Genomic DNA, 144,179 nt, shown 5'->3' with positions numbered 1-144,179 from the left:
ACTAAACTTCAATTCAATTGAATTATACTAATTATACTAATTATACTGATTATACTAATTATACTGATTATACTAATCCTGACCCCTGATGGGTTGTATGAGGTTCTTTAGGAGGAGTATGCAGTTGGGCTTTCTGTGGCTCCAAGCAATTGTCTTTATGCGGCAACGGCCACACCCCGGCAAACCGTCTCGACTGACGGGCCAAACCAGGTGATGGTTAGCCAGAGCTAGTATCTGGTGAAACTATGGTCTCTGTCCACCACCAGCATGTGAAGACTAATTGCGACTGCATGGCGCTCAAGTAGAGTTGGACTTCCAGGGCCATCAGGCGTCCTCTAGCAAATGCTGTGGAACGTTTTGGAGCACTGTGGGACATGTAGAGCACACTGATCATCCACTGCACCCAAAACCAGCTCTAGTTGTCTGGACTCTGTTTTGCCAGGGGCAAGGGGTGAAACAGTGAGGCTGATGCAGCGCAAATCTCCCTCACTTTAATAAATTTTCATCGTGCAAACCACATTCTCATCTCATCTCCACAAAACTAATCCTGACATTATCTCTTGCAAAAGTCACAAAGTAGTTACACACACAAATTCCTGATGCAATAACAAGGACAAGTTGTTTTATTTTCTATTGAAATTGGATGGCTGCCTGGTCGTGTGGTATGCTCTCTGGACTGTTTCTCAATTATCTGGCTTTAAAACCCTACCTAATTCCATCCCCTTATGTCTTGTGGTAGGTTTGGAGTAGGATGTTATCACCCTCAACACTTATATGCCTGGTAGGTTTTTGGGATAATATGGTTATGGAGCAAACTAAAGCATTAGTTTGCCAAACAAGTCTATCATGTGATACTAACTACTTAAAAATATTACTGTTATGTGCCTTCTAACCAAAATTAGTAATAATTAGTGTTACAATGGAATTGGGTGGTTAATACATCTTGGTATTTTCAGAAGTGAAATCTGTGGACCCAATGTGAAGTGTCTGCTAGAGTTATTTGTTAAAGTCAAGAAATAGCAGTTCCTCTTTATAAACTCAAATAATTTTATCCTTTTAGTAGAAATCATTTTAAAAAACATTATATATATATATCAAGCAATGATACACTTTATGATTCAATAAAAAATTGCCAAATTTAGGCTTGACAAAAAGCTCAATTCATGGATTGAATGGACCCTGATATAAGCTGTCTTCTGTATTTATAGGATTTTGGACCAAAATTTTTAGTACCACAAACTAAATGTTTTCATTTCTAATTATCTCCCCTATATTATTTACACTTCTGTGTAGAAACCCCAACTAATAATAATAATTTTATTTATTAAGCTCTGTTAACAAACGAAATGTAGGCTCAAGGCACTGTAATAACATTACAAACACATACACAACCGCTATAATGACAATCTAAAAAAGGTTTTAAACATATAGGTCTTAATGTTCTTCTTAAAAGTGGTGTAGCATGTCTGTCTGAGATCAATGGGGAGTGAGTTCCAAACCTTTAGTCCGTGCACTGAAAAAGCCCGCATACCGTAGCTTTTGAGGGAGAAACGTGGCACCACTAAAAGCGTTGAGTCCATTGAGCGCAGGGCTCTCTGGGGGACATATGGAGTAATCAGTTCGCTAAGGTACAAGGGCATCTCATTGTTATATATACACTGATGACAAAGTGTGGCAACCTTGTAATCGATTACTACTAGAAACCAATGTGTGAAAAAAATTGTTTACAATTCTCTGGCAACTTTGACATGTACATAACAATTAGTCATTGTGCTATCCAGGATAATCCACATAATACCCTCTTCAAAGAAATGATCAAGCCTAACTTGAACAAAGGAACTCTTACTCTGAAAAGGAACTGTTGAAGATTTTAAAAAGACAAATTCAACTAATTCAAAGACAATGAGACGATTGTTTTTAAATGTTTAATGTATTTACAAATGAAAGTTTGCAGCACTTAAACAGTTGCGCTGAGTAACATTGCCAAACAACATAGCAAGGTAGATTAGCTTCATACAATATAAAGTACACTTGACTTAATGTATTATAAATAATATTAACACACATACTTTTATACAAAGTAATGACATTTTGAAACAGAGTGACTGCCCATGAAATGATATAAAAGAAAAACTACTACCTAAATAGTATGGACAATTAGTAAAATGGTGCGTTTTTTTTGTTTGTTTTTTTTAAATTGTTATAACTATGTACTTTATATTTCAGCTGTTTTGTTCACTCAGAAATGATTGAATCTTTTACAAATGATATCTGAGGTTCACATTTATTCTCAACATTTATGGGTATTTTTTTTTAAATTAAATTGATTTATTTATATTTCTGACTTCAGTATCAGCCTTTGAGCTTTCAACTGTAAATAAAACAATAACTTGCATTTTACTGAACGAGCTTCCAAACTGTACAAGTGACCAAACCATTCCTGAAACTTAGATACCAGCACATCATACTCAGCTTTTACAACTTTACAACTTACTTTCAAATCTATTCTACATACATTTCAAATCTATTCTGCATACATTTCAAATCTATTCTGCATACATTACACTTAACTTTTACAACTTACTTTCAAATCTATTCTACATACATCACACTTAACTTTTACAACTTACTTTCAAATCTATTCTACATACATCACACTTAACTTTTACAACTTACTTTCAAATCTATTCTACATACATCACACTTAACTTTTACAACTTACTTTCAAATCTATTCTACATACATCACACTTAACTTTTACAACTTACTTTCAAATCTATTCTACATACATTTCAAATCTATTCTGCATACATTACACTTAACTTTTACAGCTTACTTTCAAATCTATTCTACATACATTTCAAATCTATTCTGCATACATTTCAAATCTATTCTGCATACATTACACTTAACTTTTACAACTTACTTTCAAATCTATTCTGCATACATCACACTTAACTTTTACAGCTTACTTTCAAATCTATTCTACATACATTTCAAATCTATTCTGCATACATTACACTTAACTTTTACAGCTTACTTTCAAATCTATTCTACAAAAAAAAAAATGATTTTTCATTTTAATACTAGGTATGTATATCCAAAGACTATATTTTTCAACTCCAAATTAAAACTCTAACCAGTCTTTTAAATAAATACATGTCTTTGGAGATATAAGGCCATCTAGTGTACATCTGGTGATGACCTAGAGAGGGGAATGAAGGAAACAAAAAGGAACTCATTAAGCACAAGTGGATAACTAAATTAAAATAGGGGAACAAAAATACATATCAATCAATGTATCCAAAAATATATCTGACAGTCCACTATATGTAGTCCACTTAAAATCTATGTGTAGTCCACTTTAAAACTAACCTGTCACAAATCCCAAATTTTTATGTTGACACACACCAATAATAAATAATACCAAGAATAAGACATAAAAACTCAAATGGTATTTAACCTTCCTTAGACCAATCTTAGATATAGGTCCTCTGTTTGGGGACTCCTCAACTCAAGAAACAATAAAGAAACTAGATGCAAAATACAGCAGTGAGATTAATAACACATTTATATTCACATTTTAATTTATTTGTAACATCCCTAAACTTTGAGGCACTTCAGGTGAGAAAACTAAAAAGTAAACTAGCAATAATACATGAAACTAGAATGGAACCTACAGGGAATGGCTGGGAGACCAAAGTAAGAATGGAGGAGATGAGTAAACCAAATACAAAGATGGACATGGACCAAACAGAGGAAAAGCCCAGACCAAAGCCTGATGGCAAAGTAATGTTGCAGTCCAATGCTTCGCTGGTAGTCAAAAGGATTAATTCAAGTAGGTCAACGCATAACTCTGAAGTATAACTTACAAATATACCCAGTACAAAAGTCAACAACTAAAATAGTGATACTTATTCTAGTCACTCAAAAATGTATTTTAGCTTAATACTAAGATTAAAGCTAAATGTTAAGCATGTTTTAGGATGACTACTCACAGGGCAGACTCCACAAGGTGTCCGTACAAAGCCAGATGTGTCTGTCAGTGGTCTCACTGCTCTGTATATTTTAACAGACGAGTCGCCCGTTGTTTGACTAGCCGTACCAGTAGTCCTGGCAGAAAGCTCAGCTTTGCCATCAAATATGAGAGTATCTAGGATTGCCTCCATATCTTTCACTGTTAAATTCACCTGGCAAATTAATTTATAGGATGTATAAAGTACTGCTACTTGCTACAAGTTTTAAAAATGTTGGTGTTACATAGGTATAATGTTACATAATTATTTTGTTTACCCTTTATCACACTAGTCATGTCTTGCTAACAACAGTTTCTGGGAGTCAATGATCCTTTATACTGTTTTTTTTTCTTATAATTTTGTTTTCAATCATAAACATAATGATCGTTCTTCTACTGATTTGTCGGTGTTTGTAACAATAAAAAGAAATTAATATATTCAAGAGTCTTGGATAAAGGATGTGATTTGTAGTGCCATCGTAGCCTAACTATATAAGCCAACGCATGGCACTCTAGTAACAATGCAGTGGGCACTAAGCCACATAACTGTGACTGGCAACACCATCGCATACTCCTTGTCCCGCCACGGAGGACTAACACACACACACACCAGGCAGCCTGTGAGCTCCTATCATGCTCTGGCCCAATCCAATCAATTGAAATGGAGAAATGGTTTGAATGCTGGGACAGGTCCCAAAAAGCCTATGAAGTCTGGAAATGCATAAGGCGCCATGACCAAGCCTCCCAGTGATGGAGGTTGAGCAAGCCTGAACACACTATTATAGCACTTTGCAGGATGAGCCATCACAGACTTTGACTCACAGCACCCCCGATGGGAGAAAAAATACAGTGACTCATATTCCTTTCAACACTTGCAGAACTCCAGCTTGACAGGTCTGGGAAACTATAAGTTCTTGACCTGTATGGTGCATTAAACACAACTGCAAGGTTTGCTGTCAAGCCCTCTCAAATGGAGTTTAGTGATGAGAATTAGATCTATTTAGAAAGTCAGTAAGAAGGGATGCAATCCTGTATTAGTAATAGGAAACATTGTCCAAATTTGCAATACTAAGTAATATTTACCTTGCTAATACCTAAATTAGTAATATATTTCAACACATCATCAGCTGTGGCATAAGATGCCTGTAGTCTTGTCCAGGGCTCTTCAGGGTAAACCTTGTTAGCATCTAGAGCCTGGAGTAATTAACACAAAATGCATGCATAAAGTGGTGCTATGATAGAGATCACCCTTTTTTAAATTTTCCTTTTAAAAAGAAGAATGCAGAGATATGTATTCTCTGCCATCCAAAATAAATGAGTCAAAATATAGACGTTCACATGATATCTAAAAGATTTAAAGCTAAATACAGCCTAACTTTTATCTTTTTGAATGCATCCATCTAAAAAAAACCAACCTGTTACTTGTTGAAAGAATGATTTAATTGGTCAAACATTATTTCACTTAGTCTAATGACTAGTAGGTTCCTTAATTTTAATTAAAATTTTTGTATTTGCAGGATTAGAAAGAAGAAAAAGAGATGAAGTCTCTACTTATTATTGAGTTTATGTTTGCTAATTATATTATAAGCTCATTAGAATGTAAATAAACATGAACAAGTTGTCTTATTAATATTTTAGCAACGCTCAAGGGATTACTTATAACTCTATGACTGTGACCCTCACAAAGCAAGCTCAACAGAGGAGTAATTAGAAACACTATAACTTGGATCACTGCAGACTGATAATACACACTAGTTAACATAGGAATATAAACTAAATGGACCACAAAAACTCCAACTATCCAGGAATCAACAAGCTCAATTACAATTTTTAAAAAGTGACAGCACACACCCGTCATCATCTACTCCCAGCTAACAAGTATCTAACGAAAATCTCTCTCATGCAAGGAAAACTAAAAACATTCAAAAACATCACATTCCTACACAATGGATATAACTCTTTCATACCTAAATGGCAACACAGAAATAACACATTCACTCTCACCATACCAGCACATGACACAGACTTTGACCACGACAAATAATGACATCACAATATCCTTGAGAAAGAAGCTTAGAAACAAGCAGTAAACATCGTATGTAGTTAAGGAGATTAAACCATTTCCATTATGACCAGGACTAGTAGGGACATCACTAAATACTCGAGACAGAAGATTGCTTAGAAACAAGCAGTTAGCTTAGGACTTTCACAGAGTAAACATCGTATGTAGCAAAGGAGATTAAACCATTTCCATTATGACCAGGACTAGTAGGGACATCACTAAATACTCAGAAGACTCGAGACAGAAGATTGCTTAGAAACAAGCAGTTAGCGAAGGACTCTCACAGAGTAAACATCATATGTAGCAAAGGAGATTAAACCATTTCCATTATGACCAGGACTAGTAGGGACATCACTAAATACTCAGAAGACTCGAGACAGAAGATTGCTTAGAAACAAGCAGTTAGCGAAGGACTCTCACAGAGTAAACATCATATGTAGCAAAGGAGATTAAACCATTTCCATTATGACCAGGACTAGTAGGGACATCACTAAATACTCAGAAGACTCGAGACAGAAGATTGCTTAGAAACAAGCAGTTAGCGAAGGACTCTCACAGAGTAAACATCATATGTAGCAAAGGAGATTAAACCATTTCCATTATGACCAGGACTAGTAGGGACATCACTAAATACTCAGAAGACTCGAGACAGAAGATTGCTTAGAAACAAGCAGTTAGCGAAGGACTCTCACAGAGTAAACATCATATGTAGCAAAGGAGATTAAACCATTTCCATTATGACCAGGACTAGTAGGGACATCACTAAATACTCAGAAGACTCGAGACAGAAGATTGCTTAGAAACAAGCAGTTAGCGAAGGACTCTCACAGAGTAAACATCATATGTAGCAAAGGAGATTAAACCATTTCCATTATGACCAGGACTAGTAGAGACATCACTAAATACTCAGAAGACTTGAGACAGAAGATTGCTTAGAAACAAGCAGTTAGCGAAGGACTCTCACAGAGTTAACATCGTATGTGGCGAAGGAGATAAAACCATTTCCATTATGACCAGGACTAGTAGGGACATCACTAAATACTCAGAAGACTCGAGACAGAAGATTGCTTAGAAACAAGCATTTAGCGAAGGACTCTCACAGAGTTAACATCGTATGTGGCGAAGGAGACAAGACGGTCCCTGTTTTGAAATTAAGTTTAATAAAGTTATTCAAACAGTCAATGTAATCCCTATACTTCATAATTGGTTAGACTCACGGTTGGTCGTTGTGCTGGCCACATGACACCCTTGTTAACCGTAGGCCACAGAAAAAAATGACCTTTACATCATCTGCCCTATAGACCACAAGGTCTGAAATGGGAACTTTACTTTTTTTTCTTTACTTTACATGGTATTGCATATATATATAATATATATATATATATATATACCCAAACAAGCATGTTGTAATCATTCATTATATGAAACATCCTAAACAATAACAAGACACAATATAAGGTGGACATGTATTGTTACCCTTTGCTGTAAAAACTTGTGTGCCTGGGCATTTAGAATTTCTACAAATTCTGATTCAAACTCTGAAGCGCTGTACCAAGGACCTCCAGTTACTGACTGATCAGGCTCAAGATTATAAAGCATATAGACTTTCTTCTTAGAAGCCTGGAAATAGAAACAAAATTGTATATATACAAAAAAAAAAAGCTACTGTTTTTAACTCTTTTTCTCCTAACTGATGATACCAATGTCGATTTGACCCCATTAAATTAAATTAATGTTTCGTTTTATAAACTTTAATTTGTGTTATATAAAAAGAGCGTGCATTCTCCTATAATTCTATACCTAATATAATATTTCCTGATAACAAACACAAAAGTTATTGAAGTTTAATCATAACAGATTAGTGAAACACAAATGAGCGAAATGAATGATTTCATCAGAACGTGGAAAATAATTACGGAGAGAAAGAGTTAATTCTGCACAGAGAATAGCAGTGCATAGAACTTCACATCACAGAATTTTGTTTTTAAATGAGCCCTAAGCATACAGTATTTTTGTTTACAGTTTTACATACTAAAAAGTAGATCATTATTATTTCCCTATCAAACCACAGCAGATCATCACTTACATTCACTGACTTGACAGCCTTGATCAGCTTTTTACTTTCTAGATTCTTTAATATTTTATTCAGCACTTGAATATTTTTTAAATTGCTTTTGATCCTAATATCCCTGGTCCAGATCCCTGAGTTATAAAAGAAAGGTAAAGAGAAAGGTTTTTAAAAAACATCCACATTTATGTCTATTTTACTTTTTGTGGCATTTTATACTTTACCATTTCTAGGAGGTTTTTTTGTTGTTTTTCTTTTCAGTCTATAAGATTTAATAACTGTTAGAAATTTCTATGCATAATTAATTCCTGTTACAATGGAACTAATTGCTAAATACATCTTGGCATTTTGAGGCCTTAAATCTGATGACCTGGTGTCAAATATACAACCCAGTATCCAATGTATGACTCAGTGTTCAATGTATGACCCGGTGTCCAAAGTACAAACCTTTTTCCATTGTAGGACTCAGTGGGCAATGTAGGACCTGGTTTCCAATGTATTTCAATACAAGACCCGGTGTCCAAAGTACAAACCTTTTTCCATTGTAGGACTCAGTGGGCAATGTATGACGTGGATCATTCTTTACAAGGAGAAAGAACAGACCTCCTCTGAACAATTCATTTCATTCTCAAGTAGAAATCATGAACCAATTGTGCACAAAATATATTTCAAGCAATAAAACTACTCAATAATAATCTGGAATTATATTATAAATCACAGTTATAGACTTAACTTTAATGAACTCCCTTTTTCAAAGCATTTAAATGTAAAAATGCACTCCATGTAGAAACTGAAAGAATCCAATGCATAATTTATTTTTTTCTGGTTTATGCTTCTCTTGTGCCCTAGCTGCTAACACCATGTGACAATTACCTTTATTTTGAGAGTCTTTTATTATCTGGAACACGACTTTCTCTTCTGTATCAGCTCCTTTCACTTGACTGAAAGAAATAGAGACAGAGATGTGACAGTCAACATAAATATAATCTCATCCTAATTATCAGGTCAGTATTTCTTATGTTTTAGTTCATACTTAGCTGAATCTGGGTCTTTCAGTCTATAGAGAATTTTAGTTCCACTTTTGAGTAACTCCAGCCTATTCTGTAAGGGAAAAAAATGTACTAGTTTAAGCATCAGCTACACTAAGAGTGACTATGAGAGAAATGATCGTAGGACAGTAATATTAAGGCATTGTCTTTGATTCAGAAGATTAAAGATGAGTGCTGTATTTTATTTAACCATACAAACCTAGTCGCAATCTGCATACTTTGCAGAGTAACACTATAGACCATGCAATCATTAAAAAAACATCAAACAAAAACATTAAAATTGGATTCTTCTAACAGGAATGAAATTAATGTTTTCTTTCAATAAAACTTGAGCCCCATGATAAAGAAATTCTTTATTTTGGGAAAGTAAAGGTGGTTGGTCATTGTGCTGGCCACATGACACACTTGTTAACAGTCAGCCCAAGAAACAGATGACCTATACATCATCTGCCCTATAAATTGCAAGGTCTGAAAAGGGTGATTTACTTTTTTTTTTCAGATGTCAAATAATCAGTATATATGCCAATATTTCTTTTTATAAATGCTAAACCCCTCAAACACACCAATATTTATAAAGCAATTTTCAAACGGAATTCAGATAAGAGTGAATAATGGATATACATTTTGTTTTAAAAATGTCAACATTTAGAAGTAGTCATCTAAAAGTAGGCTGTCATTAATTTAGAATACACATGACTTACAGTTGATAAAAGCCTGTTAACAGCAATAACTCTCTGCTGAATATCAGACTGAGGAATGGCTTGCTTGATGACATCGTCAGAAATTCCTTTGGGATTCTGGCCACACAATTCAATAATTCTAAAACAAACAAGAACATTATTCTCAAATTGTTTTCTGTTTACTTTTCAATGAAATGCCTCTCCAACCACACACTTTTTGGTCCTTTTATATTCAGAAGAACAGCCGCCATTACAATAACATCAAATTATTTGTTGGCATCTTCCGATAGAAAGCACTCATTCCGAACCACAAATTTTTAGATTGTCCCACTTCTTTTTTTCAGTCCTCAAATGAAAGGCCACAGTTTAAAACAATGCATACACTTCTTTTAATCACCCATAGCATCCTAGCATATAAAAATGCCCCTGCAGTAGACCCAGCTTTACAGTATTAAATATCCCCCCACCCAAAAAAAAATTTCACTATGCCCTTATAAACACTACAATTTTTAGGATTTTTTAATTTAGAATAGAGGCCTACTTGTAAATCTTGATCTATCCAAAAAAAAAGAAATTAAGGGGTGTTTTAGTACCATGGGATATTTCACTGAATTTCAGCTTCCTTTCTATCCAAAAAAAAAAGAAATTAAGAGGTGTTTTAGTACCATGGGATATTTCACTGAATTTCAGCTTCTGGAGGAATCAAGCACTATTTTTGTATGCTGAAAATATGCATCAGAAAATAAAAATTATTTTTTTTTTACTAGATAGATCTTATCTTATCTTATATAATACAGACGTTACTTCAAAAAAGAAGATGATTACGTCCTACACGTCATGCATTTAGTCATGCATATTAACCAATGACTTAAACTCTGCCAAGTCACTGGTTTTCCTGGCTAGCTCAGGCAACCCATTCCATGCTCTAATAGCACTAGGGAAGAAGGAGTATTTGTACTAATTTGTCCTAGCATATGGGACGAGGAATGTGCCTTTATCTTTGTGTCTTTCAGAGTATTTTATTAAATTCTGTTTTTGTATTTGAAGATTATGGTTCAGTGTTTTATGTATAATTGCTACTTTACTTTTGAGTCTTCTGTCCTGAAGGCTTTCTAAATTTAGTGATTTTACTAAAGGTGTTACTCTAGTCAAATGTGAGTATTCATTTGTTATGAATCTCACTGCTCTATTTTGTGTCTGTTCCAGTTTCTTAATGTTTTCTTGAGTTGAGGGGTCCCAAACGGAGGATGCATATTCTATTATTGGCCTAACCAAGGTTTTAAATAACATTTTAGTTTTATGTTCTTATTTGATTTATAGAAATTTCTTTTAATAAATCCTAATGCTTTGTTTGATTTTTTTATAGTTTCATCAATATGTGGATTCCATGACAGTTTTTCATTTATTATAACACCTAGGTATTTTGCGTTTGTAGTGTGTGTTACTGGTTTGCCATGAATAAGATAAGTGGAATTAATTTGTTTTAGTTTTTTTGTTACTCTTAACAACTGACATTTTTCTGGGTGGAAAGACATGCTCCAATTTGATTCCCATTTCTGTAATTCATCTAATTCTCTTTGTAAAATATCTGTGTCTTATGTTGTATTTATTGTTCTATATATTATGCAATCGTCTGCAAATAATATGACTTTTGTTCCTGAAGTAATGCTATTTGGTAAATCATTTATGTAAATTAAAAATAGTAGTGGACCCAAGACTGTTCCTTGAGGTACACCTGAGTTTACTGTTATCGGTGTTGATGTAGAGCCATTTATTATTACAGTTTGTTCTCTCCCTATCAGAAAATCTTTAATCCACTGATGCAGTGGACCATTAATGCCGAAATATTTTAATTTTTTAAGCAAACTATGGTGGTGAACTTTGACAAAAGCCTTAGAAAAATCTAGTAAGATAGCATCTATTTGTTCACTATTATCTAAACCTTTTGAAAAATCATCAATTAGTCCTATTAGTTGTGTTTCACATGATCTATATTTTCTAAAGCCATGTTGGTATGGTGTGAGGACATTATGTTTGTCTAAGTGGTTTATGATGTTGCTACATATTATGTGTTCTAGGATTTTACATGTGATGCTTGTAAGTGATACTGGTCTGTAGTTTCCTGGGTCAGATTTTTCTCCTTTTTTAAATAGGGGGTGACATTAGCTTCTTTCCAGTCCTTTGGTACTCTGCCCTGGTTTAGCGAAGCCTGAAAGAGTATTTTGAACACCGGGGCTAGCTCATTGCTTAGTTCTTTGAGTAATCTAGCTGGAATACCATCAGGTCCAGACGCTTTATCTGGTTTGGTGTTGGCTAATAGTTTTTGGATTCCATTTTCTTGTACTACTATATCTTCTATGTTGTCTACTTGGTTCAAATTCAGTAATATGTCTTTGTCTCCTGGGGCTGAGAATGCTGATGCAAAGTATTTGTTTAGGATGTTTGCTTTAGTTTCATTATCATTATGTATTATGTTATGTTCATCTTTTAATGGCGCTATGCCTGTTGTTTCCATTTTCTTAGACTTAATGTATGACCATAGGTTTTTGTTGTTATCTTTAGATATTACATTGTTTATGTATTCACTCTGCAGCTGTCTGCTTACTTTTTGGGTTAAGTGTTTAATTTTTATATACTTTTTGTAAACTCTTTCTGCATTAGTTTCTTTAAATTTTCTATATAGGTTTTCCTTCTGTTTACAAAGCTTCTTTAGTCTATTATTAAAACAGCATTTATTTATTTTGTTTGATGTGTATTTAGTTGGTATATGTTTTTCTATAATGCTTTTAAGATGGTTTTTAATGAAATTCCAGAGGTCATCGACTGGTTGGTTAATGTCTTTTTCTAATAAGAATGTTTGTTGAAAGTTTAATGCAGCTTGGTGTAGTTGTGTTAGGTTACATTTATTCCAGAGTAAGATTTTTCTTTTGGGTTTTGTATTGGCTACTGCTTTTATCTGACTGTGTATTTTTATGATCTCATGGTCTGATAGACCAGGGATAATATCATAATCAACTACTAATCCAGGTCTGTTGGTTAAGAAGAGATCTAATGTGTTGTTTAATCTAGTTGGCTTTTTAATGATTTGATCTAAACTTAGGTTGTGTAAAGTTTCTATGAAAAGCTCATTTATGTCCTTAAGGTTTTGGTGTTTGTCTATGGTTAGTGTTTTCCAATTTATATCAGGTAGGTTGAAATCACCCATAATCCAAAAAACTGCATTTTATTTGTCTCTTTAAGTGTAGTAATCTGATTACATAGTTCCTGCATGTATTCTAAACTAGAATTTGGTGGTCTGTAAATGCTGCCTATTATTAGAGATGTTGAAGTGGTATTAATTTTACAAAATGTTGATTCTATATTTTTTGAGTTAGGTTTTTGTTTTGTTTTTTTATTTGAGGCACATCGGCACAATTTAGGCCATGTCGTGCCTGCAGTCCCTTAAGGATCCCTCTCTCTCTAAACAACAAGGGCCAGATTCTATAAAGTCATATCATTAAAATCAAGGTCTATTCACAGTTAAAATAGTAAAGGTAATAAAAATTTAAATATTTGGTAAAAATCTAATGTAAATAGTGCATGTTCACAAATTCATAAATCAGATCTTCGTAGATAGCCCCACTTCCAGGATAAAGCCCAGTACTTCCCCAGGGTCGACATTATCAAATAGTGTATTTAAATTAGTGGCTCTAAAATATTTCGCCCTGACATCCTGGTATCTGGGGCAATCAACGAGGATATGTTCCACGGTGAGGCGAGAGTCACAGTACTCACAAAGTGGGGGCTCCTCTCTCTTCAGTACAAAAGAGTGCATGATGTAGGTGTGGCCAATCCTAAGTCTGGACATGGTCGTGCTACCGCGCCTTGTCAGAACCTTAGATGTGGGCCGCCACCTGACATCCGCCACAATCTGCCTGAGTTTACTGTGAGTCTCAGCCTCCCATCGGTTCTGCCACTCTCGATAGGTGGCAGAGGCAATACTTTGTCTCAGGTCCGAGTAGGGAATTTGGGTTCCTGACACCACATGATTTAGGGCTCTCTTTGCTTCTCTGTCTGCGGCTTCGTTTCCCTCAATGCCAACATGGGAGGGGACCCAGATGAAGGTGACATCCCTACGGTCGGCTGTTATTTGGTCCAATAGCTTCAGGCTCTTATGTACCAACGGGATGTCAGTCTTCATCCGCCCCAAAGCTTGCAATGCAGATTTGGAGTCGGAGCAGATTATAAATTTCCTCCTTTCTGATGCTTTTATGGCCATAAGTGCAAGCAATATTGCGTGCAATTCAGCCGTAAAGATGGAGCAGCCATCGGGGAGTCTACGGGAGATTGTTTTGTTCCGAAAGGAGCAGGCACACGCGACCTTTCCCTCCATTTTGGATCCGTCTGTGTAGATGGTGCCACAATCTCCATAGCTCTCCTGCAGTTCCCTAAAGTGGACTTGTAGTATGCTTGGGTCTGTATTTTCTTTTTTGAAATTAAGGAGGGATAAATTTAATTTGGGTTTATTCATTAGCCAAGGAGGGTTCTGAGGGGTTTCTATTTTAGAGATTTGGTCAATGGGTGGGGTTAAATTTTGGATGGGTTCTCTCATTTAAGGCCCAACGGTTGTATGACATTAGGCCTTCGATTGTTTGAGTTAGGTAAGGTAATTTCTTTTGCTATAAGAGTGTTTTTTATTGCTAAAAGAACTCCTCCATGATTATCAGCCCTATCTTTTCTAAAAATTTCATAATTACTATTGAAAATTTCTGCATTATAAATTTCAGGATGTAGCCAAGTTTCTGTTCCTGCAATTATGTCTGGTTTCTCACATTCTAATAAAATTTCTAAGTCTGCTGTTTTGTTCCTAATGCTTTGAAAATTTATTACTAAAGTTTTAAGGTATTTTGGTATTACTTCTTTAGTAGGTTTGTTTAGTGAGGCTGTTGTATTAATTTTAGTAGATTTAGGTTTAACAGGAGTGGATCTGGCTAGTGGTTGGTGAGTTTGGTTTGGGATGGTGTTTAGGATGTTGTATGGGTTAGAAGTGTCTGCATCAAAGGAATCAAATAGTCCTGATGTAAACTGAGCTAACCCACATGGTACACAGTGCCATGATGCGTCTTTGTTGCCTAAGGCATAATACACAGGTGTATTCATATGGAGACATGATGCATGGTACCATTCATCACAGGTGTCACATTGAATGGCTTTCTGTCTCATGGTGCATATTTTTTTGCAGATGTTGCATCTATCTTTAGATCTAGGCCCTGGATCTCTAGAGATTAATATAAATTAGATCTAGAATAAGAATTTCCAAGAATAGATTACCTAGATTCTAGTCTAGATCTTTGAAGAATCTAGAGTTAGAGTAATCTAGAGTGAGCTAGATCTACAGATGTCAGAGTCAGAATCTACTGTTATTTTTCAAAATAATGGAATGCAAAACATAGAACTAGATAGATTTGGTTTGACTGGTTAGAGTCTGAATCAGTATCTTATCTAATAAATGAAATTATTTAAGATTTAAAGTTAATTAACTATAAAGTACTTGATCTAAAAATAAAGTTTAATAAATTTATAAGGGGCCTATATACTATAGTAAATAGTATTAGTACTATTACTAGTATTATCCTATTTCTCAAATTTAAAACCCTAAAGTCGGTAAAACTTCCCATCGAAGGACCCTTTTGAAGAATGTTACACAAGTGGTAAATATGGCACTGTTTAAAAAGACTATTAGTTTAGTATTTGTCAATAATTTGTAGCGCATTGATCGAGACCGAGCTTTGTCACAGTTTGTGGCAAAATAATTACAAAAATGTGTTTAATATTTAATAATTTTTTTAAATTTACTTTTAAAATTGTGACTTTATTTTACTGAGCCCGAGTCCCGACTGATTGATCACCATAATGATAATACTAAATTGATAATCATGTCATGATGTGATGTCACTGACTGACACCGCAGTGCTGATCATTAACTCTCATTGAGTTGAGTGTTCTGAATCACAGACTCACTCACACTCACTGTACTAACCAGTGGTGTACTGAACTGAGCTTAAATAACATACGTTATTCTAGATCTAGAGTCTATATTGTAGATCTAGATGTCTATGTGCACATTTTATAACAAACACAAGATTTAGAATTAAAAATCAATCTTTAAAAACAGAATAAATTCAATACTTTGCTTCAATATCAACGTCTTCAGACGGTTCTTGCTTGACTATGGGGGCTGCCATTTTGTTTTCATTTAATGTTTGGTAACTCTCAAAACTAATTAATAAAGGTACGTAATTAACAAAATTAAGATAAGAGCAGACGTAGAATTTTGATATGAAGTATTTATTTCAAATACTGGTGTGTATACAGAGCTAAAAATTAACAAGACAATTTTCAAAATAATGAATTTATTTGCCATAAAAACTGAATCAAGATATTTGTCTTTAACTTTAATAGTCAAAACATAACTAAAAGTAATAACTACTTGTGTATGACTATGAATTAATATTTTTTAGATGTACATATTTTATTAATTGATCCAAATTCAATGTGCAGTGTCCAGCCTGATAGCAAGTAAGAAAAAAAAAGCTGAATGTAGTTCAAAGAATGTTAATCTTAAATGAAATAAAGAAAGAAATAGCCTCACATACACACACACAAATAAATAAAAGTAAGCTACAAGTTAAATGATACATATAAATATCAATTCAAAATCATATTCTTCAAGCAAAGAAAAAAATAAAAATTAAGTTTAATACATTTGTATTTTAAAAATATTTTTAAAACACTGTATCAAAATGTATCATCTAATGGTCAAATAGAAAATGGAATGGAATATATATTTTAAAATAATTACAAAAATGTGTAAAAAAAAATTCTTAAAAATTTACTTTTAAAATTGTGACTTTATTTTACTGTCCCGAGTTTTGTTACATTATGATTTTTTTTTTAAAGTAAAAAAAATGCAATTTGAGTCTGATGTATATCTTACATAAAAAAAGTTTAGACATTTTATTTAAAAAAAAAATAATTTTAAACATCAATTCTGATTTGATTTTCCTGATAATAAAAATAGTTTACACATTTTTTTAATGAAAATAAATATTGGTGAAAATGTGAATGTCAACACAGGCAGTATCTGTAATCTTATGCCATAAAAAAATAATAAAAGAGGAAGAAGTGAAACATAATTATCACAACAGGAAAATAGAAAGTAGTGTTAAGGAAAGAAAAAAGTGCTCATGTGTACCAAATACATTATGAAAATATACTAAAGAGAACATTCTAGTAATTGAAATGACTTTGGTATCTCACTTTCTGGTTAAGCCCAGTTTTTTTTTTTTTTTTTTACATCACAAAAGTAAGGGGAGGTAATTAGATGTCAAACTGATATTGGGGATTTTTCACACTTTAGTAATTATCTTTTCTTGTAAATGAACAACTATAATTCATCAAATTTCGTTAACCACAGTAATCTTCTCTTTTGTCTGTCTGCATTTTGATTTTTAGATACCAGTTTACATTTCTTTAGCAAAAAAATACATTAAAAAAAAAAAGAAGAGAAAGCAATAAAAAGAGATGTGTAGGTAATATAATATGACCTAAAGAACAATGTTAACAAATAAATGACATACAGCCTAAGAGAGACTTTCAAATAGACAAAATAAACAAGGTCAAAGTGGCTAAAAGTTGATAACAGTACCAGGAAAAAGAAGAAAAGGCAGAATAAAAATAAAAGAATGGAAGGGCATGTCATTGAAAGGCAGATCGTGTAAAGGTGAAGGTCACCAAATTAAATGATCGCTGTTGACAACTAATAATAAAAATTAATTTGCACTACAACCAGATGACTTTAGAATATTGTTTGTTTTTTTCAAAGGTAAAAAGTGCCAAAACATTTGTAGGAAATACAAATCTTATCAATATTTCCATTTTATGTAAACTGGATAATAAAAAAAAAATTAATTTATTACAATCCCTCAAAAAGGAGACATTTGTTTTTCTTGACCTTCAGAACCATTTTTTTTTTACTTCAATAAATCTTTTAAAAAATTAACCACAAAGTTTCAGGTAAATAAAAGATTGATCATACGCCTTATGTTGATCTTCACTTCCTACGTACATTTGTTTTTTGGGTGCCACGAATCAATGAACAGTAACACATATAAGTGTTTTCATCTCATAATATTTCTCACAGCAGTCTCAAATGAACTAGTTAATAATATGAATTGTGAAATATAAAATCTTCAGGCTAGGGGTTCAGTAGTTAGGATAACAAATACAAGAAAGTAGGAACCTATTGAACACACATTGCACAAAGTTTCAAATCAGGGGAAAAAACTTTATCACGATAGCAATACCAATTAGCAATTAAAATATTTTCCTAAATCGCAACCATTATATTATTTTTAAGGCCTAGCCAATAAAGAGGCTTTAATATATATATAAAAAAAATTAAGGCCCAAATTACAGGAGGGGGGGTAAATTAGATAGTGTTGTGAAAAGAGCAATTCATTGTCCTATTCAGAAATCAAGAATATGTAATACCAGAATACCAGAATACAATTTGGCAGCCATTTTCCTGGAAAGTGTCACACAAGGAAGTGTTGTTCTTTTCCCTATTAGAAACAAACACTCAAAACACATTTGTTTTTCTCTTTCAGTGTTGTCTATATGGCGTAGTGTAAATCAGGCTATGAAGAGATGACTGATAAGTTAAGATATTGTTTACATGCACACAATAAAAAAAGGACAACAAAAAACATATGAAGTAATAATAGTCTTCTGATCCCCAATTCAGTCTGCATTGTTAACAAATTGAAAAGTAAATTGTTTTTAAAAAAAAAGTTTAAGGACCACACCATAGACTTGTTCAAACATTCTGAGATCAGTTCAGTATTGGACCAATGTATATGCTAAATCATGCTCAGTCGTAATGTGGTATGAACACATTTTGATATAACATTTTCAAAAGATTACATAACATGAATTAACAAGTCTAAATTTTCTATTACTAAGTACCAAAAATTATATGTAATGTATATATTTAATTATAGTTCATGCATTCTATAAAACTGTGTGTTACAATAAATGTTTTATCAAATGCAAACTTGGAAAACCAAGATAAAACAACAACAATGAAGCTAACAAAAAATACATAAAATATGTTATAGTCTGTGTCTCCTGTGACAAATACAAAAAAATATGGCACATATTCATGTACTTTTTGTTCATATCACCTCTGAATAGATAGAACTATTTCAGTCCAATCAATGAAGCCAAATTTGTTTAAAATATGTTGGATGAATGTCATTACAATACAAGAAATAACATGAAAGAAATGGTGTAGATTTAAAATACAACAACATTATGATATGTTGAAATAGGACTGTGACTCATTGTTGTTAATGCACTTTTTATACATTTTAACAACAAATTTAATTTAACTTTACCCACAAAAAACAATACATTTACAAAATAAAAGGGTATTAACTGTTGCCTTTTATAACCATACTTATTCACCTAGATGTAATTGGTGTTTCATAGCCCTATCCTTATGGACTTACATTTGATCTAATAAATACACCCTCCTTTAAGTTAGCAGATTTAATGTTGACTACAGGTGCACAGAACTAATGGTGCATACCAGCAAGTGTTAAAGAATTCAACTATTTATAACACACACACAAAAAGTACAATTGAAACCGGTATAAATATGACCCGTATATACACAGAATGTGCAAACTGTGTACAACTAGTGTATAAATAAAAAAGTGTACAATTTTTATTTTTAAAAAATTAACAATTAATGAAGTGTATATAACATTTCAATCTAATCAAATTATGTTTCAGTGTTTTTAATTTATGAAATCTATTCCCACACATACACAACAGTGCCAAAAAGAAAAGTTTTAAAATTTGTTTAAAGAGTTGTAAGAAAAATGATATGGCATGAACGATCTTGAACAACATAAAGGAGATTGAGATACAGCATTTTAGACTTACAAATATTCAAGAGACCCAGTTAGATTAATTATTTTGAATTATATAACTTACAAATATATAGGCCTATATTAATAAGATTTCATTAAGTAATTATCAACTTTTGAAGAAAAGTAAAAAAAAATAATAATAATAATTAGATAACAGAGATAGCAGCCCTAAAACAATCTGAACAAATATTAATTATATATGTATATCAATTAGTTCATCATTATAGAAAAAAATAATTCATTTGCTTGTTAAAAAAGAAAAATGTATGCTGTACAACAAAAAAAGAAACTTCTTTTATATTCACTGAATGGTCTGTCATTAGACAGTTGTCTGAGAAACTGAAGAATGATAACAATGAAAGCAATCCCAATAAATATGATGCAAGTCAGCAGCAATAATGAGCCAGTTGTAACTTCTATAACTTGTAGTTAAAGCTCATTCACGCACCAATAATTTCAATATAGAGAAATGTGTAACCAACAATCAAGTAATTTCAATAAATAGGAGTTGAAACACACAGTCAACCAGCTTGACTATTGCAAGCAAGTACTTTTGTTTCCTCTTACCCAGCTGATGTAAGACTGTCTTAAAAGTATAATAAAAACAAGTTTCCCCTTTCCCAGCTGATGTATGATTGTCCAGTAGGGTGTGTTTAAAAATGAACAAGTTGTCATATTTATGTTACATAAATTGTATGTGATATTGGTCAAGATATGTCATTTCTACACTCACTGAATGATCTTAAACAATGGAGCTGTGATGTTTCTTATAGATTTGACATCAAGTTTCTATTTTCTTTTATTGCATATGTCCAAACACTGTAAAAATCTATTGTTAATTTTATTTACAACGATAGCCTAGCCTTCAATAAACATTACAAGTTTTTTCAAATACATCAAAATTGTTGTGATGGGACAGAAGAAAATAAAGGCGAATGTAAAGCCTATAATTCACATTTTTAGAACTGATTTAAGAGTTAAATGATAATGGAAAAAAAAAAAGTTTGGAAAGATTTAGTTAAATACAACAAAAAAAACATGAGATCAAAAAATTTGAACTACTCAAGTAGTTCTAGTAACTGTGAATAAATTATTTTCTATTTAAACAGCCCTATCTTTCAGATCTATATTTATTTAACTTTTCTTTTCTCTGTCAAACCATTTACAGTGCTAGACTCTGAAGATGCCTTGACTTCCTGTTCTTTAAGGGGCCCAAAGAATATCCTACGTGTATAATGCATGACTAGCTGCTCATGAACAAGTGCTCCAATGTACCATAGGGGAGCATACTCCAAAGTAACCAGACCCATAAAGTCTCCATGAAAGGGAGTGTAGTCCCAGGGACAAGCCCCAAACTGCTTCAAGATGTAACCAGTGCTGAACTCCCAGCAATAGGTCCAGAAGGTGTACACCAGTCCCCTTGCGACTAAAGGAACTTCTCTGCTACTCAAGTAGACAAATATATGCTCACATACAAGTCCAGAGAGTCCATAAATGGGAAATGACCTAAAAATAAATAACATTTGTTAATTAAAAAAAACTGGGCAGAAAAATATGATTATCAACAGTTTAATCAATGCAATTTTAATAAATTTTTAATTAAAGTGTTAATGAATAATTTCTTTATTACAAATAAAGTTTCAACATAGACATTTAAGATTTCAATAATAACAATGTTGCATAAATACATTAATATTAAAACTATACAAAAAGTAAAAAAACAACAAGGAACAGAATTTTCAAAAAGAAAAACTATCAAAACTATTATTAATATCGATTCTTAAAGATGTTTTAAGCTAGCAAACAAAAGTAAAAAGAAAAATGTATACCACATGCTTGTGTTTCCTGGAAATTTCCAGTTTAAGTTGACGACAAATTCCCACAGAGCAGTAAACATGACTTCCGTTGCGTAGCCATGGATGGCATAGATGTAAAATCTTCCAAGTGTTGAGATTCTCTCATAGATCTTTGGATCCATCTAAAAGTCAACAGAACAAAGACAAATCTCAATACAAGAACAAATAAACATCTTCAGTGCATAGCATTGAAATTAAACTTTAATAAATCTGTTTGGAAAATATTACAGAGCTGCTTTGAACATGTCATATCAATTCCAAAAGTGTACATTAAATACATTTGAATTATGTCACTATCATAAGGACAACACAGGTAGTTGTATAGGTGATTTCAATACAATACAAATTAGTTTGCATGAGTTTTAATCCTTTTCTCCCACCCTTTTTATGTATATTTATATTTCCACTAGTTAAAAATAAAATTTTATTTTAAAAAACTTTGATTTAGAGTACTTGTATCAATTAGTTAAGATCAGTCATGCAATTAAATTTGTAACAGATCTAGAGTAACAATAAAAAAAGCATTTATAAATTTAAAAAAAAAACGGGGGAACGGCCCGAATTTAAACTCATGGCTCAATCCTTCTCAGGCTTCTCAAGTTTTGGAGAAGAGCATTGGTTACATTTTTTAAAAGTACTCTAAGTCATGAAGACAATTACTTGGCATTTCGGCTGCCTCCCTTCTCTCCTCCCCATGACGACTTTAAAACTAAGAATAGTTTGACCTGTTTAAATGCTCGTTTTCTTATCTTCAGATTTTACTTCAAAAAAGAAGATGATACGTCCTACGGCTTTTCCTAGGTAAATCTAGTCATGCATGTTAATCAAATAGTTAAATTTTGCTAAGCCATAAATTTTCCTTGCTGACTCAGGCAACCCATTCTATGCTCTCGTTTTTTTTTTAATCGGGCTTTAATAGGGGGTGACATCTTCTTTCCAGTTTCTCAGCACTCTAAACTGATTTAGTGATGCCTGAATGCTGGTGCTATCTTATTGCTTAGTTCTTTGTAGAGTAATCTAAATTCTAAATCTATTATTATCTAGCTGGTATACCCATGATCAGGTGATAATCAGGTCCAGATCATAGATTTTAATCATAAAACATACACAATATACTAGAGATCTATTAAATCTATATCATAAAAAATAAATAATTAATCTAGATCTAGATAGTAGATAGAGTCTGAGGATCTAATCTAATATATGGCATTATTATAATATATCATTATATTAATATATCAAGAGTCTATAAACTATAATTATAATCTAATAATGTCTACATCTATATTCTATATTATAAAAAATATATCTAATCTAGATCTATAACTATAATAATCTATAATAGATTTTTATAGATATTAGTATTACTAGTTACTAGTGTAGTATTAAGTAGTATAAATACTATAAATTAGTATAAATCTATACATCGACTTTCTCACCTTACTAAGTTACTAGACCTTAGCCTGCCTTAGACACTAAGACAGGCTTTATTAGGCTTAATTAGGCGTTACCCCGTCGTTGGTTAGACTTATGTAGTTAACACTATTAACAGTAGTCAGTAGTTAGAGTTAGATCTATGTCTATGACTATGATAATTAATGATAAGTGAGTCTTATCCGAATCTGGAGTAATTTCTAAACTTGAACAAAATCTAGTCTAGATATAAACTAGGCTTTGCAAGCAAGACAATTTAGATTTATCACTATCATATAGATCTAGCCTAAAGTCTAGATCTAGATCTATATAAATCTAGTCTTGATCTAGATCTACCTGCCTAAATTTAAAAATTACCTTTTTGTTTCAGTGCGATGAAAAGTCGAAGTTGCGAAATCATGAATTCGCTACATAAACTTTGACCCTGTCTCAACAATTTAATTAGCAATTTAGCTGTAAATGTTATTATTATTTTTATCATCCCCAAGATCTTGTCTGCTGGCCTGTACGTCGCGTCAATCACGGATGTTCATTTGAATTTCATGTCCTTAATATTTGATATAGACATTCAATACCCCACTTAAATTCTATTCAAATGAGCTCTATAGACTTTACTTACAGATCTCGACTCAAGAGATGTAAAGATTTTTTTACAGTCACAGTGTTATTTATTTTGTTGTCACACTGAAATTAAAAATAGTCTCAATTATTATGTTTCGGCGTTTTAGTTTCAGATAAGAAACGTAATAATGTAATTCAAACCAAAGACTCAGACTCAAAACCTAGTATAAATATAATTCTAAGTTACCACAAGGAGACAAGATCGATTGTCAAGATGCATCGGAATTTTGATTAGTGATTTGAAGTAGACCTATATATACTGCAGCTAATTGCGGTCACTCAGCTCAACATTAGTACCTGCATGGCCTTAGATAAGATCAAGACTGAGGAAAATGTTCTCAGTTTAAGTGTTTGCAAATAAAACTTTGTCAGCAGCAATATTTTAAGTTTAATATCCTGTGTCAAGTATATAAATTTAAAAAAAAAACACTAAATAACATCATATAGGCCACTAGTAAGATCATTGACAACAGACATTTTTATGAGAACAACAAGCTAAGCGAATAGGCCTACCAGAGAATATAGAAATCACTGATTATTAAACTAGACACAATAACACCATTGTTCCCGAGGCAATTATTACTTTAATCATGTCTAAGTGCGGCTGTTGAATTAAAAGTAGGATGCGTGTTGTTTCCGTTGTTCTGTTTTTATTTGAGATAATAAAGATAGGCCTAATATTGTTATTTTGTGAAATGGGTTAAAAGAATGAATGAATGAAAGTGCAGGCTTCGTTTTAATTTTATTTTTAAAAGACGGATCTATATTGATAGGTTTGCATTGGGATGTAACTCCGGACAGTTAGGATAACCTATCCTCGTAGGCACACACACACATATGTGTGAGAGAGTGACGATGTGTAATTGTGCATATGAACATTAAATGATGCATCCCTACAACCCTTCCCCCATAAAAAAAAATCCAAACTGCGTCAATATATTTAAAGCTTTTCTTTCGTGGTCGAAGAATAACACAATCTCATTTCATACGAACAAAAAAAAAAAGGCGTATATGCTTATATTGCAATCTTTACTTTGAAAAGCCGACAGCACATCATTCCTTTTAAAGCTGTTATCACATCCTTCCTTTTAAAGTTCTTAAGATTGATATCTACTAGGAACTTAAACAACTCGACCACTTCTGGTTGTCTAGACTGGCACAAGTTCTCTAGACGTTGGTCTATAACTGTCTGTTTCGCTTGTTCTAGCAGTTTGCTGTTCTTTGTCTTCATCGGTATCATAGTACCCAGAGATGTCTTCTTCGAAACTCTTGTTTAATAAGTGTTGATTTCGTCTGTAGGTTTTTCCATCGTTTGTCTTTATGATGTAAGACCTGGGTGATGAATGTTTTTAACAACTGCTTTCTGCCATGTTTGTCCTATACGAACTCTCGAGAGACAAAGTCATTCAACGGTACAGCTATCAATATAGAGAGTTTGCTTCTGAATGGGGTTTCAAGATAACATCAAATCCCGGGTGCTCTCAATCAAATGGTCAAAGTGAGGTTTCTGTTGGTATCGTAAATGAGATATTCAACAGAACACTAGACTCAGGCAAGTCATTCCATGCTCTAATATAGCACTAGGAAGAAGGAGCATTTGTATATAGTATGTAGTTCTTTTCCGATGGAGATGTCCTCTTTGCCTTGTAGCTTGAGACACCGACACTCAAGGCTACACGTGAAAAAGGTCAAGCATTTCCCGGTCATGAATGTCTATTTCACATTGCTTGGGAGTATCTTTATATCTCTTGTATGATTCTCATCCCACCCTAAAAAAAAATGGCTTAGTGAGCCGATTTTCAGGCAAATCTTATATAATACAGACGTTACTTCAAAAAATAAGATAATTACGTCCTACGCGTCATGCATTTAGTCATGCATATTAACCAATTACCTAAATTCTGCTAAGTCACTGGTTTTCCTGGCTAGCTCAGGCAACCCATTCCATGCTCTAATAGCACTATGGAAGAAGGAGCATTTGTATAAATTTGTTTTAGAATATGAAATGAGGAATGTGCCTTTATCTTTGTGTCTTTCTGAGTATTTTATTAGATTTTGTTTTAGTATTTGAAGATTATGGTTCAGTGTTTTATGTATAATTGCTACTTTTCTTTTGAGTCTTCTATCTTGAAGACTTTCTAAAGTTAGTGATTTTACTAAAGGTGTTACACTAGTCAAATGTGAATATTCGTTTGTTATGAATCGCACTGCTCTATTTTGTGTCTGTTCCAGTTTCTTAATGTTTTCTTGAGTTGAGGGGTCCCAAACAGAGGATGCATATTCTATTATTGGCCTATAACCAAGGTTAAATAACATACATAACATGTTCAACCCATTGTAGTTGGGACCTTAATACCGTGGCATGGATATGCCTATTATACAGTTAAACTGTGATGTGTGTATTATAGGATTTCATCTTGTCTAGGCAGAAAATGTGGAAAGAATTTGGTTTTTATTTTTGATGTAGCGGACTCAGAAGCCTATAAAATTGAAAGAAGAACTACAGCACTGTCAACTTTGTTTTTGTAGAGAGAGAGAGTCCTCACTGTGAGCATAGGCCTACTTGTTTTTGAAGCTTGTCAAAGGCGTCACTGGCATATGCAACACAAAAGTCTGTCTCGTCATTTAGGTTGGCTTATTTGCTGATATATTAGATAAACCTGTTTGTATTTGCTTCTTGCTATTTATGTGAACGTGACTTGTTTCTTTTAGGAGAAGGTTGCTGCAGTTTTTCTTCTTTTTTTTTCACATTAATATGTATATATAGTCATGCCAATTTTTTTTCAGGCCTTAGCGTAGAAGATTCGCTTCATTAGTGGTATTTAAGGTGCAGTTATCTGCACTCACATTTGACTTTAGTCTTCTTGAATCTCCCCGTGTCATATAGCTATAGACCTGCATCAGTAAAATATCTTATTGAAATTATTGAAATAATTCTATAACAGGCAACTAATCTAAATATCATCCAAGAACGTTTTGAAAGTATCTATTTTACCAATTCCTTTCATTTAAAACTGTGTTTCTAGTGGTGCCTTTATAATTATATATGTATTCATTGTTTCAGGCTTCAAATTTGTAATTCATTTCTCAATCAATAACAAATATTTCAATTATTTTTAATATTTTTATTAGTTTTATTGAAAAAACAAACAAAAGGTGAAAGTAACCACATCAAATAATATAAACTATGTACAGCTTCAAGACAATACATATATTTTTTTTTGGTCACTTTTCAATACTTGTATTGTCTTTACCAACATATTCAATTGACAATCACCTAATGACTAATTACATACAACAAAAATGAAGTCCTATAGTTTAGATATATGTTGCCCTCAGGTCATATATAACAATGCAATGTTAACATGTTTCAGATGTTCCTTCAGAATTAACGATTGTTACATCTTAGCCCAAATCTCCTCCAGGAAGGCTAGGTATAGTGGGAGGCAGGGTTCGAACCTAGGGACCTTTGAGATGACAGTCCAGAGCGCATATCACACATATTTAGTTGTCCCACAAGGAAGTAAGACACAAAGACTTATATGTTTGTTGTTTTGCATAAAAAGCGGTAACCCAAATCAGCCTACATGTACATAGCTTGAAAAAAGTACATTTCCAATCAACGTTAAATATACATAAATAAAAAAACAAAAAAAAAACAACACAGCTCCCTTTAAGTCAAAGATGTGAACCAGTGAAGAAATTTATATAGCCAGAATATGACCACTAGTATTAAACCCCAAAGTGAATTTCATTGCTACTTGACAAAATTTTATGAAGTCGGAATATGATCATGTCCTGAAATCTTGGATGACAACTCTATCCATCAGCAGTGGTAAAACCCAAATTTAACTTCATGACTACAATGACAGAATTTCATTTAATGGTAGCCTAAATATGATCATGTCCCAAAATCTTGAAAAAAATACACTTCATAAGGATTATAACCCAAAGTAAATTTTATTGCTACTAGACTACAATATCTCTTAATAAACAACATTGTTTAAGCCTTTTGTAAAACCTTTTACTATAGTCGAACAGGTGACACCACAATTCTAGGTATAACTTGCTAACACATTAAAGAAATGATACACTTCCTCTGAGTCAATTACACCAACCACTGTTTTACATTCATTACATTTGACTGGATGGAAGACATCAGACGACAATGAGTTTCCAGAAGTTTGACTGTTTGAGGACTGGGATCCCTTTTTCTTCTTCCTCTTTTTCGTTGCCTGTTCAGGACACTCTAAAGACTCGGATGGGTCTGGTGTACAGTTCATGACAAACATTGCCCTGTATTGATTTCTGTAGACTTCATGCCTGTTAGTGACAAAACATATTGTGAGTTTTAACTTGTATGTCTGTTCAATAAGATTCTAGTCATACTCTAAAATATATGAATTGGTTCAAACGATTAATTTGTCAAAATATTCCCATGGTCTCTGTCTTGATGTAAGTTTTAATAAAATCATGTAGGTTCTAATAGTCTTTCTTTTTCCTGTTTAATTATTTGTTAAAAGAATAACTAACCACCAATGAAAAAAAAAAAGTAAAGTTCCCCTATAGGAACATAAAACTAAAATGCTATTTAACTTTGGTTATGACAATATTAGAATATGCATCCTCTGTTTGGGATCCCTCAACTCAGGAATACATAAAGAAAGGAGACAGACTGTACTTACTGCATCAGTCAAGAGAAAGAAAAAGAAAGCTGCCCTGTCAACTAGTCCCAAGTCAGATGCATATACATCCATGAACTGTGGCAAACTCTACTGCTCCAGAATTGGCTTGATCAATCACACCAGATTCTGCCCCGTCCCAAGATGAAACCAAAGCCATTGATTCACCTGGGTGCATCCATATTCTTCTAAGACATAAGGAGCCATATATATACGCCAGAACAAATTCATACAAGTGCTTCTTCTTCCTTAGTGCCATTAGAGAATGGAATGGGTTGCCTGAATGTGCCAGGAAAACCAATGACTAAGCACAATGACCAACCACTTTTATTTTTTTCCAACTAATGTCAGGTACCCATTAAAGCTGGGGGCTGGGGTCCAAAAGATACCGAAATTAAAAGCCTCAGCTTTCTTAATCTTATATATTACAGACATTACTTTCACCAGGATTGCCTGGCATGGAAGCTTTACTTAAAAGACAGCTAAACACTATGTTTCAATAGTATAATATTTATAACAACATAATTATATCTTAAAATTTGAACTAAATGACATTACAATAATAAGAAAATGTAAATTGATTAGCTAATTAGAAAAGGGGTTGATTTCTGTCAAGTTCATTTTGTCTAATTATCTACATAGCTCTATAGGATGAGTTATAATATTCATATTTAGATAAACATGCTAAATCAGCCAGTCTTCTAATAGTTGAGATTTAAAAATAAAAAAATGCATAAGAGTCTTAAGATATTGAATAACTGTTATTTAGAATTCAGACAAGAACTAAAGTACAGGGGAGATAACTATGAAAATATTTTTTTTATGGGATCAGAAAGGTAAGATCTCCAATATGTCTATGAAGAGATTGAATAGAAAGCATAATGAAAAACTTCTCTAACAAATGTCAGGTATCGGTAAAAATTAGCATGAAATCCAGAGTAAGATCCCTGATAGAATAGACAAGGATTTATAGGACTTTTGGTTCAGCATTCAAGCTATTCATTATAACTGTGAAGAATGTCTACAAGACCTTTGGTTAAGAACTCCAATAATCTATCACACCATGTTTGAGGCCATGAATCAAATTATAATTTAATATTGATTAATGATAATCCTTACACTGAAAAAAAAGTGAATGATTTGATTTATAGTGATACAGTTAAAGGAAAATGTTTGATCACTGAGTATCTAATTCTAATCTAGATTCTAGAGATTAGATAATAAATATAGTAATAGTAGTGACCCATGAACAAACGGATGTGATTAATCATTAAATGATCATCTAGTTGATGGGAGCCTTCAGAAAGAAGGGTCAGTGAAGAGCCAATCTTTCAACCAGGCCACAGGGATTTAGATCTAGATCTCAAACCTTTATGGATGCTACAAAGAGTAATATATGTAGACTCAAAGTTCTTTATTATAATATTAAGTATAGTAGATCTAATTTACTGCTATGTATATAATATTAACCGATTTGGGCACCTAATAAAAATGACAGTCAATCAACAAGATGTTAAAGGAAGAACAGGACTAAGGTGGATCAAGTTGACGAAACGACATTACAAGAGTTAATGATATTACTAGAGTGAAGTCTTAAGCTTCACCTAGCCTCCCAACTCACAGCTAGCAGCAGACAGTCTGCTACAAAACCACAATGTTACCTCGTCTGTGGAAGGATGAAATTTAAATTAAATAAACCCAACAAAACCCAGAACCCAGCTTAGTGTAAGTCGTACCTCTGGCAGTCTAAACACAGAGTAGTCATACAAGCTGGACAGTCCAACAGTGCATCACTATTCGGGGCTTTCATCCCTTTGCTATTGGAATCTCTGGAGAGCCCGTGATTCCTCTGCTTATCAACCCATTTCTGATCTTCATCATCCATATCAGGGTCGTATAAAAGGTCATCATTCGAGACAACAGTATGTTTATTAATTTCTGAAAAGTAAAACAAGGAAAGAAATGAAACAAAATAATTAAATCTTAAACATTGCATCTAATTACATTTAGGGCACATCCATTGTCTCTTGAGACAGAAGGAGCCATAAACACATACATATCAGTACAATGAAATAATAAGGAAGAAGCACGCATACACCCTACAATGATATTATTATACTTCTGAAGTACAAAAATAACTTCTATATCTTATAATTACAGATAGAATATAACTACAGATGTTATAATTAAAGTGAAATATAACAAACTAGAATGATGATAAGTTACTTCTTTCATTTAGGGTTATGGTGACCAAAAATGACAGTATCATTAATGTTTTGTGTATTGGTGATATCAGTGTAGTTACCATAATCAAAATCGTAAGGGAATAGCTGTACCACCTTTAGTTACATTCTACATTTGAAAATGTAATAAAAGCAAGGGCAACATAATTGAGTAAAAATGAAGATGTGTCTGTCAAGAAATGTGCCTATGTAACGAAGATGTGTCTGTCAAGAAATGTGCCTATGTAATTTGAGTAATAATGAAGATGTGTCTGTCAAGAAATGTACCTAAGTAATGAAGATGTGTCTGTCAAGAAATGTGCTTAAGTAATGAAGATGTGTCTATCAAGAAATGTGCCTATGTAATGAAGATGTGTCTGTCAAGAATTTATGCCTATGTAATGAAGATATATCTCAGTCAAGAAATGTGCCTCTGTAATGAAGATATATTTCTGTCAAGAAATGTGTTGCTGCAATGAAGATGTATTTGTCAAGAAATGTGCCTTTGTGACAAATAAATATTTGGGACAGCATAGAAACAAAATAATTTTATTTAAAAAAATGCCTTCAGCTTATTTTCAACAATATAGTTGAGAAGGAGAGGAAGAAGCTACTTTAAAATACAAGTATATTCTTAGACACAAGTTATCCTAAAATACATTTTAATGTCCTCAAAATGTTTTGTATCTTTGATCACAATATTGAACTACAAATAATAATCTTAATGTCTGTCTTTACCAGCATCATCTTCTTCATCAGAGTCAAAATATGCACCATCGTAAAACTGTGACGCAGTTTTTTTTGAGACCTGTAATGTGGACACTCCAGTGTCAGCAGCAGAAGTAGATGTGATGGCTCTCATTATGCCTCTGTCTAAAGACATAAATGAATGAAGATTTTAACAACAAAATATAAAACTATTCAAACACAATTTTTTTTATTCAAGTCAAATACAAAACTATTCAAACACCTATTGTTAAAGTCATTTTTATATTGACTTATTTTTCCTTTCTTCTCTTAGGATTTCATTTTCCTAATAATTCTATGATTTTAAAAAATCTATATCTTTGCATTACCTAAAACATTAACAGTTTAAAACATACCAAGCTTGTACGAGTCACTAAATCTTTAGAACATTCAAAAGACTTTTTAACATGTTACAGCATTGCAGAGAAAGAAGATTGTTGAGACATAGACAACATGAGGATCAAATCATTAACTAAGCATATTTCATGCATTTACTGCTCTGAAATAATGAAAAGTCAGACTTAATAATACTCAATACATTTAAAAAGAAATTCCAGCTATTTCAATTTTTTTCTAAAATCCAGACCAAGTTTTTCAGCTAAATTTTCATACGAAGGACTTAACAATAATGGCAAGTCATAACATTAATGACACATCACAACTTTAATGACACATCATAACATTAATAACATGTCATAACATTAATGACACATCACAACTTTAATGACACATCATAACATTTAATGACACATCATAACATTAATGGCACATCATAACATTTAATGACACATCCTAACATTTAATGACATCACAACTTTAATGGCACATCATAACATTAATGACACATCATAACATTTAATGACACATCATGTTCAATCATGTCCTCTCACCTCTGTTGCTTTCTAAGACTTGAACTTGCTTATTGAGCTCAGAATTCATTTCTTTCTCAAACTCATCTTCACTTGATGACTTGGAGGTCAGATTTGATTTTTTGCTCTGTTGCTGGCCCTGATGTTTCTTTCTGTAGGACTGCTTCAGCTTCTTGCGTTGCTCTGGTGTACCATGGAGAATAATATCTATTTCATCATCCGAGCTTGAAAAAAAAAAAAAAAAAGCGTACAGTCCCAACAAGAGAACAGAATTAAATGAAAGAAAACCTTTTTTTTTGGTTTACCAACAAAGTTATATTTAACAATTTGGGGTCACAACAACTATAGATTTAAACTTTACCATATCTGTGAAATTATATTTCTTGATACAGTTCTAAAGGCAACCTGTTCCATGCTTATTGAGAATTTTAGGGAAGGAAAGAATACCTATAGTTTTCCTAGCCATAAAATTAGTAATGTGCCTTACTGACCATTTTTTGAACAGGAGATGTTCACTTTTTCTTTTTGGTCTTTATATGTCTTTTTTTATTGGCTAACATTGAAGGATCTAAAACTTTGAGAAATCTGAACAGAAATCATCTGTAAACCACGCTGAATCCCTAGTTAAGATATTTATTAACTGAAAATGCAATAATTATCAAACCACTTTTAACAATGTTGTGATTCTTCTTCATTCTCATTTTTAATGTTTTATGTTCTAGGGTTCAGACAAGTAGTTCTATATCTTAGATGAACTGCGCAGTATGGTTTTTGTTCTGGGGGATGGGAAGAGTTTGGAGCCAGTGTCTTGTTCATGCCTCTCAAAAGAGAATGCAGCCTTGCAGAACATGGTCGGCATTTTCTGGTGATGCTCAACATGGGCAAATTTCCCTAATCCCTATTATTTACTGACTGAACATGTGCTGTTTCACTCTGTGTTCAGTTAATGAAATAAGAGCTTAATTAATGTTGTTTACTTTACTGTATATATAATACACAGTGGCGTCACAAGGGGGGTGCGGTCTGCACCAGGGGACACCCGTTAAGGGGGTGAATAACTGACAATAAAAAAAATAAACGACAGTGGCTAAATATTATAACTTGTTATTCACAATTAATAAATAGATCTAAATATCTTTTTTTTTTCATTTCGACTAAACATATTATATTTTTTAATGAAATTCTATCAAAATGTTTTAAAATACTATATCATATTTAATATTTTAATATATCAAGGAAAACGTGAAACCTTACTTTCAGATGTATACCAGCTGCATGTATGTATATGAACTCTACTTTTATTTTAAAAAATGTTTCAATCGAATCTATTGAATTTGTTGCTAACACCGTAATATCAGGATGCCATCCAACAATAGCCACTGTTTAACAAATGACGACATTCTTCTGGTATAAAACATTATTGAAATCTCACATGTAATTAACATAAATTTTGTCGAATTGGGAAGTAAATAAGTGGTCATTGAGATTTCTGAGGATGATGATGTTATTTCATTTGTCTATAAAAGAAGCTCTAGCCAAAGTGATGGAAATGTTACAATGTGTCAGTCGAATGATATTCTTAAATATTTTAGGGGATAGAAATTTGTAACTTAATTTAATGTGTGGTTGAAATTAAGTCCGATATTGAAATATTAAAAGACGTTTGAAGAATTCATCTGGATTGGGAAATTGGAAAACAAGAGCATAAATACATTTGACAAGGAAATCGTAGCTCTATGATTGATGAAAAGAAGAAAAACAATGGAAGGATATAGTGCACGGACTGTTTCTATAAAAGCAGAATTTTTGACATCTTGTGACCATATTAACAACGAGTCTTTATTGAATAATGAATTTCCATAAGATTATGAAAATGTTATGTTATAAAACCCATAGCTGAAAGTACATCTGTAATGTTGAAAAGTTTATAAATGTTTTAGCAAATGACGTAAAAGATATTTAAGTCAGAATGACTGCAAGCACCTTTGTATTTTGTTTGACAACACACTTGGCATAGCAGACCTAACATAGCACACATTGATCAGATTCCAAAGTAATACGATTTTAAGGGAGACAAAAAAAAACTCATAAGATCAACTTGATATCTTAAATGTCTAGAAAAGGTTGAGCTTGATATTATTTGTGGAGCTCAAAGCTATGAAAATGAAGCTTCAATGTCTGGAACCTTAGAGTAGTACAGGAAACTTTTTAAGAACCAACAGAGAAGCTTTTTAATAGATGTGTATAGCATTCACTCAATCTAGGTGCTCAACATTCTTTTTCAGAAATTAGCTTTCTGCAAAGCATTTTTTGATACAATCGAAATACTTTTTTTTGTTCTGAAATTATTGCCACTAGAGGCGCAGCTTAAGATATTTTATTTTACCTATCTTTACTTTTTTTTTTTTGGAGGGGGGGGGGGAAATGTACAAGCAGGCCAAAGATACACAAGAATAGGCCTATATTTAAAATAAAGACAATGTGGTGACTAATTAAACCTTTTCTTTAACAAATCTATAACATGTTAGCGCAAAGTGTTATAAAAAAGGCTCTTCTAAAAAAAAGCACTGTAATTCAGAAGAAAAAATATTAAAATCAAGAAGAAAATGTCAGGCGAGTAATCACAAGATGCCGGACTCACTATTGAAGAAGTTAAAAAAGAGGTTCATTCTTATGTGCATTGATCATGCATTGATCGTTTTTTAACGCTGATCTTCAACTCCTACTGGAAGCAATCATTGATGTAGCAGATACTTTTGGAACAATCTCATCAAAAAACTCTTTAGTTCAACAACCAACGAAGTATTGTAGATGTTAGTTTCAAAATATTGGCGTATATGATGATATTTCAAAAGACGACATTTAAAAACATTTAAACAGAAACACCATGACTAAGAAGAGATCTAAAGGAAACAAAAGGTCCTCTTGAAAAATATAAAAGTTGACAGTGCATGATTCAAATGCCAATAAGACCTTAAAAAATATTTCTAAATCATTTAACAAAGCCTTTAACCGTTTCTTACCATCTGCTTATCTATGGCTTCATGTAAAAAAAGGATTTTTAAAATATAAATTAAGAAATTTTTTTGAGACGAAAGAACAAACAACACTTTCACAAAGGGGGATTTTATTGCAAATCTGATAATGTGGGATATTAACTTTGATAAAGTTAGTGATAAGTTTTCAAACAGTGTAATTTACTTATACTTGCATTGTTTCGAAATTGAACTATAGATTTATGTCAATGTCTTCGATTCTAAACATTAAAGATGAAAACAGAGTTTCACATAACTACGCAAAATTTAGATAAATTGTAATAAACAACTGAATTTTAAAATTTAATAGACACTCATTTTATAATTGTCGAACAATCAAATAACATAGGTAATTATAAACTATATGTAATACAGCACAAACGGAAAAAAAGGGATTTTTTAAAAGGGGGGGGGTACACCCTGAGCTGACATCACCGGGTGACACCCATCTTAGTGACGCCACTGCTAATACGTCTGCTTCTACACAAGGATTATTGAGTGTACCAACTCAGATGTTGGCTAGCACTAGATCTATTATTGATTCAAATTATTCTTATCTGTACTGAATGGGCATTCTTTTTGTAGAATTCATATAGACATAGTGTCAGGAGTCCATTCTCTCTCTCTTCAGTCTTCACCACAAATCTTATTATGTGCCTTCAAGTGTTTTTAGTACTTTGTACAGCATGCCATAGATGTAGAACTATAGATTAAATCTAGATCTAGATCTTTTTTTTTTTTCCTGAGGCTTCTGGTTAATCCAATGTCATTAATTATAGGTCATTTGGTAGATCTACTATTACTAATGTAGAATGTAGATCTATGCCATTATTAAACGCATTATCTTAGGACTTAGTAGTGACTTGGTGGACTGGCGTTAAAGTTAAGACATCTCGGAATCATCATTATCAATATAAATCTATTTAGTATTATTACTATTATCATGGTCTCAAAACGGTACAGGTTCGAACCCAGTCCGCTGCCATCCCCCTTTGTTCTGATGCATGATTTGGCATTTGGGTAGTGTAAATGTAGGACTGTAGGATCTAAGATCATAGATTCAAGATTGGATGTAATCATTATGATTATCTCAGACTTAACTTTAAACATTAAATTATCTAAACCTAAATATAAATACTGAAAATTAAAAAGACTATCTAGACCCTTATGTGTACTGTAACTGTATGTGATGATGTCTATCATCTAATGATCTATGATTGATAAAATTGATTTAATTTAGAATTGATTGAGGCTATCCGTACCTAGTTCCATTTGCGTCTGACAAGCTATCATCATCTTCATCTTCAAATAAATCGTAACCTTTTTCTCTTGAATACATTGTGAATGTCACTTGTAAACTAGAAAATCTAGATCTAGATTCTAGACTGGTATTGATCTAGATCTATAAATGCGAAGTATACGTTGTTCCTTGTACTTTCGCTTTTTTATATAAACTCTAAAGACCGATAGACACCATTTCATTTTCAGAGTGACTTGGATTAGTCAGAACGCAATATCTTGCGTACTTAGAACATGCCAGGTACACAAATCCCATTCAGTTATTTTTAATCCCAATAATCCGCGCCTCGAAAAAATCTAGAATTTTTATGCTACATTTTATTCAAATTGTTTTCACATTTTTAGAGCCTAAATCTTATATTAAGTTTGAATGATGCCTGCAGTGTCTCTTGCCATCCAGTAGTAGTAATGCGGGCCCATTCAGAATATATAGTTTTATTTATTATGGCATTCGTGAAGTTTACAAATCATGAAGATGTCAATGTCTAATGATACTTATGAAAGTAAGACATTATAACTAGATCTAGATATTATCTAAGTAATCTCGACGAGTGTGTGTGTATTTATATGAAGAGGACTATAAATATAATAATAATTATAATGTATTTCTGGTGTCATTATAAATAATTTCTTCAATGTTTGCCTGCTGTGAATAATACTTAAAAGCTTTATGTTTGGAATTATTTTTGTTGTACAAATATTACTTTAAAAAAACCTCTTTAATATCATTCACAAAGCATTATCATTTACGTTTTCGACAATTCTGTGGCATTTCACATCTCGAGAGACAATTACACCATGGAAAACTACTAGGAAATCCTCTCGTTTAAAAATAGCAGGGTCTAAACCAATCATAGTAGACTCTAATTTCGCTGCTTCAGAGTCGGGAGCTGCCAGTCACGCAGAAAATTTCTTGGCTGTAGTGTCAGTAGTGTGTGTTTCAAAATATTGCCTTCAACATTCTCTGTTAACCATGGGATAGCAAAAGTTATTTCTAACTGGACAATGGATAACGCCCGACCACAACGAAAAATCCTCCGTTCTCCCTCTGTTAAACGGAAAAGTAAAGTTTTGCCGATTAACCAAAGAGTAAGTTTAACATTTTCTTTTGTCGATGTGGTAGACTTCGGATTCAGTAGAGAGTAAGAGTGACGAGTCTTGAAGTTAAATTCAACTTCTGTGAATGTGATCACACTTACTGAGACTCTGAGTCGTGACTGACTGATTACCAAGCCTCAAGGAAAGGCAAGACCAGCTCATACATACTAACATAGTCTAGTCATCTCATACTATACGTAACTATACTAGTATACTGACTCATAGTGTCGATAGTCAGCGATAGTGCATAGTGACTGTCATAGTGACAATGATACACCAACATTTGAACATACTTAACATAGTCAGTATCATAGTCATAGTCATTCTCAAACTCAAGTCATGATACAGATTAGATAATTCATGACGAATCATGAAAACAAAAAAGAGAGTAGATCTGACTAGATCTAGTCAATCTAGACTAGAATCTAGATTCTAGATCTAGTGACCTAGTCATCAGTAAGTAGTCTGAGTAGTCTAGAGAACTCTTCTAGATTCTAGACTTAGACTTGAGTTAGACTGACTCTAGACCAGTGACAGGCAGTGACGACCAGTCTAGACAGTAGATTGTCTAGACCCTAGACTCTAGACCTAGGCCTAGTCTAGGCTAGAGCTATTCCAGACTCAGTCTTGAGTCTAGGACAGTCTAGGAGTACAAATCTAGATCTAGATATAAATAGTTAAAATTAAATAGTAATACTTACTAATACATTGTAAATGATAGTATATATATATATATATATATATATATATATATATATATATATATATATTCTATATATATGTGTATCTATAATTCTATAGTCTATAGACTATAGTCTATACTATTACTAGATCTAGTATTACTATTGTAGTCTTAATATAATAATAATTATAATATAATTATTAATAATAGTATTTAAAATAAATTAATATATATTATTATTATATATCCAGAATCCAGATCTACATCTAGAGTAATCTAGACTTCTATATAGATTTAAATTTAGTTAATCTATTAAAATCTATATCTAGACCTAGTTCTAGAGTGGCTAGTCAGTCTAAAACTCTGATTGGTTACACATTTGACTAGTGACTCTAGTCTAGATCTAGATTTAGATCTAGATCCTGATTCTTAGACTTGACTTAGGACTAGCTAGACTAGATGTAATCTAGATCTATGACAATCTATCATAGATAAGTCATAACATAATCTTATGTCTAGAGTATGTTTACTTATTTAATATTTATTAATGATAATCCTTAATTAATGAGTTGACTTCTACTTATAGTGATACAGTTAAAGCAAAATGTTTCTAATCTATATAGTATGATTCTAGACTCTAGAGGTTAGATAAGATAAAGTAGTAATAGTGACCCATGAACAAACGGATGTGATTAATCATTAAATGATCATCTAGTTGATGGGAGCCTTCAGACAGAAGGGTCAGTGAAGAGCCAATCTTTCAACCAGGCCACTGGGATTTAGATCTCAAACCTTTTTGGATGCTTCAAATTCACTTTAAAGAGTATTATTTATATAATCTAGACTCTAGTTCTTTAATATAATAATAGAAGTTTCCAATGTACTACTAGATCTATATATTTTGGTCACATTATTTCTAGTAAATAAATTGTTTTGTTTGACCAGATTTCATTAAATAAGTATTTAACAGTTTCTATTAAGAATTTTCAATCACCAGCTCGGCCTAAGATTGGGAGATTGGGCAAATACAAGTTTGTTAGTAATTCTGAAGCATGTAAACAATATGAGAGACATAATAGAACAAAAAGTTGTTGCATATAAATCCCCTCAATGTACTTTCAATGTAAACAAATTAAACGTGACAGAAATATTAGCAATATATTGCAATCCTGTGAGCCATTTGTTGTGTGAAACAATTGTCGGTGAACCATTTGTTGTGGAATACCCTTAACAGTTAGCTATGTCTTACTACTCTGTTGGAAGTTTCTTCATTTCTATGGTCTCCTTCAGTCACTAAGCAAACCTGGATCGTCTCTTAGAAATGAGATGAAAGCTTTACATTTTAGCTATGGTTGGAATTATTTTGCCCAAACATGCAGCTGGTGTGTACACATGTATGGCAGGTGCTGCGACAGTTTGGGATAAGGGGCTTTACAAGTTCTGACAGGGTGTAGCAAACTGTCTAACGATCACCAGCTCTTGATCTTTACTCAGGGTTGATTCCTGAAGCCTTTCCCTGTTTGAATTTAAACCACAGGGCAGTGCAGCAAAGGTTTTCCTTTTCCTAGGTGAGTGACCAGCCAAGGTTGACGAGCCCTTTCTGTCAAAAGCCGACTTGTTTATTAATTCAGTTCAGTTCTGCATTAGCTTTATTACCATTGACAAATCTAGCCATTAAATAACATTTGGTTAGTGTACTCAAAGAGCTTTATATTGTTTTTGTTTTCATTTGTTAGGTTCAACTACAAAGAGTTTTAGGAGTAACTGTGTCATCAAACGCTGGTCTTTCATGTGATTCAAATAATGGAACTATTGCTTATCCTGCAGGGTAGGTTCTTTTTTTTAATATTCAAATCATTGTTTACTTAGTTTTAAGCAGTAATATTTAGTCTTTGCTCAATTTTAAGTTACAGAAAATAAAAAATTTGTAAGGCTTTTAAATATTATTAAAACCTCGACCTATAAATGTACATGTGTGTATATGTAATATTTAAATTATGGTCTATAACAGTGATGTCTAAAATACGACCCGTGGGCCATATCCGGCCGGCCGAAACGTCTGCACAAATTGTAGAAAATCCCCCACCCTTTTTTTTTTAAATTGAAAAAATGTATGTTTACCTATGTTAGGGCTCTAATTTTTTTTTCTGGTGGATTGGTACCAAAACATTTATAATTTGTAGGTTTTTGCAATGGGATAGCCGAAGAAACTAAAAGGGGACATATTTGTTTTGTAAAGTGTGGTTGTTTTGAAGCAAAACAACTTAAATGCGGATTATAAAACATTCTTAGTTTGACTGCGAATTAAAGATTATTCAACTACGCTTAAAGGATCGATAGGGATATTTACCAACAAGAGACAAGAATTTGAGTGTTGGTAAAGCTATTTACAATGTTGCTCACATTTTAAGTAGAGAAATGAAGCCAGTTTCAGATGCTTAAAAAATGATGCACTTCCAATATCTGATTAATTAATGTAAGTACTAGATGCAAAAGTTTCTAATAAACTTGTTTTAGGTCAATTTCATTTCATTTTGTACATTTTTGGTCATTTGGCCTGCGACACGAGTGTCGGAAATTAAAATGGCCCGCAGGTCAAATTAGGTTGGGCATCACTGGTCTATAATAATTAAATGATACCAATGGCTAGTTTTAATATTTCATGAAACAGTTGTGCTTTATACATATTTTAAATTACTGAATAATTTAAAAATAATTTCATACAAATGTTTTTTTCAATGCTGAAAGCTACTTAACTTTACTGTTACTGTTGTAACTATTTAACTGCAGATAAAGGTGTAAAACGTCTTTTTTTTTTCTAACCTTATGACCGAGTCAATTATTGTTTGTAAAACAAGACATCTTCACAACTATTTAGGATTGGTACTGTTTAAATGCTAAAGCTGTGTTACATGCTTATAAATACATTGTATACATTTTTTGTTTCATGTAAAGTTTTGTGAAGGTGGAATTTTTATTATGCCACAAGTCTGTGTTGTACTTGCTTTTAAAGTCCTTGTCAAAGTGTGGACCATTTGGTAGGGCTGTGTGTTCCCAAAAGCTTATGTAGCCCACCCGCCCCCCTTTTTTATAGTAACTTTTCAATTATTCAGCTAGGTTTTTAATATTTTATATTTTAGGCAATATTGCTAAATAATCATTGGGAATGAATACCATCACATTTAAATTTTGTAAGACTTCTGTTGTATAGTGGTTGGACGCCCCGCCCCCCCTTTCCCTGGATAGATATTTGCTTTATATTTATGTTCAGCCACATTGTGCACCTGTTATTTTGTGCACTATTTGGCACACGTTTGTTTTGAAGAATCTGAAGAATCGTGAAATCAGGAGCAATAAACTAAATATTATAAATATAAGTAACTATATATACTGTCACTTTGGTGGATTTACATTTTATATTGCACACTAATGCTGGGTTAGTGTTTTTTTTCAAAGTATACTTTTAACACTGACTACTTTTGAGTTGGCATTTCTTTTAAAATCTTGACAGAAATTGTACACAACTACTTCAGTTTTTGTTTTCTTTGAACTCAGGCTAAGTGCACTAGTAACTATTATAGTTTGACTGTTGGAGAACTAAAGCCACTTTGCATGCAGGGGGAGAGGGGGCAAGCACCGGAACATCTCTGAGAACTGGACCTAAAAACCACAACCTAAAAAAAAATGAATCTGGAAAGTCTATCATGTCCTATCCATCATCTCAAGGGTTCAATAATCTGCTAGCCTTCACCTGTTCCCCCAGGTGACTGCTGGCACAACCTTCGTACATCTCAGCACCAGGCTCTACCTGTGACCGAGAAGAGTTGGTTTTATCTCCCTTTCCACTTGAAATCTGAAACAACCTGGGGCCTTCTCGCGAGTAATCTAAGCATTGTTGTCTCCCCGTAGATGTTGTAGCCTATTGCCCCCCCCCCCCCCCCCCCCCCCCGCATGTGATGTAGCCTACTATCAGCCTACGTTCTAGACTACGCTTCTATATTCACAGTAGTTTTTATATATATACTTATTAACATTTGAAATTGTTCTCTGCTTGGACCGTAATACAATAACATTTGTGAAAAGTAGTGCAAATTAAGCAAACTAATGCTACTTTGTACTCTATAAACTGCAGTAATTTATTATATCTATTTTTTTAATGAAGAGAAATACATAGCCCCATGATGACATACTGATCAGTTCAACATATAGTAAACCATATAGACGTTGGCTTAATGGAATTTTGTTTTTGTCACGTATGGACGAATCATCATCATCAAGCTCCATTTGAGTGAGGGCTCGAGAGGCTGAAATCCTCTCTTGCAAAAGCCCTGGACAGAAACCCTGCTGTCTTTGCGTAGTGCATACACGTCACCATACAGGTCGAGAGTTTTGTAGTTTCCCAAACCTGTCGAGACGTATGGGTGAATAGGGTTTCGAGTTTTCACCTTCACCCGTTCCTTAGTCTATTGGACCGTTGGGGCACCACGCATGATTCGGTAACCGTCTTTCTCCATTAATCTCTTGCATAGAAAGGGCCGGTTCATTTCTTGGTGCTGTCCTCTCATCGCTTTCTCCGCCTCTTGTTTTCTCTACTCCTGTAGCCCGCAGAAAAGTCCACATGTGATCTCATGTAGCCGTACCGCATGTTTCGGCAATGTCAGTGGTCAGGTCATCATGTTCGCCTTAGACATCAATTGAACTGGTACATCCATTGGATCAATTCACCAATTAAAATTAATTACGAAGAACGCCCACACGTTTACCCAAAAATTTTCAAAGGCTCTCTGGCGCCTTTTATTGTTTGACTACTTTGCAGGGACTTCTGCTGTCGCTATAAATTAAAAAAACAACACATTAAGATTCAAACGTACAATTCGTGGATGTTCACCTCGTCTCTCAGTCTAATTCTACCCTCATTCCTACTGCACGTACAATTGACATCTTGGAAAAACAAAAAAAATATCCCAAAGTGACAGCTGTTGCTGATGATTTAGCAGACGTAGTTCTTATGTTTCACTTTGAGCTCCCAGGGTCAAGGTCAATGGTACTCACATTTGCCTCCAGGCATGTTCCGAACACACACACACAGTAGTTAATTTGTCTTCTCAATGCCATCCCTTCATTTGATATAAGTTTAACATTTGAACACAAAAAAAAAAAAGACGTGCCTCGCTCAACCCTCCTCCCCCCCTCTTTCTTTTGCGCCCCCCCCCCTCTCTCTCTGAGTATAGCCTTCCAGTCTATGAAGTCATCGTTCGCAATTGTCTACAAATTCGCATCCAATTTAGGCAAAGTCACTCTTGGGGGTTGAACTTCTTTTTTTTTTTTTTTTGGTGTGTGGTTAGGAAAAGGTGGCGTGTGTGTGTGTGGTGGGGGGGGGGTGTTAAAGTTTGCAAGTGAAGATTTACTTACCTGACTGACTCCACTGATGTTCTGTCTGCTCTGTTGGCTCCACCCCCCCCCTCTCCATCCACCTAGATCTTCACGTTAAAAAACAACCTTTCGTTTGGTGGACTCGTTTCTTGCTTCACTGCATAAGCTGGTGTATGTTGGGGGTAGGGGTGAGCGCTCTTGTATGGTTCTTAGGTTACGGTTTGTCATCATTGTTATATTTATAGAATGAAGAAATCTGGGAATAGAATCTAGGTTGATAACGTGGTTTAAACTTCTATCCCACCCCAAAAAAAAAAATGTGCCGCTACCGTCTCCCCCGCCCCCATTATCATGTACTGTGGTCTGCGGGTCAATGAATTCGATGCAGTCTGTGTGCGTCTATAATGTACATAAATAAATGTAGACATAAATGTATCCTCTTATTTCCAGCAACCAAAAAATGTGATTGTGAAACTATTTATAAAATACATAGATCCAGATCCCTCTCCCCCCGAATTGATCTACCGAATACATTGTTTCGGTTGAAAATAAGAGTAAACATGATTGTCTAAATTTGCTTCGGTTCTTTCATTACAATTCTATCACCTGTATTGTGGACATCGGTCAAATGGACAAATAAAAACACGGAGCGAACAAAGATGAGGACTCGAGTGATAACGTCCACGACTGTTTTTGCTTCCACTTAATGTTTGAAAAAAAACAAACATTTTTTTATTGTAAAACAAAATATAGTACTATAAAGTATTTATTATACGGCAAAGTAGGCTATCACCTAGATTTAAAATATTATAGGTCTATCTATATATCGAATTTTAGAGATCCATCTCCTAAATCTGACATAGATTTAAACGATAACCCTATATATCGAATTTGAGAGCCTTGTGATATAATTCTCCCAAGACTAGATCTAGTATTTGGACATGGTTACGTCTGCTGCTCTTGTTTTGTTCCGATTTTATGGTTGCCAGTGCACACAATTCGTCACGTATTGACCCAGCGTGACGGCTCTCACTGACCTACATATTGTCTCGACGCCTGCCGTCCTTTGAACTCCTGGTTCCAACACTCGCTTCTCATTACAGTGTCACGGGAGTTCGCCTCTCATACCTGGGCTCAAACGAGAGGTTAATCCGATAATTAGTTCGCTGATAATCGAATGGCACTACCCCCCCCCCCCCGAGATGTTTAGAGGCTAGCAGGCTTAGGGATTCCCTCCACAAGGTACAAGAGTGAAACGATAAAGCACGAATACAAGTCTTGAAGGGAGACCCCATGTGGCGGTAAACCAAGATCTCAATTTCCTTAAATTAATAAACAATTTGTAATTAAACTAAATATAGATCCGCCATCAAGCTAGTTACTCAAATTGGTAATGGCGTGGCTTCGAAAATTAAGTGGGTCGACTCTATAACCCTCTCTTTATTCTTATCTGACAATATGCAGCTGTAAAGTATATTGTATTTTAAAATTGCTTTTGTGTAGCTCAACTTTGATTCTTATAGCATGCTCAGAGCACTATGGTTCAATCTCTTTTTGTGAACCAGTTTTGGTGGGGGGGGGAGTATTTGGGGAAGGTTTCCGAGCTGCCTTTTGGCGCTTAGCAAACATCTCAGCTCGAACAAAGATATGAGCGCAAACCCCTTTGATGTAAGTAAAAGTTCCCCTTTCAGACCGTACGATGATGTTAAGGTCATCTGTTTCTTTGGCCCGTGGTTAACGAGCAAGGTTTTCGTGTGGCCAGCACAACTTTCGCCAACTAAAGTCCATTAGTGCCGAGTGGACTCGGAGGCACCCTGAAAATCCTGAAATTCAAATTCCCAGTCTTCTCTTGATTTTGGAACCCAGGACCCCAGTTTCGGAAGCCAATCGCTTGACCACTCCGCCACTACACCACCCCTTTGATGGGTAGCCAAGCGGTTTTTTGCCTCTATTCTGAGCCACTTATCCCACAACAATGGGTACTGTGTGTTTTATTTTATAAATATTTATTTATTAAGGAGGAGTGCAGTCCAAGCTGAGACCTACTCGTTTTGTCACTTCCAGCGCAGACATATTAACCTTTGTTTGATTGTGGTTGGTTCTCTTATCGCTGCCTGCTCCTGGTCTCCGCAGTAGATTCTACTTTGGGTTAAAAATTTCTATTCCGCGGCTTTAATAAGAGATCTCCAGCTGACTTGCTCGGAAGCCGCTTGCTGCCAGGTTCTCTTATCGCTGCCTGCTCCTGGTCTCCGCAGTAGATTCTACTTTGGGTTAAAAATTTCTATTCCGCGGCTTTAATAAGAGATCTCCAGCTGACTTGCTCGGAAGCCGCTTGCTGCCAGGTTCTCTCCGGAGAGCTGGTGCCTGAGCTGGTCTTTTGGTGGGCGTTTCTGTTACCCCGTCCATCTTTTAGCTCACCTTTGGCACATGATGGTCCCCCTCCCCCTATGGGATGGGTGCCCTGCCATCGTATCTGTCGAACAATAATGAGATGGTAATGTTTCGTCTACTTTATGTTAGCCATATTTACATATACTCCACGTGACCTATTCTCACATATTCATTATAGCTGTACTTAATTAAACAGATGTTTTTACGGATTAGTCTTTTAGGGTATGTTATAGGGACAGTACTATCGACAAGTCGTGAAACGGGACTACTAGATCTATGTCTTGACAGACCTCAGAAATCAGCGACGTTCAGAAATAAAAAAATAAATAAATAAAGGAAAACCCAAATAGCGTTGAGTTCCCCTGCTTGCCAATCACCTGGACCTGCCATAGTCTGGCAACTAATGGGGCATGAAATTCCTCGTTTACCATTGGCTCAAAAGATCCATTCACTTTACTCGGAGCTTATAATTAGCGACAATTTCTTAAGAGCATAAAAAGATCAACCACCCAAGGTGGAAGTCAAGAATTATTTTGTCTCAGGTCATCCTCTTTTTTTTATGCGTTTTATTTTTTGACCCTGAGAAAAGACTTGCAAAAAAATGTAAATTAATAAAATCAAATCTTGTTTCAAAACCAGTGCTTATGTACCTTGCAACTTGCAATGCACACAAATAACAAATTTATATAAAAAAAAAAATCAGTAACATTTTTGTATACGACTGTCACTATATTTTATAACTGAATTCAACCGTCATGATATTTTATTACAGATATTCCAAACTGTGTAGGCGTCTGTTGGTGTTCTTTCCCCTGTATTTCTTTTAATTCCTATCACACCCACAGTGCCGTTTTTTCGTAAGTGGTGGTACTGAGTAGAATTCGTATAGAAGCCCTTACGCTTTTAAGGCTTCACTAAAAATACACTTAATAATAATGGCTACATCTAGAAGCATGTCGTATTTATGAAGAAAGTGATAGAGTACTTGTTACATTTCAGCCCAGTTCCCTTCTTTTCTTTTTATCTGCATATTTTTTTTTACAAATATATTTTTGAAATGTCCCGAACTCTTAAAGGATGAGGCTCTGGGCTGGCGAAAGTCTTGCACTGTCGTAACTCCCTGGTTTTATGGACCTCCGCTTCTCTATGTGACTGGGGATTGGAGTGCCCATTCCTTAATGTTGACTTCTGCTTTTCTTTAGTAATAGACAGGACATAGAGCACGAGATAGTTGAAACATAAAGCCTTACACAACTACTCAAAAGAGAGTAACTTTGTAAAGTTCAGAGCGTTTTAAATATTGCGACATATCAAAACCAATATCTGATAGAAGTTACACTCCTGCATGCACGTGTCCTTGCCATACTGGTCTGTGTCAAGTTCTAAACTTTATGTGGGCGGTGAGGTTTGTACATTAGAACCTTGGCCATACAACTCTTAAAAAGCAGAAGTGGATTTTATTGTAGACATTGGGCTCGTGTAATCTTCTTATTGATTTCTTGAGGCATATGATTGTAAACTTTTAATTGATACACTTGTATTCCCAAGTGAAATGTTTTGATTCACGTGCTATTGATTGCCTGACAGGTGGGTCTTGTTCATTTACATAAACAGTCTCTACACTTGGATCTATTTGCACACTTGTTGTTCATAGACTTGACAGATATTAACAGTCTCTACACTTGGATCTATTTGCACACTCGTTGTCCATTTACTTGCTTACGTTGTAGTCTTGATGTGGGAAATTATTGGCACGCGTGTGGTCCCATTATATACACACACACTCACAACACACTCACATACACACACACACTTACACGGCTGTACACTAATGCGTGTGCAATGCTGTTTTGCTTTGAGATTTATGTTTGAACTCTTTTTTCATAGAGAATCCCTGGTGTTTGATGTCACTTTTCGGAAGAGCTTATTTTATAGTTGGCAGTCATAACATTTTTTTTTTTTGTGAGTTGAAAAATTTATGATAAGGATTAGTATAACAAAGTCCACACCAACACTTGTTTTAAATATATCACTATTGAGTTAAATCTGTCCAGTTCTGAAAGGCTTTGGGTTTCAGTACATGAACTTTCTGTTCTTATTTATCCTTTGTAGTCCCAGACACAGATAAGTCAATAACAAAGCATACACCGCCGTATGTGCTGTGACCTTGTGGACGCAATGTGTAGTTCAAAGTGTACACTACACGCTTGTCTTACAAACACGTAAATAAAATGTTTCATCTTTGAGTGTATCACATGTGTGTAGCATATTGATTGCACACACGTTGGAGTTTGAAATGAAATGATCTTTCCACTCCACTTTGTTCTGCCATGGACATCAAGTTTCTGTTTATAAGGGACTATGTGGAGAGACGTCTGTCTTGTTTATGACACCTTTGTCTTTCTCTCTGTTAAACAAAGTGTAATGTGCTATTCAAGTTTGTAATGACTCTCTATAATGTTCTCTTATGAATGGATATATATTTAATTACTATACCGGAAGTGAGATGTTTTGCACATGAGCGGAAATAAGAAGGGAAAAAAGTGTGTGGGGCGGGAGTTATGTTCAGGAGAAAGGGGGGGGGGTAGCCTATTTGGGGTTGCCCTATAAAGAGTGTGAAAACCAGTCAGCCTTGATTTCCATGGCATTTTATGTGTCTCGTCTGACTGATTCTTTTTATCTTTGATCCGCCAGGCTACAGTTTTTCTCCTAGTTTTTACATTGGCTGTACTTCGAGCTGTATCTCTGTTCTGTAGAGGTGATACATTGTGGTACCCAACCGTGGCACTGGTCACATCAACGCGAAATAAAATAATCCTTGAGTCTAGTGGAACAGATCCTCTATGGCTACTATAGCAACTCATCTGTGGGCAGACGCGTGGATGACCGGTAGCACCGCGTTAGGGGTCGGATATGGCCTGTGGATCATAGATTGGGCATCACGGTAGACGCATCCTGCTTACTGAAGCAGTTAGTGGGCCCACTGTCAGCGGTAGGGAATCATTGCGAACGAGGTTAATCTCGGTCAGTTGGTGCGGCGCCTTCGACATTGACACCGTGACCCTTGCAGTGCTGTTATACCCATACTGGCTGCTATCTTCTTATAAACTGATGTGTTATACCCACGCAGGCTGCTATCTGTTACAAACACTTATAAACTGATGTGTTATACCCACACAGGCTTCTATCTTCTTACAAACACTTATAAACTGATGTGTTATACCCACACAGGCTGCTATCTGTTACAAACACTTATAAACTGATGTGTTATACCCACACAGGCTTCTATCTTCTTAAAAACACTTATAAACTGATGTGTTATACCCACACAGGCTGCTATCTGTTACAAACACTTATAAACTGATGTGTTATACCCACACAGGCTTCTATATCTTGTTACAAACACTTATAAACTGATGTATTATACCCACACAGGCTTCTATCTTGTTACAAACACTTATATACTGATGTATTATACCCACACAGGCTTCTATATCTTGTAACAAACACTTATATTTTAAACTGATGTATTATACCCACACAGGCTTCTATCTTCTTACAAACACTTATAAACTGATGTGTTATACCCACACAGGCTGCTATCTGTTACAAACACTTATAAACTGATGTATTATACCCACACAGGCTTCTATATCTTGTTACAAACACTTATAAACTGATGTATTATACCCACACAGGCTTCTATCTTGTTACAAACACTTATAAACTGATGTATTATACCCACACAGGCTTCTATATCTTGTAACAAACACTTATAAACTGATGTATTATACCCACACAGGCTTCTATATCTTGTAACAAACACTTATATTATAAACTGATGTATTATACCCACACAGGCTTCTATATCTTGTAACAAACACTTATATTATAAACTGATGTATTATACCCACACAGGCTTCTATATCTTGTAACAAACACTTATATTATAAACTGATGTATTATACCCACACAGGCTTCTATCTTCTTACAAACACTTATAAACTGATGTGTTATACCCACACAGGCTGCTATCTGTTACAAACACTTATAAACTGATGTATTATACCCACACAGGCTTCTATATCTTGTTACAAACACTTATAAACTGATGTATTATACCCACACAGGCTTCTATCTTGTTACAAACACTTATAAACTGATGTATTATACCCACACAGGCTTCTATATCTTGTAACAAACACTTATAAACTGATGTATTATACCCACACAGGCTTCTATATCTTGTAACAAACACTTATATTATAAACTGATGTATTATACCCACACAGGCTTCTATATCTTGTAACAAACACTTATATTATAAACTGATGTATTATACCCACACAGGCTTCTATATCTTGTAACAAACACTTATATTATAAACTGATGTATTATACCCACACAGGCTTCTATATCTTGTAACAAACACTTATATTATAAACTGATGTATTATACCCACACAGGCTTCTATATCTTGTAACAAACACTTATATTATAAACTGATGTATTATACCTATACAGGCATCTTTGTGCCTAAAAACACTTTTAAAACTTTTTGTTTCCTGTACTCTACTGTTCTCTCTTTTCTTCCTCTGGCACATGGTCTACATCGAGATTTTCTAATGTAGCGTATGGTAGGAAGGCGCTTTCCGTTTCAACTTGTCAAAACTTGACTTCATGGACGTGATTCTCGTGACTCCCAGTAAGGCCGTAACACTACTTCACCCTTGGTCTGGGCAATTGTCTTTAGTTGGGTCCATGTCGTCCAAATAGTCTAAAAGTGTCCCCCTTTCCGTGTAAGGCAATATGACGTCATTACACCGCTAGTCGCGTAGTTTGTAAACTCTCCCAAGGAGGATGCTGAAAGTAGGTATAGCTGAAGTGGTTTGCCAGATAAGCTTATCATCTTTTTGTCATGGGAAGTTTTGGCAGTCCTATAGAAATGTAGCATTTCAACTCATAAACACCTTTTGTCACATCACATGTTTAGGTGTTCGGAAGGCTTTTTTTTTTTTTTAAACTTAGAACCAGATTTCTGTTTGGATTCAGTGCTAAACGCGAACGTTTGTTTTGTCCCTTTCATAAAACAGTGACCACCTGAACATTTCGTGTGTTTTACGCCTGTAAAGGTGGTCAGTTTCAAATTCTTATCGAGTGCATGTGGTAAGAACATTAGGTCTAACGCTGGTTGAGATCGGAAGGTTGGGCACAGAAGGTGACTGATGTTTAATGTTTGAAACTTCTGAATGAACGCTTGTTTCCATTAGATACATTGTTTGTATTGAGTGTGTGTGCGTGTGTTGCATACTGTTGTCAGGTCTTTCCGCGTGCATCTTGTGCCTCGAAGCAGCTGAATCTTGACGGTCTCTAGTTCTTGGTCTCAGTCTTGACGAAGTGCTTTTTCATTGATTCCAGTTCTACAGAAACCAATCAGTCCTCTCTACCGTCTTTTTATTGACCTTTTCTTTAGTTTAACAGTAGCTCAAATCGTTTCAGATAATAAAAACAAAAATCCTTGCAATATATATTTCTTGTAGAACTTCCATACCACATCCCTTGTCGGTGTAAGTCATTACACCTGATCGGAACAAGTTTCCATACTGGGCGAGGTCATGAGAAAGAACTGGTACAAGCGAGGGTCTGTCCCTGTATGGAGACAAGGAAACCTCCCGGATTCTTCTGCAAAAAATAATAATAATAATAATGAACCCAGATCAGTGCAAAGCATGGAGAATTACAAATGGTGGTCCGCTACCAGAATTTTACAAATCCGATTTCTGTCGTATGGTAATGACGCAAGCTAAGTTCAGTGAGTGATCAGCAGTCTGGAAATTTAAAATAAAAGTTTCATTTCTTATCGAGTTTATTCCAGCTGTACTTTTTATATTTCAAATAGCATGCACATTTAACCCTACCATTGTTGAAATAAAGGTTTGCTAATTTGTCACTTGTCATCTAGGATTTCATAAAATCCTGAACTAAAAAGAAATGCTCTAATAAAATATGTTAATTTAAAAAAAAAAAATGTTGGCTAACCAGAGACTGTGGGGTTAGGGGTCAAGTGCCCTAGTTTCGTCAGACCGGAACTATGCGTTCATTATTATGTAATTAAATTCTCTTCGCTTGTCTTATGTAGCAGCGTCCCAAGTCATATAGACTTCTGCTGACAGAATTATGTAAATGAGACAGTGGTGTTTCTATATTTAGGCAGTGAAAGGTGACAGCGGAATCTAAATGTAATTCAAAGCAACTGAGATTTTGAAAGGGGGGGGGGGGGCGGGGGAGAGAATGGGGAAGGGGGGGTTAAAGTGAGGATAGCTTTGAGCCCCTTCTGCACCTACCGACTTCTGTAAACTTGTGTCTTATCACTTTTGGTGTGCTCCTAATCATAGTTTTACGCTTATTAGCTGTTTAAACCCAGATCTCTGTGTTTGTTTGTTTTTTTTAAATATCTCAAGACAATTAGATCTTGGTTTTATTATAATGTCTTGGATTGCGTGTGAGTTTAAACTACTTTAAACGTGAAAATGTTAATAATTTTATACAATGGCGTTCCTCATATTTTTCTTCTTATCTTATAAAATACAGACGTTACTTCACAAAAGATGATGATTACGTCCTAAAAGTAATGCATGTTAACCAATGACTTAAATTCTGGTTTTCCTGGCAAGCTCAGGCAACCCATTCCATGCTCTAATAGCACTAGGGAAGAAGGAGTATTTGTACAAATTTGTCCTAGCATATGGAACGAGGAATGTGCCTTTATCTTTGTGTCTGAGTACTGTGCCTGTGTCTGAGTACTTTATTAGATTTTGTTTTTGTATTTGAAGATTGAGGTTCAGTGTTTTATGTATAATTTCTACTTTACTTTTGAGTCTTTTCTCCTGAAGGCTTTCTAAATTGAGTGATTTTACTATAGGTGTAACTCTAGTCAAATGTTCTTATAGTATTTGTTTAGTATAAGGAGTTTTTTTTTTTTTAAGTTTGATTGATTGCACTTGTCAGTCGCTTATAATCGATCATGTGTTATGTAGATGAACAAGTCACTCTGTTTGCTCGTATGTCCATCTCTACCATGTGGTGATTGTGTTTCATGAAGTATTTCACTTGCCTTGTAGTACTTGATGTTTTGTTTAGGTATTGTAAAGTCTAGCCGCAGTGGAAAGCAGGATATCATTAGGAAGTGAGTGAGTCTTGTTCTTGACATTGTCTAGTGTCATGCCCTATCCTAAATAACGTAGTATTTGAATGGCGAAGGAAAACGTGTAGGGATCATGCTGGTCTCATTGGATGTCAAATCACTGGGTAGATCTAGTTAGCCTTGTTTCTTTTTTTTGTTGTTGTTTTTGTTTTCCCTGAACTTTAATGTTACGAACGTTACATTTAAACAAGTTAATTCGGACTGCATTACGGCCGCAATAACGCCGCTTGGAATTCAGAAGGTAGACATACTGAAGAATTGAAAACGAGGCTATGCAGCTTCTTGTTTCACAAACCTTTTTCGTTAACGGAACACTTCGCACATTCTGAGCATTTTGCGGAACACTTTGCCTATTTTTTTTTAGAACACATATTCAGGCCTCTCGGAACACAAGGGTTCCACGGAACACAGTTTGGGGAGCACTGCTATAAAGTGACTTTTGCTAGACATCGTCCTGATCTATACTTCATTTTTTTTTTGCACATTTGCTAGTAAATCTCTGTAGTAACAAGTCTCTCCAGGTGTAAGTTGAACAACTGATACACAGGTGAATGATGTAGTGCATAGATAACGTATATATGTGATTACGATTTGATAAGAAATATCTTAGCGAGGGGAGATACGTTTGTAGATATGGAGATGAATGTCAAGGTTGGCTCATCGACTCACCTTAGATACGTATTATGTTTGGAGTTCTAAGATGACCAGGTGTTTAAATGTGAAAGGATTACTAGATCTACCTTGATTGCTACATCTACCTTGATTCTTTTATCATTTCCGACATTTTCCATTAACAAACAGATGACTATCGAATTCATTTCATTTCTTGTTTCCCCTTGACATTGTTTCTAATCAACTAGAATGCTTGTAATTGATCGAAGTCTTCGCCTGACATAGCTTTCGGTTATCTTCTATTTTGTGTGTTCTTCTATAACTTCTTTAATCTCCGGTGCAGCGCTAAGTTAAAAAGTGTTATTTCAAATATAGTGTACATTGGAAAGAAAATATAGTCAAGTTCCCCTTTCAGACCATGCGATCTATAAGGGCAGATGATGATAGGGTCACCTGTTTCTTTGGCCAACGGTTAATGAGCAGGGTGTCATGTGACCAGCACAAGGAACAACCTCATTTACTTTCCCCAACTAAAGGTACCCATTAGGGTTGGGTGGAGCGCCCTAAAAATCCCGCTATTCAAAATTTCAATCTTCACCGAGATTCGAACCCAGGACCCCAGGTTCGGAAGCCAAGCGCATAACCACTCAGCCACCGCGCCCCCGGTTTACTATTAGATCATTGGAGACAAACAAAATGTCGATGGCAAATCTGCAGCTTTGGTAACAATCTTGTACAATAAGACTCACTAGCTGCCCGGTACTTTTTGTCTTCTCGCAGGCACATATGGCCATTGTCCAGCACGCACAGGGTCATTGCCTCGGAGCTCATAGGGTCATCTTCAAAAACAATGCTTCTTATGAGATATTTTTTTAGCATTAAAACAAGTAAAAATAAAATCTTTTTAGAAATCATTTCCTACTTCATGTTCTGATAATAAGTAAATAATAATAAGACGTGGGTCTTATTGTCATTGAAAAATATTGTGGGGGAAAAGAAGGTCAATATTGAGTTCGGAGCCAAGACACTCGCTCTGACAGCTTGGTTACCAGCCAAATTATTACGTGTGATATTTCCGTTCTTCGTTCTGGAGAAGAAATCCATTAAGAAATGTATTATCAAACAGGGTAGGCCGTAATTTAACTGAGCTGTATAATTGGATTCATTATATTACCCGGTTAGGCATGAGACGAAAGTGAGATACCAGTCAATCATGACTCTAGCCCCGCCCCTTGTCTAACTTTTCAATCTCCCAAAATTAATGAGTTACGTGCACATTGACTTGGAAAGGAAACAAAGTTATCTCCCGTAGCACCTTGGTAATTGCGGAGAGTTTATTGCACCTGTTGAAGGGAAAGGTTGTCATTATGTATAAACTCTCCAGGGATCGCTCATCAGTAATGAGGGGGACCAAGAAGTAATACTCTTAATATCACAACAACTTAAGACGCTTTGGGGGTGGCGTGCTTTTAGATGAAAATGTTAGAATTTTGGCAACTCGTTTATCTCACGAGCGACTTTCTTAGACAGCAGTGTTTCCCAAACTGTGTTCCGCGGAACCCCATGTTCCTGGAGGCCTGAATAGGTGTTCCACGATCTACTGGAATAGTTAACTTGAGTAGGCCACTACGTGGATTAATCTCGAAAAAACAAAAACCAAAGTGTTTCTTTAAATTCTCAGAATGTGTGAAGTGTTCCGTTAATGATAACGTTTGGGAAACACTGACATGGAACTTTGACAGTAACATATTGCTGCCATGACAACTTTTTCCTTGCTTCCGGTCTGCGACATGCATATTTTTTTGTTTAGGTGTTGATTATCAAAAGACATTTGAAATAGGTGTGTGTGTGTGTGTGGTGGTGCTTGAAGCTAACAAGCATCTTCCCACGTCATCCACACCAGAGAGTAGACGTTTGTGTTTTTTTTTTTTCCGGTCATGCATGTAGAGGTGGTGCTCAGATTTTAAGCAGATCTGTAACATGGTCCGACTACTGGATCTAATGTAGCTGTGGCATGGTCTGACTACTGGATCTAATGTAGTTGTAGTATGGTCCGACTACGGGATCTAATGTAGCTGTGGCATGGTCTGACTACTGGATCTAATGTAGCTGTGGCATGGTCCGACTACTGGATCTAATGTAGCTGTGGCATGGTCTGACTACTGGATCTAATGTAGCTGTAACATGGTCTGACTACTGGATCTAATGTAGCTTTGGCATGGTCTGACTACTGGATCTAATGTAGCTGTGGCATGGTCTGACTACTGGATCTAATGTAGCTGTGGCATGGTCTGACTACTGGATCTAAATATGTAGCTGTGGCATGGTCTGACTACTGGATCTAAATATGTAGCTGTGGCATGGTCTGACTACTGGATCTAGTCTTAACTGTAGTATGGTCTGACTACTGGATCTAGTCTTAACTGTAGTATGGTCTGACTACTGGATCTAATCTAACTGTAGTATGGTCTGACTACTGGATCTAATCTAACTGTAGTATGGTCTGACTACTGGATCTAATGTAGCTGTAGTATGGTCTGACTACTGGATCTAATGTAGCTGTAGTATGGTCTGACTACTGGATATAATCTAACTGTAGTATGGTCTGACTACTGGATCTAATCTAATGTAGTATGGTCTGACTACTGGATCTAATCTAACTGTAGTATGGTCTGACTACTGGATCTAATCTAACTGTAGTATGGTCTGACTACTGGATCTAATCTAACTGTAGTATGGTCTGACTACTGGATCTAATCTAACTGTAGTATGGTCTGACTACTGGATCTAATCTAACTGTAGTATGGTCTGACTACTGGATCTAATCTAACTGTAGTATGGTCTGACTACTGGATCTAATCTAACTGTAGTATGGTCTGACTACTGGATCTAATCTAACTGTAGTATGGTCTGACTACTGGATCTAATCTAACTGTAGTATGGTCTGACTACTGGATCTAATCTAACTGTAGTATGGTCTGACTACTGGATCTAATCTAACTGTAGTATGGTCTGACTACTGGATCTAATCTAATGTAGTATGGTCTGACTACAGGATATAATCTAACTGTAGTATGGTCTGACTACTGGATCTAATCTAACTGTAGTATGGTCTGACTACTGGATCTAATCTAACTGTAGTATGGTCTGACTACTGGATCTAATCTAACTGTAGTATGGTCTGACTACTGGATCTAATCTAACTGTAGTATGTTCTGACTACTGGATCTAATCTAATGTAGTATGGTCTGACTACAGGATATAATCTAACTGTAGTATGGTCTGACTACTGGATCTAATCTAACTGTAGTATGGTCTGACTACTGGATCTAATCTAACTGTAGTATGGTCTGACTACTGGATCTAATCTAACTGTAGTATGGTCTGACTACTGGATCTAATCTAACTGTAGTATGGTCTGACTACTGGATCTAATCTAACTGTAGTATGGTCTGACTACTGGATCTAATCTAACTGTAGTATGGTCTGACTACTGGATCTAATCTAACTCTAGTATGGTCTGACTACTGGATATAATCTAACTGTAGTATGGTCTGACTACTGGATCTAATCTAACTGTAGTATGTTCTGACTACTGGATCTAATCTAACTGTAGTATGGTCTGCTATTGGATCTAATCTAATGTAGTATGGTCTGACTACTGGATCTAATCTAACTGTAGTATGGTCTGACTACTGGATCTAATCTAACTGTAGTATGGTCTGACTACTGGATCTAATCTAACTGTAGTATGGTCTGACTACTGGATCTAATCTAACTGTAGTATGGTCTGACTACTGGATCTAATCTAACTGTAGTATGGTCTGACTACTGGATCTAATCTAATGTAGTATGGTCTGACTACTGGATCTAATCTAACTGTAGTATGGTCTGACTACTGGATCTAATCTAACTGTAGTATGGTCTGACTACTGGATCTAATCTAACTGTAGTATGGTCTGACTACTGGATCTAATCTAATGTAGTATGGTCTGACTACAGGATATAATCTAACTGTAGTATGGTCTGACTACTGGATCTAATCTAACTGTAGTATGGTCTGACTACTGGATCTAATCTAACTGTAGTATGGTCTGACTGCTGGATCTAATCTAACTGTAGTATGGTCTGACTACTGGATCTAATCTAACTGTAGTATGTTCTGACTACTGGATCTAATCTAACTGTAGTATGGTCTGACTACTGGATCTAATCTAACTGTAGTATGGTCTGACTACTGGATCTAATCTAACTGTAGTATGGTCTGACTACTGGATCTAATCTAACTGTAGTATGGTCTGACTACTGGATCTAATCTAACTGTAGTATGTTCTGACTACTGGATCTAATCTAATGTAGTATGGTCTGACTACAGGATATAATCTAACTGTAGTATGGTCTGACTACTGGATCTAATCTAACTGTAGTATGGTCTGACTACTGGATCTAATCTAACTGTAGTATGGTCTGACTACTGGATCTAATCTAACTGTAGTATGGTCTGACTACTGGATCGAATCTAACTGTAGTATGGTCTGACTACTGGATCTAATCTAACTGTAGTATGGTCTGACTACTGGATCTAATCTAACTGTAGTATGGTCTGACTACTGGATCTAATCTAACTCTAGTATGGTCTGACTACTGGATCTAATCTAATGTAGTATGGTCTGACTACAGGATATAATCTAACTGTAGTATGGTCTGACTACTGGATCTAATCTAACTGTAGTATGGTCTGACTACTGGATCTAATCTAACTGTAGTATGGTCTGACTACTGGATCTAATCTAACTGTAGTATGGTCTGACTACTGGATCTAATCTAACTGTAGTATGGTCTGACTACTGGATCTAATCTAATGTAGTATGGTCTGACTACAGGATATAATCTAACTGTAGTATGGTCTGACTACTGGATCTAATCTAACTGTAGTATGGTCTGACTACTGGATCTAATGTAGCTGTAGTATGGTCTGACTACTGGATCTAATGTAGCTGTAGTATGGTCTGACTACTGGATATAATCTAACTGTAGTATGGTCTGACTACTGGATCTAATCTAATGTAGTATGGTCTGACTACTGGATCTAATCTAACTGTAGTATGGTCTGACTACTGGATCTAATCTAACTGTAGTATGGTCTGACTACTGGATCTAATCTAACTGTAGTATGGTCTGACTACAGGATCTAATCTAACTGTAGTATGGTCTGACTACTGGATCTAATCTAACTGTAGTATGGTCTGCTATTGGATCTAATCTAACTGTAGTATGGTCTGCTATTGGATCTAATCTAATGTAGTATGGTCTGACTACTGGATCTAATCTAACTGTGGTATGGTCTGACTACTGGATCTAATATAACTGTAGTATGGTCTGACTACTGGATCTAATCTAACTGTAGTATGGTCTGCTATTGGATCTAATCTAATGTAGTATGGTCTGACTACTGGATCTAATCTAACTGTAGTATGGTCTGACTACTGGATCTATTCTATTGCATCTCGTGGTACTTTTTTTTTAACGTCAATTTTCTTCCAGGCATCAGATTGTATGCCATGAACTACACGTCCTTTGGTCTTGGCATAGATATTCCCTTGTGATGGCCTTCAATGAAATATGGACCCACAAAATTCTTTTTTAATGTAGCATCTAAAATGTTTCATCTCGATAGCAAACGACTGAAGTAGAATGTAGAGAGAACTCTTCTGTGCCTCCGTGCTGACTCAATTTCTGGTCACGCACATGATCTTGTCATATGTATACGTCAAGTAACAAAAAATCTTTATCGCTGTGACTGTCACATTACTCGTATGACAAATTACTGATGCACGTGCTTTCTGATTGGGTGTTTGTTTATATGTCACCTCCCCCCTGTCCTCCTTGTTGTATTGCCAACATCTGTATTTACCAATCACAAGTGTATCTTACCGTTAGACAGTAGACCCATGCCATTTCTAAACGGCAACATCATGTATTTACCAATCACAAGTGTATCTTACCATTAGACAGTAGACCCATGCCATTTCTAAACGGCAACATCATGTATTTACCAATCCCAAGTGTATCTTACCATTAGACAGTAGACCCATGCCATTTCTAAACGGCAACATCATGGCGCCATGGTTTACTGTATAACAACTCCATACCCTTTGTAAAAATGTTTGTTTGTAAAATGTTTTACATGTTTCGGATGTTCCTTCAGAGTTGAAGATAGTTTACTTCCTACTCCAAACCTCCCGCAGGACGACGGGGGATGGGAGCGGGCAGGGTTTGAACCGTCGATAAATCCGAACGACAGTCCAGCGCGCAAACCGCACGACCAAGCAGCCATCCTTTGATCTCGGTCTACTCAACGAGTCTGCGAGATAGTCGTCCTTGGTGTCGTCTGCTCAGATTCTGAAAGACCAGTGAATTGATTTAAACGCCCCCATTCAATTCTTCAAGTTGAAAAAAACAAAATGTATAGTAGATCATCTCTAACGTAGAAATGTGGCTTAACTTTGTCAAATGGATGTCTGTCATGTTTTTAAAGGTTTGATTCTTTAAGTTGTGCTATTATTTGTCTCTCTCTCTCCCTCTCTCTCTCTCTCGCACCGCTAGACTCGAGGTACTTTAAAGGGTGATAACAATACTGTGGAATTCTTGTAACAGGGTCCTATGGTGTGGTGGATATGCAGCAGTAACGCCTACTTAACGTTTATAGAGAGCCTACACATTTTCTTTTTAAACCATCACCAGAGCTACCAATAGGATTAGTGTTATGTCCTTTAACTTTCATCTTCATTGTGTTTACAGTAGCTCTGACATGGCACTTATTGCGTTTGTAAAAAATAACAGCCTTAAGATCTTGTATGTTTCTATCGACCGTCTTGTCTGTGAATACCGGTAGAGAAGAATGTAGTTGGGGTACTTCTTTTGTTAAAATGTTTTACATGATTCGGATGTTCCTTCAGAGCTGAAGATAATTTACTTCCTAGTCTGAACCTCCCGCAGGTCGACGGGGGATGGGAGCGGGCAGGGTGACCATCGATAAGTCCGAACGACAGTCCAGCGTGCAAACCGCACGACCAAGCAGCCATCTTTTGGCGACATTTGTAGCGGGGCGGGGTATTTGTATCTATCATAGCACACGTTGTAGCCTTCTTGTTACTATTGCTAGTAGTATGACTGCCCCTGTGAGACTTGTCTGATTAACTCTGTGTAGTCGACGAGTAGTCTCTTTGTAGTTTATAATTGTGAAGTTTAAACTATACGGCTGGATTAGACGCCAGGGGGTGACATTGTATTGGGTTTCAACTGACTAATTAGATCACTTCCATCTCTTTCATTGAGCGCGCACACAATGTGCACACGTCACCTTGACCTTGACTTTGGGAGTAAAGAAACGTGAGTATGTAGGTGTGTGTGTGAGAGTACTGGCTTGAGGGACAGGCGTGTGCCGTGGGAACTAATCCCAGGTGCAAATCTCTCCGTTGAAGCCTTTTACGTCTTATGATGTGTTTGAGGGGAGGTGGGGGGAATTCGTCTTCTGACAAGCCTCCCAACCCCCCACCCCGAGAGTAAATAAAAGTAGTGACTGTTAACAAATGATCTACATTTTAAAGCATGCTGCCTAGACTCTGGCCTAGAGCAATGTTGTCAATGTTTCCTGTGTTTGTAGTTTGGTGAATTCACAACTTTTCCTTGCTAGACCTGTTGGTATTAAAGTGTGAACGATTGACTTCCTAGTTATTTGTGTGGCTCTTGTCTGTAACGTCACTCAACAGATAACCGATTGCGCTGCTTTCACTCTGCCCTTGTTTCTCACAGTCCTCCTCAACCATCAATGCAATAAACAGAGTTCATGGTTTCATCATTTGGTGCGTAGTACCTTTTTTTTTATTACAGCTTTTTAAACAAGCCACTGTACATATTTACCGGTAATGTTGGACTCTGGCAACTTGGATCACTCTCCCTCTAGACTGTGATGCTATTATAGACGTGAAGATATACGTTGGACTTTGGGATAGATTATATGGAGAATACATTTGGCTAAAAAACTAAATCTCAAATATATACACACACAAATGGACTATAAACATACACACACCATACAATTTGAAAACCTATCTTTAATTAAGAAAGAAACATTGAACTATTTAATTATCCATTAATTCACCGAATATATTTTTGGAAGAAATGTTGATCCGGGGATTCGTTTGAAACGTGTTCAATTCCCTTGGTCTAGTTTCATGCATGTCACGCCCCAAATCCATTGTGTCAGTGTGTGTGTGTGTGAAACAATAAAAGGACAACTCTTGCATAATTAGAAGCAGGCGTGCACTCCCCCCCCCACCCTCTCCTATACCCTCCATCATTTTATTTCTGTGATGAGTGAGGCACCCAGCGCCACAAGACATGCGCCCCTGTGTGTAGATTACGTGTGATAGAAACGATGCATTGTCATAGATAAGGTTGGGGGGAAAAAAGTGAGATGGTGAGGCGGGGCGGGGGAACTCATACCTTAACAATTACCCAGTTTGACAAGAGCTAATTGGGAACACCACACTGGAGTTGGGGATCTGGTTTCCTCACTGAAACGAGCTGCCCTGGTGGAACTGCTCGAGTTTGAGCTATTTGCGCGTGTGAAAAAATACCAAACTCAAGGGTCGCGTTGACTTGCGCTGGCATACCTGAAGGTACCGGTGTGAATACCCCGAGACCCGCGCGAAGTTGTTCCCGCAGGTTAATGGTTGTACCCTCAGGTAATAGTCGTCTAAACACTACAGCACGGTTCAGTGTTGTTGGTAACTTTTCGCTTGTACTAGAGCTTCCATGATTTAGGTCTATTGTTCTAGGTGGTGACCTACCGTGACCTTTCATGTTGAGACAGTTGGTTTTTTGATAGTTATGACCTTTCACTTTGATCCTTATTCCAAGCCTGCCTGCACCATCTTACTTGGACTCTCCCACCTGGACTCACCTCGAGACGTTGTCTGTCTTGAGGTGAGTGACTTAGGACTAGGTGATGTACCATTCAAGTATCTTCTCAGGGATTCTTTGATATCGTTTTCTGGACAACGACAATGAGGCTGTTGTTACATCGTTACATTGTGTCATACAAATTAATAATATGTAAATTAGACCCAACAAAAATCAATTCCTACTTTTCTATAGATATTATAGTAAAAAACAACACATGTACCGGAAGCTCAAAATTGGAACCAGTGAAATCTGCCCATGTGGAGTATCACCAGAGAATGCGGACCACGTCCTCCAAAACTGCTCTCTGTACCAAGAGGCCCGTATAAGACATTGGCCCCAAATCACCCCAATAGAAAGAAAACTATATGGAGAGCTCCCTGATTTGGAAAACCACTGCGCAGTTCATCTCATGTATTGGTCTACTCATCTGAACACTCCAACATAACAATGGGAACGAAGAAGAAGAAGAAGAATAGTAAAAAACTTTTTTGAGTCTTACTTTTGCATGAGGGTGGCCATATGCAAAAGGATATTACTGTGTAGTAATAAGAACAAAATAAAACATTGAAACATATGTTGTTGTTTTTTTTTTACTTTAAAAAAATATAACTGTCAAACTAGAGATTTTTTTCCGTGTGGCCAACGAGCTAATAATTCTTTAATCAACGATATACATCAATTGTTAAATATTTAGAAAAAGAGCCATTTTTGAGACTTTGCTTAAATAGAGGTATTCTAAAAATACATTCTAATTTTTAGTTCGGAAATACAATTTTAAATGATAGTAACAATCAACGAAGTGATTAGTATATGATGACAAGTTCTACTTCTTATGTCGCAGTGACACCAGAGACTCTATGGTGTAAATATACATCTTTTGTATTCTTTATAATACGAATATTTCTCCCCCTTTTTCCCCTCATGAAGGTTGCTTTGAAATAATGATTTGGATAGAATTAGACGAACTTTGACCTTTAGTAACCCCCACATCTGGAGCATTAAGTCAATACATTAACTAACTGCTCCAGACACAAGTGTAGTATGTAAGAGATGCATCGGGGAAGCAGCGGGTAGAGCCGAGTCCAATCGTTTTAATAGGCCTGAGCACTGACCTGTGAGCCTTGGTCACCACTGACCACAAGTTGTCACGTCACAAGTGTTCAGGGCCTACTAGAACGCTCGTCTACCCAACACTGACTTGGAGCTTAAATCCCGCAGGAGGCTAGATTTCGGAAGAGTTCAACCAGCCGTGACCTAATATCAGGTAGTCTTGACCCCCCAACTCAGGTACTTAGCAGTTGCTTGTTACGCTGGCCTGTTGATTTAATTTGTTTGTGTGTGTGAGAGAGAGAGAGAGAGTTCCTATTGAAGAACTTACAAGAACCACTTGATTTGATTTGTGTGTGAGTCCCTCCATTATAGAACGTGGTTGCAGTAAACATTAGATCAAAGTACCGGAAGCTGTGGTATTTTGGTGTACATTCACTTCTGTGATGGTGCTTGCTAGATGGTTCTCCTCTTTGTTTCATCCGCAGGTGTGTTGTGGTGCTGTTCAACCCGAGACGCAACAAACAGTCGCACATCTTCAACACCACCAAGAAGACCATTACAGCTCTCGCATTTTCTCGTGATGGCAAACATCTTATTACCGGAGAGGTGAGTTACGTGCCCCTGGCGATGTCCCCCCCCCTCCCCCCTCGTTATTCGGCCCTTGCCATTTTGTTCTTTTTGAAGTGATGTTTATGGTAGAATGGGGCCTGAGTAGGGCGCATTTGTTTGTGTGGGGAGCTATGTTTAGGTGGGTTTTTTTTTTTTCGAAGAGAATGTGTATAGGGTGATATAGATCTGGGTACCTTGAGCTTTAATTACTGACATTAAGTTAGTTTTGTTTTTGGTGGCCGTAATCTTGACTAAAAGATCATTCGTGAAGCTATTTGTACGTACTCTCTCTCTCATACACGTTTTTTTTTTTTTTGCTGAGTCAGCAGAGCCTTGAGAAACCTCCATCTGTGTGTGTTTGTAGTGTGCCGTATAGTTTTGTGTTAATTGAATACATTGCATCATTGGACAAAGTGTCCACTGCCCATGATGCGAAACATAATAAAAGCCATTGCCTCGTTGGACAAAGTGTCCACTGCCCATGATGCGAAACATAATAAAAGCCTTTGCCTCGTTGGACAAAGTGTCCACTGCCCATGATGCGAAACATAATAAAAGCCATTGCCTCGTTGGACAAAGTGTCCACTGCCCATGATGCGAAACATAATAAAAGCCATTGCCTCGTTGGACAAAGTGTCCACTGCCCATGATGCGAAACATAATAAAAGCCATTGCCTCGTTGGACAAAGTGTCCACTGCCCATGATGGGAAACATAATAAAAGCCATTGCCTCGTCCACGTAATGCGGTTTCACTGAATGCTTCGTGGGTTCTGGACAGACGGATATTTTGAAAACGGCTCTCAAGATTTTTCTAGAAATTTAAGAGTTTTGTGTAAACATTTGGGAAAGACACGCGGTGAAAACTCTGGTTTTGACCGTTAGAGGTGGCCACATACTGAAAACTCTGGTTTGACTTAAAAATTTTCAAAATCTAATCATCAAAAAATTAAATTTGGCTGATGTCTTTTTATTTTTGAACGGGATTTTCCGAACACGACTCAAATGTTTCATCGCATTCAGTAAAGAGTTGCATTAATAAATTGAGGTATTCAAGGCTTTCAAGCAGCCGCGATCAAACTGTCAGGTAGTTTTGACCCACCTCAGTTAGGTACTTAGTTGGTTGTTATCCTGGCCGCTGAAGAGGACAGACGCAGACGGCGAAAAGAAAATCTTAATCGACCACCGGCGGACAATGGTTATCTTTGCTCTAAATGTGGCAAAATATATAGGTCACAGCTGGGTCTGCGTAGCCACGGGAAATAATTGCATTCCTCATTCATCTTCGGATTTGAAGACAAGCCTTATTATTCTGGTCATTTGATTTGTGTGTGTGAGAGAGAGAGAGAGATTTGTAGCCCAGCATCAGCTTCATGTAAAGGAGGGGGGGGGGGTTGATTTTTCTGGGAAAAAAAATGTTTTTTTAGTGCTAGCCAAACATTTTAATTTCTGAAATTCAACAATAACTTGTCATGCAACGTAGTTTGACTGAAAGGGAGCTCACTAGCACGGAGGTTCTCAAAAGACCCGGGCACCTCTTTTAGTCTAAACTTGCCCACTGACCTCTCAAGTAAAGACGCTTCTAGCGAAGAAGTTATTTTAATTGCATACATGTTTTATCTTTCTGTCGAATCCCTTCGGTTGTCTGGTGGCCCCGCGGCAGACCACAGTTTGAGAAGCAGTGTATCAGCAGGAACCATTTCGTTGAAACTTTCTTCCGTTGGTGGCTAAAATGTAGGAACAAGGAGAGATCACTGTTCTACACACACTCAAGGGCCATAACTTCTGTGTGTGTGTGTGTGTCATCAGGCCTCGAGATAAGCTGTCTCTTGGCTGAGATTTCAGCCGTGCCTCAGTTGTAGAAGAATAGTGAAAAGGGAAAAACCCGAAGATGAGATAACTCTTTGATAGCAATATGAAGTCCTTCCTACCCCGCCCCTTCCGACCCCCCCCCCGCGTCATCTCTTATCATTGTTAAAAGTCACTTAATGGAATGTAGCTAAATTATTGCTGTCATTTTCTAATCTTTATATGTCATTGGCAGTATTGAACCCCCCCCCCCCCCCAAAAAAAAAAAAACACAAAACAACAAAAAAAAACCAAAAAACATGAAGATTTTGACTTATGCGGTAGTCAGCCCCCCCCCCCTTTCTACTTGAGTGGTCAAAGTCTAATACTAATATATATATATATACATACTCTGTCTACTAGTTAGTCACCTTCTCTGTCAAAGACATTTCATCTCTTAGATGATAGAAAATCACCTTTCTTTTCACATTTCCTCTGTTGTAAAATCACTCTCTCTGTTACAAAGACTTATGCTAAGTTATAGATTCACTTGTTACAAAGGGCCTTTCCTGTTATGTAATCACTTTATCTATCTTATAGACTTTTGCTCGGTTATGTAGATCTAATCATTGTCTCTGTGATAAAGACCTATACTCATATACTTTTCTCTATTTTAAAGACCTTTTTTTTTCTGTTATAAAATCGTTATATAAAGGCATGCCTTGTAACAGAACTCACTAGCTCAGTTCTAAAAGTCACTTGCCTAGATAAGTCGGACGTCCACACTCTTTGTCAGTACTTCCGCTCTGTTTGCACGTGTCTTAGTTGAGTGTCAACACAAAATGGCGGCAACACATTCTAGGCCCAGGCCCTGGCAGACGTACGTACGTGTGAAATGTTTGTTGACTTGTTGAACGCTTGGACAAACACCGACAGCCCTGTTTTTTATGACCTTCTTTCTGACTTGTGTTACCCCCCCCCCTCCCCCGGCACTCTGGTGCTCAGACCAAACACCCCACAACTGGGCAAAACTTGGACACGAACCTAGAAAGGGAAATTGACGGTTTGGAAAATGTGCAAGATTGGTACTTTATGGAATGTTCCCAACTGATTCAGTCCCTTTGGGGATGGGGTAGACTACTTAAGACAGTTTAATTCAGTTACCCCCTTTTTTTTTTCTAACCCCCCCCCCTCCCCCACCAGTTTCCTCCTAGCTTAGGAAGAACATGTCATCTACTCCAAAGAGGCTTGGTTTTGGTGTGTACAAACGTGGTTATGGTTCTTGTCGTTATGGTGATAGAACAGAGACTCTGTAATACATTTAACAAATTACTTAGATTGTCTTAGGTCAAAGACTCTTATGATGTCATACATTCACCAAATTACATAGGACAGAGACTCTGTGAAGTAAGACATTCACCAAATTACATAGGACAGAGACTCTGTGAAGTAAGACATTCACCAAATTACATAGGACAGAGACTCTGTGAAGTAAGACATTCACCAAATTACATAGGACAGAGACTCTGTGAAGTAAGACATTCACCAAATTACATAGGACAGAGACTCTGTGAAATACATTCACCAAATTACATAGGACAGAGACTCTGTGAAGTAATACATTCACCAAATTACATAGGACAGAGACTCTGTGAAGTAATACATTCACCAAATTACATAGGACAGAGACTCTGTGAAGTAATACATTCACCAAATTACAACCAGCAACGCTTAATTAATGGTTGAACAAAATGAACAAATCTCTAAACTATTTTGTGAGACTTGCTGTTAGCACTTATCTTGGACTTACACTTTGAGCAACTCACATGATGCCGTGAGGGTCGCAAAGGACATCTTGGTATTTCTTATTGTTATCATAGAATCAAAGGACAACTGGAGGACACTGGAGAAAACAAATGTAGCCACAGAAGGAGTTTAAAAAAATAAAAGGAAAATCTGGAACGTCCTATGAAGAAATGTTTGTAAACTGGGTTTACATGTTTCGGATGTTCCTTCAGAGTCGAAGATAATTACTTCCTTGTCCAAACCTCCCGCAGGACGACGGGGGATGGGAGCGGGCAGGGTCTGAACCCTGGACCATCGATAAATCTGAAAGACAGTCCAGCGCGCAAACCGCACGACCAGGCAGCCATCCGAAATGAAATAAATTCGATTGATGAATAAAACAACGAAGTGAAACTCAGATACTGTCACACTGAGGTCATTGCCTACACTGTCACACTGAGGTCATTGCCTACACTGTCACACTGAGGTCATTGCCTACACTGTCACACTCAGATCATTGCCTACACTGTCACACTCAGATCATTGCCTACCGGTCTGAGGACATGACCCCAAAAGAGGAGGGCAACTTCCAAGAAAGCCTAGGATATTAGGGCCAGAGAGACCATGTCATCATGCCTATCGTCTTGCTTGATACTATCCCTATGAAGTGCGTCCTAACTGGAGTCACGGCCAGTGTCCGAGAAGTCGTCCATCGTGGCGCTCTTGTTTAAAAAAAAAACAACGGAGGGGGGGGGGGGCTAGTGTCCCCGCAACGGCTGTCTGAGCAGAGTTAGCGTTCTTTCAAAACTAAACACAGAAACTTGAGTCACCTTGTCCACAACACACACACACACGCATATTTGTAGCCTCATTATGAATGTAGACATTAGAAACTAAAAACTTTTTCTTCTGTGTGTGTCTCAGCTAGCGCAGTGATGGATGTTGATCTATGAGGTCTAGAAACGGAGAAAAACGTAATGTTGTCATTTGAAACAAGCTCGAATCTTGTTTTGTTTTAATGTATATCCAGGACCTGATTTAGACTTGATAAAGCCCTAAGTTATTGAGATCTGGGGCCCCTTATAACTCTAAGCCACCAATGGCCCATGTTATAATCAACATCTGCTATTCTCTTATCTTCTATATGATTGAAACTATCACACAAACTCCCCCCTCCCAATGAAAGTTTGGGTGTGGGGGGGGGGTCCCTAAGCTATAGCTTGTGTTGCCTGTAAGTAAATCCAGCACTGCGTAGATGTAGTCCTTTGACTGGACCAATGGAGCTTTGATTTTAAATGATCGTCTGCTACGCTTCCTGCACTTCCTGCCACTGGAGAGCACGGTGTCATTTCATCAGGACAACTGTTTCAAATTTTATTTTTTGGCAGACGTGAGGCGAGTTTTGGCACAGACATTTGTAGGCTATGGGATCAAACAACAAACTTCGGAGTGTCAGACCCGATTGGTAAACCGAATCACTCTTGCACACTTCCGCCCAGTCCAATCAACATTCCACGCGATCTTCATGCAACAAATTTTGCCAACGATACGCGAGCTAACAGAAACAAACAAACATAGATGTTTATATTTAAGATATTAATTGCGGTCTTTGGTGATGTGTCACTCGCCTGACAAAATAGTCACACAAAATTGAAGACACCCCCCTCCCACACCATTTTTTTTTTTTTATCTACCTGAATGGACCACTTCGGGGGCCGATTTTGAGTTTGCGCTTTCACACAAACTTTCTTCTTTGTAACCTTGTTTTTTTTTTTTTTTATCTTTTACTATTTTCACTTGTTCTGTCACCTGTCTTATTTTTTTTTTTTTTAAACCAACAGTTTTGAGCATTCTTTATTATTTGTTCTATACTTCCTTGCATAGCTTTAGTATTGGCGTTTCATTTTGATAGGAGTCTTAAGTATATTTTAAGTATATTTTGTAGCCCGCACTTTTGTATTACTTGGATCTAAGACTCTTATGATGTAATACATTCACCAAATTACATAGGACAGAGACTCTGTACACCTCTAGCCAGCTACTTTATAATCATGGAAGGTCACAGGACATCTACCCATAGTTTCAATCTATGTGAATTGAATGTGTTATTTACTACATGTTCCTGCAGATTTGAATTTAATTACATCGTAGCCCAAACCTCCAGCAGGACCGCCGGGGATGGCAGAAAGAAAGCAGGGTTCGAACCAGGAGCCACCGGGGATGGCAGAAAGAAAGCAGGGTTCGAACCAGGAGCCACCGAACGACAATCTAAAGCGCATTCCACACAACCAGGGCGCCATCTGCATTTGTGTGTCTGTACTACTGCATATCTCTATTATACGTGTTGAACTAATGTTTGACTTCAAATAAAACCAGGTTAATTTAATAATTGATTGTAAATCGGTCACTCGCCGGAGTTATGGTTTCAAGTTGTAGCAAGATGTGAAAGAGGCACCTTGTTCTAAGGATCAGTAGAACCAGTCTTGGAGTTGGCACTGTCCGACTCCGTTGTACTCCTTTATAAGAGTTTGGCTAGAAATTGAAATCTTATGTAAATACATGTATTTTGTGTTGCTGTCAAATGTGTCGCGCGTCTTGTACTTGTGTGGTTCACTATTTACCTGTCCGCCTCGTACGTCACAGGTAGTACTTAGTATTCATAATGATAGTAGCCTTCCTCCGCCGCCCCACTCCCCATTTCCTTGTCACCTTTTTTTTTCCGTACATGATGAATGACAGGACGGGGTTCAACACACCAGTCATTCCTCTCATCACACGGCGTCTAGGGATCACACCTCCTTTAACTAGCTAGTGCAGTCTTGGGATCACTTCTTCTTTATCTAGCTAGTTCAACTTGGGGTCACTCTTTGTTTAACCAGCTAGTTCAGTCTTGGGATCACTCCTTTTTTAACCAGCTAGTTCAGTCTTGGGGTCACTCCTTGTTTAACCAGCTAGTCCTGTCTTGGGATCACTCCTTGTTTAACCAGCTAGTTCAGTCTTGGGATCACTCCTTGTTTAACCAGCTAGTCCAGTCTTGGGATCACTCCTTGTTTAACCAGCTAGTCCAGTCTTGGGATCACTCCTTGTTTAACCAGCTAGTTCAGCCCCTGACAAAACGAATACATGTGTATATATAACGTCCATTCTATCACGTTGACAAGAACACAAAGCTAGACTACAATGTACACGTTTGTAACAACTTAGACCCACTAGACTCCTAGGAGTTGGTCTGTAAAGCTGCTACAACCAAGTCTCGGAATATGAAAGTCTCAAGAAACTACAACCATGAATAGTTGAGAATCTCACTCTCACTCTACCTAAGCACACACGCACACACGAAATGACATTAATTTAGCTCTAGGTATCTACAACAGCTGACAGTGACAGAAAGAAAAACAGCAACTCCGCTCTAAGACACATTGAGAACATTGTTATCGAGTCATTTCCATCATCTTTGCTACTAAAGTTGACCTGCTTTTTTTTTGTGTACCACGTGATATCAGTTTTTTGGCCTACATTTAAGTTCTAAACATTACACAAGCTTAGGTTACCATTCAAACAACATTTGGTGAGAGCTAAGTAGATCTCGATGATTTCAAGAGGATTTTGTCCTTGTTTAAACAAATAACTGTCAATATTGACATTTCCGCCCAATTGGACAATCGAGCTGGAGGCATAGACTATATATATCCCAACATTCCCTCCTACTGTCCTACATTGCACTTCTTTTGATTCTGCCACCGAAATATTCACACCATTTAAACACAGTGTTCTGTCTTTATTAAAGCTTTTCACGTATAAATTGTTTTTTCCATAACCCTAAACCGGTGATAAATTGGATGCATCTAGCTATCGGTACGTGCACCTCACGATAGGCATATGCACATTCCTCTACAGGTGTATGTGCACCAGTACACAGGTATGTGTACTTTCGATGAGAATATGTGCACCTAAGTACATGTACTTTACGAGAGGGATATGCATACCTCGCTACAAATATATGTGCACCTCGCTGCAGTTAAATGTACATCGCTACAGGTAAATGCACATCTTACTGTAGGTAAGTGCATCGCGCTATAGGTACTTGTGCACCTCACTACAGGTAGCTCAGTATTAACAACAGGTGTTTGTGCACCTCTCTACGGGTGCGTGCACGTCAGCTGAGCAATGCCGTTTTAGTTGTTTTTAGTTGATCGTGTTCCAGTATTTCTGCCACCACTCAATGTCTCCCGCGTCTTGATCTCGGTGACATTGACCTTGTGATGTCACAGCAGACGATGTACAAAGATTTGTATGACAGGAGCGCTGGAGCCGATTGAATGTGTTTGTACACCAATGTGTAGTCTGAATGTATGTCTTAGAGGTTGATAGGTGCAGCCCACTTACGCACACACACACTCCGAGTAAACTGGGCTTTGTATTCTATTGTTACTGTCTACGTAGGCACAGCTACAGTCTGCATCGCTTCTCTAACGTTTCCATTGTACGGAGCCTTAGCCGAATTTCAAAACAGTGTAGACCAAATGCCAGTTTTGAAGAACATTTTAATAGAACATGAATATACTCAGACTGACTTTATTGTGCTCTGCTAAAGACGTATACACAACAGTGTATTGCGTCATTGCTTAAATCATCTCCTTCTAGATCTATGTGTTCATTTTAGTGGGGTGCCTGAATCTTTATGTTTTCATGAATAAAATAGTCCTACATGGAATTGGCTAGATTCTGCCTTTGTATTGTCAATGGTTAGAATCCCAATTAGAAACCTTTCAAGAAAGTTCTTTTGTTAGTAGCAAGATGTTTGGGGTAGTTAAAGTGCGTCATCATCAAAGTCCATTTGAGTGAAGGCTTGAGAGGCTCAAATCCTCTCTTGCAAAAGCCCTGGACAGAAACCCTGTCTGCGTAGTGCACAAATGTCGCCATACAGGTCGTGAATTTTTTACTTAGGATGCATACAAATGGTTGTTTTCTCAATATTGATTTATAATCTTTTCTCAGTGTCTATGCTCCTCATATTTGACAACTCTCAATTGATTATGTTTTGTTATTTTTTCAAAAATCTTTTTGTTTCCATAGACTGGGCACCAGCCAGCAGTCAGGGTCTGGGATGTGGCGGAAAAGACACAAGTGGCAGAGTTTCGGGGCCACAAGTTTGGCATCAATTGTGTGGTAAGTCAGACAATAGGGAAACTGTAATCCTCTACATCTGCAGATATATCAGGAGATGTAGAAATTATAGTCTACAAATCATAAGCTGACTTATGGTACTGCTTAATATATTGTCTTGCACATGTTGCTCCTGATTGGGTCTCAAAAATGCCCTACTGTTTTTCTTTCATTGTGTCTGTCTCCTCTTTACCTCAGTCTGCCTTTATTACCCATCACTCTGTCTCCTCTCTACCTCAGTCTGCCTATATTACCCATATTTCTGTCTCCTCTTTACCTCAGTCTGCCTTTATTACCCATCAGTCTCCTTATCTTTTAAGTCTCCTGGATTATGTTCACGGCTGTGAACAAAGCACAAAATATCTAATTGAATGAAGACAAAACATTAATTCTTTGGTCTGTCAATGCTTAGATTATGCACTTGATTTTGCCAGGATAGGAAACACCTGATGTCAGTCAATTGTGCTTGAATGAAAAGAGTTTGCTGTTTATATTTTTTTTTTTACTGCATTTGCTAGATGGGTGGCCTGCCATCTTGTTTTGTCTGTAGAGTATGAAATTTCTGTAGGCATGGCTTGAATAGACTTGATGTTGTGTGCTTGGAGAATGAAAGGAAAACACTGTATTATGAGCATAATTTGAGATAATCCATCACATTTAATGGATTCAACCTTTGGCTCCAGCTAGATACACCTACAGAGACATCTTGTAGGGCTAATAAAACATCTGTTTAAGAGATCACATTACACTTAGTGAGATGGTGTTTTTTTTTCCTTAAATATATTATGTGTTTATCAATGTGTTTATAAATGTTTCCATGAATGGGGAAAGCCCTGATTGGCTATCTGCTTTCTTAATTTTGAGAACTTCACACCTGTCTAACCAGGTTTGTTGCCATAACCCTCTCTTGTTAGGGTTTCTCTCGAAACATCTATGAGTAAACCTTACACTATCTGATCCCCCTCCCCCTTTTTGCACACACACACGTATACACACAAACACACACACATATTTGCAATGTCTAATTATGGAGAACAGAACATTTTACTGTAGGGGATTGTATAATAGCAAGAGACAACAAACAAAATAATTTTTTAAACAAAGCGTATATATGGAGGGAACAGCTAATTACTACAGTATATCTCAAGATTGCATGGTTTAGCTCCCTTTTCTACCAAAAGTAATTAATTACCACTTATTGATTAACTATTTGGTTAATTCTTTTATTGATTCATTTATTGTCATTGATTAAGAATAATTATGCAAAAATGGGAAGTGGGAGAAAAAACATGTACAAAACGTAATAAGGGAAATAACTCCACGTATCTCAATAAGTAGCATTTCTTTCCCATTTTCTATATCAAACAAGATAATCAATTATCAGTAATTAATTAACTAATTGGTTAATTTTTTGGTGGATTCATGTTTTGTTAGGTACAATAAATAATTGTGTTCAATTTCAACTTGATCCGAGAAGGAGTGTGGAGAAATGTTTGAAACTCTTTCTCAAGCCTTTTAAGTTTCTTAGTGCTAGAATTCAAACTACTTTGTAAACTAGAAGGGATTTCATTTAAGGTTTCACTACATATCTTCTCTAGTGATGTTTATAAATGTTCCTAAAGAAGAAATGAAAAAGGGTTGTGGCTCCGTCTCTAGTTGTCTGATGGATGATCCTAGTTTGTAACCAACCACAAGATTACAACTTGAGTTTGTTATTTCAGGTTGTGTTGAAGACATTTTGTTCTAGATTCTCTTTTCCTTTGCTCCCTCTTGACTCCCTGCATTATGCAAGCATGTCTTGAGTAAATAAAGGTGTTCAGCAGAGCTTTCCAATCTCTCTCTCTCTCTCTCCCTCTCTCTCTCACACACATTTTCCTACAGCCATTGGCTGTGTTCCACACACTCAGTTGTATAAAACAGTGAAGCCCATCCTACCTGTACATTACAAACAAACTATTGTGTTGTTCTCTTGTCTTCACTGTATGTAGATCAAATGAAATAAGAGATTACTCTGTAGTCTTTAGTTGTAGCACTGTGTAGTCTCTGTATTACACTTTAGTCTCTGTATTACACTTTAGTCTTTGTATTACACTGTAGTCTCTGTATTACACTGTAGTCTCTGTATTGCACTGTAGTCTCTATTGCACTGTAGTCTCTGTATTGCACTGTAGTCTCTGTATTACACTGTAGTCTCTGTATTACACTGTAGTCTCTGTATTACACTGTAGTCTCTGTATTACACTGTAGTCTCTGTATGGCATATTGTAGTCTCTGTATGGCATATTGTAGTCTCTGTATTGCACTGTAGTCTCTGTATTGCACTGTAGTCTCTGTATTACACTGTAGTCTCTGTATTACACTGTAGTCTCTGTATTGCACTGTAGTCTATGTATAGCATAGTGTAGTCTCTGTATTACACTGTAGTCTCTGTATTACACTGTAGTCTCTGTATTGCACTGTAGTCTCTGTATTGCACTGTAGTCTCTGTATTGCACTGTAGTCTCTGTATAGCATAGTGTAGTCTCTGTATTGCACTGTAGTCTCTGTATTGCACTGTAGTCTCTGTATTACACTGTAGTCTCTGTATTGCACTGTAGTCTCTGTATTGCACTGTAGTCTCTGTATTGCACTGTAGTCTCTGTATGGCATATTGTAGTCTCTGTTTGTATTACACTGTAGTCTCTGTTTGTAGCCTGTTTGTATTACACTGTAGTCTCTGTTTGTATTACACTGTAGTCTCTGTTTGTATTACATTGTAGTCTCTGTTTGTATTAGGTTCCAAATTTCTCTATGTTGCTTTATTTTCTTTTTTTTTTACAAAGCTTATATCAACTCTGTCCATCTGTCTTTCTGGTAAAAAGTTTGCATATGTTTTTTCTCCATTTCCCATTTTAGGATCAAGTTAAAACTTTGCACAATTATTCATTCATTAAACCTGACAAGACATGACTTAATCATAAAATTAAACAATTAGTTAATTAATTATTGGTAATTAATTATTTTGTTTATTTTCGAAATTAGGGGAATAACTGCCACTTAATGAAAGATGTGGATATATATATATGGATTTAGTCCCCTTATTATGTTTTGACATGTTTTTATCTCCCACTTCCTGGATCAAGTTGAAATATCGCATAATTATTCGTAGTTGATAGCAATACATGAATCAATCCAAAAATTAACCAATTAGTTAATCGTTTAGTACTAATTAATTAATTTTTGTTTTATATGGCAGAAAGGGAGATAAATCCCATAATTTTCAGATAATATTTCAGATAAATGGCAGTACTTAGCAGTCCCTTCCCTTAGATAAGCTTTGTTTTTATAAAGTATTGCTTTTTCTATTGTTTGTTATTGCTTGGAAGATTATGTCAATAAAGAGCAGACTGATCAACTTGAGAATTAACTCCCTCAGAACTTAACCATGAGTCCAAACTTGACACTTGTTTAAAGCAGATTTTTTAAAAATATGAAGTCACTTGATCCCATGCTAAACCCACAACTTTTGTACTAATTGTGTTGTACAGAATTTCAATGTAAACATAAAAGGAAGAAAAAAAAACGTCCACATACACACTCAGATTCATGCACTTACAATTTTTATATGTCTATATGTGAATGTTATTCATAGAAATCAAATATATAGGGGAGTGATTTGATGAGATTTGGACATAACTTAAAAGTATGGAAGTCTGGAGTTACAGAGGCTTTAGTTCCTAGTCTAACACTCCATGTAGGGGATCTTCATTGCACCTCTCTCTTACCTAGCCTTGGACTGTGCTGTTTTCACCTGGTTTCACCTTCTACCTGACTCTTAACCCCAGACCCTGAACTCTCAAAATCAACATTGAAATCTACTGTCTTTAGTGGATAGTTGTCTTAAATCTATCTCTGTCATAAGTCTATCACTGGCTCTAGTAAATACTTGTTCTTTTTTTTTTTACACTTAAGAGAACTGTCTGTGTTTTTAGTCTGTAATAATTATTTATCATTTTGTTTCCTTTTCATCAAGTGTAAGTCTACTGCTGCCAGAGAATGATGAAATATAGGTCAGTTATATTAGCAGCTGAGGTGCCTGTATGACATAACTTCCCTACCTCCTCCCTGCATGTTGAGACAGAAAGTGAGGGCGCCACTGGTTGCCCAAACAGAGGTTAAGATTTTCTCTAAAGGATTAAGAGATCAGATCCTTAACAGGGACTGAAGATTTCTTTTTTTTTTTTTTTTTGTATTAGCTCTCCTTTGTTTTGTCAGCACACAGGACAAAAAAACACAAGGACTAGGTACAAAAGCACTAGATTACTTTCTAGTGGTATCTTAAGAATATCTTACTTTATGTGTATCTATTTGCTCCCTAGATAAAAGTTTCAAAACAAGTCTAGATATAAATAGTTTATACTAAAACTTGACTTTGTGGGTCTGATAGAAATGTGTGGGTTGACTCAACCATTTTTTTGTTTAAGAAGATAAAGTCTTCTATGTATGCTGGTATTGACTTGTACATGTTGCAATTTGTTAATTGTTTTATCTACTTAATAGAAACTATGGCACAGAGCTTACATGTGTGGTCAACTCTTGGGTTGGAATACAGCTTCATTTGTGCTTTTATCTTCTGTTGTCCTCCACCCCAAGTCAGCCATTCCTTCATCATGCGTCTCCCAGTTTCTATCATCATTGAGGTTTCTAATGACTCAGTTACTAATGGCTCAGTTTCTAATGGCTCAGTTACTAATGACTCAGTTACTAATGATTCAGTTTCTAATGACTCAGTTACTAATGACTCAGTTTCTAATGACTCAGTTACTAATGACTCAGTTACTAATGACTCAGTTTCTAATGACTCAGTTTCTAATGACTCAGTTACTAATGACTCAGTTTCTAATGACTCAGTTTCTAATGACTGCTCAGTTTCTAATGACTCAGTTACTAATGACTCAGTTACTAATGACTCAGTTTCTAATGACTCAGTTACTAATGACTCAGTTACTAATGACTCAGTTTCTAATGACTCAGTTTCTAATGACTCAGTTTCTAATGACTCAGTTTCTAATGGCTCAGTTACTAATGACTCAGTTTCTAATGACTCAGTTTCTAATGACTCAGTTTCTAATGACTCAGTTACTAATGACTCAGTTACTAATGACTCAGTTTCTAATGACTCAGTTTCTAATGACTGCTCAGTTTCTAATGACTCAGTTTCTAATGACTCAGTTTCTAATGACTCAGTTTCTAATGACTGCTCAGTTTCTAATGTCTTCCTTTGTTTTCTCCTTTCTGGCACTGTCCTCATGGTAGTGTATTTGTTCAGCATTTAACTATTGCACATCATCTGTTACATTTTTTTTCTTCACTCATACAAATATTTTTTTATATCAGAAGATACTGAAATACCTTTTCTCGCTTGAATTAAAAAATTTAACCCATGCCACAGACATAGCATTAGGACCAATATATTTTCAGTTAATCTGCAGACTTAGGCAAAATATTTTATTGAGCTATGAGAAACAAGTGTAGACACTACATGTTATTCAGCAATCTCTCACCACAGAGTTACTGCCTTTTAAAAAAGAATTAATAACCTACTCTTACCTGTCATTTTTTCCCCTTCTTTAGAGAAAAAAAAACTCTAAAGTGAATGATTTGTGTGATGTTTGTTTATAAAATAAATCCCTTCACTTGATATGTTTTAAGGGAGGCTGGAACTTTTAAGTGAGCAAGCACACTTTTATTTATTTTGTTGACTAGTGGAGGCAATATTTTGTTTTAATGAGCCAGTGATTGAACAAACTGGCAACTCTGTAACTGCAACAATTCTTTAAAAAGAAATGATCTCCCCTGTTTCTCTTATCTCATTTATATTTGTGTAAAATAATAAGTTCTGATGTTCACACATTTTTTGTGTGTTATAATTATTTTAATGGCTGTATGTGTGTTGTGGTAGGGTTATGTTTTTTTTTGTTTTTTTTTAATTTTGAAGTGGTTCAGAGGAAATAAGCTAAAATGTGTAACCTTCTAAGGCTTCCATGTATTTGTGGATCAAAATGTTAAGGCTGGTAGAGTGCTTGCTAGTCTCTATGGATCAAAAAGCAAAGGCAGGTAGAGGGATTGCTAGTCTCTATGGATCAAAAAGCAAAGGCTGGTTGAGTGTTTGCATGTAGAGCCTTGACTGGTTGAGTATTTGCATTTATCTGTGAGCCTAGGATGGTAGAGTGCATGTATCTGTGGATCAAAAAGCTAAGGCTTTTATTCCTCACTGGTAAACCATCATTAAATTTCTAGATGATAGTCAAGTTCTTGTAGCTGTTGGTACTCATTCACAAGGTCCAATTCTTATTAAGTATACCCTGACATTTTGGACTTATCTATGTGTGTGTTGACTTGTGATCATTATGTACAACTGGTAGACTAAAATGTCTTGAGTATGAAAACCTGCGAAGACTGCAATGTTTTGTTTTTTGAGACTTTAAAAGGTGTCTTAGTCCACACAGCTCAAATGGTCACTTGGCATTAGGGAAAGAAAAGATGACCTATTGTTATGTTGGCCACTTGACACTTGATACCCATTGGCCTTGTGGACCGTTAGATCTCAAAGAGAAACCTAGCGTTCTACCGCCTACTATCGTTTGTATTAAATCACAGCCATGGAATAAGGTGTAAAAATGTATACAACAAAAACTTAGTTAATACTTATTGTTTGTTTGTGTTTCTTTATCAGGCCTTCAGTCCAAACATGAAGGAGATTGTCTCTGTTGGTACACAGCACGACATGATGATCAATGTCTGGAACTGGAAGACAGGAAACAAGGTGGCTTCTAACAAAGTATCTAGCAAGGTGAGCTCATTCAACAGCTTGAGTGTATAGACATGTGTAATGATATAGTTACATCTCACAGCCACTACTTTCTCTTCTTTCCAAATATTATAGGTCAGTGCTTTAGCATTCTCTGAGGATGGAAAATGTTTTGTCACTGTGGGTAACAGACATGTTAGATTTTGGTATTTGGAGGAGAAAAGATCAAAGGTATCAGTGTCACTCTTCTTTCTCTTGTTTTGTCACTCTTCTTTCTCTTATTCTGTCACTCTTCTTTCTCTTGTTTTGTCTCTCTTCTTTCTCTTATTCACTTGTGAACATAATTTTATTTAAATTTGAGATGAAAGGCAACCTTCTTGCTTTCTTACCAGTGTTATCTCTTTAGTTTTAATCAGCCTGAGAAAACAATACAATATGTATTATGTTTCTTTAGATCAATCAAACAGTTCCTCTGATGGGGCGGTCAGGGATACTCGGGGACCAAAAGGACAATTTTTTCTGTGATGTCGTTGCTGGTCAGGGGCCGATGTGCGGCAGATTTTTTGTCATCACACAGTCTGGTCTGCTGTGTGAGTTCAATGAAAAAAGACAACTGGACAAGTGGGTGGAGCTCAGGGTGAGTAGTGGACATATGAAACCAACTTAAGAGTACGCCACAGTAATGTAATAGTAAAAAATTAATGCCAACTCATTTACATTTCTAGTTGATGAAAGCAAGCTTTCAATATATTTATGTAGCCTAGCAGAGCGTTAACTGTAGCTATGTAGTTAAGTTGGTTCCTTTTGACTTGATGAAACTTTAATCTGTTAACTTAATAATCATGGAACTTTGTCGCTTAATAAAATTAACTAGCCAATTATTTAAACTGGACTTATTCCAATGCTATGTAAAAATGGAAAAGTTTTAGCTACAAAGAGAACAAGTGGAGAGGAGGCAGAGTGCTGCAAAATGCTTAATTAACTGTCAAGGCTTAGGTTTGAATCCTGTAGAAGACTAGAATATCATTTGGGTTTGAGGATGCTAATTCACAATTATTCTGATGCAATATAAGAACCACTAAATAAATCAACAACAAAAAATATTTAAAAGTGTTTGCACAATTTTAAAATATAAGAAGCCAATACATTTTTCAACCATGCTTTAAATGGTCTCTAAAGATGGAACTATTTTAAAATATAAGAAGCCAATACATTTTTCAACCATGCTTTAAATGGTCTCTAAAGATGGAACTATTTTAAAATATAAGAAGCCAATACATTTTTCAACCATGCTTTAAATGGTCTCTAAAGATGGAACTATTTTAAAATATAAGAAGCCAATACATTTTTCAACCATGCTTTAAATGGTCTCTAAAGATGGAACTATTTTAAAATATAAGAAGCCAATACATTTTTCAACCATGCTTTAAATGGTCTCTAAAGATGGAACTATTTTAAAATATAAGAAGCCAATACATTTTTCAACCATGCTTTAAATGGTCTCTAAAGATGGAACTATTTTAAAATATAAGAAGCCAATACATTTTTCAACCATGCTTTAAATGGTCTCTAAAGATGGAACTATTTTAAAATATAAGAAGCCAATACATTTTTCAACCATGCTTTAAATGGTCTCTAAAGATGGAACTATTTTAAAATATAAGAAGCCAATACATTTTTCAACCATGCTTTAAATGGTCTCTAAAGATGGAACTATTTTAAAATATAAGAAGCCAATACATTTTTCAACCATGCTTTAAATGGTCTCTAAAGATGGAACTATTTTAAAATATAAGAAGCCAATACATTTTTCAACTATGCTTTAAATGGTCTCTAAAGATGGAACTATTTTAAAATATAAGAAGCCAATACATTTTTCAACCATGCTTTAAATGGTCTCTAAAGATGGAACTATTTTAAAATATAAGAAGCCAATACATTTTTCAACCATGCTTTAAATGGTCTCTAAAGATGGAACTATTTTAAAATATAAGAAGCCAATACATTTTTCAACCATGCTTTAAATGGTCTCTAAAGATGGAACTATTTTAAAATATAAGAAGCCAATACATTTTTCAACCATGCTTTAAATGGTCTCTAAAGATGGAACTATTTTAAAATATAAGAAGCCAATACATTTTTCAACCATGCTTTAAATGGTCTCTAAAGATGGAACTATTTTAAAATATAAGAAGCCAATACATTTTTCAACCATGCTTTAAATGGTCTCTAAAGATGGAACTATTTTAAAATATAAGAAGCCAATACATTTTTCAACCATGCTTTAAATGGTCTCTAAAGATGGAACTATTTTAAAATATAAGAAGCCAATACATTTTTCAACCATGCTTTAAATGGTCTCTAAAGATGGAACTATTTTAAAATATAAGAAGCCAATACATTTTTCAACCATGCTTTAAATGGTCTCTAAAGATGGAACTATTTTAAAATATAAGAAGCCAATACATTTTTCAACCATGCTTTAAATGGTCTCTAAAGATGGAACTATTTTAAAATATAAGAAGCCAATACATTTTTCAACCATGCTTTAAATGGTCTCTAAAGATGGAACTATTTTAAAATATAAGAAGCCAATACATTTTTCAACCATGCTTTAAATGGTCTCTAAAGATGGAACTATTTTAAAATATAAGAAGCCAATACATTTTTCAACCATGCTTTAAATGGTCTCTAAAGATGGAACTATTTTAAAATATAAGAAGCCAATACATTTTTCAACCATGCTTTAAATGGTCTCTAAAGATGGAACTATTTTAAAATATAAGAAGCCAATACATTTTTCAACCATGCTTTAAATGGTCTCTAAAGATGGAACTATTTTAAAATATAAGAAGCCAATACATTTTTCAACCATGCTTTAAATGGTCTCTAAAGATGGAACTATTTTAAAATATAAGAAGCCAATACATTTTTCAACCATGCTTTAAATGGTCTCTAAAGATGGAACTATTTTAAAATATAAGAAGCCAATACATTTTTCAACCATGCTTTAAATGGTCTCTAAAGATGGAACTATTTTAAAATATAAGAAGCCAATACATTTTTCAACCATGCTTTAAATGGTCTCTAAAGATGGAACTATTTTAAAATATAAGAAGCCAATACATTTTTCAACCATGCTTTAAATGGTCTCTAAAGATGGAACTATTTTAAAATATAAGAAGCCAATACATTTTTCAACCATGCTTTAAATGGTCTCTAAAGATGGAACAGTTGGTTTTTTTTCTCAACTATCTCATTTGTCTAATTGTCTATTATTGTGATCTGTTGCTAAGTATGAGTGATCTGTTGCTAAGTATGAGTGATCTGTTGCTAAGTATGAGTGATCTGTTGCTAAGTGTGAGGCTTTTATGAATTTTTTAGCATAGACCTTCTAGTGCTGCTTTCAGTCCCAAGACTTCTTATTCAGGCCTGGTTCTGTATGCTGCCAATGCTGGTTGATTGACTAATACCTTTGTCAGATGCCTAAACTAGTTAATTTAAAAAACTGCATCAAAGTTGTATGACATAAAAATGTATTGGCACTGTGCTGGACAAGTTTAGGTTAAATAATTTTTGTTTTTGATTTTTCACTACAGACCAAGTCTGCCACATGTATTACCACTGGAGCTGATCATATCTTTGTCGGGTGCGCTGAGGGCGTGGTCAGAGTTTTTAAATCTACAACACTACTTTATGTATGTTCCCTTCCCAAGCCTCACCATCTTGGTGTAGAGGTGACCACAGCCACAAACCCGAGGTCAGCCATTTTATAGTTATCTCCTTCAAAGTTTGAATTTACTTTCATTAGTATTAATCATATAGTTTTTTTGATACTTTTATAAATCTTTTAAATAAGTTTTTTTCTGTCTTTTGCCTCAGTCTGTTCACAAAATTCTCATTAAAACTTCGACAGTATATCATAGCCTTTAGTTAGTGGCAAAAATACTCAGTTAATAAATTGTCATGCATTGGAAATATGAAATTCATGTTAATATATTTTATGTCAGTCATATGGTCAGTAACAGAGAGGATGCCAAATATCCAGATACCAAAGCTATAGCTATAGATGATGACCATAAAAAGGTAATTGGCTCCCTTTATAAATAAATTTGAATTATTGGCTTGATGATGTACATATTATATTTTCACCTTAAAAATTTGTGTTAGTTTCCCATTTTGTTTAGTTGTTTTAAAATATCTGGTAATTGTTAATTTGATGTGCCTATCAGCTTGGTTTATACATTTCATTGCTTCTACACTGAATTTATTTTTTTTCTTACTGGACTTGATTTTGTTTTTGTAATGACCAGGTGACTTGTGTCTACAACGACCGTAGTATTTACATTTGGGATGTTCATGACATCAAACGTGTGGGAAAGGCTTGGTCCTTTCTCTATCACAGTGGCTGTATATGGTCACTTGAGGTAAGCTTTAATTTAGCTACTGAAATCACTAATTCAACTAATGCTCTAAAACTAGCAAAAAAAATATTAGCAAAACAATATTAAAAATGCTTTCTTCTTTTGAAATTGTCATATTTAAAAAAAATAATTAAATTTTGATTGTTAAAATATACCCCGTTATTATTAAATAAATGCTAAATTAATTTATTCAGATTATCTGCTTATCAGGTAATATATACTGCATTTTATAAGAACTTAGCTTTCTCTGTGAAACTTGTCTAAAATGTCCTCTTTCTGTGTCTAGGTGTATCCTCAACTTGATGAAGGAGTCAAATCCACACTACCCCCAGGTTCTTTCTTGACAGCCTCTGGTGATGACACTATACGAGTGTGGAACTTAAACACACACATGCCAGAGAACACTGCCTACAAGAGAAATATTTATAGTAATGTGAGTAATGGAAGGTTTCTATTTTTACTAGTCACGTCTTTAGTCATATTCGATTGCAACTTAAAGTCTAGTGTCCCAGGTCGGATATGGCCTGCAAGCCATAGTTTGGGCATCACTGGCCTATATTGTCACATAATTGGTTACACTCTAGCACAGCACTCAATAAATTTCTAAACCAAGAACTTACCTCCAGGTTCTACTTATTATTATACTTACTATATTCTATATAGCAAGAGACTCTTATCCTCTTAGAGGCTCATGTTATTTATTTATAAAATGTGATGAAACTTTAGAATCGTAAGTGTAGCAGTCTTTCGTTGCATACATATAAACTTTGGGTTGTTGTTTTTTTTTTGTTATGTGCAAGTCAGTATCACTCCATTGTATTCATCAAAATAAACCCAGGAGTCATTTTAGTTATACCCACATTAATCCATCACCCATACTAAAAAGGTCATGATACAACTTACAGGTCTTTGCACTGATCATCCTATCACTTAGATTTTGGCACACTTTTAGAGCTAGCTAGGATTTAAAATTGCTATATCTAGCCATGTCCTCCTATTTAACTGTCAATAAACCAAACATCTTTATCTTCTCTGCAGGAACTGTTAAAAATTGTTTATGTTGACCCTACTTTAGCATCTCTCTGTAATGTTGATTATAACCCAGGTGAGTTTGAAGAAACTTTGGTTGTAGATTTATTTTACTTAATCTCCCAAGTATTCTCCTTGTATTTCTGTCTTACTGCTAATTACACATTTGGATGTCATTTATTTCAGCTGGTGCTGCTGACAAGACTGACACAACCTATGATGGTAAAAATGGAGTCAGGTCAATAAGAGTTAGTCCTGACGGTGGTGAGTTGGCATCTGGTGACAGACAAGGCAATATTAGGCAAGTTGTCAAATCTCTTTATTTCTTTATTTCCCTTGCCTTTTTTTTTTTTTTTTTTTTTTTTTTTTTGCTTCTTTACATAAGCTATCGTATAATACATAAAAAAAACAATATGTTTTCTTTCAGAATCTATGATATGAATTATTTGAATGAGAAAAGATGTGTTGAAGCACACGACTCAGATGTAATGTGCCTTGAATACTCTTATACTGAACATGGTAGGTTAACTTATATGTAGCTACAAGCAAACAACATAGCTGCTGGTATATATTATGTCAAGTCTCTTGTTATGATGCCTATTTAATAGAGTTCAGAAATTGAATGAATAGCGATCTCAGAATCAAAAGAGTAGTAAGAGAGGAAATACAAGTTTTAGAGATGCTAGAAGAATAGGGACTTTATGAATGCTCAAGTTAGTAGACCAAAAACAACATTTTCCCTTGTAAATAAATTTGTTCAAGTTAATCATAGTCTCTTTCATCATTTGAGAGTGCCTGAGCAGCTGAGTGGACTTGCAAGAGTATTAAGTGTTCTTTGTCGGAGAAAGTCGTTTTTTTTTTGGCATGCATTTTAAAAATTACTAGAACAATCATTTTTAAATTATCACAGCACATTTTGTGCAGTGTAAATCTATCTTACTTTTAATTTCCTATTTTACGAATAAAATATTTCTACTGAGCCCAGTTTGTATTTATATTCTGACCCATTATTCCATAGTTTTTTTTTTGTGTTTATAAATTTTGTACCATTATCTGATAGTTATTTTTGTATTACCAGAGATTTGTACATGTTTTGTGTTTTGATGACAGCTATTATATTTGACAGTCTGCCATAGGCATTTGATATTTGTATAAAAAGCTTGTATATTAGATCTGCAGATCTTTTGATAGAATACTAACACAACAATGTACTTATCCTAATATTCTTGTGTTTTGTGACTTCAGGTAAATTTCTGGCCACTTCAAGTCGTGACCGACTCATTCATGTCTTTGATGTTGACCAGAACTATGGACTTGTACAGACACTAGGGGATCACTCCTCATCCATCACTGCTGTTCGTTTTACTGATACAGATGATAAGCTGAGGATGATAAGCTGCGGTGCTGACAAGTCTATCTTAGTCAGAACTGCCACAACAGTAAGTATTGTCATTGGAAGATTAGCTGTTTTAGTTTGTTTTACATGTCTGGGATGTGCCTTCAAAATTGTAGATTATTACATCCTAGCCCTAACCTCACGCAGGATAGTGGAAGGATGGGGTTTGAATTCAGGACCATGAAGCACATAACCAGGCAGCTATCCTAGTTGTCATTCTTTTGTCTTGCAAAAAAAAAAAGGTTCCTATCTTTTGATCCTATGACCAGCTTCTTCACTTTCTGTTAATTCAATTCTGCTTTACTAATGTAAGACGCTTAGTATAGAGACGCACCATAATTGACGAACTTTAAACACGACTAGTGAACTTGACTTAGTTGGGTTAGAGCAGCGGTTGTCAACCTTTTAAGCTCGGCGACCCCTTTTACAATCCCCCAGTCTGACGCAACACCCCCCCCCCCCCCGGCACACATACAGCAATAGAAGAGTAGACAATAACAATCCATTTTTTCGATGGTCTTAAGCGACCCCTGGCAAATGATCAAACGACCCCCAAAGGGGTCGCGACCCACAGGTTGAGAACCCCTGGGTTAGAGGCTTCCTAGAGACATAAAGTTAGTTGGTAATAGGATTCTTTAGGGATAACATGTATTTATCGACAGAGACTCGACTGTGGCCTTTTCCTTGTATTAAATCATCTGAATTGTCTAACAGTTTGGATTTAGTCTTTTCACTTGTTACTTTTGTGTGCATCTTCTACGTCTTGTTGGTTCATCGTGTTGAATACACCCGCACAAGAAACCCAGACATCTCCAGAGTAATCTGCTGAACTCAGACATGCATCAATAACTTCAAGACAGATAGACTCATTAAGCACTTACGCAGTGTCGAATACAAACAATGAGTTGGAGGTAATACTCAAAATAATTCAGTAACACCGGTGAAAGGCCGAACAATAAATATAGGTAGTCAACTCAGGTGTTGAACAACAAACACATTCAATAACAATAAAGGGAACCGTCGAATGTCATCTACTTCTAGCCGTTTATAAAATGCTTCTTATTTCCTACGTTGTTATGAAAGCGTTCTCCATTTTGTGGACTCCTATTTGGTTCTTACTTTTTAAAGTTATATTATAAGTTAAATACTTTCTCTCTCTCTCTCTCTCTTATTATTATTGCACTTTATGTATTATGAATCTGGGATAATTTTTCTTTTATGCTGCCTTTAGGCACTTAGCCAACACAACTCAGCTTGAGTCAGAATTCAAACTTGAGTGCCCTCAATAGGCGGCCAAGAGGTTGCCACATCCAACTTTTACTATTTCACCAAAGTGTACAAAGTACAATCCTTGTTTCAGGTGCCAGAGTTCCAGTTTCAACTAGAACACCATCTAGCCACCAAGATAACTCTCTATGACATGGTCATTGACCCAACACAGAAGTGTTTGGCCACAGCATGTCAGGACAGGAATGTACGGTAGGTTACTGTAGAATTAAGTTATAGACTGATAGGCAGAGGTTATATGAGACGCATACGATTAGGAAGCATTTTATAGGTAGGGTAATGCTTATATACATTATGCTGGGCTGTTGTGAGTATATGTTAACATCTTGCTCTAAAGCTCGTCTTGACGTTTCTTATTCCATTTAACATTCTTATAGTGCTCTCTCTTTGTTCTGTACAGACTGTATAATATTCAGACAACTAAAGAAAAGAAATGTTACAAAGGATCATCCAGTGATGAGGGAATCTTGCTTAGAATTCACTTGGACCCTTCTGGAACTTATGCAGCGACGACTTGCACAGACAAGAATGTTTGCATACTAGACTTCAACACTGGAGAGCTGATGGCCACCATGTATGGCCACTCGGAGGTCATCACTGGTGTCAAGTTTGCTAATGACCTGAAACATGTCATAACTGTTTCAGCTGATGGGTAAGTCTATTTGCTCCACTGATGAGTCAATCTCTTTATGTTCAATTTATGGTCAATATTTCACTGATAAACCAAAACCACTGATGGCCGGGTCTCCATGTTATCTGTTCTAGTAATAACAATAACATTTCTTTTTATTGTACATCCCTGTAAGTTATTAGATGATAACTTTATATTCTTGTTCTCATTGAGTTATTAAGAAGATATTTATCACTAAAAACAAGCCATTATTAAGCCATTACCTTTACATATGAATGTAAACTTTAGTTGGATGGGGCGATGTTAGTGACAGACTCTGTTTTTTTATTTAGCTTGTTTTTATTAACCATTGGTCATTCAGTCATAAAATAATTCTAGCTATTTCAAATATAGATCCATTGTGCTTAAGCTAATGTTTGGCTTATGTTTTTTTCCTTAATAAAAAAGTGTTATATTGTTTTTAGAATGAAATCAAGATATTTTTTTTGTTTTTTCCAGTTGCATTTTTGTCTGGCGTCTGCCTTCAGATATGACCAATCACATAAAAGGAAGGCTACATGAATTGGGCAAACAAATGAAAGACACTGATTACTTTCGGTAGGTTGCTTTTCTGGACCAGTTCGTGCCTGTTTTAACAATGAGAAAGTTGTTGAACTATCAGTATTCATATTTCCTAGCTCCTAGATTAAAACCCAAAGACATTTAAGTTTTATATACAAGTCAGGGATTCATCCCTGAACCAAAAGTCCATGAACCCTGCTCTACATGACTTCCTCTCTGTTAAGCTTAGTCAACATGGGGGGGGGGGGGGGGTGTCTTTGCTACAGTCACACATACACTTCCTTAACTCAAAAAGGACTACAAGAATGGTCGTGTTGTATGGATTGTGCACTGTTGTCTCAGTGGTTCCGGGTTCAAACCACTACCTGCCACTATCCTTCACCATCCCGTAGGAGGTTTGGATTGGGATGTAATTATTTTCAGTTCTGAAGGAACATCAGAAATAAAAACAAACAAGAATTGTAAAATTATTTAGTTAGTTTTTTTATTAAACAGACATAGACTTTTCCTATAAAGGAAAGGAATGGTTTGGTCTTAAAATGATAAGTTGGCTTAACACATCTCCTTAAGTTTGGATTAATGATTTTAAAAAAGACACTTTTATTTTCTTACAGATCAGATCAGCCCTTGATGCCTAACCCAATCTTGATGGAGACAACAGCAAATGATGGCAATTTTCCTATTCTTAAGTCAGCCTCAGTTGGCAACATCCATAGATTCTACCATGATGATACAGTGGATGGTAAACTTCCTGGCGATGACGAGGAAAAAGATGATGCAAATTTTGATGATGTGGCCAGTACTGCCAGTTTGGACTACAGATTTAGTATTGGCCAACTGCCAAATTGGGCCAAAGCTAAGGCAAGTCTCATTACAAATCTTCATATGAATCTAGTGTTTTAGGCCAAAATAAATAATATAGATATAACTATAAATTTGTCTAATTAACTCAAAGCAGCTTTGACCTTGGTGTGCTGAAAATCTATTGAATATTTGTTTCGTTCATCCATTCAAATCTTAGTCTATTGCACACCATACATAAAATTAGGCAGCAAGCTTTCTGCAAAGTTATCAACTGTAATAATTTAAAAGTCCAAACCTTGTCCTTTCTAAAATTACATTTATGATGGTATGTTTTAGTTTGGGGACACCCACTCTGATGGCTCAGAGAGTAGCCAAGAACAGTTGCAGCCCAAAGGAAGGTGGGCCCAGAGGGCTGACCACAACATAGAGTTCAAATCCCAGCTGGATGTGACCACCGAGGAAGATGGCTTGAATTCACAGAATGGTAAGTAAACAAAGTGATCCTTTCAATCAGTAAGTTCCTTTAACTGAAAGTTAACTGCATAAAATGTTTTGAACATGTTTGGAGTTAATTTTGGTTCATAAATATTGTGATAAAATGCTGATCATATTTAGAAATGTTAATCTTCCTATTGACCAAGATTTATGATTGTCTGTATTATTTTAATGTATAGATCAAAGAAAAACAGATTTCGGATCAACTTTATTTTCAAATATACGCAGGGAGACTGTAGTACTTGGGGGGCAACCAAGAAACAAGGTAAGTTTGAATCAGCTTGTTTCTAAAATGAACTGTAGATAAAAGATTGTTCTGTTCATAATTATAAGATTATTCTGTACTTCAGCATTTTGTTTTTCTTTAACTTTCCAAATTTGATTTTTTGTTGGTTGATAAGTTGATATCAGGCTAATTGAATTTCTAATTGTCAAGTGAAGAATTTGTTTGATCTTCCATCCTTCTACAAATTAGTTGTTTTTTTGTTTTTTTTCCAAACCTCTTTCATAGAATCTTTTAATAAATATGTTAGAATATGCATTATCTTGTGCATTATATCATATGCTCATTCTTGAGTATTACCTTTTGAAATAGTATGTCTAGATATGAAACAATGTTTGCAGGGTACTCCAGTCATAGATGAAGACATTACTGCACCATTTGGTGACTTGAAATCTCTGCCAGCAAGTGCTAGGGTAAGTCTTCAACATTTCTATCTTCTAGATACTTTCAAAACTTCTCTTGTTGTAAAATGTTTGTTGTAAAATGTTTTACATGTTTCGGATGTTCCTTCAGAGTTGAAGAAAGTTTACTTCCTAGTCCAAATCTCCCGCAGGACGACGGGGGATGGGAGCGGGCAGGATTTTAACCCTCGACCATCGATAAATCCGAACGACAGTCCAGCGAGCAAACCGCACGACCAGGCAGCCATTGTTTACATCACATTCCTCTTTTAATTTCTCACTTTTATTCAAATTTTTAAAAATCTAATTCTTAGTCCTATTATTTTCTGTTACAAGAAGGATTTGGTCCTTATCCAGTTAACTGATTTGGCTGTTATACTTTCCCAACTTATTTGATTAAAATGTTAAACAATCCTTTTGTTAATAATTGAACCAAAAAATTTGATTGTTAACTGATAAAATTGTCATGTTTTACAAGTTTTAGACATTCTTTCAAATTTGGAGATTATTATGTCCCAGCCCAAATGTCCTGCAGGGGATGACAGATGATAGTTTTGAAATCTGGGGCTACCGTGGCGACAGTCCTGACTGTATACCACATACCCTGGCAACCATCTATCTTTTATCTTATAAATTACTCAAGTTCCTTCAAAAGAGAAGCGAATTACAGAATTACCATCAATGCAGCATCTCCATGGTATAATTTAGTTGTGCATGTTGATTAAAGATTGAAACTCTCCTCTTTTTAAAGTCAATTCTAGTTGGTACATGCTTTAATGACCCTAGTAAAATTGTTTAGTATCTTTGACCATTCCTTTTTTTGTTTTAAGCTTTAAGTTACACAATTTCCCCAAACAGGAACTTCGGGAAATGGAAGCCATGCACCGCAACAAGTTGAACCATTACAAGTCTGACACAGCTCTCAATCTTTTTGGTTCTGGCCTCAGGAGGTCACTGGATCATTTTGACTATCCCAGGAAAGACAGCCTTGATCTTGATGACACAGATGAGCTGGACACTGGGTCAGACACAACAGAAGTTATCTACCCTCCTACTGAAACAGACTCTGATATTTTTGAAAGGTACTGCATTCACTATTACAATTAATGTTAACTTATGCAAATCAGTAGAGATCAGTTTCGTATTAAGTAGCGGGTAACTAAAGGGCACATTAAGTTAGTGTCTTGGTCCTGTTAGGGTTTTATCAAGATTACAGCAGTGAGTCAATCTGTAAATTTAGGCTGTTTTTTAAAGACTGTCTTTGAGTGATTTCACTTCAGTAGTAACAATAAAACTAACCTTTCTTAGCCGGAAGTAAATTCTTCTATTAAAATTAAGATTGTCATAGTCAAACATTGGAAAGTGGAATATACTGAAATTTGTTTTTTATTTACCAATGAGATAAAAGAATTTTGTGCTTTTTTTTTCTATTAAAAGTAAGATTGTCACAGTCAAACATTGGAAAGTGGAATATACTGAAATTTGTTTTTTTTTTACCAATGAGATAAAAGAATTTTGTCCTTTTTTTAAAAAAATTGTAACTGGTGACTTGCTTCATCTTTGTGACGGTGTCAGGTCAAAATGAATGTTATGTGGTATTGGTATTTTTAATGTCTACAATTTTTCTGTTGCTTAATTGCTTTAATTGTCTTTGAACTACGAAGATATTATCATTAGTCCATTCTCTCTGAATGTGTTCTCTTATTTCAGCACTTATCAGGTATATGCTGCTGAGGAGAAGAATGTAGCCAAGTCAAGTCTGGGTAATGTCTCCAATCAAGATGACAGTAAGTTGATCTTTAGGCCCTCTGAATCTAACAAACAAAACATTCAATTTATTTGTTTTTTTATTTTTAAATACTTTTTGAGTTGTTGTTTTTTAAAGAGAATTTAGATATTATCTGGAAATCCATGAGTGTCATTAAATGTGGTATGAGTCTGGGAGCCTGTGCATGTGGATAAAGTGCTTTGCTTGCAAACTGTGGAGTCACAAGTTCAGATCTCTGAGTCCATCTAACATTGGTTGGGGAAAGTAAAGGGAGTTGGTCATTCTACTTGCCATATAACACCCTCTTTAACTAACTACTATAAAAGCAGGTTATTTTTATCATCATCAGCCCCCAATTAGGGAAATATTACTTAAATCTAATAACTTCATCAAATAAAATTAATTTCTCTGAAACAAATTTTTATAATACCATGCCAAAAAAACTGTGTAAAAATGATCTTGTGAATAGTGTTTCTGATAGGGTTTGGGATTCAAACACTTAAGTCTTTGGTTTTCTTAGATATAGGTATAGAGTGCCAAATAAAAAACTGCACTCTCTAATACTCACTGTTTTTTTTATTTTTTTTATTTTTAGCTTCTGAAAGCACAGACCCTATTTCATTGGAGGAGGATGAAGATCACAACGATGAGACGCTGGCAGTGTCCACTCCTCCAACAACACCCTCTGACCCTGATAAAGAGTTTCTCTCCACAACCCCAGACAAGGTTAATACAATAACGTATTCTAGGACTAACATATAGGACATATAGAACATAGCATTATATATATATATCAATGATGAATTTCAGTCACACATTTTATATCGTTTTAGTTGCAAGTGTCATTTGACATTATTACTCTAACGCAAATTAAAAAAAAACTTAATTGTTTAGTTTAAGTTTTGGTTAGGAAGCAGGTTGATCAATAGCTTGCTGGTAAATAAATGGTACAGATTTTGTTTCTGAAGCCATAACAAATGAGCAAATTATTAATAAAAACTAAAAGCCCAGAATGTTCATCTCAATAACTATTTAGGTTGAATCATATAAACTTTAATTTAATTATTTTTGTTTCAACTGGGGTGGCATAGCCTAAACATTTAGTATAGTGAAACAACTTTTTCTTTAGGAACCTTCCTGTAGCCTAATTGTCTTGCCTGGTCTAGAAACTGGTTCTAAAGAAAGAATTTAGGGTTGTATGTACTGCTATATATTGTATCTATTACACTGCTTATCAAATTTTGGTTCATTCTTTAGGAGGATTTTGTTCGTGACAATTTTGAGGAGGATGCTTTCACTCCTGTACCACTAGAAAAGTTTATGAAGAGTGTAGACAAATTGGAGCGTCAAGTAGCGGATGGAACTTTGGCTCCATCATTTGAATCCACTCCATTCAGTCCTCGGCTCAGTCTTTCTGCCAGGTTTATGTCTCGAGCCTTGCCTCTTCACAAGTAAGTCAACCAATTAGTTTGTTTTTTTTAGACTAGACATCTTAGCTCAAGTATTAGGTGCCTTAGCTCAAGTACTAGACATTTTAGCTCATGTACTAGGTGTCTTAGCTCAAGTATCAGACATCTTAGCTCAAGTACTAGGTGCCTTAGCTCAAGTATCAGACATTTTAGCTCAAGTACTAGACATCTTATCTCAAGTACTAGGTGCCTTAGCTCAAGAAAAAAGACATCTTAGCTCAAGTACTAGGTGCCTTAGCTCAAGTACTAGGTGCCTTAGCTCAAGTATCAGACATCTTAGCTCAAGTACTAGGTGCCTTAGCTCAAGTACTAAGCTCCTCAGCTCATTACTAAAAAGAAAAATCTTAATATTGTTTGGTTATCTAGAGATCTCTGGTTAAAGTTGTCCATTGTGCTGATCAAGCAATGCTCTGAACTTGTATAACAATATAAACTTGTTAAAGTTATATAACAATATAAACCTAGAGATCATGTGTTTAAGTTATATAAAAATTAAAAAAACCTAGAGATCACTTGTTCAAAGTTATATAAAATATAAACCCAGAGTTCACTTGTTAAAAATTATATAAAATATAAACCTAGAGAGCAATTGTTAAAGTTACATAATAACGTTTGATTAGTAATCAGACATTATTCTTTGATCTGGGCATGATATGGCCTAAATTGTGCTAATGTGCTGTAAAACCCAAAATATCTAATTCTTTGATCACTGTGCTTTGCTTAAGATTGTATATCTTTTGTCAGTCAAGCTATTTTACAACTTACATGATCTATTCAAGTGATTTGTGTTTGATGTAAATATAGTTGATGGCTGGAGTATTGATTTCTTTGGACTGAGTTTGAAGATATTAAGCTCAATGAATTGTGACTTCAAAATTTCTTCAGGGTTTCAACTCAGTGAACCCACATGAGACACAAAAAGTCTGATTGATAGATTGTTTTTCTTTTTCTTTTTTATTTTTTTAGATCAACAGTCTCAGGGCAACTGCCTTACAAGCCAGACAACTGGTTCAATGTGAGTAGGTCTTGAGTTTCTAAGGCTTTCAGTTGGTGGAGTTGTCTGTTGTTGTTTTTTTATTATTTTGACCCTTCTTTACAGGTCTGGGATTTCATTTTTATTTCAGCTTCCAAAAACAAAAAGCATTTATTATTTTTTTTAGTTTTCTGTTTCTGCATCTATTTGAGAATGTAATTAAGAAACAAAAGGCTGGCATGAATAAAATCTTAGCAGAGTTGGTGAAAGTTCATTAAACTGTCTATGCAGTCTGATAAAACAACACTGGACAAAATTTTAGATATACAACTTGTGACCCACCTCTTGTCGGAAACTTTTTTTATTTATTTTTTTAGACATGTGGTTTTAACAGCATCTTGAATTATTCTATAAATTATTGGTTAACCTTGCCCTGCATGCAGTCTCTAATAACATGATTTGATCTTTATACAATGCACGGGTTAAAGCTTCCGTTCTTTTCTTTTAAACTTTTTTTTTTTATTTTTTCCGTTTTTTTTAATTTTAATTGACATTTTAAAATATTGTTTTTCACTTCAGAATTTTTTATTTAAAGAAATTAAATGAACCACAATGATAAACACTTAATTGAACCACAATGTTAAACAGTCAATTAATTGAAGGCTATTGATTGATGCAAATTTTTTGCTTATTGATTCCAAAAGCTTAACTTCAAAAACAAAAGATATTAGAAGAGTCTAAAAACAATTGTTAAATATAATTTTTTTTAAAACATTTATTCAGACTTGTAGAGTTTCATTTGAATTGAATACAATTTTGATCTATTTAAAAATGCCATCATGATTTGTTTTAGTCGTATGAGTAGACACCTCTAGCAGCACTACTCTTTTTTTTCCCTGTCATGATGTCATTCTATTCTTTTAATCCCTACTACCTTTGGTCACAGAGAAACAAAATGGAAATGTCCAGGGCTATGGATGAAACACGCAAAAGTCTTTTAGCTGTAAGTAGTCCCCATTCAGTTCTGTAGCCTAGAATGTGTTTGTCTGGGTTTTTTTTTTTTTCATTGGTGATTGATGGGATTCTCATTAGCTGCTGTAGAGTTTGTATCACTAGCTCTTTAAAACACTTTAACACTGAGGTTTCAGCTAAACACTTGAGATCCTGACCTATATAAAGTGTAAGTATTTAGATCATATTAAATGTAGCTAGATCTATGGCATGCTGGTTCTCTACTTGATATGAATGAACATTTTATAACTTTTTTTTTTGCTTGCACCTTTTACTCACAACAAATAAAATGGAACCACCTGAAACTAATATTAGATCAAGCAAACATCTATCTAACAATCTCCCTAGCAGATGTTTGTTTGTTTGTTTGTAAAATGTTTTACATAATTCGGATGTTCCTTCAGAGTTGAAGATAGTTTACTTCCTAGTCCAAACCTCCCGCAGGACGACGGGGGATGGGAGCGGGCAGGGTTTGAACCCTCGACCGTCGATAAATCCGAACGACAGTCCAGCGAGCAAACTGCACGACCAGGCAGCCACCCTGGTGGCAAAGAAAAAAATTTATAGATTTAGCCAGCATTTTTTTTTTATGTCAATACACTTTTTATGTTGTTGTTTTTTTTGTCCATTGACATGAAGGATTTCCGTTTATGGTCACTTGTATTGTTTCATCCCTTGTACGAACTAGTGATTGTTATGTACAACTTTTGTATAAATAGTAACATTTATAGTCTATAAAATAATAAGGCTTGTCTTCGAGTCCGAAGAAGATTAGTTAGGAATGCAGTTTTCCCGTCTGTATAATCACTACAAAACCATCTTGATACATGCAGTCCAACTAGATTAATGTTAGATCAAATTGTTGCTTTGTTCAGTATATACCAGTATTCAGTAGGTTCAGTATATACCAGTATTCAGTAGGTTCAGTATATACCTGTATTCAGTAGGTTAAGTATATACCAATAGTCTATATCCTGCCATTCTATGTTTAACTAATCTTCTTTATTAGTCTATAATCTAGAATAAAGTGAGACTGTACGCTTTTAATCATTCCTATTATACATATTTAGCTTATCTTAGTATATATATTTAGCTTATCTTATATACATATTTAGTTTATCTAATGAATTTTTACCTATATATGTAAAAAAAATTGCTTCTAATAGAAAAATGATTTTCTTCTTGCAATGATATTTAATAGCAGCTGTATATTTAATACTGATATAGTGACAGTACATTAACTCTAGAAATATCTTTCTAAATATTCTCTCCTCATCTCCTGTGAACCTTTCAGGCTAAAGAAACTATTGCATATGTGCATGTAAGCCAGCCCTAGTTCTGCTTGTTCAATGCTTCAAATGCTAACAGAATTTGTTTTGAGTTTTCAACTTGACTAATTTTGTTTTTGTGTCAGCAAGACAAGATAGACATTTTCCTTTGTACAAGAGAGACACTCTTTTGTTTTTAATTTAGTTTTGTACAAAAATATTGAACTTTTTTTGTTGTTGTCTGGAATTCTGATGCACATGTTCAGTAACCTTTTTCTAGGTTTTATTTAGTTGAGATATAGGTCAGTGAAGTTAAACAAAACTTTATTACATTTATATTCAGTACGTACTTGGAATACATTTTGTTTATTTTTTCGGTACTGACTTTACAGATGCCTGTCTAAGGTTTTATTTTTAAATATAAACTCTTAAAGTCAAATTTGTGTAGCAACTTCACAGTCCTATATCTCATCTTGTATAATGGATATATATTTTTCCAGTGAGTCAAAGCAACAGAAATTTTTTGTTTTCTGAAGACAGTTATTTACTATACATTATTTTTTCAGTTTGAATCAGTTATTTTATATATTAGTTTGCTGTGAATAGAAGATAACAAAAAAATATTGTAGCCTTTATATCTTGACTCCCTACATGTTGTTGTTCTTGACTTTAAATATAGAAAACATCATTTAGTGCACACTCTATCATATAGTTTTGTTTATTATTATCTTATTTTTTTCTATTCATTTATTTGTGTGTGTGTTGTTGTTTTTTCAAGATGCAATAATCCATATACCCAGGAAAATAGTTGTGTTTTTTTTTTTCCAGAAAGTTTATATTTCATTTAAATAAATAAATTTATCTTGAAGGACAATGATATATTATTAGTAAAAGAAAACAAGTTAATAAATTTAATATTAAAAAAAACAAAACAACTTTTGGTGTTAAAAAAAAAAGTGAGAATAAAATTGTAGTTTTAATAAAAATTTGCCACAAATTCTGTAATATATTTTATAATCTATTTTATATTCCTTAGATGAACCTGCGTAGCAATATTTGTGAGTCACCAGAGAAGGAAGATCCTCCATCACCTCCAACTAAATTAGAAGAAAAGGTTTGATGTAGCCCCTGAATAGTTCAAAATGATTCTAAATTTGATATCTGCACATTATATCTGTACACAATATGTTGTTGAATGCTTAAATGAAGTAAATTTGCCCCATTTGTTTTGTATCCACTTATAGGAAAACAAATTACCCGCTGTGGAGACAGAAACTGTTTCCTATTCATCGTCCCCAACGTCTGGTAAGTTTATGTTTGAGTTTCATCTTGGTTTCTTGATAGTTCTTTGTTTGATGTACCGTACTAGAAGCCTGGATATATCAGCACTGGCATATATATTCTATAGTTACTTGTGAACATATATTGACTTTTTTTTTTTTATTCTTCTCAGAGGAATTAAAACATTTGTAGACAAACCAGATTTGTTGAACTTGGTAGAAGATACTAGATTGTTTTGTTTTTTGTTTGATACACATTTTATTCAGTTATCATTGATTCATTTGAGATATTGAAAACAAAATTAAGAAAACATGAAAAAGAGGAACAAGTCCTGCTAGAGTTTGGTGTAGTCTCTTTGAAGCTCTATATTCAAATTTTATTTAATAAATTCTTTTTTTTTTATTCTTTGTAAAATGAATAATCAAAAGACTTAATTTTTATTGTTAGTATACTAGATTTAGTTGTGTGAAATAAATTATTTTACAATCGTTCAAAATTTATATTAAGAGATAACAAAATAATTTTGGTTTAAGCAAAAGTGCCTCATTTTAATTTACTTTGTAATTTAGAACATATATTTGATGTTTTTGTGGTGTTTTTTTTGGTGACATTTACTTGTAACATTCAATGCACTTCAGTTTTCGTCTCTCCTCCTTGGGGCTACTGCTCAAAAAATCTCCGTCGAGTGTGGGCCAATTTCAGTTTGACCCAAGACTCTATTGTCGAGGAGACCTTGACAGTTCACAGCCCACGTTGCTGTAGCCACAGAGTCCGTAGCAGCAGCTCAGAGTCTAACGTGACCACCAAAACCTTTCTGAAGCCATGCCCTCCCCACCTTGTGTTTCAAAGCCGCATTCCCACTCCACGGTCGTCTCCGAGGCCGTGTCGTCGAGCCTCACAGACACAGACAGCTACTCCTCCGAACCTTGTGGCAGTGCAGGTGGGTAGGATGCCCGAAGTCCCCAGTCCTTGCCGCAGCAGACGGAACATATGCAAGGTAGAGCTGGAAAGAAAGCCAGAGCCTCCTAGTCCCCAGAGACAAGTCAGCAGGGAGAAGCAGACAACTCTGGTTAGTCGGGAACGTTTACAGCGCTCGCTGTCCAGTCCCAGGGAAAGACAATATGGTAAACTCTGGCTTCAAGGAATGGTGTGTGGTCCTAGTGAAACTTTTTTTTTCCTTTTATTTGCCAAGTTGTTGTTTTACATTCCTTGGCATGATAGCAGATTAATTAGAAGCATGGCTGTTAATGTGGCCAAATTGTCTCTCAATTCCAGCATGCTAAAATTTACAACAATGTGTTGTTTGTTTGTTTTTTTAATTTTTATTTTGGATGCTTATCTAAAATACACATTAAAGGGGTTATTGTCGCAGCCTTTGTGTATCATTAATTAGGCTAGACTGATAATGATTTGATAAAGAATGTCTCAGTTTCCCTCTTAATGAATTCTTCTAGCACCTCCATATTTCTTAAACTTCCTTTCTTTTGGTTAGTTTCTCTTGGCTGGATTCTTTCTTTTAGAGCTCTTCAAGAGGGTAGGAGAAAGAAGTTAAGATATCAGCAGACGTTTAAGTTGTGTTGACCTTGACATTCAGACATCACTTCACTAATTTGTGGCAGTAACTTGTTGTGGCTCACTATGACTAACTTTGTGGATACTAAAAGATCTGTGTCAAGTTGCTGTTTTTAATTTGGTTTTCAGTTGAAATTTTTTTTTAGATGTGCTTCAATTCATATGTTGTTTTTATTTTAATTTATGTGTGTGTGTGTGCAGAGTTTTGTATATTGTTCTATAAGAAGTGCATAATGATAATGTGTTTCATTTTATGACTGAATCTCAATTAATTCATGATTAATGTTTGTATAGGCAAGTCTCTGTACTACTGTAGCATGCTATGTGTGCTATGGTCAGATCCCAGTAGTGGACTTTGGTTAGAAAGAGCAACTTTTTGCTGCTTTTTATGTGCTCAAGGAAAATGTTTCCATCCTCATTAGAAATTAAATCTCTGTGAAGCCATGTGGCTAATGATGATGTCTTGACCCACATCTTTAGAATATATTCTTGAAGATTAAGTTGAATTCTTTTCTTAATGAATAGTAGCAGACTTTCTGTAGTTGATGTCATTTTTCTTGTCTATTTTAGGTAGTGATCTGGATAGTCGAATGAAAAACAATTTTAGGGATCAATTCACCAAACCTAAATCTCCTCATCTCATCTCTACCTCATCATTAAAGACCACAGTTAGCACTAGCCCAACTAGCACCAATCAAGGCCTTTCTACTGTAGCCCAGGTGCTAGCTTCCTCTGTTCAAGGTCCAGCTGCTCGTAGAATCAGTCAGGAGAAAGAAAAAAGGAGGAGTAGGCTATCCTTGGAGCAGTCAACTGCCGCAGACACGACCGACATCTCTCTAAAATCTAGTGTCCGGCCCAGGCCGACGTATTTTAGACCAACACAAAGCTCAAAAAATAAAACCAATAAACCCGGTGAGTCTGATATTGCTCCATTAGTCAGCAGGCCTCTAGATCTGGGTAACAGAAAACCCAGGCAGAAAAGCAGTTTGGCTAACTCCAAGCTGGCTATGTATGCCTCCACACCGAATTTAATTCAAGGGGCAGAGGACCAAGAACCAGCCCAGAAACCACGCGGGTCTGAGCACAAGTTTTCATCCACTTCTAACCTGCTTATGTTCTCTGACCTGTCACGGAGCGTGCCTGACATCAATGATGCAGACTCTAGCACAGACAGCAGCTCCAGTGGATCTGTGAGGGACAGGCTTGCCCGTAGGTCTTGCCCCATGCAGGTTAAACTTATATCAAAATACTCAGTGACAAAAGACCAGCAGTTAATGCCTCCACCAAGTAGCATTCCAAACACATCCTCATCCAAAATAACAAATTCAACTCTGCAGCAGATAAAAAAATATGACATTGATGTTCAGCCCCGCCGAAAGATATCTGCCTCTGAAATGACATTAGACCAAGCAAAGAGTATTCTGTCTGGAAAATCTGGCATATTGACCAAGACGCCTAATGTGCTCAACACAACTGTGTCTTCCAGAGCAATGCAGTTTGGAAGGGATGCTCGTTCATCCAACTTGTCGACAGTGGCATCAGACACTCCCACTTTTGACACCGAGCTAGCACATGCTGACCCAACTCAGTTGGCAGTCGCAGAAGAGATAGAATACACTGCCAACATGTTGAGACATCAAAAACAAGCCAACATTAGCGGTCATTTCTCACCAGAACGCATCAACTCAAACCCACCATCCAACTTGGAAGCCAGTCCCCTGGATCTTCCTGAACGAGACCAACCATCGCCTAGTCAGCGCCGCATTTCACCGAAGCCATCACAGTCTTCACAGACATTCCACACGTCTCGTCAAAACATCTTTGTAACGAAATCTGAGAGTTCCTCCAAAGAATTGGGAAAAGTTGTTGACAATCTTGCCGAGGAAGACGGCAGTGCTGGATCTATCAAAGATCGCATTGCCAAGTTTCAATCAACGTCATCATCCACGACCAAGGCGAGACGTGCTCTCCCTTTATCTCCAAGCACATCCTTTAGTGACCACAGAGAACATTCTGACATAGGGCCAGGCTCTGAATCTTCTGACCCAGAAATAACATATTCAGTTGATACAGCCACATACAGTCTAGGACAGAAAGCTTTACCTGGGTAAGTAACATGGAACAAACTGTTTATTCTGGTATTTTAGGAAACATTGCATTTATGTGATAAAAAAAAAAAAGCTTTACAACATCTGCCTCCATAGATTGCAAGGTCTGAAAAGGATACCTTTACTTTTTAAAAATGTTAACTTTTATATAAATTGTGTAGTTTAAGTTTGGGAATTGTGTAGTTTAAGTTTGGGTCAGTGGGAAGCGTGGTCAAGAGGCTAAGTACGCTTGAACTTGGCTTGGCTACCTATGAAGGGGGCTGGAGGTTCGACACGACTAGAGCAGAGTTGTGTTTACTGAGTGCCTAAAGGCAGCTTGAAGACCTTCTCCCAAATACCCCCTCCCCCCCACTGGTCCACAAATAAGATTGGACCATAGCGCTCTTAGTAAGCATGAAATTAGCGCTATATAAAAGCTATAAATTAATTTTTATGTATTGTGTAGTTTAAGTTTAGGTTTTGTGTAGTTTAAGTTTAGGTATTGTGTAGTTACTTTTCTACAAGTTTCATGGAATGTATTTGCGATGTGTTGGTAGGACGCATCCTGTGTAGTGTGTACTGCTTGGTATGTTGATGTTTCACAAAGTGTAGAGTTTGTTTGTTCAGACATGCAATTCTTGTTAGATTTGTAAATGTAACATTTATGTTTCTGGTCAGCAGCAGTACAGACAATCTTGAAACTAAATCAGGGAAAAGATTAACTCTTTCATTGCCACCATCATCATCTCAACCTGCAGGTGAGACAACTTTGAATTTACACAATATTTGTTATAGCTTTTTTTGACATTGTTGTCCAAAATTGCAAATATTTTTTGTTGGCATTGTATTTTACACATCTGTTGACACTAGATGAAAAAATTTGGGGAAGATTGTTAGATATTTTAGTGAAGATTGTTAGATTTGTTAGGTATTTTAGTGAAGGTTGTTAGATCTGTTAGGTATTTTAGTAAAGATTGTTAGATCTGTAAGGTATTTTAGTGAAGATTGTTAGATCTGTAAGGTATTTTAGTAAAGATTGTTAGATCTGTTAGGTATTTTAGTAAAGATTGTTAGATCTGTAAGGTATTTTAGTGAAGATTGTTAGATCTGTAAGGTATTTTAGTAAAGATTGTTAGATCTGTTAGGTATTTTAGTAAAGATTGTTAGATCTGTAAGGTATTTTAGTGAAGATTGGTTTTTGTTAGTCATTGATGTTCTCCAATTAAAGTCCACTTTTGACTGACATCAGATCACCTATTCACAGATTGTGCAGCTTCCTTAGTTGTGTTGATTGGTTTTTGTCTATTCTATGAACAGCTTCTTCACTAACTTACAAAGTGTCGGAGATGAAATGAAAATGTGAATCATAGCTTCACTGGAAAAGTTAAAACCATTTTGAGAATTTTTTTCCCTAAATTCTTGCTTGCCTATATGTGGATAATGTTCATTTATATACTTCTGACATTTGAACAACAAATTCTAATTGTATGTCCCATTTAAACTTGAGGATCTTGAGTTGACCTGTATGTTTAAGCCTAAGGTCTAGGCATTGTTGAATTTTCAACCTTGTTCAGTGATCCTCAAATTACTTGATACAGTACATTACAGCTTTATTTTGAACTGAATCTGTGATTAACAAGGATAATAATAGTAAGCATGATTTAGGCAATAAAACAAAAAAAAAACATTCTTTTTATACTCAGATAGTGTAGCTGAATATGAAAGTGTAGGATTTGTATATGTCAGTGTAAAGTCATGCAAGTGCTCCTTCTTGTTTAGTGCCAGCAAAACCAATGACTTAGCAAAGCTTGAAGCCTTTGATTAACATGCATGACTAGATTGACACATTTATAACATAATTCTCTTTCTTTTTTGAAGGAATGTCTGTAAGATTAAAAAAAAAACATTAAAATGTCATACAATCTCAATACAGCTGCTTAATATCTGACTTCCCCTTTACACAAACAAACTAAAGTAAACTCTGCATTGAAGAGTATTTTGTAATGTATTGAATGCATCAGATTTTTGTATTGTGGAAGTAGCCTGAGTATCAAAAAACAATCCATCCTTGAAACTTAACAAACCAATGTTGTAGGTCAAGTTTAGTTCATATGTATTTGTAAAAAGTAAGAAACAAAAATGATACAGTTGTTTTTTTTCTGTTGTACTCAACACATTTGTAGTGATTATTTCAATTTTGCTTGATGTTCAAAACTTGATTCTTACACTGTACCTGATTTCACTGTGTTTCTCTCTTGGTCTAGTGACATTGACCCAGTGCCAATCTGTGTTGAATGACTTCAGAGATCAAGTCAACAAAATAAAAGACATTTTCCTACGAGTAAGTTATTTATTTTGAAAGAAATTGTGTTGGTTCTATTTTCACATTTTGTTAGCTATATGTTCTGTATGGTCTACTTAAATCTCTTTTCCTTTTTTTACTCTTGCAAGTCCTGTCACTTTTTATAAAACTTATGTTCCATTAGGTGTGAAAAAAAAAAATGTTTGAAGTTATTCTAACTATTAATGTGAATATAGCTCAAATTGCCATCTCTTAACTCTGGTTATGCACCAAAATAATGTTTATATCTATTAAGATTATATCTGGATTTTGACTAATCATGGCGTTGTTCTAAAATCTAGTCAAATCTGGTTTTAATCTCCAAGTTGTATAGCAATACATTTTTTAACAATTTTTTACAAAATTTAGAAAGATGATACTTGAAGAAAGATAACAAGTTTTAAACATTTTTTGTTTATATTATTAAATCTTGATTCTAGTGATTGTATTTTAAAGTTGATTGACTTTTCAGGTTGAAGAAAGAACAGATGAAGATGCTAACCAGATGCTGGTTTTGTTAGGGGAATTATTTCAAGAAACTCTTCAAGTTTTCACAGAGTTAGCTTCAAAAGCTGCCAGTTCCAATCCACCTCAACCAACACAACATCCAACATTCCATGTGGGAGCATCAGCAAAGACATCTGGGGCTGGGACTGATCAGCTGGCCAGCAGTTCAGTTGCAGGTTCGTCCAGCCAGGATGAGCCGTCAGGCCAGGACAATCAGATGACCCTGCTGACTGCGACCAAGGACATGCTCCAGCCGCTCATGTCTCAACTGTCTCAAGAACTTAGTCTCAGCATCCTGAAAATGATCAAAGCTAAGGTGGATGAGAGCTGAGTTGTGCGAGGGATGCTTTCTGTATAACGAGTGTGTTCAAATCCTACGGTATAGACACTGACTCTTTATTGTATTCTTAAAACTGATTAATGCTAATAGCAAGTTGTTTGCTGCCAACGTTTGTTTGACAAAATCTCCCACCTGTTCAGATGCATTTTTTTCTTCATTAAAAAATAAAGCTTGGTTTAAACTTAGGGGCAGATGATGCCATGTTCTTAAGACAGTAGACTTATGAGGGTGTCCTGTGGTCAACATAAGCCTGACCTACTTTTACTTCGCCCAGGCAAGGTTGAAAACTCATTGAAAACTGGGTGGACTGAGGGATGTTCAGAAAAAAATCCTAAACTCCACCTAGATTTGAGCTCAAAACCTCATTTCATCAGCCAAGTGCTTAACAGCTTATCCACCATGCCTCACATTTTTCAATGTCTCCTATAAATGTTACTTTAGTACAATTTTTTTTTTATTTTTAGAATATTTTTTGTTCTTTATTAAAAGTTATTTTTTTTTAATCAAATAATTTATTGTAAAACTTAAATGAACTGACCATGTAGAAAAATCAAATTTTTTTATGGTGAACATTTGATGTATTAACAAAGCAGTAAGTAGGCCCAATGTCAAGGTCTGTGGGCAAGTTGCATGCAGTGTTTTGTATACAAAATAGATCTGTCAGTCCAGTCTTTGTGATGTTTCCTCCTGTCACACTTACTGCTTTCTGTTGATTGTTAACATATCACCTGCACAAATGGTGTTAGTTTTTAGAATGTTCTGTATAATAGAACTCTTCAAATATGAAGATATCTTTGTTGAATCTTCTGCAATACTGCCATGCTGGCAGCCATATTTGTTCTGTTGAACCTCAAAGTCTTATCTGCTGAATGGATAGTTCTCTTCAATGTGCAATATGTGAGAAGTGACCTACACCCTTCCCATCAACCACTAAATTTATGTTGTCAAGTTTTAGCTAGGATGCCTTTTTTTGTCTACTCATTATCAAAGTTTAATTGTGCTTTTTTTTTTTAATTAATAAGAATCTTATGTCTTGCAAAATTTGTGGGACTTAACTCAAGGAAGAAAGATGCCCAAGTGTCAGGGATAAAAAACACAGTGTTAACATTTTCTATAGCATTGAATTAACATTAATATGACTTGTTGCATGAAAGTTAAGTCTAGTTAAAAGGTTGTGAGAGCTTGTCTATAAAATTGCCAAGGTTGTGGCTCTATTTTTGTTTTCTTAATTATGTTTTGTGATTATTTCACACATTGAGGCCAGTTGTCTTTCTTTTGTGAAGGGTTGTCTTCCTAATTGCCTCGTTGTGATCCTACTAATACTAATCTTGCCGCACAAAATTCGCTTAAGACTAAATATATATATATATATATATATAGTTAAACTTCAAACGAACCAATGGTCATAGGGCATTTCATTTTTTTCTTTTTTCACATTTCTGCGGTATAAACATATGCTCTTTTCATTGCAAACCTAATATTTTGAAATTCTATTCAGTGTTTAGATTCAGTATGAATTTGTGTTAACAAAAAATAAAATTATCTAAAAATTCTCCATTGTAATCATGCAATGTATATCTACTTAAAAATAAAAATACTCTGTGATAATCTTCAAACTAAAATTTGTTTTCTCTTGCGCTTTGAGTTTGAAATGTTTTAAAAGCTATATCCATGACTTGAACTGTTATAGTTCAGTGTAGGACGCAGTCCAACACATTGTGACAGAACAGTCCAACACATTGTGACATTTCACTATTGCATTGTGCCTTGTCTCACTATTTTCTGTTGTGTGTTGGTTAATAGGTGAAACGAACCCAAACTTTGATTTGTATGCAATTTTTTTTGCCTTTCTACTGATGTGTCAGGAAAACTAAATTGTTTCCGTTATAAATATTTTGATTGTGTACATTGCCGGTCCATCCCTCTTACCATTTAGTTCACTCAAAAACTGGATTCATTCTTGTATGCAAATTTTCATTATGCTTCAGTAGATAATATATTTATTTATTTATCCAATGTACTGAAAGAGATGGCAAGCCAGTGCAAGAAGATTGTATTCAAGGTAAAAGTTGAAATGTCAAAACATTCCTTTATGTGTAAAATGTACAGAGTTGAGTGAAGCTTTTGCTAACACATTGTGACCTTTGACCACCATGTATGTATATAATAGGAGGGGAGGGGAAAAGTTTCATTTCTTGAGCTTTTAAAACTAGAACATTGTCAATATTGTTTCAGTCTAATCATTGGGATTTGATTATGTCTCACTATTACCATCAATGCCATAAGTATCATTATGTACATGTTAGAATTCAACAAAACACGTACTGTTGATTTTTTTTTTAAGATCTAATATAAACTTAACAATGAATAAACAAATGGTTTCTAAGTTTTTTTGAGTGTTTGTTTTTTAAAGTCTTTTTGTTTCTTAAATTTAAAAGCTAAAAAGTTTAGTTGAGGGACTCCCTTTGACAAGGAAAATGCTTTTAAAAATGTTTGGCAGATATTACATAACTTAAAGCATTGAAAAATTGACAATATTCTCTTTAAAGTCTTCAACTTATGTACTATATGATGGGATAAATATAATGTTTCATCCTCTACAAGTTTTCAAACTAACTAATGACTTAACATTTGTTGAACTGATTTTTAGAAATCTCACCATTAATAATGTGATTCTAAGCTTTTCTAATAGAAGTTACTAGGCACGACCAAAAACATTTCCTTGGTGATGGAAATAAACTGCAACTTTATTTACCTCAAAATTTGCCCGTGCCACCGATTACCTGAAAAATCCAATTTTAGTTTGTCTTTTTTTAAAAATCTTAATTACAATGTTTTTTTGACAATTCTAAAACTTTTCTCCAATCTACTATTTCAAAGGAGAAGAGAAAGACAATGATCAAGTATGTTTTAGTATTTTCATTTCCAAACACTGTAGGAACTGCTAAGCAACTCATGGTCATAACATTTATTCAGACATCAAAGTGACATAATGTACAAATAACATGCCATCAAAATATAGGACCATAAATCTGTCATGGCTTAGTACTGTGTAACACTGAAAACAATAATTTGATAAAGCAATGTTTTTGAAACTTGCATAAATCATTTTCTCTGACAGCTAGAAGTCAAATTATTATTTAACACATACAACAGAAGTGTATATACCATGTTGAAAAGTAAAGTCTTGATTGTGTTGTTTACTTTTGAAGACTAAAAATTATTGAACCATCAACACTGATTTTAGAACACTGCACACTAGTGGACTATTCTCCCCAAGACAGTCCACTAACAGAAACAGTCTAGTTTCTTTCTGAGCTAAGCCCACTTGCACTACACCAAAGAAGGATTTTGAAAAACAAATGACCATACAGCTTGACTATTTCCTTTATTTATGACTTGGTATATTGTCTTGAATGACACATTTTTTAAAAAAAAGGGCTAATTTAGTTCAGTAGAAGTAAAAATTGATATTTGATTAACAATACCTACTGAAAATGTAAATGAAACAAAATATTGATATAAATTATTTAAAAATATAACATGCTTTGAAACATGCAGCAAAAAACTTGTGTTTAGTAGAAGTGCTTGGTACTATAAACAGTTTTTAAACATTTCCTCACAGCTCCTCTGATTTATCAGTAATGTAAAGAAGGTCAAAGTAGACTTCAAGTTCAACTTATATCAGATAGAACACATCACAAACAAGCCAGAACCAGATATTCCTATGACTTGAAGATTGATGAACTGAATCTTTTCTTTAAAGAAACTCCAAATGTTTGTGATGTATTCTGGTGTGATAGAACACATTGTCAGTAGCACCCCCCATGGTCCCAATATAAACAGACCACAAGCTAGCTCACTGTACTATATGTTCCAGAACTCCCTGACGAATCAAATGTTCACATTCTGACCTCATCAAGTAATGCTGTCAAAACAAAATCAGAGTTGTGATAGAGCAGTATTCAGTGTAGAAAAAATAATTGCTATGTTAATATAATAATGGCAATGTCTTTGATTCTGAAGATTATAGCTGAGTGCAGTGTTTTCACATGACTATGCAAACCCAGTTGTGACTAGCATATTTTTATGCATCTAATGCAGACAAAGCTGTTGTCCGCCGGTAGTGATGGGCAAAAGTTAACTAAAAAGTTGCTAACTTTTAGTTTAACTAAAAAAATTTAGTTAAGGCCAAAGTTTAATTAAAAAAAATAGTTTAGTTAAAATCCTAGTTTAATTAATTTTTTTTAGTTACAAACTAAAAAGTTTAATTACAAATTTTACAAACTTTTTTAACATACATACGGTCATACCAATAAATATTTAGATATATGTAATTTTAACTAAACTATTTTTTTTTAATTAAACTTTGGCCTTAACTAATTTTTTTTAGTTAAACTAAAAGTTTTCAACTTTTTAGTTAACTTTTGCCCATCACTAATAATGAATGATAGAGAGGAGAATAAACTAGAGGGTGCACAGGTCACTAGAAAGCCTTTTGACCATTACCCTATAATGGCCGCTATTCCCGCCTTTTAAAAAAAATACACGTGTTCATTATATTTCTAGCAAGTTTCGCTGCTTGATAAATCCTGATAATTCCTTGCTTCTATAGATCTACATTTTGCTGCTTTTTATTAAACACCAGTGTGTTCCTGTATAGCTGCAGGCAAAGAATTTTGCTTTACTATAGATCTAAAAGAAATGTCGACTCTTTTTATTTAAAAACTTTTTACTAGATAGATCTAAAGTTAAGAGTCTAATGACGTCTAGTGACGGTCTAGTCTATTACTATTAGTATTAGTCTATTACTACTATTAGATCTATAGTCATAATAGTCTATATTTAATTATTTTAGTCTCTTAGTCTTAAGTAGAGTCTAACTCTTAGTAGTCTTAGATCTAAATGTAAATTTAAAATTATAAGTCAATAATATAGATTATAGATCTCTATAAGTTTAGAGATTCTACTATTCTAGAATAAGAGTCTAGATTAGATCTAGATATATCTAGAAAATTCTAGATTACTTATAAGATCTACATCTATCCCATAAAGACATTTAAATCTTTTTTCATGTGCACAAATAAATGTTTATTACATTTTGCTAAAGAGATTGGTTGTTGTTTATATTTTTCATTTTTGGCTGTTTCGTCCTTAAAAAAGGTCAAAATAGTTAGTAAAAGTTTAACTAAAGTTTCTTAGTTTAGTTTAACTAATTTTTTCAATTTGTGATTAACTAAAAGTTTAATTACTTTTTTTTAGTTCAAACTTAGTTTTAGTTTAACTAAAAAAATTTAGTTTAGTTCCCATCACTATCCGCCGGTGGTCTATTTAAGTTTTCTTTCAGTTTTCTGCGTCTGTCTTCAACAAGGGCTTTCCTTTGGGTATCAAATTTTAATTTAATGTACTTATCAATAAATGAATAAAATAAATAATAATATCCAAATGTCAGATTCTAGAATACACTTTAAAAAATGACGAACATATTCAAGTAAATAAGTGTTGGTCGTTGTGCTGCCCACACGACACCCTGCTCAATAAACGTTGGCCAATGAAAACTTTAAAACCCTATTAGAGTTCATATTACTTAAACAAGTTAGCCTTCATCTAGAAAAAAAAAACTCACTTTGACCCCAAACCTTCATCTTTTGTCAAAACAATAGACCTAAAGACAGACCATGACAATAACCCCTACTGCCACTTTCATATCTCTACTTTAAGAGTGCTTCCCCACTTTGTAGAAGAAAAAAAGCTATTTGTTAGAGGTCTAGATTGAAATATCTAACACCTACTTATAAAGTAAAGTTCCCTTTTTCAGACCTTGCGATATAAGGGGCAGATGATGTAAAGGTCATCTGTTTCTGCGGCCTTTGGTTAACGAGGGTGTCATTTGGCCAGCACCACGACCAACCGCCTGTACTTTTCCCCAACTACTAATGTCAGGTACCCATTAGAGCTGGGTGGACTGTAAAATCAGGATTCGAACCCAGTAGTCCTGGTTCAGAAGCCCAGCGCTTTACCACTCAGCTACCGCGCCTTCAAAGCACCTACTCGAGCTTTATTCTAATTATCAAAGAAATATTTTTAATTGTTAGTAAAGATCAATAACTACTAAATGTTTATTTACCTGGCTGTTTTTCTTCAACAGAATCACTGTCCCATCTTGTGTTTCAAACTCTCCATGATCCATCAGACATCTCACCTGCTCAAACAAGAATGTTAATAAGAACATTATATATAGTTTCTACTTATTGGGCCTCAATTGTATGAAAAAATATTGAATAAGAAACTCCTTGACTTTTTTTCAACAGTAACACAAAACTTAAGATCTTCCCACATTTGTATGTATCTAGGTGGATCATGTATTGCCTGGAACAAATAGGCTGCCACTTTGTGTATTTTGGGGTCAAATTTTATGTGCTTGGCTTCCCACGCTTGGATCTGAAATCTCAAGTGTGAATACCACTTGTAGTTGGTAGTTTGAATTTCTAATTTTAAATGGGTATCAGAAATTTGTTTGGGATGGTAAAAAATGTGATCATTGTGTGAACCATATGACAATTGTAAATTTATCCTTAGTCATAAAACATATTTTTTACAGACTTTTTTTTACGGAAGTTTTAGTACAATGTAAAACTGGTAAGCAAATTGAAATCATTGTCACACCAAGATCAGAGCAATTTTCAGCATTCAATGATAAAGATAGCCAACAACTATACATTGAACAACAAAAAATAAATACTCCAGTGCAAGTAATCTAAAGGTCTTCAAATTCTTCAACTATCTATTGTAGATCTTTCTTTAAAAAATACTGTTATGCTACTAAATAGATTACCAGAACATAAAGACTTTTAGGTGGCTTCATGTCTTGGGTTAAATCCAGCCCACCACTTTCTCCAATAGACCTCATATAGTTTGCCAATAGTCTGTTATACTGATTGAACCACTGGACCTGAAATATATATAAAGTCAATTATAAGAGAACATAATTAAATAAAACAAATATATTTCTCTCAGTCCTACCAATTAAAACTGAACTAATTAGCCTCTAACCTCATGCTCACACATGTTATACTTCACATCCGCTGGAAGTACACTGCCAAACTCCCACCTCATTCGACGAATATTTTCCAAACGATTATACCTATGAGAGAAAAAAAGATTTTTTAATTTATAGCTAATACACCAACAAATAATTTGGAATAAAAGGCTAAGTCAAATAATGGACATGTTTAAAAAATATAATTAAGCCTTATTTAAGAACAATCTCTCCTACTTAAAAAAATTAGGTTTGGCATTCAATGTTCTGGAGAACAATGGATAGCACTGACCAGAAGTATGACCAATGATACCGCCAATAAGAGCTTTGTGGGAAACAACACAACAATTCACATTAAAATTACAAAAATTAATGTAGGCAATATATAAGTGTATAAATAAATGTATGAACTTCTTTATAGAGACTAATAAAATCCCCATAGCTCCAGAATGTCATAGTTACGGATGTGTGTAAAGCTGACAAAATATTGAATACAAACACACAAAAATAGCTTTAAGACATCATAAAGAAACTTTTTTTTTTGGTGAATATTAAGCATTAATTTTTAAAAAATTGAAAAGGCTTGATTTTGTTTTTTAATCATTTGAGGGAGTTTTATAATTACTATAAAATCCAAAGTAAAATTTAAAGTTACCACATACAAATAAGCTAGCAGGCATCGTTTGTTTCTCTGTATTCCTGCATGTCTGAGCTGTATGGCTGCCAACACATCATGCTGTCCTTCAGCTGCGTACTTACTGCAGTGAAAAAATAAGTAATAAAAAAAAGTTATAATAATGCAATATTAGAACAATAACAAAAGCCAAACAACATCATAATATGAATCTCCTAAAAATTGTTTTTAAGAAACAAATTGCAATTCACAAATATAATCTATTACATTCTTATTATAAAATTTCTAAAGTAATGTATTACTGACTGAAATCTGATTAAGTCAAATTTATGTCAAGTCAGGAGACAAATGGGTTATAAATTTTGTATTAAATAATTCGAACTAATAATTCTTAAATAGAAAAAAAAACAACAACAACAGAGGAATTGAAAAAAATTAAATGGAAAATGGCTTATATTTGAAGCTTAAAATTGCTTTGCTTGACTACACACAAATGTAATGCAGAAGGCATTTTCACACAGAACACACCACTACTTGTCATATACAATTTTAATGATCTTTTTTTTTTGTAAAAGTATCATTTATTATTTTACATATTAATAAATTATTTTCAAAACTTAATCCAGCCATCCATATATATATATGTGGATATATTTACAGCAAAACACAAAATGTCAAATCTTACGCTGTATCTCTATTCTGTTCAAATAATGTTTGCACTTCTTCTAGGACTTGACGAATCTTGTCCTCCTACATAAACAAAATGTATAGAAGTCTATATACAGAATCCACATCTAGAAATCTACATTAATAATAATAATAATATTCTTTATTGTCCGTATGGAAATTTGTCTTACAGTTTGTGCATTACACCAGACAAAACATTTTAACTATAAAAAAAAAATAAAAAATTGTACATTCACATGACTCACTCATAATTTACATGTGAAAAGTTTATATCAGATTGTTTCTATTTAATGATTTGATTTCCAGAGGAACAAAAGAGTTTTTTCTGTCTGTTTGTCTTTGCTATCTGTGTCTGCTATCTCTTTTGTGAGGGTAAAATCACAAAATCCTGGCCCAAAGGGTGATTTTTTTATTTCTAGAATCTTTTTAGCTTTTTTAAGGATGTTTGTCTCAAACAGCTGCCCAAAAGGGTTTTTTTTTTTTGCCAATGACTTTACCAGCAGCTTTTAGGATTCTCTGGAGTTTATTTTTATTTTTAGTGCTCAGATTGCCATACTATATAAATAAAATAAATACATTATAACTTAAAAATGTTATATAGCACTACTTTCATGCTTATAGCATGCTCAGAGTGCTAAGGTCCAATCTCATTTGTGGACCAGTGGGAAGAGGGGGGGTATCTGAGAGAAATTTTTTCATGCTGCCTTTAGGCTCAGTAAACAAAACTCTGCTCTAGTAGGGTGCCGAACCTCGAGCCCCCTTCGTAGGTATCTAAGCCAAGCCAAGTTCAAGCATACTTACCCCCTCGAACATGCTTCCCACAGTATAATCTAAATACAGAATCCACATCTAGAAATCTACATTAAAAAATTTATAGAAGTCTATATACAGAATTCACATCTAGAAATCTACATAAAAATGTAGAAATCTAAATACAGAATCCACATCTAGAAATCTAGCTTTGTTTTTTTAAAAGTAAATGTAAAAGGAAGATGATTAAAACATATACATGTATAAAGTTTCTAAAGATACTTAGACTCTAAATCTAAAATTAAGACTTACATTGAAGGGCGGTAATGTTCCCCCAGAAGTTCTCTTGAGTTCACGAATCAAGTCTAGAGCTTTCTCTGCCAGCATTTCTGACTAGACTCTACTTAGACGACTTAGAGAAGATCTAGATCTAAAGATTAAATTATAATTAAATATATGCCAATGAAATGTCACTGATCACTTTTTATGCCATCTAAAATCATTTTATGTTGTTACTCTAGAATCTAGATCTAGTGACTTCAGTCAAATATAATTTTATATTATAATGTATTTCAATGACTGTGCTGTGTGATGACTGTGGGAAGCAGAGTATCTTTATAAAAAGTTTTATTCGCAATAGATCTAGAATCTAGACTCAAGATTCAACTCAAAAAATATAGAATCAACATTTTGTAAAATTAATACCACCTCAACATCCCTAATAATAGGCAGCATTTACAGACCACCAAATTCTAGTTTAGAATACATGCAGGAACTATGTAATCAGATTACTACACTTAAAGAGACAAATAAAAATGCAGTTTTTTGGATATAAATTGGAAAACACTAACCATAGATAAACACCAAAACCTTAAGGACATAAATGAGCTTTTCATAGAAACTTTACACAACCTAAGTTTAGATCAAATCATTAAAAAGCCAACTAGATTAAACAACACATTAGATCTCTTCTTAACCAACAGACCTGGATTAGTAGTTGATTATGATATTATCCCTGGTCTATCAGACCATGAGATCATAAAAATACACAGTCAGATAAAAGCAGTAGCCAATACAAAACCCAAAAGAAAAATCTTACTCTGGAATAAATGTAACCTAACACAACTACACCAAGCTGCATTAAACTTTCAACAAACATTCTTATTAGAAAAAGACATTAACCAACCAGTCGATGACCTCTGGAATTTCATTAAAAACCATCTTAAAAGCATTATAGAAAATCATATACCAACTAAATACACATCAAACAAAATAAATAAATGCTGGTTTAATAATAAACTAAAGAAGCTTTGTAAACAGAAGGAAAACCTATATAGGAAATTTAAAGAAACTAATGCAGAAAGAGTTTACAAAAAGTATATAAAAATTAAACACTTAACCCAAAAAGTAAGCAGACAGCTGCAGAGTGAATACATAAACAATGTAATATCTAAAGATAACAACAAAAACCTATGGTCATACATTAAGTCTAAGAAAATGGAAACAACAGGCGTAGCGCCATTAAAAGATGAACATAACATAATACATAATGATAATGAAACTAAAGCAAACATCCTAAACAAATACTTTGCATCAGCATTCTCAGCCCCAGGAGACAAAGACATATTACTGAATTTGAACCAAGTAGACAACATAGATGATATAGTAGTACAAGAAAATGGAATTCAAAAACTATTAGCCAACACCAAACCAAATAAAGCTTCTGGACCTGATGGTATTCCAGCTAGATTACTCAAAGAACTAAGTAATGAGCTAGCCCCAGTGTTCAAAATACTCTTTCAGGCTTCACTTAACCAGGGCAGAGTACCAAAGGACTGGAAAGAAGCTAATGTCACCCCCCTATTTAAAAAAGGAGAAAAATCTGACCCAGGAAACTACAGACCAGTATCACTTACCAGCATCACATGTAAAATCCTAGAACACATAATATGTAGCAACATCATAAACCACTTAGACAAACATAATGTCCTCACACCATACCAACATGGCTTTAGGAAATATAGATCATGTGAAACACAACTAATAGGACTAATTGATGATTTTTCAAAAGGTTTAGATAATAGTGAACAAATAGATGCTATCTTACTAGATTTTTCTAAGGCTTTTGACAAAGTTCACCACCATAGTTTGCTTAAAAAATTAAAATATTTCGGCATTAATGGTCCACTGCATCAGTGGATTAAAGATTTTCTGATAGGGAGAGAACAAACTGTAATAATAAATGGCTCTAAATCAACACCGATAACAGTAAACTCAGGCGTACCTCAAGGAACAGTCTTGGGTCCACTACTATTTTTAATTTACATAAATGATTTACCAAATTGCATTACTTCAGGAACAAAAGTCAGATTATTTGCAGACGATTGCATAATATATAGAACAATAAAAACAACACAAGACACATATATTTTACAAAGAGAATTAGATGAATTACAGAAATGGGAATCAAATTGGAGCATGTCTTTCCACCCAGAAAAATGTCAGTTGTTAAGAGTAACAAAAAAACTAAAACAAATTAATTCCACTTATCTTATTCATGGCAAACCAGTAACACAGACTAAAAACGCAAAATACCTAGGTGTTATAATAAATGAAAAACTATCATGGAATCCACATATTGATGAAACTACAAAAAAATCAAACAAAGCATTAGGATTTATTAAAAGAAATTTCTATAAATCAAATAAGAACATAAAACTAAAATGTTATTTAACCTTGGTTAGGCCAATAATAGAATATGCATCCTCCGTTTGGGACCCCTCAACTCAAGAAAACATTAAGAAACTGGAACAGACACAAAATAGAGCAGTGCGATTCATAACAAACGAATATTCACATTTGACTAGAGTAACACCTTTAGTAAAATCACTAAATTTAGAAAGCCTTCAGGACAGAAGGCTCAAAAGTAAAGTAGCAATCATACATAAAACACTGAACCATAATCTTCAAATACAAAAACAAAATTTAATAAAATACTCTGAAAGACACAAAGATAAAGGCACATTCCTCGTCCCATATGCTAGGACAAATTTGTACAAATACTCCTTCTTCCCTAGTGCTATTAGAGCATGGAATGGGTTGCCTGAGCTAGCCAGGAAAACCAGTGACTTGGCAGAATTTAAGTCATTGGTTAATATGCATGACTAAATGCATGACGCGTAGGACGTAATCATCTTCTTTTTTGAAGTAACGTCTGTATTATATAAGATAAGAAGATAAGAAAGATAAGATTCTAGATTTATAGTATAGATAGTCTAATACATAGTCACTAGATTCTAGTAGATGAGACTGAGCATGAGAACAGATACAGATTTAGATCTACATGACTTAATAATAATATAAATAAAGCTTGTCTTCGAGTCTGAAGATAATCATAATCATTCATAATGAGGAATTATGCAGTATTTACAAGATCTAGACTGTACTCTAGACTAGATGATCTAGAGTAGTTAATTTAATCCGGACATTACATGAATTCAAACATTCACTGTTTTTGTGGTCATTAAGTCTTTATTTTGATATTTAATATGAAACTAGCGCACTGTATAATGTGCTTGCCCATTTTCCAATGATTCTGACCCAATTTCCTTCCATTTAGTTGTTTTTTATGTAAGAAAAAAGAATTTCAAATGTGTAAGTCAGGTTGTTGTTTTTTCCTATGTTACCAGGATGACTTTACCTCTTCCTAAGGGTTAAGACTAGTTGGCTAAGTCTATGCTAATGAGCCCGGCAATATTTATTCTGTTTTTGGAGCTGATTTATTTGATTCATAAGCCAAATTGTTTGATTCCATACAAAAAAAAAATTAATAGGGTGTTTGTATTAAATTACGATTTTCTTACCAAAATTTATTTCAAACAGCCAGTTTTGGACATCAATGTTAATGATCTTATATTATATTTGTTTGTTTTTTATAGAGAATAAATAGGCAAATGTTTGGAGTGAGCTTGATACATTGAATGAAGTTAAATGCCTAGATCTAGACCTACTAGATAGATCTAAATTTATATCTTATAGAGAGAATAGAAGATTCAGCTAATTAGGCAAGAATGGCCATCCTAGCCTGTCCTATACTAAAAAAGATCATCTGTATTAGAAATTTATAAACAAAAAACACAAATATTCAACACACATCTAATCATGCAATCATAAAATAAGTATAAAAGTTCGCATAGACCTAATCTTGGTAGAATAAGTGAGTTCATATTTTTATTTTTTGTGTTCGTATTTATGCATAATTTGAAAACATCTTAATGATTTCATGTGAGGGGCTATGACTGTGGATCTTAAAATTTAGTTACTATTAATATAGAATTAAAATATGAGTTTATTGATGCCAAAATATAAAGACTGTTGGAAATAAATTATAATGGTGTCTGGAATCAAATAATGAATAATGTGATCTAGATCTATTAAATCTATATCTTGATCTACTACAGTCTAGACCCTAGAGCTTGGAATAATTTTTTATTGAATTTATTCATTGGAATGGGCTCATAAAAGACAACAGAGCTTGGAATATTTTTTTATTGAATTTATTCATTGGAATGGGCTCATAAAAGACAATGGGCTGGGTTGCTTGAGACTTGAGGACTTAGTCTTAGGCTCACTTCGACACTTCACTTGAGCTAGCCAGGAAAACCAGTGACTTGGTAGAATTTAAGTAATTGGTTAATATGCATGACGCGTACGCGTTTTTTTGAAGTAACGTCTGTATTATATAATTATAAGATAAGAAGATAGATATAATAAAGATTTAGGTCGATTTAGATCTAGATCTAGTTTGTTTAGGTCTAAGTCTTAGGTAGGTGTCCATACTTCCCGCTGTCTGCTGAAATCACAGGCCTATATAAAAAAAAATATACAGTTCAGATCTAGACAAGTAAATTTAAAATCTAGGTCAGTATTTCTCAAACTTTCCATTACAGGAATATTTCGCACATCAGATATAGGAGAATTTTGCAGATTACTGCCATAGACATAAAATATATTATGTCTACGATCCCTGCTTACTTTGTAGTTAATTACTCTAATAGTTCGTTGAACTGTTCCGAGAAACACAATTTGTTTTCATTCAAAGTGTTTTCATTATGTAAAAATAAAGTGGATGTCAATTGTCAATAGCTTCTTTCCTAATAAAACTAATTTAGATCTAGTTCTAGACTACAAGACTTCATTACAAATAACTATGTTCTGCTGGAAAGCGGTGTGAAAGTATAAAAGCACTCATTAGGCCCAACATTCGACAGCTGCTCTGGGTCCGACATTTATCCCACATGGGAGATGACCTAGGCTCACGCCAAAGGCGCAACAGGGTGTACCTCGTAAGCGCTATAGAGATCATTCGTGATAGGCTCCATTTCGTCCTAACTGGCATAGAGGAATGTATGTAGCTGGCAGAAGATGGGCTATGAAAGAGACAGAATGCGCTCACAAAGGCCGCGGGTCACACACTTGAAACCAAAAGAAAAGTCTTTATTAAAGACATGCGCAGAAGATGAAAAGAAAATGTATAAGCCCGCTGGCGGACAACGGCTTTGTCTGCACAAATTGCGAAAAAAATATGCAAGTCGCAACTGGGTTTTGCGTAGTCATGTGAATCACTTCGCGCGTCCTTCCATTATCATGGGAATCGAAGACATTGATATAATATTGTTAAACAACATTTGGTAAGCAGCGTTCTATATTGCACAAGTTGAGTGCACTGTACAATTGACAAAACGTATTCAGACACTTAACCAAAGAGAAAGGCTTCTTTCTTGAGGCATTGAATACGAGATTGGCATTAGCACAACCATTACAATTAGATGATTATTCAATAACATAATCAGTTAGGCACGGCTCACACTAAACCATATATTGTTAACAATCAGTTTAATAAGATATTTAACAATATAAATAGTTACAATGTAATAATAATAATGATCTCTCTCTCTCTCACCTGCCCATTGACTTTCGTCGTAGGGGTTGCTGTGATAGTTGATCTAACAAAATCACTCCACTTTTATAGGTCAGCAGCTGTTCTTAGTAGGATATCTTATCAAAAGAGAGGCCGGTCCTTTCTTTTATGTTATCCAGCCAGATGTTGTTGTTTTTTTTGGACGACCCTTTCTTCGTGCTCCCTCCACTGTACCTTGAAGAACGACTTTTGATAATGAGTCATGTCTTACAGTATGACCAAACCAGCTCAAGTTTCGTCTCTTCACAGTATTGAGTTCTTCCTTTTTGCCAGCCAGAGTGTTGACTTGTAAAAGTACAAACAATTCAATAGTAGGCCTATATGCAACACTCTCGACTCGCACGTCTTTTCTTTTTGTATGGGTTGTGGTCTTTGATATTTTGTATTTCATAGCTTCTGCCTGAGTGGACCACTTCGAGGGCCAATTTGAGTTTGTGTTTCCACACAAACTATCTTGTAACCTTGTTTTATGTTATTTCTAGAAAAAAAAAACTAAAACATGTAGGCCTAACCTAAAAATAATTTTCGGACATGTCACTATTTTTAAATCGGAAATTTCCGTATCTACCCCAATAAATTGTACGATCATCTATAAAGTTAGCATGTTCTCGTTGCAGTTACCTTTCTACAGTCCACACTATTTCTGTTTATGTATTTAACTTTCTATTTCAATCAGAATGTCACTAGTGCTAGAAGAAAAACAGTATGAAAATCATTTCAAATTTAACAGTTCCACAAATGCAGAAGATACGATTGACTTAACGAATTTAAATTGGCGTGAAACATTAGACTTCTTATACATCCATTTAGAGTAAGTATCAACAATTCTAGATTCTAATAAATGTATTATTATAATTATTTAGTTTCACATATACTATAGATAAATAAAAAAAGAATCCTACATCTAGCTCCAATAGACCAAAATCTCTGTTGTCGTGTTGCGGCTTCGTGTGGGGGGCATACCAACAGTTCCCACATCTCGTATATAGACATCTAGATCGTATATTTACATTCGTTAATTTCCTTAACGTATTCCATAAAATTGTATAATCAGCCAGTGATGCCCGTGAACCACATTCGACGCGTGACACGGTGCTGTCCAGCTCTCGAAACTGCCTGGATGGCTGCCTGGTTGTGCGGTATGCGCGCTGGACTTTCGTTCGATCGTCTAAATTCCTCTAGATGGTTCTAGGTTCATACCCTGACCGCTCCCATTCCCCATCGTCTTGCGGGAGGTTTGGGCTAGGATGTGCAACATTTTAACAATAGAGATATTATAGACAAATTGTTCCTAACCCTATTTAATATTAGCATGTAACAACAAAGTTTAATTTCCACTATTAACTAACACACACACACCAGGGCCGGCATTATGCCTATGCAAACTAGACTGTCGCCTAGGGCCTACGATTGGTGGTGGTCTCGCATAGGACTAAAAAACATTTTCAAAGAAAAAAAAAAACAGCGAAACTTGGAACAAATCTCAAACATAGCAAAGCTCTATTGCTCTAGGTCTGCCAGACTAACTCTTAAGTTTTTACCATGTCTCAAGGTTTATTATAGCTTTTATATAGCGCTACTTTCATGCTTAGGCCTATAGCATGCTCAGAGCGCTATGGTCCAATCTCTTTAGTGGACCAGTGGAGGAAGGGGGGAATCTGGGAGAAGGTTTGCCGTGCTGCCTTTAGGTGCTCAGTAAATACAACTCTGCTCGAATTGGGAGTCGAACCTTGAGCCCCCTTCATGGTTAGACAAGCCAAGCCAAGTTCAAGCCTACTTAGCTTCTCGACCACGCATGGGCGCCCGCAGGATTTTTTGCAGGGGGGGGGGGTGCATGTTTCCACCTATGGCTCAAAGTCGTAGCTTCAACTTTTTATTACAGAGAATATTAAAGAAAAGAACTGGTGTCCCCTCGCCCCCCCCCATACCTATACGATATTAAAGTTCACTGAAGTTCATGAAAAACAAAACAAAAAACTAACACGTGAACAAACTATTTACTATACACGTTGGTAAGTTTATCCGTGCGGCCCATGCATCCCAACGTTCTATCGTATAAAAAAAATGCAAACGCTGCCAAAACTGTCGACAATAGCAATTCTGACATCGTTTTAGGCTGTAGACAAAACAGGTCGAACTGAGCATTATTATTACTTGAAAAAACTAACGAATCAAGATACGGAATGTAGCCTAAAGCGTGTTCTTTAATAATCCCAAAATCCAAACATGTGGTTTTTGCTCGGTGTGTCTGTCGACTGCAAATTCTCGGCAGCACCAACTCATTACCAAGTCGGACTGCCATCCCTGAAGTGTTCCTCAGCATGGTCAAGTTGGTTTTTGATTGTGTCATTAATGTGACTGCTGGTGTGCTGTTGAGCGGCCACATATGCTAAGATGGACAGACTGCAACATCACGGAGACTGGTTCAAGAACGGATTGACGACAATTAAAAGACAAATAAATCAGAAACACGTGAGAAGCAGTCACTGATTACACATAAGCAGTTTGTCGGGAATCCTTGCCTGAACAAAGTTCTGAATGCTATCAATCTTTTAAAAACAACTAACCTGAAAAAAAAAGCTGATTCTAAAAGCTAGGCTAAATATATAACAGGGAGTGCTCGAGATTCATTACCATATTATAGCCTGCAGTTGTAATGAACATGAGATGGCTTTCGTATCAAGACTACTTGTTGTAGGCCTAGTTTTCAATATGTAAATCGCTAACCATTATTCGCCTGGACTGAATGAATATACAGAGGACTTGCTAATCAAGCATACATTAGTGAAATAGGCACATAAGAATATTCTCATTATCTTCAAACAACAGAATTGACTCCTACTGTAATGTTGCTCTCCAGGATTTTTTTTTTTAAAGAAACAAAAAAAAATTTGAATTTAAAAGTGGACGTAATGTCTGTGACTGTGATTTAGAATCTTTTAGGTTCAAATATTGCAACATTAGGGGCCTACAACTTTTATTGGTTCTTACTTAATTGGTCTATAAAAGTCTATCTGGATCTAATATAAAAAAAAAAAGATTTAGATCTAGACTAATCTAGATCTATTTCTAGACTCTGAACAGTGTATAGACCTACATAACACCCACATATTGATTATCACCTCTACACTTAGAGAGATACGTTCAAAGGGACACCACTCGCGACTTATGCTTGTAACTACTATAAATATACCGAGCTTTGTTTATCGTGTAAACAAGATACCAAACGATGGACTTATCAAAGAACTGAAAGAAATGTTGAAAGCGGATAGGAGAACAAGAGGTCCAGCTAACCATTACATTTCATCTTGTTTAAAGTAAGCACACCATTTAGACTAGTTGAATTTAATCGAGTACTGTCATTCATTCATTGACTTTGAATTGTTAAAAACATGTCGTACAAGTGTGACTAGTCACTAGTGTCAGTGCAGAGAGTTGAATGCGCCCGATGAATGTATGAATTAAATGACACACGATGTTGATGTTTGATATGAATATTGGACTTTGATCTTGTTGTTAACTTAATACATTTAACATACTCTATCTGACTTGTAATGCTATCAGTCAGTTATTTTTAGCTTTACTTTACTCAGTGTTAATAAAATAATACTAATAATGTAATAATAATATAATAGTGTTTTAGTTCCGAATTGCTCAATTTAGATCTCTAAGCCTTTTAGAAAAGCTGGAGTATAGAGTCTAACTAGAGTCTAGGATTAACAGAAATACAGTTGAAGTGTCATTTTTCAATATAAGTGTATATAATATGATTAATTATCATACCATGCTGTTATGATTATCATTACTCTAAATTGACTAAATACTCTGTTCTTTAATTCAATATTCCCTATGACTATGATTTTGTAATTAGAATTTATTAGATTACTCCATAATCATAGTAGATCTAGTATTCTAGTTAAACATTGTAGCATAACTACAACTTTTTCTACCTTTTTAGATATCTTATCTTATAAAATACAGACGTTACTTCGAAAAAGAAGATGATAGCCTTATTGACCGCAGATTATAGTTATAGTTAAAAGCTAATAACTCTTGATTATTATTTTTAAATGGGCAAATTTGATTCTACTGAAATGTATTTTATCTCAAATTAATTAATCAAAAATTGAGATTCTACAAGCTTCATCACTAAATTATTGCTTTTTTTTTTCCGAACTACTATTCACTGTACACATTAATTGCTTTTTTTAAAAAAAATTTTGAACACTTTTGTATTCTCTCTCCATAAAGCCAGTTAAAAATGTTTTAGACAAACTAATAGATAAGGAAAAAAGTTAGTTGTTTTTTGTGTTTGTGTGGAGATAATGGATGAATTCATAAGCATAATTCAATATAAAAGTAAATAATCTGCTTTTTTATATTAAAATTCTAAAGTTATTCTGAGAAAGCTTTTACATTTTATTAGTTGCCAATATGGGGGCTGCCTTCCTGGTGCTGGGGAAGTGTGATATGTGCTTTAGACTGTTGACATGATTGTCCAGAGTTCAAATTCTGCAAGCTGCCATCCCCTTCTCACCTGAAGGAAATTTGTTTTAGGATTTAATTATCTTAATTTCTTAAGAAACGTCTGAAAATGATAAAACTAACAAAACATTAAAGAAAATGGTAGGCTTGAACCTTATAATTTATTTATAAATTCTTTTTTTTTGTGTTTCCTTGATGTTTAACTTTAAAAGGCTATTTAAACATTAATATTCCTTGGTTGGAGTGTAGGTCAGTGTACTTAGTTCCCTCAGGATTCTTTTGGTGATGCTACAACAACCTTCTCAATTTAAATTATGTAAATTTAATGTAATTTTCACTGACTTTTTAACAAAATACATTTAGGCCCTATCAGCACGTCATAAAATGTTCACTAATGCAGTGTTCTGTCCCTTATGGCCTGTGATTTGTTCCATGCCCACCAACAATTTAATAAGTGACTGTATTAGTTAAACACTACATTTTAAGTCTTTATAAACCCTCCCTACACTGTTGTATTAAGCCTTTTCTATTTTCCTTAATGTTTCCTATGTTGTACATTTACCAATAAAAAAAAATATTTTTGATTTTTCTTAAAATGTTTTTGAAACTCTGTAAATTAGGTATGTCCTTTTAGAAATTTGAAACAAGTACTCACCTCTGAAGATATGTTCTAAATTTATTTGTTATATTTTTTTTTATCTTTTTGATATTAGATCTAGATAGACTGATAGAGTCATATATAATATTCTCAGTGTTTTCATTAGTCATCTTTATGAGCTCAAATTAGGCTACAAATATCTACATGACTCAATGTTACATGGGACACATGTGTAAAGTACAGCAAAATCCAACAATACAACCAAAATGCACAGTAAATTTTTTACATCATATTTATTTAAAACCATGAAACAGCAAGCTCGCAGTAAATGAACCTTAAAGTAGCGAGGGAGTACTGTTACCTCATATCGCATACATATGCATAATTAACATGGGCCAGTACTTTGAGTTTCTAGATTTTCAGATGGTAAATAACTCCTTGCATATAAAAGAGGAGGCTGTATAGATTGCCTAAAATATTTATGCAAAATGACTGAGAGCTTTAAATATTGCATAAATTAAAGGTTGTCTTCATCATTGTGTTAGTAAGTATATGACTATGCTATTAACAAGTGGAGTTTACAAAATGTATGAACTATACATCTTTTCAAAGTTAAAAGATGAATGATTTCTTTGAATTTTACAGATATCTCCATGACCACACACCATTTGTTTGGTTATGCGCTAAAATCACGTTCATTACTTTGTTCTTCATCTATGTTGCCATACCAGTATTTGTGAAAGCTAATCAATGGATCATGCCCAGAATCATCTTTTTAAATATAGGTAAGTGATTGCTATCAATGCCATTGAAAAATTCAACCATTTTCATTTAATTACAAAATAGTGTAACTATTTTTTTCCCTATTTATTTAACATTAATTTTAAAATGCATTCATTTTTAGGCAAATATTGTAAGGTTATTTTGTGTCCTGTAAAATGACCCCCTATAACCTATTCTAACTTTTGTCTAGCAAATGCCCAAAACAGCTGAATAGAGATGTCCTGAAATCCTAAATTACCTTTCAATCTCCTTTAGATTTAGAATTTGTGATGTTTGGTTTGGGATCTCAGCACTTATATTTAGTCCACCATGAGACATAAATTGTAATAGATCTTTGCCATATCTTTAATGATAAAAATAATACTATTAATAATCTTAACTATCCATAATGTTTGAAATGGAATCATATAGATAGAATAACAATGGAGGAGTTTTTCTTTTTTGTTCTTAAAACCCTGAAAATATTTGTGCTTAGAATTGCATCCGTTGTCTTTTGACTTGAAAGCATCCATTTTACTGTAACACCCAAACAGGGCCGGTCTTAGGCCACTGCAACCTATGCTGTCGCAGTGGGCCCTGCGTTTTCATAGTCCCCGCGCTAATTTTATGTGTAATTATTAATTGCAAAATATATACCAACAATTCCTGGAAATAACCTGCACTTATTAAAATTTACTGAAAACTCATAAAAAAATAGACAAAATTATCATTTGTGTGTGTCATTCATTATCGAAAACACCATTCCTATGCGGTATTAAAAGAAAAGGCAGTATCAGCTTTCATGCAATAAAATGTAATAATCTGACCAATTTTCCCCATAACCGAAAGTTCCAATGCTGTATTTACTTTTATAATCACTGGCATATAAATATGCTATAGGTTGCAAGATTGGTAAAGTAAAATTAACTTGATCTCAATTTTGTACTTAGAAAAGAATGAATAATATGCAAAGCAAAGCCAAATTTATTTTCTAATACAAAATCTTAATTTTCATTTATTATCCTTATTCCCACCCAGACTAGGCCCCGCGCAATTAGTTTTGGCATAGGGCCCCGCAATCGCTAGGACCGGCCCTGTACCCAAAATGCTATTGGTGTTACTGGCTTAGTGTGCTGTATATACCTCTTCTGGTATTGATGTAATGTTCTTCTTCTTATTAATTAAATATCTTCATTTTCCTCAATTTTGTTGTCACGTAGTTTTACGATATTTAGAAACAAACTCTCTAGCAGCAGACAAAATATTTATTCTTCATAAAAAGACATACAGAATAGTTGGCAACTTCAGCCATCACAAAATAGCACAAATTACTTCACATAGAATAGATTTATGATCCTTGGAAAATTATCACATACATATTTCTCAATACTTTTATCTTAAAATACAAGACACGTCTGTCTTCTTACAAATCGTGGCGTGGACTCCAACTGAGCATGTGGTTTCTTCTCATCATGTGACCAACAAAAATGGTACCCCGTGATTGCCTATGTGAAGTCCCCTATTTCACATGAAACAACATATTTCATGTATCTCGTTATTCTCAAACCATAGGGTTACATTTACCCTCTATAAATAAACTATCTCTCATCATCCTCAACTCACAGAAAGAATTACACTGCCATCCCATTCCTGAAAAAGAAATACCTGGTAGTTAGTTGTGGAAAATAAGTCCATACACACAAAAAATGTATAATAGAAAAAAAGCTTGTTATGCTTGTTGAAATTGGTAAAAGGAGCAAGGTAGTTGAGTGTTAAAGAGCTTGGCTTCTGAATCAAGAGTCTTGAGTTCAAGTACTGGGATTTTGAACTTCTGGATTTTTAGGATGCGCTGAGTCCACCCGACCCTAACAGGTGCCTGACTAACATTGGAGAAGTAAAGGTGGTTGGTCATTTGCTGGCCATAGAAACAGATGACCTTGAAGTCATCTGCTCCAATAGATCGCAAAGTCTGAAAGTGGGTCCTTTTTTTTTTTTTTATCAAAGCTTATATCAACCTGCTATTTCTCCCACACCCATTCTCAGATCAAGCTGAAACTTCGCACAATTATTCATGACAAGACATGAATCAATTTTTAAAAAGTAACCAAGTAGACATTTAATTACAGATTATTCATTATTTTGTTGAATAGCACAAGGGAAGCTATTACTTTAGTATTCACATACATGGCTAAAATTGTTGGGTTTATTCCCTTAAATAATTGTTAATGTTATTTCTCCCTCATGTTTTCTCTGATCAAGTTGTTACTTTAAACAATTATTTATTGTACCTAACAAAACATGAATCAATAAACCAAAATACTCAGTCAGTTAATTATTGGTAATTAATTATTTTGTTTCATATCAAATAAGGGAAATAACTTGCACATTATTGGTAGATATAGTTTTAAGGACAGAGTTTTTCCCCTTTAGATAAGCTTTTTGTTTTGTTTTAAAGAATTTTTTATATTTTGCTTGTTAGTGTCATTAAACTAGATTGCTCATTGTTTGATTGTTTTAGTTCGATGGCCCCCATTCACTGATTTGACAAAACCTCATGACTTTGGTCTCAACAACACAAGAAATTTTTACCTCAACACACAAGAAGGAGTCAAAATTGGAGTTTGGTAAGAAGAAACTAGAAACAATTGTTGTAACACTGGCCTGTCTAATCAATTGTTAAGCAGCTACTCTTATATCTTAGGAAAGTTCCTTTTAAAAAAAAATGTTTTCTTTAACTTATCCTTAATTATTATCTAGCTAAGTATGTAAATTGGAAATTTTTTATAGTTGTTATAGTCATGCATCATTCATGTGTGACTGAGTGACTGAGTAGCTTAAGGAAGTGTGGTGGCTGGGTGATAAAGCATTAGGCTTTTGAACTGGATGGTCCCTGGTTCAAATCCTGGTGAAGACCAGGATTTTTAATTTCGGGATCTTTAGGGCGCCTCTGAGTCCACCCAGCTATAATGTGTACCTGACATAACTTGGGGAAAAAAAGGTGGCTGGTCATTATGCTGGCCACATGACACCCTCATTAACCGTAGGCCAGAGAAACAAATGATCTTTACATTGTCTGCCCTATAGGCCACATGGTATGAAAATGGAACTAGAGTAGCATAAACCACTTAGCAATGTATGAGGAGTCTCGAGATCAAATCCCAACTCATTCTGGGGTAGTGTTTGCTGAGGGCCTAAAGACACTTACACCCCCCTTCACCCCAACATGTCCACAAGAGATTGAACCAAAGGGCACTGAACATGCTTTAACATTGAAGGTGTGCAATGTAAAAATAATTTTAATGTTGAGTGTTTTATGTGTTATTCTATTAAAGTGTCTTTCTACCGATTAATACCTGACATTTTAAAAAGCATTAAGTTCAACTCTCATTTGAAATATTTAGTAAGCTACAAGTTAAAGATTGACTAGAATTAAACAGTGGTTAGGCTCAGTAACAATCTGTTAATTAAAGTGTTCTTTAATTAGCGGCATTAATCTTTGTCTGAAATATGCTAACATGGCGATTCTTTTATCTGGGTTTTTTTTTTCAATGTTGGAAATAATATAAGCTCTGGCCATTTTCATAAATAAAATAAATTGCATATTTATATATATTGTTAGACTTAAAGAAATGTTCAAACTTAGTTTGAACTCCATTGACTTGTTCTCTTTCAATAGGATTATCTTTGCTACAGACATACTTTCAAAACAAACACATTTTTTAACATTCATTACCCGAGTAAGTTGAGCTAAAAAAAAAAAATTAATTTTAGTCTTTCCTAAAAAAATATGATGGCTTCATAATGTTTATTTCATGCCACAATTTTGTAACTTTCTATAAACCAATTGACATGGCAACATATCTTGATTTTATCCCTAACCTTTTGGAATGGTTGTCTAAAGGAACTCTTTCAAAAAATGTTCAGACCTTTCAAGCTACTCAACACTATTTATTGAGATGTTTTTGAAATATTACTAGAACCACTGCAGCTTGTATAACTGTTCTATTTTTTGTTCAGGCATGTCCTGCCTGTGAGTGTACAAAGTGATTCGAACAACATTCCATGGGACAAGTTTGAAGACGAGCTCAGCAACGGAAAGATGGTCTTTTTATATCTACATGGTAACAGCGGCACAAGGTAATAAGATGAGTTGATTGAATTTAATTTTTTTGAATCATACAAATATAAACAGATCATGTAGAGGTGTCAAATATCAAATACCCTTTTTTTTTTTGTTCAAGTGATTAGTCAAAAGATAAAGACTATTAGTGATGATGTTTTACCTGGCCATGTTGTAAGAAATTTGAAAAGCCATTGAATAATTGTGTGAAGTTTCAACTTGATCTGAGAATGGGTGGGGGAGAAATAACGTGTACGCACTTTTTTTTTTTACCAGTCAGAAGGACAAAGTGAGTTGATCTAAGCTTTGTAAAAACGCTTTATCATTACTGAAGCTGTTTTAAAAAATGAGAATAGAATACAGCTATGAAAGCTCAGCACTAAACAAGCCAGCAGTCCATCCGCCTAAAATATCAGATAGTGAGGGAATATGCATGGCTTCCTTCAGTTGTGAAGCGACTCATAGAAATGAGTTGAGTGCCTGAGTATTAGCTATGGTTGGAATATTGTCATCTACACAGCAGTTCCCCCTCTGAAAGCAACCTAAAGGATTAGCAAATGCTGATACAGTTTGGAATCAGTGTCAATGCAGGCTCTGTCAGGGTGTAGCACTGTGTGCTTAAAGTTTCCTGCTCCTCATTTTTCCTCAGGGTTGACTCCCTAAGACTTTCCCCTGTTTGGGTATAGCTGCAAGGAAGCAGAGGTTTGAATTTAGAGTTTTCCTTTGCCCCTTTTCCTGTCAATGAATATAATAAATCACTCTTTAGTATTTGGAACAACATGGTGCATCTGTAATAGACTTACTATTCCTTCACTAGTCAACCGGTGGCGTAGCATACGCTGCTATTTTGCAGGGCTGGCCTTAGGCCACTGCAACCTATACGACCTCAGTGGGCCCAGCACTTTTATAGGACCCGCGCTAATTTTAGGTGTGTAAATTATTAAACTAAACCATTTTATAACTTATAACAGATTTCCTGCTGCCTCCTGTCGATTTAACAGGAAATCTCCTGAAATTGCAAAATATATGAAAAAGTCCTGGAAATATCCGGAAAATTATTAAAATCTTTTGAAAACTCATACAAATCTACTGAAATATACAGACGAAAATTGTCTTTTTTTCGCCCTTAAATTACCTCGAATAACTCCCTCCGTCCGAGTTGCAAAAATAAAAGAGTGATCTTTCCATTGTGTCCAAATTCTTGAGTGTGCTCTGTCGCCTCGATAGTTACTACAGAGTAGATTACTCCTCCCCCCCCCCCCACACACACACACTTTTTTTTTAATTTGAGGTAGAAATTTAAAAAAAGAGTGATATTGCAATGGTCCTGCCCTGCTTTGTTGTGACTACATGTTCTCCCACCCCTCTTGTTTTCTCATGGACTATCTGCAGAGTGATCTTTTCTTTACTTCTTACTACTTGACAAAACTCTTGAGGGAAGAAGGGAATTATATATATAGATAGTTTTCATGATGAAGTAGCGAAACATTACATGACAGAAATCAACTCGGCATTTTGCATTTGAAAAAATTACCAGTTTTTTTTTCAGTTTATTTTTAATATGGACATCTCTATGCCTTCAATAAGTATTCTTCTTAATTTATTAATTTTCATGTTGTAACGATTCTATGCTTTCAAGTCTAATGTACATTTCTTTTGTCTGTATTCTGGCACTTTCACAAACTTGTGCATCATTTGGTCTCAATTATGCAGAGTTTTCAGGATTCAACTTTATAACTATTGATTGATGAGATATTTTAACTTGCTTTTTTTTTTTCAGAGGGTCTTACCATAGAGTTCAATTGTATAAAATTTTGGCACAACTTGACTTTCATGTGATAGCAATAGACTATAGAGGTAGGTACTCATAATGAGTGCAACATATTAGATGTCATTCTTGGTTTTAATAAATATTGGATCATTAGTTTCATGTGATATAGACTCATCGCTCTTCAAACATTGAAAAAAGGTTGTGGAACTTGAGGTAGATCTCAATTTGTTCCTTATAATACTGTTTTGAATCAGAATTTGTATACCATAATTATTATATTATACTATATTTACATTATATTTATATTAAATAGTAAATTTCCCCTTTCAGACCTTGCGATTTATAGGGCAGATGATGTTAAGGTCATATGTTTCTATGGCCAATGTTCAGTGAGCAGGGTGTCATGTGACCAGCACTACAACCAACTGCCAATACTTTCCTCAACTAAAGTCAGGTACCCAATAAAGTTGGGTGGACTCAGTTGAACCCTAAAAATCCCAAAACTCAGTCTTCACTGTTCATATAATTCAACTAAATTCCTTAAAATAGGATACAGTTTCTACTGCATTATTGTATCCTATCAGAGAAGTGCTCCCAACTTCAGCTCTCTTTCATATTTTTTATCTGGGCTGAAATGAAATGTATTTATAACAAAAAATGTATTATTTGTTCAATAATACTCTTTTTTTTCTGCTCTTTTTGGTACTTCTAAATTTATTGTCCTTCTATATATTTTTTTCATTGTTTTTAGATATCTGAATTTTAAAAAAAAAATATTTTAAAAAGTAATGCTGCTCTAATTTTTAGTGCTAGTGGTGAATATAAAGTGATAGTGATTCAAATCTATGATAGGTTTCCTCTCATTTGGCTACTTGCAGGTTATGGTGACTCAACAGGACACCCAACTGAAAATGGAGTTGTCTTTGATTCATACACAATATACAAGTGGTTAAAAAGCAGAGTTGGTGATTCCAAAATATTTTTATGGGGACATTCTTTAGGAACAGGGTAAATAATTTACAATTTAGTTCTTTGAATTGTATTTTCAAGAGATTGATTTTATTCTAATTTGTCGTAAGAAAGAAATTGGATTTATTTGACTATGTCCAAAATCAACACTTTGGTTGGCAAAAAGGAGGAACTCCTCAACACTGTGAAGAGATGAATGCTGAGCTGGTTTGGTCATTTTGTAAAACATGAGGTACAACGATGGCGCATGAAAAAAGGGTCATGCAAAGTAGAGCTTGCTGGACAATGTAAAAAAAACTTAAAATCCTACTAAGAACAGCTGCTGACTTGGAAAAATTTGGTTAGTTGTGCTGTCACAGCACCTTTATGATCAAAATCATGGGACAGATGATGATGATGATGTCCAAAGAAACAAATTTCAGCCAATGAAAAATTTAGCTCAGTGATGCCTTGTGTTTTTGTGTTTAACTGTCAAAATGAATGAAAGTGGCTTCAGCTTCATGCCTTTAAAATTCTTGAAGATCCAAGTCAGCATCTAGTGAATACTATTTAGCCTCAGCTGTTATAGATAAATTAGCCAATGATCTTAAGTGCTATATTGGGGCAACTAATGGTGGACACTGAAAGTTTGTGTATGAACTTTTATCATTCATGTGGCAAGTGCAAGGCTTACTTTTTACTGCTGGCATTTAGGTTGGTGTGTTGTTTTTGTATCTTCTGAATACAAGAAGTGGGCTGTTCTTTTCTTCCTCATTCTCATTTTTATGTAGGAGCATTCAGATGTCGGCATCTAATGCATACTATTTAGCATTTGACTGTTATAGTTAAATTAGTCAAGGACCTTAAGTGCTATATTGGAGCAACTAATGGTGGACACTGGGAGTTTGTGTATGAATTTTTATCATTCACATGGCAAATGCAAGGCTTACTTTACTTGTACTGCTGGCATTTAGGTTGGTGTGGACTAGTTAATTATGATGTTGTTTTTTGTATCTTCTGAATACAAGAAGTGGGGCTGTGAAAATGTTGAGAGCAATCTTTTTCTGTTAAATTTTTTTCATACACAAGTTTATAGCAGCAGCAATTAATCTTTAGACTTTTATCAGAATTTGTTCATAGTTTTTTTTTTCTTTATTACAGGGTAACTGCCAAGCTGGCTAAACTTCTATGTGAGGAAGGTGAGTCAATATCATTTATAATCTTGTTAGTAGAACATTCATTGTTGAAGAGCTTTCGTGCAAGCTGTGATAATGTGATCATGTGGCAATCAGGAAAATTCCTGTTTTATTGATAAATGGTCCAGGTTTTTCAAATGTTACATTATTAAGTGCATTTTGGAGTTTGCAATTAATCTCTCATGCAATTTTTAATTCAAGATTTTTATAAAACTATTTTGACACTAACAAGTTCTGATTGAGGAATTGGTGGCAGCTTATGAAATTTCATTTTTTTTTTTACACTTAAACAGTTCTTTAAAAATATCTAATTCACAAGCAATGGATTTTAAAATATCTAATTCACAAGCAATGAATTTAAAATACCAGCTCCAAATAAATATAGGCAATGCAGAAAAATAACTTTCTTAATTTTCAAAAAGGTGGTTTCTGTGTTTAGTTAAAATTTATTAAGGACATTTTTCATGAAAAGCTTTCAAGAGACAGATATTTGAGACAATGTGTTTTCTTTATTACAGAAGACCATCCTGCTGGTATAGTTCTAGAAGCACCTTTTAATAACATCAGAGATGCAGCCTTCCATCACCCCTTCTCAGCGGTAATAAAATAAATTCTCTTTACCATAAAGCTGATTTAACTTGTTTATTTTTGGAGGTCTTGACAAATTCAATAACTGAAGACATATTCTTTCAGTTTTGTCTTTTGTAAATATTCATTAACAGTGCATTCATTGATTAAATTGTAAATACTCCAGAACTTACCGTATCGGAAATGGTTTTGAAACATTTTCTATTAACTCATTCTTCGAGTTCCCCATTATTCCATTGGCCTCCTAATTATCATCATATGTAAAGGGCTATTGGTTAATTCACAGGAAAAAGACAAAACACTTTTAAAGTGAGTGTTTCAGGATGCAAACGGATTTGTCTGGCATTGAGTTTACATTTATAATACGACTTTCTTAATCTCTTAAACAAGTGAGCACTTTCTGATAGAAAAATGTTACTCTAGTTTATCTATTTAAGAAAGCTGGTGGCTGAATGGTTTACAAATTTGATGCAAATTCTTTTCAGCCTTACTTTTTGTTTTTATATTTTTTTCTTCTTCAAACTCCAATTAGACTTGATGTTGGGTGCAATAATGACATTGTCAGGGATAGATTGCGCTTGTATAGTCAAAATTCCAATGTCTGTTACGTGCAAGTAATTGTAAAAAAACATATTAATGTCAAGGATATGGCCTTGATGCAGAATTACCATATCTTCTCAAGCTTGATTTGTTATAAATGTTATTTATTTTAAACCACAATACCTTGACACGTACATTATGTGACAGTCAGCAATAATGAAGGTTAATCAATCTTATCATTTTTATTTTGTCGTATGAAGACAACGACCAACTATAAGTAATCCTGCAAATAATTTTTTGCTTTATTTGTCTTTGTTTTCAGCCATACAGAAGTTTGCCTTACTTTGAATATGTCTTTGTGGATCCACTTAAAGAGCATGGCCTGTTTTTCAACAGTGAAGAAAAGTAAATACATTAGCCTATAGAAAACTTGAACTTAATTAAGCATAAATATTATTTTCACAATGATTTGTTTCTGAAAGTAAAATTTACTTATGGCCCACAGATTGATAGCTTTAAAATTTTGTTACGTGTATTGAGTTTAAGTGTTTGTTTTTTTGTTCTTGAAGCACATTTAATTATTCTTTAATTAGAGTAATTAATTATGAAATCAAATACTTATCTCAACATTTGAATACATGCAATAATACATGAACTGAAGAATTATTAGAATCAAATAATGAATACAATAATTAACAATGTGAGCTTAGATGGGCTGGTTTTTTAAAAAAGCTTCAAATAATAGATAGTCTGGTAGTACAGTATATGCACTGGCTTGTTGTTTGGTCATCTCGATAGTCCCATGTTAATACCCTACCCGGTGTCATCCCCCATCGCCTTGCAGTAGTAGAATATTTTCAACTCTGAAGGAACATCAGAAACATGAAAAACATTTTACAAACAAACATTTTTTAATGTATTGTACATTAGTTGAAATCACTGATGTAATTTTTTTTTAAAATATGGGACTGAGCATTATATGAGATTGAGAATGTAGTGCCTGAGAAATTATTTATCTAATCTGTTCCTGTGGCCCCATTTGGGCCATAGGCCACCAACCAACTTCCTCCAGGTTTCTCTATTTTGAGGGCTCTAACTGTTCCTTCATCTTTCCAATCTGCTTGACATCTGCAACCGAATCTCAGCGTAAAGTGTTTCTGGGCCATGCCCTTTGTCAGGACTGAGTTCTGGTCAGCCTGAGTCTCCTGTTAACTGTAGAGGAGAAGGGGGGGGGGCGCGATTCAGGTTATTGACTTAAGAGATAAGATAAGATAATTTTAATGATCCAACCAAATGGAAATTCAGTTTGACTACAATTGACAACCTCAGCGTAACTAATTTACAAAAACAATATGGATGAAAACATTCGAACAACATTCACTCACACACATATACATTCACAACCAGCGCTTTATGAGTTTGACTTCTATGTACTTCTTCAAGATTCAAGACTGTTTTTGTTTTGGATTGTTTTTACTTTGTGAGATGTTTTGGAGTGGAATGTAACTCATAGTAAAACAGTGTGGTTTTTGATCCTAGTCCAGGACAGTTGGATTTTAGTTATAGAGATGATATATGGACTGTAAGTATTTTGTGTAGCTATTATTCATTCTGTTGGATATTGAGCTATTGAGATCTTATCCAGGGAGGTTCCAGTTTAGGCCTTGTCTTAATATTGGATGAAGGCTTTTAAGGGTGTAGCTCAAAGACTTTCCCAAATGTATTTGTAACTTCTAGTTTGAAATCATTTGTGCAGTTTTTCCTACCATTTCATCGGTCATCATCATTGACAATAAAAAGAAACTGTTCATTGATGAGTTAAGACAAATGCAAAAAAAATACTCACACCCTATCCAAATCATTTCAGCCTTGCCTCGGTGATTCCACATATAATGATTCTCCATGCTGAGGATGACTTGATTGTTCCATTTCATCTTGGTGAAAAGGTATTTCATTGATAGCTCAATAATTTGTTTAAAGGAGGTATTGCCTTTTTTAATAAAAGTATTTTTAATGTTTTTCTTGTTGAATTAACTCATTGCCTATAGAGTTAACTCATTGACTTATTTAGTCTTTTTGAGGGCATTAAAAGCTTGAAGGTGTGTTTTCAGTGTAAGTTTGAAGGTTTGTTTTAAGTGCTCATAATCTTTTAAGCTTTTTTTTTTAGTATTTGTTTTTCTATAGAAATCCAAAGAGTTTCTTTTTTGTTACAGATGATCTTACTGTTAGCACTTAGATTTTGAATACATTTTTAAAAATATTTTTAATGTCAGTATTATTGAGCCAGGAAGAGATGTTGAATTAATTTTAAAATTCTTCTAAACATTTTTTTTGTTTAAATTGCCAGCTGTATGCCAAAGCTAAAGAAAGCAGAGGACATGACAAAGTTCAGTTTGTTTCATTTGAAGCGAGCCTTGGCTATGGACATAAACTGATTTACAAAGCTCCTCAACTGCCTAGTTTGATTAGGTTTGTAATTATTGTTGTTGCAAAATTATTCATTTAGAATTATACCTAGCATAAATAACAAACTTGTATTTCTTGCTAAAGATAATTATTACCTTATACTCTGCTGAGCTTTGGAATTATCTTCATATGATTGTATACATTATAATAGCATAGATAAAATCTTTTTTTTTTCCACAGAGAATTTGTGGCCAAATCCAAGTAAACCAATCCAGTCCATAAATCTATCAACACATTCCTAGCATCTGCAATGCAAATTGACAATTTAATCCAATGAACTGTTAGATTTGTATAAAAATCTATTTTACATCCTTATTATAAATAGCAATAATGACATTTCAAAAATACGAAACCAACCTACTTTTTTTTTTCTAAGAACATGATATGAATTAGTCTTTCTTTTAATATTGGCGTTCCATTTGTGTTCACCATCTAACTGTTTCCTTGCCATTGGTTGCTTCATGAAAGACAATAACCAAGTCATATTTTTTCCTAGTATCTTTTGTAAGTCAATCGTTGAAATGTATTTGTGACATCAAGATGATAATAAGAGTATTACTTTTCATTGTATTTTTGCCACAATCTCATCCTGTACATAAACTGTTTTAATCAAAATGAGGCACCTGGTGTCTTTGTTTCAATGAAGGTCAGTTGCTGAATCTATGTCTGGGGGGTTGAATATCACACTCAGAAGTAATATAAAAAGTTTAAAATACTTTGTATATAGTTGTTAAACCCTAGGCCTTAGGAAAAAATATTTTTAAACCTCTTTTATTATTAGTAACATCTGAAGTTTGAATTTATAGAATGACTAAAACGGACTTCCCTCATTTGGTAATTTCATTTCAGTATACCATTTGTGTTATAATAATTTAAAAATATAACAAGCAAGAAAAAAAATTGACTCAAAAACAAAGAGCTACAATTTCTTTCAGTTGAACAAATAATTTAATTAAAAATTATTTTTTTTTTATTCCTTTTAAATATTTTTTTTTTTATTCCTGGTACATGTTTTTTTTTAAATTCTTCTTTGAAACTGAATGTGCGCCTGTATATTGTTTCCATAAACAAATAAAGCTGTTAACTAAGATAATTGTAACCAAAGTGATCTGCTATTTGATTGATTATCTAGCAATAGAGACTCGCTAATTGCTAAAACTGTGACTATATAACTAAGGTTTTGTATTTATATTTATGTAACATTTTTTAAAACAAATTGTCACTGTAATAGTTGTGTAAGCCTGTAGGATCTGCAAGTTTAATCTGCAGAATAAGATATTAGGGACAACTCTTGAATAAAACATTACAATTATTCTCTCCCCTCTGAATTTTAAATAAAGACTGTAGTAACTGCACATCTTCTTGAATCTGTCATTTATCTTTTTTTTTTTTTTAATTGTTCTGTTTTTGTTTGGTTTTTGAAGTTGTGAAATTTTTAAAGACAATTTTAGTGCAATTTACTTAAAAAAATAATTTATGAATGAAAATCATTGTTACTGGTATTACTGTTTTTTTTAAATTTTGTTAGTTATTTATTATTATCAAATAAGTCAAATTTTAGATAAATTGTTTTCAATGTTTTAACATAGTAAAAAAAATTCAACATTCTTTTTTTTTTTTTTTTCTTTTTAGCATTAATGTTTTTCTTATTTTGTTGTTGTTACAACTTGTTATAAAATATTTTTTATACACTTTTCTACTGAAATCCAATAACAAGGATATTTGGCTCAACATTAAACAAACTTATTTTATGTTTTTGTTGGTGTTTTTTTTTTCTTTTTTTTTGTAAATAAAGCAATACTTTGTTTGGACCCTTGTGTGATTTGTGTGCTAGACTGTCGTACAGACTGTCGTAAGATTCAAACCCTGCTTCCTCCCATCCCCCATTGTCCTGAGGGAGGTTTGGACTAGGAAGTAAATTATCTTGAACTTTGAAAGAACATTCGAAACATGTCAACCATTTTACAACATTTGAGCTTTACATTATCTTTTAGGAATGATAGACATCTTAAATAGAAACATTTTAAATCAGTGATGATAAAAAAAAAACCTCAATATTTCCCAATGACTACAAACTGCAAGTCATTCCTAGACCTTTGTTTATTAACTTTTTACTTGTCGGGAGGTGTGGTGGTTGAGTGGTAACGCACTTGGCTTCCGGTGGTCCCAGGTTTGAATCTCAGCGAAAACTGGGATTTTGAATTTAGGGGTCTTTATGGGAACTCCAGCCAGCTCTAATGGGTATGTGACTTTAGTTGGGGGAAGTAAAGGCAGTTGGTCGTTGTGCTGGCCACATGACACCCTTGTTAACCATAGGCCACAGAACCAGATGACCTTAACATCATCTGCTCTATAGATCACAAGGTCTGAAAGGCGAACTTTTACTTTTCACTCCCTTCCCCAGACCAAAAAAAAAAGTATGTACGCCCCCCCCCCCCACACCCACCTAACGGTCCTGGATGCAATAGTCTAAAAGAGTTTGACACTTAACGGAAGAACACAAGGTGGGAAGAGGCTTCAGACATTGCCTGTGACAGATCTTTATAGAAACAGCTTTCCTCCCGATGCGCCGAATGGCTCGGCAGGAACTAAGTTAAAGTAAGTAAGTAATAGTCTGAAAGAACATCCGAAACATGTTAAAAAAAATAAAAAAAGCGCGGATGAGATGAAGAAGGGGACGAGACCCTACCGGAGTGTGAGAAACACTCAAGGCTAATGTAGCCTTGACCTCAGTGACCCCATATCGAAGGTGCCGATGTAGCTCACGTAAGCCCATCTTCGTGTTGACCAAGACATCTTGTAGAGGGCCTTTTTTTGGGGGGGGGTGTTCACACACACACACACACACACACACTAAAACGCTATCCAAACAATGGTTCGACGATTTGGAGAAATTCAACCTTTTTCTGACGTGGGGGAAAAAAGTGCACGATTGCGCAGACGTGTTGAAATGTCTTCTGCTAAGGAACCATCTTGTTGCAGACGCCTCACACCAAAGTGGTATTTAAAAAAAAAAAAAAAATTGTTGAACATCGATTATAATGACGTTTTTGCTCGATCAATAATCAAATAACTACAACAGATTTTGTCAATAGAAAAATTGCCGCCTTCGCCCGCCCCGACCCCCCCCCCCATGTCAGCATGTTGCCCCTGAATCTGAGTTTAAAAAGAAAAAAAAAGCAACGGGGAAAAAGGAGTTGCTAGGTTTAAAGGTAAAAAGAAGGCGGTGAGTGTGAAAACATTGGCTTCCGAACCGAGATTCTCGAGTTTGAATCAGGCATACTGGGATTTTGAGGTTCGTGATTTTTTAAGGCTCCCCCCTAAGTCCAGCAAACTTTAATAGGTAGGTCTACCTGACATACTTTAGGGACGTAAAGGCGATTGGTCGTTGTGCTGGCCACATGGCACCATCGTTAACCGTCGGCCATAGAAACATATGAGATTTACATCATCTGCCCCCATAGATCGCTAGGTTTGAAAGGGGAACTTCTATGTTTTTTTTAAAAAAAAAAGCTACAATGTCGTATTAAGCCTTTTGGTTCTTTTCGTTTTAAGCCCTTTGGTTCTTTGTTGACATTTGTGTGACGGTAAGTGAAAATGTGAATCGTAACTCCACTATGTCAGCCGACGTTGACACTAGTAGGCTCTTAGTGATGATCAAACTAGGGACCGTACGCCATATTCGGCCCGCGACTCGGTACTTTCCGGCTGCTCACAGTCACAAGTCACTTGAGATTCGCTTCCATTGGACTTAATTTAAAATATTTTTTTTCAGCTACATCACGTGACTCATCGTAGATGTACTTGCTGGTCATCAAGATGTGACGTTGAGTGTATAATAAAATACTGGTGACCAAGATGTAGAATATGGTCTGGGTTCGTGTGTCCTGGAGCTACGCTTAGCACGTCACGAAGATAACTCTTATGCATGAACTTGAGTCCGATTTCAGATTACAAAGTATCGTTTATTTAATGAGAACTATATAGGCCTATTGTAACTTCAAGCATTCAGTTACAAATCACTGGTAACATAAGAAATGACACGATTTCCTTCATAGTAGATTTATAAACAATGAGTAGACCCCCCCCCCCTATAATCCAAGATAATTAAGTACAGTTACATCCGCATCTCAGCGGGCATAAAACATCATAAGTCCTCTAGAATAGGTGTACATACAATTACACTGCTATATCACGTCCGCATCACAGCGGTATTAAATAATAATTCCTTTAGAATAAGTATATCTCACACTAAGTACAACTATAACAAATGACAGGCAATGTCAAACGAGACTGTGACACTCATGCGTCGTAAATTTATTTGAGATCATGGTCGAACATAGCCGAATAGAGTAGAATTTTTAGAAAATCACAATGTCTCAGAAACATATTAGGCCTAAGTAAATATAAAGGCCTACAAGTTAAAAAAAGAAGGATTCAAAGTAGGTCACAGGCCTATATTTGGAATAGCAATAGTGTATTTATGATTATAACATGTATGATACGGGCTTCATTGTTAATTAAACGGGACACATATGATGCCCATTCCTGTAACTCAGTGTTTCCCAAACTCTGTTCCGCGGGACCCTAGTGTTCCACAAGGCCTAAATAGGTGATCTACGAACTACTGGAATAACTAACTAGCAGGCCACCACGTGAAACACTCAGAATGTGCGAAGTTTTCCGTTAATGAACAAGTTTGGGAAACACTGCTGCAGGTGAATTAGAATATGTGCTGTTTGGGGACTCTTCAACTCAAGAAAACTTACAGATACCAGAACAGACGCAAAATACAGCCTTGAGATATAATGCACGTCAATATTCATGTTTGACTAGAGTAACCACACAGTTCTAGAGTAGGCTACTATATATCTATTGTTACATCATTAGTAAAATCACTAAAATTAGAAACACTCCAGGGTATAAGATAGAAATAATACATAAAACACTGAACCATAATTTAGAAATACAAAAAAAAAAACACATACTCTTTTAAAATTCTCAAAAAAAAAAAAAAACAATAAAGGAATATTTCTTATTCCATATGCTAGGACGAAATCGTACAAGTGCTCCTTCATTAGTGCCATTCCAGGCTACGCTCATGGCTTTTACCCTCTCTTCTCTATCACAAACACATTCTTTTCTTCCTTTCTCTGTCTCTGTAGAGGCGAACACAAAATGGCTTTAAATGACAACTGTCTTCTGCCTAATGTTCAGTATCGATCGGTCTGGAAAGAATAATAAAAACCTAGGTCTATAAACATTTCCCACTTTCTTCTCCACGTCTGCTCCTAACAATCACGTCCACGGTTCGTTGGCCCGAGGGATTGCTCATTGTTAGCCGAGTATTCAGCGAGAATCACTGCGGTCAAAGGCTTTGAATAGAACACATTCACCGCGGGCTTAAGTCTTTATGTTTACCAACATACAGTTCATGCAATAGTAAATATACCCAGGCGATCGACTTCACGAAGGAACCTCACCTGATCACTTGCCTATGTATTGGAATTTTTTAGTTTGGCGAGAGTATTGGTATCAGAAATATGAGTATGCTA

General features: G+C 34.9%; 5 protein-coding genes across 12 annotated transcripts; 2 read left to right on the top strand and 3 right to left on the bottom strand.

Annotated features, from left to right (window-relative positions):
- Positions 1–1,906: 1,906 nt before the first annotated feature.
- LOC106055451 (DNA-directed RNA polymerase III subunit RPC6-like) lies at positions 1,907–16,145 on the bottom strand. The gene is made up of 9 exons (XM_013211712.2): positions 16,043–16,145; positions 9,896–10,013; positions 9,179–9,246; positions 9,019–9,086; positions 8,164–8,279; positions 7,554–7,697; positions 5,099–5,209; positions 3,999–4,190; positions 1,907–3,205 (listed from the first exon to the last, which is right to left on the bottom strand). Exons 1-9 carry the CDS (start codon positions 16,096–16,098, stop codon positions 3,128–3,130), a joined length of 951 nt encoding a protein of 316 aa, XP_013067166.1. The 5' UTR covers positions 16,099–16,145; the 3' UTR covers positions 1,907–3,127.
- A 10,736-nt stretch (positions 16,146–26,881) lies between these two features.
- On the bottom strand, positions 26,882–36,719 carry LOC106055450 (E2F-associated phosphoprotein-like). Its single transcript, XM_013211711.2, has 5 exons — positions 36,580–36,719; positions 32,304–32,506; positions 31,405–31,539; positions 30,181–30,382; positions 26,882–28,085 (listed from the first exon to the last, which is right to left on the bottom strand). The coding sequence occupies exons 1-5, from the start codon at positions 36,654–36,656 to the stop codon at positions 27,818–27,820; spliced, it is 885 nt and encodes a 294-aa protein (XP_013067165.1). The 5' UTR covers positions 36,657–36,719; the 3' UTR covers positions 26,882–27,817.
- A 761-nt stretch (positions 36,720–37,480) lies between these two features.
- Positions 37,481–108,451, top strand: LOC106055447 (mitogen-activated protein kinase-binding protein 1-like). Of its 5 annotated transcripts, none has more exons than XM_056022550.1 (36): positions 37,481–37,705; positions 40,133–40,224; positions 64,482–64,602; positions 73,253–73,345; positions 80,058–80,174; positions 80,268–80,363; positions 80,587–80,769; positions 83,732–83,892; positions 84,143–84,218; positions 84,446–84,559; positions 84,843–84,989; positions 85,595–85,661; positions 85,772–85,886; positions 86,013–86,104; positions 86,831–87,024; positions 88,342–88,460; positions 88,669–88,920; positions 89,398–89,496; positions 90,075–90,321; positions 90,601–90,748; positions 90,939–91,024; positions 91,384–91,455; positions 92,302–92,525; positions 93,154–93,230; positions 93,807–93,937; positions 94,469–94,662; positions 95,647–95,695; positions 96,600–96,656; positions 97,959–97,985; positions 98,969–99,046; positions 99,177–99,237; positions 99,852–100,337; positions 101,356–102,892; positions 103,554–103,630; positions 105,137–105,213; positions 105,686–108,451. In XM_056022550.1, exons 1-36 carry the CDS (start codon positions 37,622–37,624, stop codon positions 106,049–106,051), a joined length of 6,216 nt encoding a protein of 2,071 aa, XP_055878525.1. In that variant the 5' UTR covers positions 37,481–37,621; the 3' UTR covers positions 106,052–108,451. The 5 variants fall into 5 exon arrangements, with proteins under 5 accessions (XP_055878525.1, XP_055878524.1, XP_055878526.1 ...); XM_056022549.1 differs by having other exon boundaries at positions 103,551–103,630; XM_056022551.1 differs by lacking the exon at positions 97,959–97,985 and having other exon boundaries at positions 103,551–103,630.
- A 513-nt stretch (positions 108,452–108,964) lies between these two features.
- On the bottom strand, positions 108,965–120,035 carry LOC106055446 (DNA replication complex GINS protein PSF1-like). 3 transcript variants are annotated; one of them, XM_056022555.1, is made up of 8 exons: positions 120,010–120,035; positions 115,483–115,600; positions 114,419–114,483; positions 113,762–113,857; positions 113,114–113,204; positions 112,896–113,012; positions 112,188–112,262; positions 108,965–109,988 (listed from the first exon to the last, which is right to left on the bottom strand). In XM_056022555.1, exons 2-8 carry the CDS (start codon positions 115,555–115,557, stop codon positions 109,920–109,922), a joined length of 588 nt encoding a protein of 195 aa, XP_055878530.1. In that variant the 5' UTR covers positions 115,558–115,600; positions 120,010–120,035; the 3' UTR covers positions 108,965–109,919. The 3 variants fall into 3 exon arrangements, with proteins under 3 accessions (XP_055878530.1, XP_055878529.1, XP_055878532.1); XM_056022554.1 differs by lacking the exon at positions 120,010–120,035 and adding an exon at positions 119,802–119,881; XM_056022557.1 differs by lacking the exon at positions 120,010–120,035 and adding an exon at positions 117,906–117,929.
- A 1,706-nt stretch (positions 120,036–121,741) lies between these two features.
- On the top strand, positions 121,742–139,979 carry LOC106055449 (lysophosphatidylserine lipase ABHD12-like). 2 transcript variants are annotated; one of them, XM_013211709.2, is made up of 12 exons: positions 121,742–121,961; positions 126,879–127,018; positions 129,514–129,619; positions 131,013–131,132; positions 132,896–132,972; positions 133,765–133,894; positions 134,996–135,033; positions 135,549–135,628; positions 136,481–136,563; positions 138,026–138,104; positions 138,506–138,627; positions 138,805–139,979. In XM_013211709.2, the coding sequence occupies exons 1-12, from the start codon at positions 121,828–121,830 to the stop codon at positions 138,827–138,829; spliced, it is 1,134 nt and encodes a 377-aa protein (XP_013067163.1). In that variant the 5' UTR covers positions 121,742–121,827; the 3' UTR covers positions 138,830–139,979. The 2 variants fall into 2 exon arrangements, with proteins under 2 accessions (XP_013067163.1, XP_013067164.2); XM_013211710.2 differs by lacking the exon at positions 121,742–121,961 and adding an exon at positions 124,206–124,467.
- Positions 139,980–144,179: the final 4,200 nt, after the last annotated feature.

Source organism: Biomphalaria glabrata, chromosome 3 (assembly GCF_947242115.1).
Source record: "Biomphalaria glabrata chromosome 3, xgBioGlab47.1, whole genome shotgun sequence".
Lineage (NCBI taxonomy): Eukaryota > Metazoa > Mollusca > Gastropoda > Planorbidae > Biomphalaria > Biomphalaria glabrata.
This window is presented reverse-complemented; position numbering and strand designations above follow the sequence as displayed.

Coding starts and splice junctions, on each gene's coding strand:
- LOC106055451 (XM_013211712.2), bottom strand. CDS start 16,098: ATGGCAGCCCCCATAGTCAAGCAAGAACCGTCTGAAGACGTTGATATT. Junction 7,698..8,163: donor AGGCTGTCAAGTCAGTGAAT/GTAAGTGATGAT, acceptor TTCTATTTCCAG/GCTTCTAAGAAGAAAGTCTA. Junction 4,191..5,098: donor CTAATTTAGGTATTAGCAAG/GTAAATATTACT, acceptor TTAATTTGCCAG/GTGAATTTAACAGTGAAAGA.
- LOC106055450 (XM_013211711.2), bottom strand. CDS start 36,656: ATGTATTCAAGAGAAAAAGGTTACGATTTATTTGAAGATGAAGATGAT. Junction 32,507..36,579: donor TCAGACGCAAATGGAACTAG/GTACGGATAGCC, acceptor TTTTTTTTCAAG/CTCGGATGATGAAATAGATA. Junction 30,383..31,404: donor TGATGAAGAAGATGATGCTG/GTAAAGACAGAC, acceptor TTTACTTTTCAG/AAATTAATAAACATACTGTT.
- LOC106055446 (XM_056022555.1), bottom strand. CDS start 115,557: ATGCTGGCAGAGAAAGCTCTAGACTTGATTCGTGAACTCAAGAGAACT. Junction 113,205..113,761: donor CGATGCCTGCTAGCTTATTT/GTATGTGGTAAC, acceptor TTTCTCTCATAG/GTATAATCGTTTGGAAAATA. Junction 112,263..112,895: donor CTAAAAGTCTTTATGTTCTG/GTAATCTATTTA, acceptor TTGTTTGAGCAG/GTGAGATGTCTGATGGATCA.
- LOC106055449 (XM_013211710.2), top strand. CDS start 124,319: ATGCTTGTAACTACTATAAATATACCGAGCTTTGTTTATCGTGTAAAC. Junction 127,019..129,513: donor AATCATCTTTTTAAATATAG/GTAAGTGATTGC, acceptor TGATTGTTTTAG/TTCGATGGCCCCCATTCACT. Junction 135,034..135,548: donor TAAACTTCTATGTGAGGAAG/GTGAGTCAATAT, acceptor TCTTTATTACAG/AAGACCATCCTGCTGGTATA.
- LOC106055447 (XM_056022549.1), top strand. CDS start 37,622: ATGGATAACGCCCGACCACAACGAAAAATCCTCCGTTCTCCCTCTGTT. Junction 87,025..88,341: donor TAGTCAGAACTGCCACAACA/GTAAGTATTGTC, acceptor TCCTTGTTTCAG/GTGCCAGAGTTCCAGTTTCA. Junction 93,231..93,806: donor TGTCTCCAATCAAGATGACA/GTAAGTTGATCT, acceptor TTTTATTTTTAG/CTTCTGAAAGCACAGACCCT.